This window comes from Rhinichthys klamathensis, unplaced genomic scaffold (assembly GCF_029890125.1).
Source record: "Rhinichthys klamathensis goyatoka isolate OS25496 unplaced genomic scaffold, OSU_Roscu_1.1 h1tg000578l_1, whole genome shotgun sequence".
NCBI lineage: Eukaryota > Metazoa > Chordata > Actinopteri > Cypriniformes > Leuciscidae > Rhinichthys > Rhinichthys klamathensis.
The window spans coordinates 644511-747860 of NW_026607042.1; the positions used below are offsets into that span (position 1 = coordinate 644511).

The following is a 103350-nucleotide window of genomic DNA, read 5'->3' on the forward strand; positions in this document are numbered from 1 at the left end:
GTGTCAGCAGATGGCAGTATATGATACTGCTGCTGGAGTCAGTGTGTGTGTGTGTGTGTGTGTGTCTGTCTGACCGTCAGTTTGTGCTGCTATTTCAGTCTCTCAGGCGCTGCACACACTCACTGCGTGTTTGAGCTAGAAAAAGGCTTTACGTGCGAATAACGCACTAGATAGTCGGATATATTAATTAGTTAGTGTTTATAAGACGATATTGCACCTTTATTTGATGAGGTTTATTAGAATAGAATAGAAAAGAGTCCCTTAAATATTAATATATAAATTATTTGTAAGTGACAGATAAAGCAGGGTATGATAAAGATTAAAGAGGCAAATCGATTTTTTATTTATTTTTTATTTGCTAGATGAAATATTTAATTTCTCAGGATTAGCCCTCAAAGCTGCACGGACGAGATGAGATCATAACCGCTATAAATATCTGGCAATTTATTTAGCATTTAAACTTAACTAAATAAGCCAGTTAATATTTTCTCAGCTCCTTATTTCAAGTATTATTATTTTTTTAAAAGTTAGATTTTTTAACAGGTTTGTGAGCTCTGTTTGTGTGTGCTAGCATCAGCGTTAGCATCCACACACTAGACGAATGAAAAAGGGTTTAGCGGTTAAAATAGTAAAACTGTACTTGAAATCTTAACATTGTTATCGGGCATGCATTTATTGTTTTGAAATACAGATGGTCAGTGGACAGTGGAGTCAGATCATTGTAAATCGGTCTTGTTGATCTGAAGATATTAGCCGTTGTGCTAACACGAAGGACATCAGGAGGATTTTAAACCAAAACATTTACGTTAACGTTAGCAGCTAAGTTACCTATTTACTCGTGTATTCATAAGGAAATATATCAAATCGTCGTGAAAGAAGGAAGAGGTAAACAAAAGGGCTTTTCTTTCCTTGAGGTGGAATTGACATCAGGTATGTACATAAATATAATGACCTCATGCTCGTTTACTGTCATTATCTGTTTTTAAAGGTTTATCATTCTAGTTGTCGATTTTTGAGTAGATAAATTACTTATTTATGGATGTAATGCGTGATTAGCACATGTATGATGATTTTATTACATGATGTTTGTTAAAGGTCACTGGCATAATAACATATAACGGTATTGAGTTTATTTCTGGACATAGCCTATTCTTTTTATCGTTTTGTTATATGTCATCATCCTTGTGTCTATAATATATGATTATGTTGATGATGGGCATATGAGCACTAGATGGATCATTACATAAGCCTCACATTGGAGTAGAAACGTGACTTCATCTCTGCGTGTAAAGTTGCGTGTGTGTTTATGCTTGTCAGTGTCTGTTTTGATGTAATGTTTGTTTAAAATATAAGGTTGTGAAATGCACATGAGCTGGAATTTGCTTGATGGTCGTTTTTAGCGGTCGACACACAATTAATTGCCGATTATTGTTTGCTATTTTGAGCGCAATGCCTTGGAGATGTTTGTTTTGAATGTTTCTGGTTTGCAGTCTTTCAAGGACATTTCAGTGATCGATTTCATAAAGCCTATCAGACCTTCAAACTGGTGCTGATGTTGACACCGTGCATTATTGTTTTACCTTAAATACTGTCACTATTGGACAGCTACATTTGAGTTTTATTAACACGGAACGTATTAGCCACACATGTACATGATGCCCAGAAAGCGAGATGTTACTGTAGTCAGTTAATATCAGCGGCTGCACGTCAGAGGAAACAAGCCATTTTCTATCATTGGTCCTGCATTATTGATCCTATACACGACAATCAGTCAAATATCTAGAAATCTGATATGTGGAGTGTACAATTCTAAACCTTCAGGTCATGGCATGGCCAGCATCACCTGTAACTGGAGATGTGGCTCGTCTGAGCTGTTTTATTCACTGAGGGATGCTGGGAATGTCTGCTGGAATTTCAGTTGTTTTCTGTGTTTAGTTGATTTAATACAAACTACATTCTGTTGCTCATTTTCAGTGGTTTTCATCAGCAGAGATGTTTGCTTATAAGCTTAGTTCATTTGTATTTTTATTTCACAGTTTTAGATGGCTTCATCCAGCATGCTGATGATTATGCATTTAAGTTTAGCTTTAATCTCTAATTAGACCAACAGAAAAAAGGAAAGAAATTAGTTTAAAAGCTAAAAAAAATAAACTAAAATATATATATTTGAGTTTTTCTTTTTAGCTTTTCAACTAATTTCTTTCTTTTTTTCTGTTGGTCTCCAAGGCTCACCCAACTGCAGTTCTTTTCAATTGTGATCAAATTTCACAATATTACTGTATTATTTGACCAAATAGCCTAAACGCATATATATTAAACTGTAATTTATTCCTGTGATCAAAGCTGAATTTTCAGCATCATTTCTCCAGTCTTCAGTGTCACATGATCCTTCAAATATCTTTCTAATATGCTGATTTGCTGCTCAACATTTACATTTATGTATTTAGCAGAACAAAGCGTTCATCAAGGAGTCAACAATCGCTGTAGTACACAATGCCAGGTTTATTACACAGCCGATTTAAGGCTGGTCTGTGCCTTCAGTGTAAAGACGCAGTGCCAGACTAAATTGTGCTTGCTCTGACCCACCTCAGCCCCTAATATCAATACTGTTTTGCTGTGTAAATGCATTAATGCCACCTTTGAGCAGCGTTAAACAATCTTTAGACAACTAGTTCAGAAAACCAGCTAGAGAGGAGAAGAAATGCAGGTGTGTGTGGGGTCATTGAGTGCTTGTGTAGAGGTGCTCCTTCAGCGGCTCCTGGACAGATGTGATGTTCTCAGCAGTTCTCGTGGAGGTTGGCAGCTCATCCGCCGAGAGGAGCAGAGAGAGTGAAGGCTTCGGAGAGGGAGGCATTAGTGGTGGGTTGAGCTGTTCCAGTGGCGGTCCTGAAAGCCAGCGTTAAAACTTCACATCACTCTTAAGGCCCGTTCACACCAAGGACAATAACGATAAAGATATAGTTTTAAAAATCGTTCTCAATATTAAAGAATAGCAGAGGTCACACCACAGCTATAGCGATAACGATGTAGAGAAACGATATCGTTCGGATTACTTTTGGAAAGATTTTTTTTCCCAGCTGTTGAACGATAAAACACTGACAGCCAATCAGAATCTATTCTAATTTAGGGGCTCAGGTATTTAAAATGGCAGACGACATTGCAGAGAAGTTAATCCCACAGGTCTGGATCATCTGCAAAGGTTGAGTGGTGCTGGTGGGAAGCCCCGAAATTCATGAGTTTCGGAACCACATGAGGGCAAGTAAAGGATGACAGAATGACCATAAAGAATATTACACACAACACACTGATATTTCAAGTGTAATGTTGGGCTGGAGAATCTCAATAAGCGCTTCACAACCTTCAGCCCACATGTTTGTGTTGACCCGTGAGTAGATGTTGGAAGCCAGCGCTTTACACAGTGTCATATTATTTCCATGACCGTGATGTTTGATTATCTGCTTAATCCGCCGTGCCCCTGAAATCAAACCACCAATGCTTCTGCATCAGATGGACAAGCATTCAAATATTCAAGACTTGCATTCTCTCTGCTTAATTGTGTTTTATGGCTCGGCTCCAGGGCCATCTGGAGTGTGTGTTTGCAGGCACTCGTACCACAGGTCATTACATCAGGGTTTCTGAAACGCTGCCGCTGGCCTGTAGACGCTTTACAGAAGTGCCCAATTGAAGTAGGCTAGTTTTTCAAATTTCAAGTTGGTGAACCTAAGGATTAAGGGTTTGCGATATTTATTGTCTGTGATAATATCGTACTCATTGGGTTAACGATGTGCAATCTAACATTATCAAGTATGTCCCTCACTTTGCAAAAAACAAACAAAAACACAGCTAGTGAGTGTGATGTAGCCTTCTCGGTTCAGGCTAGGCTACTGCGCGTGGCACCCTAAACACTCGCGGTCTTCCTACGAGTGCGCACTTTCGTGACGTAACGCTGCTTTGCCTGTCGGTAAGAAGTCTGCTGTGGCTCGGCAAAAGTGCGCATCGAGGGCGCATATCGACCGCAAAGCACCTTTCTGAAACCTAGAATGACAAATGGGACAGTCACCTACGGTCTCATGGACTCAATGGACACGCACACGCGGCAGCCATTGTAAGTCCGATTCTCTACTGGTGTATGATCAACATCAGATCTGACATAGAAAATATGGCAATCTATGATTTGGGCAGACAGAAAACTCCCCCTCCTCCATTTCTGCTTGTCTTACCTCTGTCGAACTCTCGGAAGACATGACGCCTGCTGGGCTCTCGTCTAGCGGTATTCCCCGCGCTGATCTTCGTGTTCTGCGTTCTTTGGATCCTGTACCTGGGTGTACCGGTGGTCAGCTCAGATGAGGAGCTCCAGGTTCCCCGCTCTCGGATAGCCATAGTAAATGCTGGATCGCTAGCCAACAAAATATTTATTTGAATGACTTTTTCACCTCCAATATGATCTACTATGTGTGACTGAATCCTGGATGAGTGTTGGTGAGTCGAGCTCTTTTCCAGAGGTTTCACTGCTGGACTGCACTTACTTTAGTTCTCCGAGATCTACTGGGTACTACTTAGATTTAACTGCCGACATTTGCGGTCTTACTCGTACTCCAGTTTTGAGCTCAATGTTTCTGAGCTGGATCCACTTTATCCAGTGGTGTGATTTATCTTCCACCCTTAAAGATTTTATTGATGACTTTTCCGGGGTTTTTTTGGCTGGAATTATGCCAAAATATGATAGGGTTTTAACAGTTGGAGATTTGTTGTCCCTCTAAGCCATTGGTCACATATTTTTTAGATCTTGTTGAGCCTTTTAACTTGTACAGTTTGTTCTAGCCCTACACATGAGCATGGACACACATTAGATCTGGGGCCGTATTCACAAAGAATTTTAAGGCTAAAAGTAGCTCCTAACTGGCGAATTTAGGAGCAACTCCTAAAAATAATGGGCGTGTCACTCCTAAATTTAGGACTCCTAATTTTTTTCACTAAGAGTAATTCACGAAGCATTTTAGCCCTAAAAGTAGCACCTAAGTCTGGGACAGCTTAAAAGAAGTCGAGAGGACTCCTAACTCACTAAGACCTATTCACAAAGGATCGTAGCGCACACCACCGCCTCTCGCAGTCGCCCGGGGTCCGCGACACAAGCGGGAATGCTGCATTGATCTGCAAACAAATCCTCTCCCATTCTCACGCTTAGTTTTGCTTGATATCCCAGTGCCGAATTTCACTTTTATTATGTTTTTTTTTTTTTTTTCAGCACCAACTCGACCAGCAGCAGTAACTGATCCTGCGTCCAGTTGGGCTTTCTTTTACGTTTTGGCGACTTCATAATCCACTGTCATTCAACTATTACATTACTTCAAAAAGAGCAACATTTCCTTGCTTTAAGTAGTCTATTTAGGCTAATAGGATGTCAATTAAAGGGATACTCCACCAGTTTTTCTTATTAAACTATGTTATTCCCTTAACTAAGACGAGTTGATACATACCTCTCTCGTCTCAGTGCGTGCACTATATCGCTCTGTATTGCCGCAAAACTATGTTAGCACTTAGCTTAGCCCATGCATTAAATATGGGCCAAGCAGAGAAGCGACCAAACACTTCCACGTTTTCCCTATGTAAACACAGTTACTCGAGTAGTGTAACTTGACCTGGGCTGGTGACACAAAATAAACCGTTGCGCTTTTCTAAGCGTTTAAAATTGATGACTATATTGTATGGCGGAATACCATAACAAGTGCTTTTGAGCACTTCGACTTGGCGCAATAATATCTTCACTCGTGAAAAGATTACCGGCTCCCGCTTCCTCTCCCCCTCCCTCCAATAGCATCCAGCTGCTGACATTTCCGTCAATACTACCAACGTGACTTTTACTACCTGTGCTATTAGCAAACTGCAGATCATTTGCAATGGCGGACTTTGTAGATGATTATGACTTCTTTTAGAAGACCCAGAGCCATATCTGTTTGAACCCGAGTACACGGAGGAGGAATTAGCTCTTGTGGACCGTGAGAGGCAAGAAAGATATGATCCAGAACAGACCGGAGCTGGCGAAAGACCACGGGCTTTCTGTAAGTGATCTGAATATTGTTGGTGTAGCCTCATCCTTTAGGCGTGTTCCTGTGCAGGTATAGTCCTTCTTTGTGAAATGTTCGGAGCAAACACGTCATCAATGGTGTTTTGGGATTCTTGTTCAAAGCAGCTAACCAAGCTCTCCGCTGTATGTGGTGTGTTGGAATTCGGTGAAAAATGACAGCACTATGTACATTCTCCTTATTTTCACAACCCTTTACGATGCACGCTTTAACCATTATTGTACACAAACTAGCTTCCAACAACCTGTTACTTCGTCAACTCCGCTCGAACTACTACTACCGGCGCATGTCACGTTGGTTGTATTGACGGAAATGTCAGAGGGAGGGGGAGAGGAAGCGGGAACCGGTAAGAGGACTTTTCACGAGTGAAGATATTATTGCGCCAAGTCGAAGTGCTCAAAAGCAATTGTTATGGTATTCCGCCATACAATATAGTCATCAATTTTAAACGCTTAGAAAAGCGCAACGGTTTATTTTGTGTCACCAGCCCAGGTCAAGTTACACTACTCGAGTAACTGTGTTTACATAGGGAAAACGTGGAAGTGTTTGGTCGCTTCTCTGCTTGGCCCATATTTAATGCATGGGCTAAGCTAAGTGCTAACATAGTTTTGCGGCAATACAGAGCGATATAGTGCACGCACTGAGACGAGAGAGGTATGTATCAACTCGTCTTAGTTAAGGGAATAACATAGTTTAATAAGAAAAACTGGTGGAGTATCCCTTTAACCAAGCAAGTGTTAATGCAAGTGTTGTTTTTCATTATTAGGCAAGTGGAGGTTTTCATTAGGGTATTAGGCTACCTTGATTTAATTTATTTTAATTCACGACTTTTCTCTCTCTCTGCCTTTTTAGAATTACACTGGGGCCTGCACAAACATGTCATTATATATGCATTTCGATGACATTACTATTATTATTTTGTGTAGGACACAGACATTTTAAGATATCGTAATTCCATGATTTGTTGCGTCTGTGTTATGTCCCGCATGATGGCCCTGTCATCTAACAACCAATCACCGTGATCACTGCGAGGAGGCTCGTGCATGAGAAGTGACGTCATCCATAGCAACGATGACTCACTCTTAGTTTAGGAGTTGTCATTTTTCCTTACTAAGAGTAGGTCTGAAAGGCGTTGTGAATAACTTTTAAGAGAAAACTCCTAGCTAAAATATTTTGGTGCGATTTACGAGTACTCCTAGTGGTAAGATAACATTCTTTGTGAATACGGCCCCTGGTTTTATTATGTGGACTACCTGTTTGTGATGTTGAAGTATTTGCCTGTATTATTACGTTTATCTTTCTTGTAATCCTAAACCAAGTGTCCCAGCTCGTCATTGTCGTTACTTTAGCTTTTGAACTGTTGAACTGTTTCTGATGCTTTTAATAGTATGTCCTCAATGTCTTAATACTGAAAAGTCTGAGTACTTCTCAACAACTCACTGCCTTGTGTTCTTTTCAGTGCTATTAATTCTGCTTTGAACACTCCTCAATCATCTTGAGTTTTCTGTTGAGATTTGTTAAAACTTCTTAACATTTTTTGTTGACAAGATTTCTGCAGTTAGAGCACACACCTCACCTCCCTCTGCAGATCAATCTATCACCACTATGTGCTCTGCTGTTTTAACCAGCTTGAGTCTCTTTTTTGAGATATCATTGTTAAAATGAAATCATCTGCCTGCTGCATAGACATCGTTTCTCCTCATTTAAAAAAAAATGCTTTTGAAACCCTTGAACCCAAAATTTAAACATGCAATAGTGGAACCATTGATCAAGAAATCAAATTTGGATTCCTCTACTCTTGCTAATTTCAGACCCATCTCAAAACTTCTGTTCCTTTCCAAAATATTAGAGAAAGTTGTTTTTACACAGTTGCAGTTATTTTTAAATCAACATGGTTTGCAAAAAAGTGTTTCAATCTGGTTTTAAATCACTTCATAGCCCAGAAACAGCCCTGTTAAAAGTTTTTAATGACCTGTTACTAGCCACTGACTCCATAACATCCTGATGTCTCCTTTGGAGCGTTGTGTTGGCATTAAGGTACTGCGTTGGAGAGGTTTAGACCTTATCTGTCTGACAGAAGTTCATCGGTCCGCCTTGGGGATTGTCATCCTCGGCATCTCTGTCATATTATGGAGTCCCTCAGGGTTTCGTTCTTGGGCCTATTCTATTCTCATTATATGCTACTACCTTCAGGGTCTATTTTTAGGAAATATCTCTCACTCTCGTTTCAACTTTATCTGCCTTTCAAACTCCATAGCACCACTGTTGGACTGCCTTGAGGATGTTAGAGCCTGGATGGCCTTACATTTTTTAAAGTTCAAAGTAGGGAAAACAGAAGTCATGGTATTTGGACCTGGCAACGCCTGTGAGCCCCTTATTTGGATCTGGGTGCTATAAAATCATATGTGAAGCCCAGTGTTGAAAACCTGGGTGTTATAATGGACAGTGACTTTAAAATGGATATTACTGGACTCAGTGATGTTGTTTAAAATCTGCTTCAGTCATTGGAAACAGTCTGTAAACTTGTGTTCAGTTCAGTCTTAAAATGTGTCAGCTAGTTGTTAATGCCGGGACTATCTGAAACATTCGGAGACTGAACTGAACACACTAACAGACTGTTTCCAGTGACATTTGGTATGAATTTTTTCATGTTATACAATGTCAGTATAGCAAGTATTTACATTCATTTCTGCACTTACACCTGGTCTCTTAATCATTAAGACAAGCATATTACTGACAGAAGTGAAAACAGGCAGTCAGACGGAGCTTGAAACACGATGGTACATGAAATAAATGCATTTTTTTGACAGCCCTAATTTAAATGTACCATCAGGTACAAAAAGTGTATTCTGTCATCTTCTTTAGAGCTAAGTAACTCACATACTATTGTACACTCCACAACTAATGTAGGTTAAGAGTGTTTCCCACAGGATTCTGTCAGACTATTGGGGATGGACCTTGTTAATGCAATCAATCTGGTGCACTGTGAAAGCAAAATGAAGAGCTCCAGCCCTCCAGGCTTTGCATTGACTTTTACCTAAACTTTAAAGTGGATTTAAACCTCTTTTTATATGTGATAGTGTCTCAGTCCACATCACATGCAGTTTTACACCAAAATAAAAAGCTTGAGGGTTTAACAAGAGTTGAACTGTCAAGCTTTTACTTTGGTGGAAAACTTTGCAAGGCATTGACTTTGTATAATAATACAAGTTAAATATAAAAATTAAAAATGCATATGTGGCACCTACACCCTCAAATTCTTTACAAAACACTCCTGTGTAATTTGGCCTTAAGATAGCGATATGTCTATGACACGTAGGGCTATTTATACACACTCATCTGCAGGGCAAACAGCTTCTTAAGAGGTACTCGAGATTCCAATACCGACTGCATTCCTCAAAACTATCATAAGTTCAAATAGATTATAGAGAGTACTGGCACCCATGTTCTCTCTGATCTACTTTAGGTTAGGTGTTTTTGGGAAGTGCTCCCCGGGGCCAGTCACTCCAGCCGGATGTTGGATGTAAGCATACACTCCCTCCAGCCTTCTGATTAAAATGTCCACCTGTTGCACCTACTAAAACTACCACCCGGCGCACCTACGCCCAGCCTGGATGAAGCACGTCCAGCTGACACATTCTGCCCCAGTTATATTTAAGCTGCCAGTCACAATGGTTACAAACTTTGCTAATAATAAAGAACTGAGTTGCTCATGACATCATATGAAGTGAAGCCATCTGATTTAAATTCGTAAACGTTACAAGTCAGCATTTTTATAACTGAACTCTTTACATTCTTACAACACAAACATCCTAAGCATGTAAATAGTATTTATTGTCCCTGCTTATTAAAAGTGTGAGCGAGCTACAAATAAGCCTATTGCAAATCACAAATTCTTATTCTGAAATCTGAATACGTTGCACAAATTACCATAAACATTGCAGTTCATGTCTACATTAATTCAAAATAAATTCACAGACATAAAACTAATCTTAAATTGTCCGAACAAGTCAAGACTTTTCACTTTACACTACCGTTGATGTGGTGTAAGTTTTAGTCTCAGATGTGCGCTACGCCAAGAAGGAGCAACAGATATTAATTCTGCACATAGGACTTAAAACGCATTTCAACCGGTGCAACCGACCCCTGGTGTGCTGCAATAACCTTATGTAGCGCCCTATGATTTCCAACGCAGCCTAATGAGATTAATCATATATTTATATTCAACATAAACGTAATATTACAACTTATATCTGCACAAAATGGTGCGAATACACAAGTGAACTTGAACTAAGTTGCGTGCGAGTCAGAAAGTGTAACTCCAGTTGTGGATGCGCTCTTACCGTAACAACACATTGAAACAGCAGCAACTAAACCCAAAGAATTCACGTTTCATAACAATAGTGTTCTCTTTATAATGTTATGTAATATGAGCGTCCCAATCATAGTTATTAATGTTGTGCATTGCTGTTTGAGCTGCGTGTGCTGAAGCTAAAGATGATCACCCACCGCTTTATTACCGCATTAATTAACCAAACGCATCCTATATGTGATAAATCAGATATATACTCAAAATAAACATAATATTACAACTTACAAATGCAAAGGCCGTGATAGATAGCACAAGTGAACTTGACTCTGCTAGTCATGAAGGTGTAACTCCGCTGTGCTAAAACAGGCACACAAATAATTCACAACAGTCTTTTACTGTAATGCTCTCATTATAATTCATATGGCCTATATGACAGACTTGAGCTGCACATGTTGCACTGAACCATATGTTCCTTTTCAAAGTGATTAATTCCAAACATATTTCAAGCAATTAAAAACCATCATGTTGAACAGTGCGCATCTGAAGGAAATAATCCAGTATTTATTGGCTTATATTATATCGGCCAAATTTACTTAATGATAACATTAAAAATGACCATTTATCGGCTGATATGATATGGTGGCCGATATGTGGTGCTGGTCCAGTGTCGACCCTGATGGACTGCCGGCATTTTTGGGTTTATAATAACATAGAGTTATGTTTCAACTAAGTTTAATGGTGCAGCGCATTTAGTAGTGCGTAAGCTGTATCTTTGTGCTCCTTTACATCAAAACTAGGCTAAGTTGTAACTTGCACACACAATTGTCCAACTGGCCCATTCAGTGATCGTTAACATTAAACACTGTTACTCTGGCATCATATTTCCCACACAGAGCTGCATGCTATGGTGTGAACGCTAGAAAAACAGCTTGAGTGGATCTGATCCCTCATGCCTCCTTTAGCTCCATAATAATCTTCCCAGCCTTTGATTGCAACCCTGATTCATACTTTGTCCTTGTAATCCAGTCATGTCCAGGGCTAAAATTAACCGTATAATGGCATGCAGTCGGTGTAAGGCTGTAATCTGCCCAGCCCTGCCTGCAAACACCCAGGTGGCCATTCAAAGAAGATTAGGAGGGTCACCTGTCTTTCCTTGTGTCTGTCTCACACTTTCATTCGGTCTCAATCTACTCCCCATTGAGCGTCCTCATCCTGAACCACTCCCACTATTGTGTCAAAACAGATCCGACCTTGAGATGTCTTTTGTCCCGACACTGAACGGCTGCTGTGTGTTTGGGAATGAGATGTACTGTACTATGTTTGTCTGAAATACCCCATTGCAACCTGTCTGGATCTAACGACACACATTCACATTCAGGAAGATGCATGCATGGGTGAAACTGCACTCAGGTCCTAAATGGACACAACTGCATCCTCAGTTTCTCTTCTGGATCTAGTCCCATATTCAGTAAGTAGAAGCTATATTGAACAATAGTGGCTGACTCTGTGATTATCACTCACTGAGATCGTCTAGTGTTATACATGCGTGATCAGATGTGATTGGACATCTTAGAATCTACTACATTCACAACAAATGTTGTTCATTGGCAGACAGGGCTGTGTGACTTGATTGAGAACTTATCTTAACTTGTGCACCGGGTTTTTAGAAAACTGCATCAAAAGACACAAGCGCAACGGTCAAACACGTCTGTCTAGTGCGTTTACATTGAAACATAATGGAGAAAGCAGTGCCGTGGGTTCTGTGTGAACCGGCCCTAAAAACAAAGTAACAATATAACACAACTCACAAATTAACAGACATTTTAAGAATGCTCACATCTTTTGATCTAATAAGAGTATATTACATGGACTTTGATTGCAGGTCTAAATGTTTAGTTTTATTTTTAGTTCAAAACTAAATTCTCACATTACTTGCCACTGGTGAAAAAGGCAAAAGAAACATCATGTCAAGTCACATATATGTATCGCGCTTGCTTTATACAATACCAGTTAAAGCAGCTTCAGGGTAACACTTGTGTTCATGTTGCAGCTGTAACGCAGCTCTACACCAGAGAAGTGTTCAGCGCTATAGACGACGTGCCATTATACAGCTCACTTCAGTTTGTGTTGTTTTGTCCTCGGATGATGTCAGTGCAGTCAAATCGATAATGTTTCTCAATATTACATTCGTGTCAATTTTATTCCACTAAATAAAGGAAATATCTCTTCACTAAGACTGAATTGCGCTTTTGTTTGCAGGCGCTCTCTGTTTTAGTTCCCGATTCACTACTGGATGCAAATCATGTAACCAACATCACCAAAAATGTGTGCTGAGTTTTGCATGACACAGTACCCAGCCCATCTAGTAGACTTTGGTTAGATCTGGGGCAACTTAACCAGCTCGAGGTGTGTGGAAGATAGGGTGCCTGATTGTGCATCCGTTCTGGCACATACAGTGGGGAGAATAAGTAGGCTATTTGATACACTGCCGATTTTGCAGGTTTTCCCATTTACAAAGCATGTAGAAGTCTGTCATGTTTATCATAGACGTTGTGATTTTTAAGTAGCCTAATTCATTTGCATTTTATTGCATGACATAAGTATTTGATCACCTACCAACCAGTAAGAATTCTGGTTCCTATGATAAAAATGACAGACTTCTACATGCTTTGTAAGTGGGAAAACCTGCAAAATCTGCAGTGTATCAAATACTTGTTCTCCCCACTGTAGTTGATTGAATCTGTACAGCATCAAATCTCCACTGCGTGCTGAATCTGCTCTTTGTGTTGCTAAAAAGGTGCTCAACTGCATTGTGTGTCTGGTTATAAAGCTCTACAAACATCCCTTTTAAACAAACAAAAAAGATTACCTCTTTTAATTTTTTGCAAAAATAACAGAATTTAGGCTATTGCATCAGGCTAGGGCTATGAGCAGCTCTTTACCACTGTGTTTACCACTGCACAAACTGCGCTCGACTTCTTTCGACTTATTCAGGCAAAAACGCATTAAAAGTTAGGCTAATAGTTCAGAGTCCTTGAATATGGAAAGCAATAAAATGACTCACAAAGATAAATGCATCATCATATGTCCCATGCTGAGCTTTGAGACGGAGCGGATGAATCAGGGACGGTTGTTTTGCAGATTATACTTGTTTTGAACAAGATCAATGTCTAGGTCTAATAATCTCTTAATTGGGGTATAATTGACCTTTGTGCTTTTATGTTAATGAAATGTTTTGCACATCTAAAAAAAATGTGCACAGCCCTTGAAACATCAGGTTTTGGCTAATAAAGCAGAAGATGAGAGTTCAGTGAAAGGGTCCTGAAATAGCACTAAAGCTGATGGTCGTGCACTGATGCAGAGACGAGTGATGCTCAAAGCTCCTTTACTGCGGGACGGCCCACATTCAGCCCACGCCAGTCTTAAGAGCAGATTAATGCTGTTCGTGAGTCTTTGTCCAAACAACATTTGGCAGAGGAGCCTTGACAAGGAAAGTTCTCTTGTACTGAAAGAAAAAAACATATTGATGCTGAGTTTTGTTTTCTTGTGCAGAGTATATAAAGTAGGGGTGGGAATCTCTAGGCACCTCACGATTCGATTCGATTACGATTCAGAGGGCTGCGATTCGATGCTAAATCGATTATCAGAATCTTTTTTTTGTGTGTGTGTGACTATAAATACTTTGCTTTAAAAGTACAAAGTAATGACCCATAAAGAATTAACGTACAATATATTTTATTAACATTGCAAAGAACCAACAGGAAAATACATGTGTGTCTGAACTAGCAGCATATTTGTAGTAAATTAATAATATAACAACGACCGGTGTTGTGCCGAATTTCGACTCCCTGCCAAATTATTACCCCCCTCGTTGAAATCAGTACCTGATTGCCTAATCCTAACCCCACCCCTAATCCTAACTCCTCCCCCACAACTAATCCTAAACCTACCATACTAGGGGGGTAATAATTTGGCGGGGGTCAGAATTCGGCACCACACCGGTAACGTTACAGCCGAGTGTTTTTCCTCCTCTGGCTGGAAACGTGTCATTTGGCTTCATGTGTCTTGTTTCCGAAATATTTTAGTTTTACTCTACAAAGCTTACAACTAGTGTGGCTCTTGTCCAGCTCCTTTCCCCCTTCAACTTCAGAAGCCAAAATATTTCCACACGTCAGCTTTTAACGAGGAGGGTGTTTGGATTTGGCGCTCAGCCATCGCGTCCGCGTCTGTTATGTGCACGCCACAGACGGTCCGGCCACTGCACTTCCGCGCTTCAGAGTTCCGTCTTTCGCGTTCCGTCAATATTACGTTATTATAAATATATATCTAAAAAAAATTTTTTTTTTTTGAAAATCGATTTTTGACAATTGTGAATCGATTCAGAATCGTCCACGTCCGCATCGCGATGCATCTAAGAATCGATTTTTTCCCCCACCCCTAATATAAAGAGAGAATTCACCCAAAAAGTACAATTCTGAATGAATAATAAATTGACATGTTGAACTGCGGGTTTGGGAAGTTTCCAGCCATGCCTTTGTTTACAAGCCTAATCTTTGTGAGTTTACTGAACTGTAGAGAGCATTTGATTGGACAGAAAATCTGCTGATCCTACATCCTTACGTAACATCACTTGACAATATAAGGTGAAATGCATTGTATTGGGCATTCAGTGAACATGATGCCAGACCGGGGGTTTTGTCCGTCTTTGTCAATCTTCCTGCAGAGAGTCAAACTGTGTGTAAATCTTAGTTCTAGTGGCCAGGTGGCACTTCTAGTCTCTAGGCACGCTGGCGCTCACAAGGCTTTCGGTCATTTGATGGAAATAAGGTCTGTTTGATCACACAACTGGCGGTGTCTTCTCTCAGCTCTGGCTGCAAGGACTGCCCACTGAACGCCTATAACACACTATGTTTGCCTGCCTTAGTCAGACTTGATGACTGCAGCACGAGACAGAACGTTCTCTGTCCAGAATCCTGTTGAAGATACAGTCCAAGTCTCCTGGTCTTCGCTTTTGAGATTTCCAACAAAAACCTCAAAACCCAAATTATACTTCTGTTTGGACGCGAACACTTAGGCTAGGTTGCGAGAATCTCTTAATCCTCTCACACAAGTGCTCATCAACGCTGGTGTCTGTTGTTGTTGTGTCTCAGTAGTTTGTTGTTGTTTTGTTTCTGTATCATAGGGCAGTGTTGCCACCTTGTGGACTAAATCATTAGTGCAACAACAAAAACACCTCAAAGTGTGCGAGCTGAGCATACATTGTACGTGCAGGTAGAAAAATCTGACTGCACTCTATCATCTCTCCTTTCCACCTTATCTTTCTCTTCTGTCCTGCATGAAATAATATATTCATTTCGATATTAGCTTATGATTTTATTAGGGATGTACACGAATATTCGATCTGTAATTATTATTTGATAAATAAAATACTTGTTATAATTAAATGCACTGGGTGGCGCTGTGGAGCGCGTTTAACAAGTGGATTGTATTTGATCACATAATGTCATTACACATCCTCTGAAAGAGTACAGAATCGTTTACGCATCCGAAGCGCGTACTCGGAAAGCCCCTCGCAGACATTGCACGAATGCTGAATTGATTTCTCTTTCATGTCTTCTTGCGCTTTGAACGCACATATTCACGTATTGGAGAGTATCCTCGTAAACATAGTCGGTTATGTCTTAAGTCCTTCGGATGAGACGTTAAACCGAGGTCCTGACTCTCTGTGGTCATTAAAAATCCCAGGATGTCTTTCGAAAGAGTAGGGGTGTAACCCCAGTGTCCTGGCCAAATTTGCCCAGTGGCCTCTGTCCATCATGGCCTCCTAATCATCCCCAAATACTGATTGGCTTCATCACTCTGTCTCCTCTCCACCAGTAAGCTGGTGTGTGGTGGGCGTTCTGGCGCAATATGGCTGCCGTCGCATCATCAGGTGGATGCTGCACATTGGTGGTGGTTGAGAAGATTCCCCCTTCCATGTGAAGCGCTTTGAGTGCCTAGAAAAGCGCTATATAAATGTAATGAATTATTAAGTGAACATAAAGGGCCCTATTTTAAGTATCGAAGCGTATGGACTAAAGCGCACAGTGCAAGGTGTGAGGTTAGGTACTCTGAATCCACTTTTGCTAGTTTAATGACAGGAAAAATGGTCGGCGCTCCTGGCGCATGGTCTAAGAGTGTTATCCCTATTCTCTTAATGAGTAATGGGTGTGTTACCAATTCCTAATGCTCCCTTTAAATTAGGGCTGCAACAAACGATTATTTTGATAATCGATTAATCTAACGATTATTAGAACGATTAATCGACTAATCGTCGATTATTTCGCAGACTAATCAGTAAGTTTGGAACGATTATTCAGCTTTTCCAATTAGTTAAAACATTGAGTTATACATATTCTAACTATAATACAAAAAAAGAAAATCACTTCAGCTTTTGAAATAGTTGTTTTAATGAACTTTGAGCCAACTAAACAGGTCATTCTCTTTAAGTTTTCAGATTTCGGTCCAACTCAAAGCACACACAAATGCTCTCTAAGCATTGTTTAATAGGCCCACTGCTTTTCTTAGAACTGAAACAGAAAAAGGGACATTTACTTCAGGACACAAAGAATGGTAAAATATTAATCTGCAAACAATTATTATAATTATAAAAATTACAATCTTTTTTTACATGACAATTGAGCTGACAGAGACGTTCTCATTCACCTTTTAATTTATAGTATGATAAAGTAACTGCCATGATATTATTCCTATATCATAGGAAGGATATAACATCTCGTTTTGTAAGTCTTCATGATTATTGAACAAAATACAGGCAAGTGATAAGACTATAATAATACCTAATATACTAATAGTGTTAAAATAATAAAAACAGCCCTGACTCCTAAGCTCGATCAAGCTTTATTCTATACAAAATAAGTCATCACATTACTGTAATTATATTACTATTGATAATATTATTAGTAGTATTGCATTCTCTAATAAAGAGAGACAATATAAGGTGAAATGCATTGTATTGGGCATTCAGTGAACATGATGCCAGACCGGGGGTTTTCACTCACTTCTCACCGGCTCAAACACTCACTTCTCACCGGCTCCTCTTTTGCCGGGATGTTTCCTCTTGCACTCCAACATGCATGTTGTGCTCCCGTGAAAATTGCACACGACAGCATTCTTGATTTGAAGTTTTGTGAAACTTTCCCAAACCTAAACCTTGCTAGTTCGGATTCGTTTGCACTGTCATAATTCGCGCTGTTTTCTCTTCTACCGCAATAGCATTTGTAAGGGCTGCACTACACTCTAGCGCTACAGCGCCGTAGCGGTCAAATCGCGGGATTGCAGGCCCTTACATTAGGTCACGTGAGATCAAACGACTACTCGACAACAAAGATATTTGTCGACAAATTTTTATTGTCGACGTTGTCGACAACGTCGACTAATCGTTGCAGCCCTACTTTAAATCAGTGGTCTCAAACTCGCGGCCCGCGGGCCTCGGTGATATTTTGTGGCCCCCTACTTGACATTAAAGTTTAATGTTACTGCGGCCCGTCGTTGCGTGTGCCGCGTTTTTTATTTTTTATTTTTTTTATCCCTTATGGGCTACCATAGATAGTCTCGTGACTATAATAAATATTGAGAAGATTGGATCAGTTGTGCTCCTTTTTTGGAATACTTGAATACTATTTTTTTGTGGAATACTTGATGCGGCCCAGCCTGACCCAGACTCTACCTCCAGCGGCCCCCAGTTAAGTTGAGTTTGAGACCCCTGCTTTAAATAATATAAAAATATTGCGCCATTGACTTCAGACCAGGGTTCAGTTGGTCAACGGCAGTCTATTTGAGTTCCTCAGAATAGCAACGCTCCAACAATGCGCCTGAACACACACCTGGTTTTCAGACCAGCAGCCCATGGGCGCACAAATTGGCGCAAATAAATGTGCTATTTAAACAACGTGGCGTAAGACGTGAAAATGATAACTGCGTCGGGCTAAAACTAGCAGAAAATTGCACCGGGTGTATAATATGGCCCAGTCAATTGAGAAATAAAACACTTAATATGTGTAACATGCTGCTTGGCTAAAGCATGGTTTTCCAACGTTGGTAAGTGTATCCATAGCAGACTTGGTGGGAATGGCCTTAGCCAAGTTTCAATGAAAGCCCATTTTGCCAGTGGTGAAGTCCCCCTTTAAGACATAAACAGCTGTGTTTATGAGGATACTCGCCAGGATGAGATGTATTTTGTGTATGTCTAAGCACAAGATATTTTATGGACATCAACAACCCAAAGCTTTACACTGCATGTTTTGATCATGAATCTGGCTAGCAGATGCATTAGCCTAGTTTATGTGAGAAAAGTTGGATTAAAACAGCACATGGTTCAATATGATATATCACTGACGAATCAGGTTTGTAGTTGTCGTCCTCAGTTTGTGTGGCAGCCAGACAAAGGTATTATAAATGGGGTCACTCTCTCTTATGTCCTGTTGAGATGCCTGAGGCGTCGGACAGCATTGCTCTACTTTTCTTGCATGGCTTCAGTCAGTAATGAGTATTAGCATTTCCAATTAGCAGCTTATTAGTAGGCCAGCAAGAAACAACTCTATTCCTGTGTTTTATGATAAAACTGTTGTTTTGAGCATGCTTTTAGGTTTCCTGTTGGAATTGTTGGAGTGTTCTTATTGTTATTTAAATATCAAACAAATAATTTTTCTTCATTATCAATAATGATCAATACTAGTATCACTCAGCAGCATTGATAAATGAACTTCCACTCTGGTTCTTTAACTTGTTCTCTTTTCTCTGGTTCTTTAACTCTTTATAAGACAACACTTTCCCGCCATCCATGTTTTTCCATGTTTTCACTGTTATATGGTAAGGGACGCTATTACACATCCTCTGAAAGTGTACAGAATCTCCTGATCAAAACACAGGAGAAGCAGAAACAAGTGATAGAAGCATTGCTTATGCACATGTAGGCTAACGCAATCATCAAACAGCTGCATAATGTTACCGAATGAAATGTCGAACTTGCAAAGAGGTAACGACTATGAAGCTCGGTGGAAGCTTGATGGATCCTTCACTGGAAACTGAAAGTAACTCACTCCTGCTAAACGTTTACTCTTTGAATCCTTGCACTTGAAAAGTCGACACCATTATGACTAAAAGTTTGCTTAGCAGGACTTCCTACTAAAGCAAGGTGGTGTTTGACTCCAGTAAGTCTATCCATAGTAGACTGGTGGGAATGGCCTTGGACGGCAACATGGCCAGGGCATTATGGGTGTTGAAGCTTTCCTACCTATTTGGAAAAGGGAAGACAACAACCTTCTCTAGTCAGGTTTTTTCTCTCTCTTTTATACAACATAGGAAGCCAGGTTTTATTGAAAGCCATTTTGCCAGCGGTGAAGTCCCTTTATGTCATATTGAACGCCTCTAGCAGGTGCAAGCCAAGAATATTGTCCTCCACTTCCAAAATGATACAGCAGTGACAGTGGGAATTCACCCTCAAATATGTCCAGCAGGGTTTTATCGGCAATGCCTGGGATGCATTTTTGGGTTCTGCTGGGTCAATACTTCTCTGAGGATCATTTAACTTGACTTTGTTCAGTAGGGATTTGGGAATGAGGCAGTCGATGGCAGCTCAGCCTTCCTGAGACATCAGACTCATTCCATCAAGACTTCAAAGACATTTTCAAATGGGCATGTGAAACATTCATGTGTCTGTTTTTGTAATGAGAGCTGAACGTGTGTGCTGCGGCATGTTGGGTAACATGAGGATTAGATTGGACACATTGTCGGAGACGGATGCCGCTCTGTGTTTGTCTATGCGCTGATGGGACTCGGGCTAATGTAATAAAGCCAGATGCCAGCTGTGTTTGTAAGGCTACAAGGCATGCTGGGAAATGCTCTCAAGGTGCAGTAATGGAAGGTTATTACCTCTGTTGTTTTCTTTTTAGCTGGTTGACTGGTGTGCGGTTTGATTCATATTCAAACAATTTAGGCAGTTCTCTGTCTATTTAAAGATTAGATAAGATAAGAAGTAGTGATCGATCGATATATTGGCAAGACTGATATAGCGGGCAATTTTTTTAAACTTGTTAACTTATATCGCAACATCTTTTTTATTTTGATATATTGCGCAGCCCTACTTGATTACAGAATCAAGAAGTTGTCATCTAAAGTATGAATCTGTTTATTTTACAGAATTGCTTTAAAGGGATACTCCACTTTTTTTGGAAATAGGCTCATTTTACAACTCCCCCAGAGTTAAACTGTTCAGTTTTACCGTTTTTGAATCCATTCAGCCGATCTCCGGTTCTGGCGGTACCACTTTTAGCATAGCTTAGCATACATCATTGGAGTGGACAAGACCATTAGCATTTCTAAAAAGAAAATGACCAAAGAGTTTCGATATTTTTCCTATTTAAAACTTGACTCTTCTGTAGTTACATCGTGGACTAAGACCGACGGAAAATGTAAAGTTGCGATTTTCTAGGCTGATATGGCTTGGAACTATACTCTCATTCCTGCGTAATAATCAAGAAACTTCACTGCCGTACCATGAGAGCAGCAGGCGTAATGATATGACGCAGCGCCTGAAAATAGGCTACCTTCCGTCAACACAACGGAACTATTTTCAGGCGCTGCGTCATATCATTACGCCTGCTGCTCTCATGGTACGGCAGTGAAGTTTCTTGATTATTACGCAGGAATGAGAGTATAGTTCCAAGCCATATCAGCCTAGAAAATCGCAACTTTACATTTTCCGTCGGTCTTAGTGCACGATGTAACTACAGAAGAGTCAAGTTTTAAATAGGAAAAATATCGAAACTCTTTGGTCATTTTTTTTTTAGAAATGCTAATGGTCTTGTCCACTTCAATGATGTATGCTAAAAGTGGTACCGCCAGAACCGGAGATCGGCTGAATGGATTCAAAAACGGTAAAACTCAACAGTTTAACTCTGGGGGAGTTGTAAAATGAGCCTATTTCCCAAAAAAGTGGAGTATCCCTTTAAGTTTAAAGTGTAAATTGCAGGTTACATTTTTCACGAAGATAATGGAATGTGCTTACTAAACATAAAGATAAGAACCGCCCACCATTGTTTTTTATGTTTTTTTATACCAAAATGCTGAATATAATATGAAAAGTTGGTACTTTTTACACTCCCCCTCCCTTCCAATAGGCTGGGCTTGACGTCATAAAAGGGACTCTAAGCCTAGAGTTACCGTTAGTCTAACGGCAAGTAGGCTAGCAATTATATAGAAACGTTTTTTAGATTCAGAAGTGATGAATGAAATAACTCAACTCAATTGTAAACATACTCGTGTGTGCTGGCTTCAAGAGGACCGTGATCCTGCCTGAAATGAGATTAAGCTATTCGCAAAACAAACGGGTTCAGGCAGCATGCGTCAAAACCAGGATATGCTGCGTGAGGCACGTCAGATTTGCCGGTCGCGGGTCGAAAACGCGTTCACCTCACGGCAGCACATACTCTCCACTGTTGATTCCATTGGGTGGCATAGCACACAAACACCTGTCAAACACAGCGATAGGGACATCGATCTCTTTTTTTCTTTCTGACAATATCGCGTTCTGTCAGCAGATGCCAGCAAAAGCGCCATTGTGCCTGTGCAGTGTGTGCATCTCTACAGCTCTGATTAGGACTACTAACACCATGTAAGTAAATAATGTCTTCAGTCGTTGTCCCTCCTTGCTATTCTACATGACGGCAAGATTTTGGAAAGACTTTGGCTTCTTCCCTAATGATATCCGGATTAGCACCAGGCTAACTCTAGCTACTCACAAGGACACCTGGCCAACCTTCCACTCATTTTTCTCACACCAAGCATTGATAAATTCTAGGGCTGTGGTCCATCAAGAATTTGATGGTTTCCCACCTCCTCAGTCTCCCAGTCGTTCTCCAAAGTCAAGCCACAAACAGTAGGAATCTAGCAGAGGATGGGTTGCTACTCCCTCTTATGACGTCATCACCCAGTTACTGTAAAAAACATGCTACATTTGAAACCCCAATAAATGTTATTTTAACACATTGGTTGTGGTGGTTAACCTGCAATTTACACTTTAATCTAAAAAAAAGATTCATATAATTTAGTTTTTAAATGACTTATTTCTAATTTTGTAAATATAATGTAAAATAAATATGAATTTAATTTCAACGATTGTTATGGATGTGTTATTGCTACATTTAAATTAAATAGTGTGATATCATATCATATTGGCTTTATATATTGGCCGTCAAAAAAAATCAATATCAGTCGACTGCTATACAGAAGGTTTTCATGCTAGCACATTTAATCTTGCACAGGAACCAATGAGGTTTGTCCTCGCACATCAAGCTAGTTCCGTTCACCGTGTTTGATTCTACCAGTATGTTTGGCACAGTGTTTATTTTGTTCTTCCTATGTCTCTCCCCAGAAGGCCGCGTGGGGGACTGCTCCGAGCGCTCCTGAGGCGGGATCTGTCGGCAGGTGTGTCAGCGGGCTGGCTCCTCCCCCTCCCGGCGGCAGCCTGCGCTCTCAGCCGCCCCCTTGCACCCCCCGCTCGCCAGGCCTGCGCGCCCGAGCCCATGCCCCCAGCTCAAACGCCATGTGTGTCCCGCACACGATGGAGGCGGGCAAGCACAGTGCTAGCCAGGGGCCGAGCAGCCGCGACGGGGTTCCCCTGGAGCCCTTCATACACCAGGTGGGCGGCCACACCAGCATGATGCGTTATGATGACCACACCGTCTGCAAGCCACTCATCGCCCGTGAGCAACGGTTTTACGAGTCCCTGCCACCGGAGATGAAGGAGTTCACCCCGGAGTACAAAGGTAAGATGGAGGATTTGTGCGCAATGCACTCTTCTTAGATTGAGTGTTTTTTTATTGTTGGTTCTAGTGAGCTGAAACTGTGACACAGTAACTGTTTTTAATAGCACACTGAAGCACAATGCTAAATTCCTCTGTGAAAAGTTGATTCTTCAAATTCATGCACTTCAAAGCACCTCTGCTTAAAGGAAAGTTGTCTTTTTTTTTTTTTTTTAAATTAACAAAATTTAAATAATGAGTCAAAATTGGGCCGAAATATTAAAGCTGATAAATACTGGATTATTTCCTTCAGCTGAGACCCTTCAGATGTGCACTGTTCGCCATGAAGGTTTTGAACTGCTTGAAATATGATTAGAATCACTTTGAAAAGGAATACGGTTCAGTGCAAATTGTGCAGTGCAAGTCTGTCATATCGGCTACATAAAATTATAATGAGAACATCATTATAATTGTGTGCTTGGGAGATGGATTTTAATGGTGAGAACTTTTGTTTTTGTAATCAGGCTCTCAAAAATGATTTTTTAAAAATCTGGATCTAGATTTATTGGCCAATATATCGGTTATCGGCTTTCAAATATAAATAATTTTCAGTTATCGTATTTCATATCGGTGCATCCCTAATCGCTTTATATTTATTTGTGAATCTCAATCTATTTATTTGGAATAATGCAACAATTCTAACCCCATACCAGCCATTATGTTAAGACAGTGTCTTAAGATCTATTATGAGCCACTAGAACATTTCGGCTTTGTGGATGCTAGAGCTGGGTTGACAATATGGATTTTAACCCCCTGGGGTAGGTGGTCGCGCCGGCGATACCAGCGCGCTTTTTTTCTTATCAGTGCAAAAGAGACTCAAAATACTCTGTGGATTTTGATCTTACATATAAGTGTTGTACATCCTTCGATCCTGTTAAGTGTCTATTTTTTTGTTTATACTAACAATAAAAACAAAGTGTTACTCAGTCACACAGGCACGAGAGAGATATATTTATGTAGCTTGAATTCTCTTCTTTTAAATGAAGTAATTTATATAAAAAACAAATATTCTCTGTTTATGTAATCTGAATGAAAAGAGAGAGATGTCAGTCGTTCTCAGTTCAGCTCATTATCTGCTAATGTGAACATGCCCACGAAGACGTGCGCTATTCAAACGCAAATGATCTGAGGCAAATGATCTAATAATTATAACAACTGAACTCACACCTGTAAGTGTTCAGGACTCGCTACCGTATTCTGTAACTGAACTCACACCTGTAAATGTTCAGGACTCGCTACCGTATTCTGTAACTGAACTCACACCTGTAAGTGTTCAGGACTCGCTACCGTATTCTGTAACTGAACTCACACCTGTAAGTGTTCAGGACTCACACTACCGTATTCTGTAACTGAACTCACACCTGTAAATGTTCAGGACTCGCTACCGTATTCTGTAACTGAACTCACACCTGTAAGTGTTCAGGACTCGCTACCGTATACTGTAACTGAACTCACACCTGTAAGTGTTCAGGACTCGCTACCGTATTCTGTAACTGAACTCACACCTGTAAATGTTCAGGACTCGCTACCGTATTCTGTAACTGAACTCACACCTGTAAGTGTTCAGGACTCGCTACCGTATTCTGTAACTGAACTCACACCTGTAAGTGTTCAGGACTCGCTACCGTATTCTGTAACTGAACTCACACCTATAAGTGTTCAGGACTCGCTACCGTATACTGTAACTGAAATCACACCTGTAAGTGTTCAGGACTCGCTACCGTATACTGTAACTGAACTCACACCTGTAAATGTTCAGGACTCGCTACCGTATTCTGTAACTGAACTCACACCTATAAGTGTTCAGGACTCGCTACCGTATTCTGTAACTGAACTCACACCTGTAAGTGTTCAGGACTCGCTACCGTATTCTGTAACTGAACTCACACCTATAAGTGTTCAGAACTCGCTACCGTATTCTGTAACTGAACTCACACCTGTAAATGTTCAGGACTCGCTACCGTATTCTGTAACTGAACTCACACCTATAAGTGTTCAGGACTCGCTACCGTATACTGTAACTGAACTCACACCAAAAGTGTTCAGGACTCACTACCACATTCTGTAACTGAACTCACACCTGTAAATGTTCAGGACTCGCTACCGTATTCTGTAACTGAACTCACACCTATAAGTGTTCAGGACTCGCTACCGTATTCTGTAACTGAACTCACACCTGTGAGTGTTCAGGACTCGCTACCGTATACTGTAACTGAACTCACACCTGTAAATGTTCAGGACTCGCTACTGTATTCTGTAACTGAACTCACACCTGTAAGTGTTCAGGACTTGCTACCGTATACTGTAACTGAACTCACACCTGTAAGTGTTCAGGACTCACTACCGTATTCTGTAACTGAACTCACACCTGTAAATATTCATGACGCGGTACCGTATTCTGTAACTGAACTCACACCTGTAAGTGTTCAGGACTCGCTACCGTATTCTGTAACTGAACTCACACCTGTAAATGTTCAGGACGCGGTACCGTATTCTGTAACTGAACTCACACCTGTAAATGTTCAGGACTCGCTACCGTATTCTGTAACTGAACTCACACCTGTAAGTGTTCAGGACTCACACAACCGTATTCTGTAACTGAACTCACACCTGTAAGTGTTCAGGACTCACACTACCGTATTCTGTAACTGAACTCACACCTGTAAATGTTCATGACGCGGTACCGTATTCTGTAACTGAACTCACACCTGTAAGTGTTCAGGACTCGCTACCGTATTCTGTAACTGAACTCACACCTGTAAATGTTCAGGACTCGCTACCGTATTCTGTAACTGAACTCACACCTGTAAGTGTTCAGGACTCGCTACCGTATTCTGTAACTGAACTCACACTTGTAAATGTTCAGGACGCGGTACCGTATTCTGTAACTGAACTCACACCTGTAAATTCAGGACTCGCTACCGTATTCTGTAACTGAACTCACACCTGTAAGTGTTCAGGACTCACACAACCGTATTCTGTAACTGAACTCACACCTGTAAGTGTTCAGGACTCGCTACCGTATTCTGTAACTGAACTCACACCTGTAAGTGTTCAGGATTCACAACCGCATTCTGTAACTGAACTCACACCTGTAAGTGTTCAGGACTCACACAACCGTATTCTGTAACTGAACTCACACCTGTAAGTGTTCAGGACTCACAACCGTATTCTGTAACTGAACTCACACCTGTAAGTGTTCAGGACTCACAACCGCATTCTGTAACTGAACTCACACCTGTAAGTGTTCAGGACTCACAACCGCATTCTGTATCTGAACTCACACCTGTAAGTGTTCAGGACTCACAACCGTATTCTGTAACTGAACTCACACCTGTAAGTGTTCAGGACTCACAACCGCATTCTGTAACTGAACTCACACCTTTAAGTGTTCAGGACTCGCTACCGTATTCTGTAACTGAACTCACACCTGTAAGTGTTCAGGACTCGCTACCGTATTCTGTAACTGAACTCACACCTGTAAGTGTTCAGGACTCACAACCGTATTCTGTAACTGAACTCACACCTGTAAGTGTTCAGGACTCGCTACCGTATTCTGTAACTGAACTCACACCTGTAAATGTTCAGGACTCGCTACCGTATTCTGTAACTGAACTCACACCTGTAAGTGTTCAGGACTCGCTACCGTATTCTGTAACTGAACTCACACTTGTAAATGTTCAGGACGCGGTACCGTATTCTGTAACTGAACTCACACCTGTAAATTCAGGACTCGCTACCGTATTCTGTAACTGAACTCACACCTGTAAGTGTTCAGGACTCACACAACCGTATTCTGTAACTGAACTCACACCTGTAAGTGTTCAGGACTCGCTACCGTATTCTGTAACTGAACTCACACCTGTAAGTGTTCAGGATTCACAACCGCATTCTGTAACTGAACTCACACCTGTAAGTGTTCAGGACTCGCTACCGTATTCTGTAACTGAACTCACACCTGTAAATGTTCAGGACTCGCTACCGTACTCTGTAACTGAACTCACACCTGTAAGTGTTCAGGACTCGCTACCGTATTCTGTAACTGAACTCACACCTGTAAGTGTTCAGGACTCGCTACCGTATTCTGTAACTGAACTCACACCTGTAAGTGTTCAGGATTCACAACCGCATTCTGTAACTGAACTCACACCTGTAAGTGTTCAGGACTCGCTACCGTATTCTGTAACTGAACTCACACCTGTAAATGTTCAGGACTCGCTACCGTACTCTGTAACTGAACTCACACCTGTAAATGTTCAGGACTCGCTACCATATTCTGTAACTGAACTCACACCTGTAAGTGTTCAGGACTCGCTACCGTATTCTGTAACTGAACTCACACCTGTAAGTGTTCAGGACTCATACAACCGTATTCTCGGAAACCTGCACTGTGTGAACGGTGAAAACCGTGCCTATTGCGAGTACAGCCTAACATTGGTTTTGCTGTTTCACAGAGCCAAGATATCCTGTTGTTGTGATGTTAGCTCTAGTAACAGGACAGTTTTGACTGCCATCGTTTGTCTGGAGGTGCTGTGCTGCTGCTGACTAACAACCAACTCTTGCTTCTTTATACTCCTGTGTACCCTTGTGGAAAAATAGTATACTTAAGCACAATTTATTCGTATATACTTCAGTCAAAGCGCCTTTAAAACACCTCTCCTATCTTTTTGAATGGGGAAACATCAAATTCTCAAAAACTGTTCACCATGCTTACGATTAAATTTCATATTTGAAATCACCAATGAAATCTGACAACACCTGTCTCATAAATTATTTTTCTAAATGCTCGAATCATGACAGAAAACGACATTTTTCAGGCTGGATCAAGCTAATGCGGGGTGAAAGTGCGCGTCTGACTGTTTCTATAGGAGCCAGAGCTTCTAACGGCAGCTGCAGTGACGCAATGACTTTACCAATTGGTTCTTATTTAGATGTCAGGACTTATTATTGAGCGTTGCATTTTCCCCCATTCAAAACAATACGAGTGACGCGTCTTGTGTTATTCTATAGTCTTTAACTTTAGTATAACTAAATATATTTGTGGCACACTATAAATTGGTATACAAAGTCTGTTAAATTGGAACAACTAATTTTGTACTAAATGCATTTTAGTTGTCCAAAAGCAGTGCTGAAGTTCAACTAAAGTTGTATTTAATATACTTGTTTGTGCTAAAGTGGAACTATTCCAAGTATACTTAAGTACACTTTAAATATACTCTTGTGTTTAAGTTTTGAAATGCAGAATTTACTCAGCATAAACTTCTACATTTATTTAAATGTATTTTTGGTGACATTACAATTGCAATTAAATTACACAGTAAGAGTGTTGAACATACATTAATATTACATTGTGCTTCCAATAGGCTACAATAAAGTAAACTTTATAAATAATGGCACAGCTTTAGAAAAAGTACTTAAAGTGTTTAGCAAAAGAACAGCAAAACCGATTGTTGGTGAGTGACACTTTAAATAACTTGCACTTTAGTTGAACTTCAGCACTGTTTCTCGATTACTAAAGTACATTTTGTACAAAATTAGTTGTTCCAATTTAGCAGACTTAAAGTTCATCAATTTACTATACCAACAGTACAATTGCAGGGTATTGACATCAAGAACATAAATATGTACATGTATTTGTAGTATACTTAGCATACAATAAAATAAATGTATTTAAAATACATTTTAGTATTTTTATTTTAATGTACTGTATGTTAATTTTTTGTTCTTGTTGTTCGTTTGTCAAGAACAAAACTTGTTGTTGCTTTATTTTCACCAAGCATGAATTTGCTTCTGCTCTGATAAAGAGACATCCATTCTTGCATTGTGTGTTTGAGCATTTAGGGGGAGGAGGATCCTGCATCTTTAAACCGTCAGACTTCTCATTTCCTGTTTTGTCATCCGTATGCTCCTGTGGTCTGTATCACGTACAGCTCTGTGACTCTCAGTGTCTGTTCTCACTTGTTCAGTGTAACAGCTGTTTGCTGTCAGATGGTGTACAGAACCTGGTCTGAGAACTGTCATGAGGGGCAGCTTATGGGCGTACTTATGGCAATACTGTGAGACAGTGGAAAATGGTCAAAAAAGTAGTTTTTCATAATAAAATTAGGATTTTCTTTTCCATTTAATTGCACATTTCTTTTAGAAATTGATAGATTTATATAGTTGTAACTCATGCAAACCAAAAATAAGTAGTTCCCTATCATTTAATCCCTATCATTCCCAATCATTTGGCTAACTCATCCTCACTCTCATCACATCAAATAAATAAATAACTGCAATCATATTGTTGATGCTACTATCTACAAAAAATCCCAATAGGGAAATATATTACTGCAATTCCACTGTGGTACAGCGTTGCCATATGGAAACATGGATATTTTCTCAATTTACAGTAAAATATGTTAGACAAAGCTGATTTGTGAATAAAAATATCTAATTTACTTATCAAAGATGCTGCAAAAAATCCCCCTTGAGAAGAGATGTTTAGAAATGAGGTTAATAGAGCACCTCAACGGGTGTCTTCAGTGTGAGGGTGATAGAGGGAAAGAGTTCTGGAGGGACATTCCAATGTCATGTGACTTAAACACAGCACATCATTGGCTACCTTAAGGCCTGCCCTTTTAATTTCAATAGTGCAATATATTGTATTTTTTTTCTGAATAACAAGGAAATTGGTAGAAATGAATTGTTGCCATATGGCAACGCCGTACCATAAAGGGTTAAGTAGTGACTCAAACAAGATAATTAATGACATGCACCTGAACAGAATTAACTAATAACAGTAACCATAGAAACAAAGGAGTGGCGGGAATATCAAACAAAGGAACACATGATGTGAATGAAAACTAACTAATAGTCCATGATAACTAAGACAAACTGAACATAACTGTGACAATATGTGTTTGTTTATTGAACATTTGGCACTTACATTTTACTCTGTTCATCATACAAATGGATTGTATCGCTTGGATTGAATCACTGGAGGTGTATTATCAAGTTTGGGTAACTGTATTGGGGAATGGACAATCGACTGAACTAAGACAGGGTGTAAAAACACAAGGCAAACGAAATCAACTAAATGAATAACAGGTGCACATGATCATCAAATCAAAGAGAAACCATGGAAACAAAACTGAAACAAAGTAAACTGAACTAAAACATGACAAATCCACCCAAAACAGAAACTGACACAGATACCCGTAACACGCACTTTGTTATTGTTGTTACACATTGCACATTGTAACCTGTTGTTATTATTTAACTCACGCCTTTTTGGCCACGGAGAGCCTCGAGTTATATTCGCCATACTTCACACACCTGTGTCTTTAACTGCTGCTTAACAATGACTTGCCTGAGGTAAATGTAGCCTAATGCTATGTGGGATATTGTTTACAAGCTGTTATGATGTCTTTCCGCCGAGTGATTACACGAAATATAATAATGTTTCAGTAAGTTGTACTGTATCTTTCAACATACCTTCAGATGTTCATTCATGTTTATTCTGTAACTAGTATTAAAGAGGAAGAGATGATCGCGTTCAGATAATGTAATGTATACTTAACTTAATTGAGTGGAAAAAAGAAGTGCAGATTCCCCAAAAATAAAGCAATGAAAGTGCCTTAGTCAAGTTTTTAATACTCCTGCCAGCACATGAATACACTGCACTGACTCTCACATCTTTTATCATCTGTCCTGTGTTCCCCATCACCAAAACATCTCGCATTCTAGATTCACAGCATACCTTCCACATGAACCCTGCGATGGGGCTAAACGCATGCCATACATCTGTAACATCCACTGACTATTCCAGGCCATGCTAGAGTAACATTGAGGCTTGTTATTTCCCTCATAGAGTCACAGCAGGGGTTATAAATAGGCCTGTCCTTATGATCACATGGCATTGTTTTCAAATGTCAACACAACAGAGTGGGATGAGTGTTATAAATGAAGCTGGCGCAGGGTAGTTTTACTGAAGTTTTAGGGCTTACAAAATCAAATCACCTCTTTAGCTGGCAAACAAATAGATTTACAGAAGGCAACATGTTTTCCACTCATTTCACTATTAACCATTTGTCTTCCAAGCAAAGTGCATATGCGTGTGTGTGTTATTTGTTTAGTCAGATTTGTGTTTGTCTATAATTGTGACCATCAATGCTGAAATCCAGGTCATTTCAAAATAAAACCTTTTCTTACAACATTAGTGTGAAATCAGTTTTATTTTTCCCCAAATTCCATGTTTCCTGGTTTCATTTTTTTCTGGATTTCACTTGAATGGTTTAATTAAACTTTATAATACCTTTTTAACAATTTAATAATTTATTTAAAGTTTTACAATAATAGGGTCCTATGAATTCAAAAATTCAGTGTTGTCTGTTTTAATTCTTCTGGATTTATGATTTAATACAAATTTATTATCAAAAATGGTGGTGATCAAATAAAGGCATAAAATATGAACAATTTACTTCATCTTTTAACATGTCATATTTTATTGTATTTGTAAATCTAGCGAATGTATTTGTTATATTTTCATTTATTAAAAAAATGACAGTTTTTCTAATTCGATTTGACACATTTCTCCAGACTCTCCAGGTCACTGTTCTCAAGACAATTTACACAGCCAACTAAACACACTCTTAACTTCAGCCAAACAGTTTAACTTTACTGCATAATGAAGCACTGTGTTTTATTTATTTATTTATTTATTGGTAATGCATTTATTAAAAGCAAATTCTATCATCAAAACTACCGGTGTGTTCTCTATTGATTTTATAACGTTTTCAGCTCGATATGAAAATACTTGTTTATCTTTCCTGTGATGTGTGTATTATTACACACTAAAGCCACTTTTTCAAAACTCTTCATACAGTCTACATTACCAACATGAATCTTGGCCAACAGTTCATCTTACCTCCAAAACTTCACAATGTGTGGGATAGATGTATGGAATAGATGGATGGATGTGTGGAATAGATGGATGGATGTGTGGAATAGATGGATGGATGTGTGGAATAGATGGATGGATGTGTGGAATAGATGGATGGATGGAATAGATGGATGGATGGAATAGATGGATGGATGTGTGGAATAGATGGATGGATGTGTGGAATAGATGGATGGATGGAATAGATGGATGGATGGAATAGATGGATGGATGTGTGGAATAGATGGATGGATGGAATAGATGGATGGATGTGTGGAATAGATGGATGTGTGGAATAGATGGATGTGTGGAATAGATGGATGTGTGGAATAGATGGATGGATGTGTGGAATAGATGGATGGATGTGTGGAATAGATGGATGGATGTGTGGAATAGATGGATGGATGTGTGGAATAGATGGATGGATGTGTGGAATAGATGGATGGATGTGTGGAATAGATGGATGGATGTGTGGAATAGATGGATGGATGGAATAGATGGATGGATGGAATAGATGGATGGATGTGTGGAATAGATGGATGTGTGGAATAGATGGATGTGTGGAATAGATGGATGGATGTGTGGAATAGATGGATGGATGTGTGGAATAGATGGATGGATGTGTGGAATAGATGGATGGATGTGTGGAATAGATGGATGGATGTGTGGAATAGATGGATGGATGGAATAGATGGATGTGTGGAATAGATGGATGTGTGGAATAGATGGATGGATGTGTGGAATAGATGGATGGATGGAATAGATGGATGTGTGGAATAGATGGATGTGTGGAATAGATGGATGGATGTGTGGAATAGATGGATGGATGGATGGAATAGATGGATGTGTGGAATAGATGGATGGATGTGTGGAATAGATGGATGGATGGAATAGATGGATGTGTGGAATAGATGGATGTGTGGAATAGATGGATGGATGTGTGGAATAGATGGATGGATGGAATAGATGGATGTGTGGAATAGATGGATGTGTGGAATAGATGGATGGATGTGTGGAATAGATGGATGGATGGAATAGATGGATGTGTGGAATAGATGTATGGATGTGTGGAATAGATGGATGGATGGAATAGATGGATGGATGGAATAGATGGATGTGTGGAATAGATGTATGGATGTGTGGAATAGATGTATGGATGTGTGGAATAGATGGATGGATGGAATGGATGGATGTGTGGAATAGATGGATGGATGGATGTGTGGAATAGATGGATGGATGTGTGGAATAGATGGATGGATGTGTGGAATAGATGGATGGATGTGTGGAATAGATGGATGGATGTGTGGAATAGATGGATGGATGTGTGGAATAGATGGATGGATGTGTGGAATAGATGGATGTATGGAATAGATGGATGGATGTGTGGAATAGATGGATGTGTGGAATAGATGGATGGATGTGTGGAATAGATGGATGGATGTGTGGAATAGATGGATGGATGTGTGGAATAGATGGATGGATGTGTGGAATAGATGGATGGATGTGTGGAATAGATGGATGTGTGGAATAGATGGATGGATATGTGGAATAGATGGATGTGTGGAATAGATGGATGGATGTGTGGAATAGATGGATGGATGTGTGGAATAGATGGATGGATGGAATAGATGGATGGATGTGTGGAATAGATGGATGGATGTGTGGAATAGATGGATGGATGTGTGGAATAGATGGATGGATGTGTGGAATAGATGGATGGATGTGTGGAATAGATGGATGGATGTGTGGAATAGATGGATGGATGTGTGGAATAGATGGATGGATGTGTGGAATAGATGGATGGATGTGTGGAATAGATGGATGGATGTGTGGAATAGATGGATGGATGTGTGGAATAGATGGATGGATGGAATAGATGGATGGATGTGTGGAATAGATGGATGGATGGATGGAATAGATGGATGGATGTGTGGAATAGATGGATGTGTGGAATAGATGGATGTGTGGAATAGATGGATGTGTGGAATAGATGGATGTGTGGAATAGATGGATGTGTGGAATAGATGGATGTGTGGAATAAATGGATGGATGTGTGGAATAGATGGATGTGTGGAATAGATGGATGGATGTGTGGAATAGATGGATGGATGTGTGGAATAGATGGATGGATGTGTGGAATAGATGGATGGATGTGTGGAATAGATGGATGGATGTGTGGAATAGATGGATGGATGTGTGGAATAGATGGATGGATGTGTGGAATAGATGGATGGATGGAATAGATGGATGGATGTGTGGAATAGATGGATGTGTGGAATAGATGGATGTGTGGAATAGATGGATGGATGTGTGGAATAGATGGATGGATGTGTGGAATAGATGGATGGATGTGTGGAATAGATGTATGGATGTGTGGAATAGATGGATGGATGGAATAGATGGATGTGTGGAATAGATGTATGGATGTGTGGAATAGATGGATGTGTGGAATAGATGGATGGATGTGTGGAATAGATGGATGGATGGAATAGATGGATGTGTGGAATAGATGGAGGTGTGGAATAGATGTATGGATGTGTGGAATAGATGGATGGATGGAATAGATGGATGTGTGGAATAGATGGATGTGTGGAATAGATGGATGTGTGGAATAGATGGATGTGTGGAATAGATGGATGGATGTGTGGAATAGATGGATGGATGTGTGGAATAGATGGATGTGTGGAATAGATGGATGGATGTGTGGAATAGATGGATGGATGGAATAGATGGATGTGTGGAATAGATGGATGTGTGGAATAGATGTATGGATGTGTGGGATAGATGTATGGAATAGATGGATGGATGTGTGGAATAGATGGATGGATGTGTGGAATAGATGGATGTGTGGAATAGATGGATGTGTGGAATAGATGGATGTGTGGAATAGATGGATGGATGTGTGGAATAGATGTATGGATGTGTGGAATAGATGGATGTGTGGAATAGATGGATGGATGTGTGGAATAGATGGATGGATGTGTGGAATAGATGTATGGATGTGTGGAATAGATGGATGTGTGGAATAGATGGATGGATGTGTGGAATAGATGGATGGATGTGTGGAATAGATGGATGGATGTGTGGAATAGATGGATGGATGTGTGGAATAGATGGATGGATGTGTGGAATAGATGGATGGATGGAATAGATGGATGGATGTGTGGAATAGATGGATGGATGTGTGGAATAGATGGATGGATGTGTGGAATAGATGGATGGATGTGTGGAATAGATGGATGGATGTGTGGAATAGATGTATGGATGTGTGGAATAGATGGATGGATGTGGAATAGATGGATGGATGTGTGGAATAGATGGATGGATGTGTGGAATAGATGGATGGATGTGTGGAATAGATGTATGGATGTGTGGAATAGATGGATGGATGTGTGGAATAGATGGATGTGTGGAATAGATGGATGTGTGGAATAGATGGATGGATGTGTGGAATAGATGGATGGATGTGGAATAGATGGATGGATGTGTGGAATAGATGGATGGATGTGTGGAATAGATGGATGGATGTGTGGAATAGATGTATGGATGTGTGGAATAGATGGATGGATGTGTGGAATAGATGTATGGATGTGTGGAATAGATGGATGGATGTGTGGAATAGATGGATGGATGTGTGGAATAGATGTATGGATGTGTGGAATAGATGGATGTGTGGAATAGATGGATGGATGTGTGGAATAGATGGATGTGTGGAATAGATGGATGTGTGGAATAGATGGATGTGTGGAATAGATGGATGGATGTGTGGAATAGATGGATGTGTGGAATAGATGGATGGATGTGTGGAATAGATGGATGTGTGGAATAGATGGATGTGTGGAATAGATGGATGTGTGGAATAGATGGATGGATGTGTGGAATAGATGTATGGATGTGTGGAATAGATGGATGTGTGGAATAGATGGATGGATGTGTGGAATAGATGGATGGATGTGTGGAATAGATGGATGGATGTGTGGAATAGATGGATGGATGTGTGGAATAGATGGATGTGTGGAATAGATGGATGGATGTGTGGAATAGATGTATGGATGTGTGGAATAGATGGATGTGTGGAATAGATGGATGGATGTGTGGAATAGATGGATGGATGTGTGGAATAGATGGATGGATGTGTGGAATAGATGGATGGATGTGTGGAATAGATGGATGGATGTGTGGAATAGATGTATGGATGTGTGGAATAGATGGATGGATGTGTGGAATAGATGTATGGATGTGTGGAATAGATGGATGGATGTGTGGAATAGATGTATGGATGTGTGGAATAGATGGATGGATGGAATAGATGGATGGATGTGTGGAATAGATGTATGGATGTGTGGAATAGATGGATGGATGTGTGGAATAGATGGATGGATGTGTGGAATAGATGGATGGATGTGTGGAATAGATGGATGGATGGAATAGATGGATGGATGTGTGGAATAGATGTATGGATGTGTGGAATAGATGGATGGATGTGTGGAATAGATGGATGGATGTGTGGAATAGATGTATGGATGTGTGGAATAGATGGATGTGTGGAATAGATGGATGGATGTGTGGAATAGATGGATGTGTGGAATAGATGTATGGATGTGTGGAATAGATGGATGTGTGGAATAGATGTATGGATGTGTGGAATAGATGTATGGATGTGTGGAATAGATGGATGGATGTGTGGAATAGATGGATGGATGTGTGGAATAGATGGATGGATGTGTGGAATAGATGGATATATGGATGTTCTGTACTGTGAGGTTCTAGTTCTCCATCTCTCTGACACTCTTCTTTTCCCATCATTGTGTCTTCCTTGATCCATGTTTCCAAATAATAACATTCTGAAAATCCTGATTTACCAAAAGATGACTGGAAAACGACTATAAATACGACATCTGGGTCGGCTGTCCGGTGAAATTGCAATTAGTTTTGTTTGTAATAATTATTTCATTTAAGACTTTATATTTCAATATAATTGAATATAGTTTGCCATCATTCTGATTTGAATGTGCTTTTATCAGTTTTGAAAGCAGTGTGTTAGCATTTGAATAATGTGCTGAAAATATGTAGTGTTTTGAAGATGGTGAAAGTATGAATGACAAAAGTGTTCATGGATTTTGGAAACTGTGGTCATTGAATGCATTTTGTGTGAAAGCAATGAAAAATGATTCACTGTTTGGTCCACATAGACTTCTGTTTCACTGAGTGTGTGAAGAGTTTTGATAACGCAGCTTCAGTATTGACCGATGCTTATTAGCAATTGAAAAAAACATATGACAAATGACAGTTTGTTTGTTGTGTTTGGAAAAATGGTACATAAATGTTTGTGATTTTTGTCAAATCAATAAAAAGAGCTGCAAACGTTTTAGCCTGATATATACATTTTTTGGTTGGCTGTGTGAACACATTCAAGAACTCTGTACACAAAGCTTTGAGAAAATTATGCATATGATTTGTAATTTGTATGAAATGAATGAAAACTTGCAATCTGTTTAGGACAATTACAAAGTGACATTGCAGAAGACTGTGTTAATGGTTTTGAAAGCAGTGATCTGAGATGGAGAAATGTGTCAAATGGATTGAGAAAACTGAAGTATATTTATATTACTATATTTTTGTGTTATTCTATCCTGGCATTAATTTACTGAAAACTAGCTAACATAGCCACAGTGTGGTTTCAGATAGAGCTGCTGATCTTCCTCTCTTCTTCACTTGCACAACTCAAACATCCCTCCATCTTCTGCTCTCTTTATGGGATGTAGGGTCAGGGAAGTGCTGGTGTCTGTCCCAGCATCTCAGGCCAAACCTCCTGCCTTCCATCACAGAAAACACAAAAGTAATTTCATGTACAAACACCTGCAACCAGAGAAAAGAGCCAGTCAGCGCCAGCACTGGCCGATATAGCAAAAAAAAAGAAGATTTTTCTAAACTTTCAATATATATTTTTCTTTGCTCTTTCTTTCTTTTTTTAAAACAGGTGCCCTGATCTGGATTAAACAGCTGTTGCTATAATGTACATACATTTTTGTTTATTACAAAATCATTACTAGTTAAAGAACTAAAATCAAGACTTAGTGACCATTGATGCTTTCAACTAAATGAACACAAAATATGTAAAAAATCATATGTACTTTTAGGTACCAAAATAAAAATATGAAAATGATTGAAAAAGTGCAATCTTCCTACAAGCAAGTAGTTTGAAGAACAGATGAAGAGCAAAGAAACACATTATAATGACTATAATAATGATCGTTTACTACTGTCTTTTTAAAGCTGATTTACAGCAGTTGAACTCTGTTTGCATCATTGAATCAATATTTTACAGTTTATCCCTGTAAAGCTGCTTTGAAACAATATGTACCGCATAAAGCTTTTTAGAAATAAAGGTGACTTGAATTGACTTTCCGTAAAACAAGAGGCGGGTTTATTAGTTTGCATTTACACTCCAAGACATGATGTAAAGATGTTTGCATACTGACAAACAGTATAAGATTTTTTGTCTCGTCCATTGCTATGGTTATTACGGTCAATCATCACATTTCCCGATTCAGTCCCGCATTCAAATATTGTTTCAATGCAGAAACTTTGCAGTATGTAGCATGAGAAAGAAAACTTCTCTTCCACTAGTTCACTGAGCTCCGCAGCCCTAGTCTGTGTCGTGTGTTGGTCAGACAATGGGATGAAAAGATGCTTACTGTGTTTGTGTTGTTTTAAAGTACGCAGTGTTTTTATCTCATCGCAGATGTCACATCCCAGGTAAGGCACAGTAGCAGCCTCACGTCATGTCTGTCAGTGGCCAGTGTCTGACGGGGACTTCCTGTCTTGTCTGACTGCACTGGATCACTGTCACAGATCAATTGCTTCTGCCTAAACAAAACATCTTGGGAAGCAGCCAGATTATGACCTAATTATGCAAAATATGAAAGGCTGGAGTCTGATCTCGGTGGCTCTTATATCAGCACACACTGACAGACACACACCTGAAGGAGAGCAGGAACACCTGTAAAGCCTGTTAAACAGTTCCTCCTGAATCGCTGACATCACTGAGGGCCATCACTGAGCTAAAGATGAGCTTCACGACTGAGGCATGCTGGGAATATTCATCATACCACATTAACTCACACTCCTTTGAGCTTCTTCAGTACGTTAGCGGTTCTTTGTGTGGCACTTCTGTAAACTCATTCAATATTCAGTCATGCTTATACGTCTGGGCTTTCTCTTTAGTTACTCAGCAAAAGCTTTTTTTCTAAAATCTCTATATCCTTCTTATCCTTAATAAACTATCATCAACAAAGGGGCAAATCTGTGAATGTGTCAGTGCGTGCCGTGGTTTCTGATTGGCTGAACCTGAAGAGCTGTCCGTGTCCACGTGAGAGTGACATCACTGCGTCTACAGCACTTGAGTTCTGTACGCTGTGCCATGCTTGTGTAAATTCGGCTGTCGCTACATGAATTTTTCGGGCCTAAATTTGAAGCTTGTACTTGAATTTGTACAGAATGTAACTATATTTAATAACTGTCCTATATTTGACTGAAGTGTGTACATGAACAATTACATGTTTGGTACCTGCTGAATTATATCAGCAGTAATTGTGTGTTGGTTTGTCATAAAATCGCATGACTGTGGCTTTGGACTTGAATAATAATAATGTGTCCTCTTTTGCTTGTTGTGCATTTCCCCTTAACAGATTAGCAAGTGTTTATTAATGGAGAATCACCTCTGAAACAATCATTTATAATATAATAATTGGAGTCATATGTGTGCTTGCTCTTTACTGTGCTGCTGTCAGTAGTTGACCTGTGAGTGTTGTGTTGTGCAGGCGTGGTGCTGGTGTGTTTCGAGGGCGACTCCGACGGCTACATTAATCTGGTGGCGTACCCGTATGAAGAGAGCGAGGGTCTGGATCATGAGGAGCTGTCGGAGAGAGATCAGCCTCGCCGGAAACACTCTCGCCGTAGCCTGCACCGCTCCAGCAGCGAGATTAAGGAGGACCGGCCCGCACACGACAGCGACGGCACCGACAGGTGAGCCGCCGACATATCATACAACACTGCACACTGCACACAGCTTCAGGGATGAGATATAATCTACCTATAATACAGCTTTCTGGAGTTTACAACCTGAGACGTATGACATTTCAGGAATCCATGGGGGAAATTGCTGGGTTTTCAAGCACATTTAAATATATTTGATTCATGTATGGATGCATGTGGATCATCCAACAGACGCTCTCTGTGTGTGTGGAACATCCAGGTAACACTCGCCTGGAGCCACACCTGATACCGGCTGGCTGAGAACTTCTAACCATGCATGGATGCGTTAATGTGATGATCAAATCACAAAGGCTCAGATTTAATAATATACATATATAGTCTGATGTTTTACATGTTTCAGAGTGTTCTTAACATGCATCTTGAAGCATCTCGGTTCACAGTAAACACGCTGAAAACACAAAGCCACCTTTAATGAGAATGGTTTATGAGTCTGTTGTGAAATGAGTAGCTTTAAGGTCTCTCTGTGGGTTTCCACACAAAATAGAAAGAAATGAAGACACTCATAAATATAGTATTGTAATTTTACTGTTCTGTAAATAAAACTATTATTATTGTATAGTCATTGATATCCTTTAAATTTAGCCAATATTTCTTCATGACATATATTTATTTTGTCAATTTTTCTCTGATTAAAAGTTTATTTTAGTCATGAAAAAAAACATATATTTAAAAAAAAGTGGAAATTGCAGTAAATATTTAAACATTTTATCATTTAATTTAAACATTTTAACATTCATTATGAATTAGGGATGTTATAATGAGGACATTTTCATACCAGTACGAACCTATATCATGGCACCGGCATCATGTTTCCAATGTGATTAGTTGTGACAATTTAAATTTCACTTTTTATTTTGAACAGTTGAAATTGGAAACGAGATCTCTGTGTAATAACACTGTTCTTCCTATCAAGTAGATCTGTGTTAATCAACAAACTTGCCAAGCAAACATTCCCATGTAAAATATATTCATTCTAAGAGTTTGCAGTCACAAAACATTCTCAAGTGTCCTGCTTGCATTGCATTGTGGGTAACAGTGTGTGTGTGCAGTCTGCAGGAGTTGAAGAGTCCTCTTCTGGATCTCCATATGCATTCGGATGTGCCGTTCCAGATGCTGGACAGCAACAGTGGCCTGAGCTCAGAGAAGATCAGCCACAACCCCTGGAGTCTGCGCTGCCACCGACAGCAGCTCAGCCGCATGCGCTCCGAGTCCAAGGACAGGAGGCTCTACAGTATCCTCACACTAAACACAGTTTACACTAACAAGCAGGATTGTTCACTGTTGTACTTTCTTCACAAGCGGTCCATTCGTAGGAAATATGAAGTTAGGAATAATGAAAGGCCTCTCTTTCAGTTAATGTAAAACTGCTCTTTACAGTGAGGTGTTCTGAACTTTACTTTAAAGTAGGACCTCTATGAATCATGAACCTATTTATCTATCAGTGTAAATCATGTTCTAATTCTCTACAGCTTGTTTGCCTTCATTCATTCCTTCATTCATTTCATTATATTTTAAATTAGCACTTTATAAATAAGGTAAAAATGTATCTGCTCAAGTCAAGTCACCTTCATTTATTCGGAGCTTTTAACAATATGGACTGTTTCAAAGCAGCTTTACAGTGATAATAGGAAATGACAGTAACAGAGATTGTTTTGGCTTCACAGCAGCTCTAGAATAAAGTTATTGTCCAGCTAAAGTTAGTTTTGATTGATTCACTTCTGTTGCAAAGATCATTAGTTATTAACTTAGGGGCCGCTAACACGACACCGCTCTAACAGAAAACCCTTAACAGAACACAAGGGCTCGAGAACACAAACCATGAAATAGGTTCCAAGGTGCAAGCCTTGAAGGAAAAAAAGAATTATATATATATATATATATATATATTTTTTTTTTTTTTAATCTCTGCGAAAGCTTTGAAAACGCAAACCTGTGAAAACGCTGACGGCGTGCACATGCGTATGACGTGTTTAGTCTATAGGTATGCGCGTTTGACTATATATGTGCGCAGGCGTGTAGTCTTTCTTTACAAACTGACCTCAACAAATTACTTGTCTGGCCTTAAACATTTATAATACAGAATTATTTATCGCTTCCGTGTAACCATGTGAGACGGAATTATTTTGGCAATGATTATCTGTGCAGAGGTAAAGGGAAGGAGGCCTTCACAGGGAGAGACTAGTGACACTTCAGGACTGCGTTGTCGTCGCGTCCAGACGCAGGTCCTTCATCAGATCTGGAGTGTGTGTGGGTGTGTGTGTCCAGACGCAGGTCCTTCATCAGATCTGGATACGGCCTGGATCCGGCGGACTGCGGTAAACCTCGGGATAAACAGAGAGACTAATATTAGCGTAGATGCCATTCTTCTTATGATGTAACGAGTACATCAGGATTTAAGGGAAGTGTTCCCGGTTCCGGCTGACCTAATCTATGCAGCCTAACATTGAATTATAGAAGTCTATAGTGTATTATGTGTATGCTAGGCCAAAGAGATGTGTTTTTAGTCTAGCTTTGAACTGATAGAGTATGTCTGCTTCCCGGACAATGTTAGGAAGATTGTTCCAGAGTTTTGGTGCTAAATAGGAAAAGGATCTACCGCCTGCAGTCGATTTTGATTATCAACTGGCCAGCATTTTGAGATCGCAATAGACGTGAAGGACTATAAAGCGTTAAAGGGGTCATATAATGGTGCATGCACTTTTACAAGTTGATTGTACTGAAATGTGTGTTGGCAGTGTCTGTACACAACCATCATATAATGATAAAAATCCATCCAGTGGTTTTGTTTTAATCTCCTTATATGTTTTCCCCTGCCTCAAATCGAGCCGTTCGACCGTGTGACGTCACACGCTCGGAAGCCCCTCCCACGATTGTTGATTGACTGGAGCGTCTCAACACAGACCCGCCCTCGCTCATGAGAGAGCTGTCAATCATAGTCTGCGCGGCGCGGACCGGCGCGGTCATTGTTGATATGCTGGAGCTCTGTCTATGAGCAGAATGGCGTCTAAGCGATTGTGGTGTTCTGTTCTTGGGTGTAATAACGAACACAGCAGTCATTTTAATGTTCCTAAATCCGAACCGCTGAAGACGCAGTGGCTGAGTTTGTTTTCGAAGGGAATATTCCCCACGAGCAACGTCAATGCGTTCATGTTTGCGCGAATCATTTCTCACCAGACTGCTTTATAGACGAGGATCAGTATAAAGCTGGATTTGCTAAGAAGCTGCTCATGAAAAATGGATCGGTAGCTGCTACCAGATATTCGTGTTCCTGCTGAACCTCCAGAAGAACGGAAGTGAGTGTAACGTTTTATTAAACTTTATATTAATATATTAATCTTTGCAAATCGCTAGCTGCACGCTTCACAATGAATGCGTCTAAGGTTTACACTCAGGGTACATTACGGCATGTTTTCTATGTATGACGTTCTCAATATAATTCATAATCCCACGTTTATACTGAACAACGCGTTATGGTTATTGTGTTATTGAGTTACAAATGGTGTACGCCAGAGCCGGCTCTGGTGTACGCATAGAACAGAGGGGCGGAGTCAGCAAAGCTCATGATCATTTAAATTCATATGCACTGAAACGGCGCGCTGAAAACAGAGCTGTTTTTGACCAGGTAAAATAAGTGTTTTCTTACAATACTAATGAGAATTTTTAATTAAAGTATATTACAAACTTTTAATTTAGACCCTAAAGAATCATATTAGCTTGTACAAAAATGGCATTATATGACCCCTTTAAGAGCTCGCTCAAGTACTGGGGAGCTAAACCATTTAGTGCTTTGAAAGTAATCAGCAATATTTTAAAATGTATACAATGTTTAATAGGCAGCCAATGCAGTGTTGACAGAACCGGGCTAATATGGTCATACTTCCTGGTTCTGGTAATAACTCGAGCTGCTGCGTTTTGGACCAGCTGTAGTTTGTTTATTAAGCGTGCAGGGCAACCACCCAGTAGAGCATTACAATAATCTAGTCTTGAGGTCATGAACGCATGAACTAACTGTTCTGCATTTGTCATTGAGAGCATATGGCGTAATTTAGATATATTTTCCAAGATGGAAGAATGCGGTTTTACAGAGACTAGACACGTGACTTTCAAATGAAAGATTGGTATCAAAGAGCACACCCAGGTTCCTAACCGACGACGAAGACTTAACAGAGCAGCCATCAAGTGTTAGACAGTATTCTGGGTTATTACGTGAGGAAGTTTTTGGTCCAATAATTAGAAACTCTGGGTTTTTTTTTTCAGAATTTAGTAGTAGGAAATTACTAGTCATCCTATTTTTGATATCAGCTATGCATTCCGTTAATTTTGTGAATTGGTAAGTTTCGTCTGGGCGTGAAGAAATATACAGCTGAGTATCATCAGCATAACAGTGAAAACTAATGCCATGTTTCCTAATGATATCTCCTAATGGTAGCATGTACAGAGTGAACAGCAGCGGTCCTAGTACTGAGCCTTGTGGTACGCCATACTGAACTTGTGATCGATAAGACATCTCTTCATTTACTGCTACAAACTGATAATGGTCAGATAAGTATGATTCAAACCACGCTAATGCAATTCCACTAATGACAACATCATTTTCGAGTCTATTTAAAAGAATGTTGTGGTCAATAGTATCAAATGCAGTTTAAACATTGGAAACATTGGAGCCGCTTGGAAACATTTTAGACTTTATTTTGTGTCTGATCTCCCCTATTGATGCCCATGAAGGAAACTATTGACTCCCCTGTTGACTACTGTACCGCCACACCAAGAGACAGGAACAAGTCTGTCTCTGGCTTTATTCACAAATATTAATCGCGAATTAATGTCAAAATTATTTCTATGTAAACTGTTGCATTCAATTCAATGAACATGAAACTCCATGCATCAACACTAAAAATCATTTTGCGATTAGCAGTCGCTGTTCTGTTGTCATGCTTCCTTGAGGTGCATTGTCTATGACTGTGCTATCATTATCTCCCCCCATGACATGACAAAGGCAAACATTATCCCAAAAAGGTTAATCTTCTGCTGTGCGCATATCAAAGAAAAGGAGGAAAATAGCTTTCTGCCACGGCCCTCTTCATTTCCTCAAGCTGAGCTGTAGGAAGCAGATGCTCATCTCTTTCTGACACTCATTTGAAATGCTCCAGAAATCATCATTAATCACCAGTGATTCAGATCGGGTGCTAAGAGGAGAGAACTAGTCTCTGAGAGAGGCAGAATATTGTTAAAGGAAGGATCGAAAAACACACTGTTCTTCTAGATGGCTTTGACCAGTGATACGACTGAAAGTCTGGCCTACGAGGTTATTAGATCTGCCACAATCCAGACTTTTCCTTCTGTAGTTTAATTCACAAAAAGGTTTCACAGACTAATTATAATAGTTAGTAATCCACGACTAGCGTCTATCTACTAACAGTGAAGAAATATGATGTAGCTTTTCAGTACCAATGCTGTTTTATTAATGAAAGTCACGAGGCAGCCTTGACATCAAAGTTCTCTGCTCCTGAATGTTTGTGAGCATGTGCATTCAGTCAATAGTGATTAAACTGAAACTAGCTGTGCCTTAAACCGTTTTAACACACATTCCAGCCAATCAGAATGGAGTATTCAGACGGTGTGATGCGTGTGTGTGTTTCCCCCGTTACGCTCCTTGACCTGAGCCTCCTCCAGAGTTCCTGCTGCTGGAGAACGTGGTCCATCACTTCAGCTTCCCCTGCATCCTGGACCTGAAAATGGGCACTCGGCAGCACGGGGACGACGCCTCCGAGGAGAAGGCCGCCCGCCAGATGAAGAAGTGCGAGCAGAGCACGTCTGCCACGCTAGGAGTGCGTGTGTGTGGCATGCAGGTGCGTACGGCTCTGACCCGAGACACGGGTCACATTAGGAGTGTGTGTGTGTGGCATGCAGGTGCGTACGGCTCTGACCCGACACACGGGTCACATTAGGAGTGTGTGTGTGTGGCACACGGGTCACATTAGGAGTGTGTGTGTGTGTGTGACACACGGGTCACATTAGGAGTGTGTGTGTGTGTGTGGCACACGGGTCACATTAGGAGTGCGTGTGTGTGGCATGCAGGTGCGTACGGCTCTGACCCGACACACGTGTCACATTAGGAGTGTGTGTGTGTGTGTGTGGCATGCAGGTGCGTACGGCTCTGACCCGACACACGGGTCACATTAGGAGTGTGTGTGTGTGGCATGCAGGTGCGTACGGCTCTGACCCGACACACGTGTCACATTAGGAGTGTGTGTGTGTGGCATGCAGGTGCGTACGGCTCTTACCCGACACACGTGTCACATTAGGAGTAGGGCTGCAACGATTAGTCGACGTTGTCGACAACGTCGACAATAAAAATTTGTCGACAAATATCTTTGTTGTCGAGTAGTCGTTTGATCTCACGTGACCTAATGTAAGGGCCTGCAATCCCGCGATTTGACCGCTACGGCGCTGTAGCGCTAGAGTGTAGTGCAGCCCTTACAAATGCTATTGCGGTAGAAGAAAACACAGCGCGAATTATGACAGTGCAAACGAATCCGAACTAGCAAGGTTTAGGTTTGGGAAAGTTTCACAAAACTTCAAATCAAGAATGCTGTCGTGTTCAATACATGCAAGGCGGAACTTGCTTTTCACGGGAGCACAACATGCACGTGTGCAAGAGGAAACATCCCGGCAAAAGAGGAGCCGGTGAGAAGTGAGTGTTCTCCAGCTGGAGCTTACTAACCAGCGGTAAATCTCTCTTTATTAGAGAAAGCAATACTACTAATAATAGTAATAATATTATCAATAGTAATATAATTACAGTAATGTGATGACTTATTTTGCATAGAATAAAGCTTGATCGAGCTTAGGAGTCAGGGCTGTTTTTATTATTGTAACACTATTAGTATATTAGGTATTATTATAGTCTTATCACTTGCCTGTATTTTGTTCAATAATCATGAAGACTTACAAAACGAGATGTTATATCCTTCCTATGATATAGGAAGAATATCATGGCAGTTACTTTATCATACTATAAATTAAAAGGTGAATGAGAACATCTCTGTCAGCTCAATTGTCATGTAAAAAAAGATTGTAATTTTATTCTTATAATAATTGTTTGCAGATTAATATTTTACCATTCTTTGTGTCCTGAAGTAAATGTCCCTTTTTCTGTTTCAGTTCTAAGAAAAGCAGTGGGCCTATTAAACAATGCTTAGAGAGCATTTGTGTGTGATTTGAGTTGGACCGAAATCTGAAAACTTAAAGAGAATGACCTGTTTATTTGGCTCAAAGTTCATTAAAACAACTATTTCAAAAGCTGAAGTGATTTTATTTTTTTATATTATAGTTAGAATATGTATAACTCAATGTTTTAACTAATTGGAAAAGCTGAATAATCGTTCCAAACTTACTGATTAGCCTGCGGAATAATCGACGATTAGTCGATTAATCGTTCTAATAATCGTTAGATTAATCGATTATCAAAATAATCGTTTGTTGCAGCCCTGATTAGGAGTGTGTGTGTGTGGCATGCAGGTGCGTACGGCTCTGACCCAACACACGGGTCACATTAGGAGTGTGTGTGTGTGGCATGCAGGTGCGTACGGCTCTGACCCAACACACGGGTCACATTAGGAGTGTGTGTGTGTGTGGCATGCAGGTGCGTACGGCTCTGACCCGACACACGGGTCACATTAGGAGTGTGTGTGTGTGGCATGCAGGTGCGTACGGCTCTGACCCGACACACGTGTCACATTAGGAGTGTGTGTGTGTGTGGCATGCAGGTGCGTACGGCTCTGACCCGACACACGTGTCACATTAGGAGTGTGTGTGTGTGGCATGCAGGTGCGTACGGCTCTGACCCGACACACGGGTCACATTAGGAGTGTGTGTGTGTGGCATGCAGGTGCGTACGGCTCTGACCCGACACACGGGTCACATTAGGAGTGTGTGTGTGTGGCACACGGGTCACATTAGGAGTGTGTGTGTGTGTGTGACACACGGGTCACATTAGGAGTGTGTGTGTGTGTGTGTGGCACACGGGTCATATTAGGAGTGTGTGTGTGTGTGGCATGCAGGTGCGTACGGCTCTGACCCGACACACGTGTCACATTAGGAGTGTGTGTGTGTGTGTGGCATGCAGGTGCGTACGGCTCTGACCCGACACACGGGTCACATTAGGAGTGTGTGTGTGTGGCATGCAGGTGCGTACGGCTCTGACCCGACACACGTGTCACATTAGGAGTGTGTGTGTGTGGCATGCAGGTGCGTACGGCTCTTACCCGACACACGTGTCACATTAGGAGTGTGTGTGTGTGGCATGCAGGTGCGTACGGCTCTGACCCAACACACGGGTCACATTAGGAGTGTGTGTGTGTGGCATGCAGGTGCGTACGGCTCTGACCCAACACACGGGTCACATTAGGAGTGTGTGTGTGTGTGGCATGCAGGTGCGTACGGCTCTGACCCGACACACGGGTCACATTAGGAGTGTGTGTGTGTGGCATGCAGGTGCGTACGGCTCTGACCCGACACACGTGTCACATTAGGAGTGTGTGTGTGTGTGGCATGCAGGTGCGTACGGCTCTGACCCGACACACGGGTCACATTAGGAGTGTGTGTGTGTGGCATGCAGGTGCGTACGGCTCTGACCCGACACACGTGTCACATTAGGAGTGTGTGTGTGTGGCATGCAGGTGCGTACGGCTCTGACCCGACACACGTGTCACATTAGGAGTGTGTGTGTGTGGCATGCAGGTGCGTACGGCTCTGACCCAACACACGGGTCACATTAGGAGTGCGTGTGTGTGGCATGCAGGTGCGTACGGCTCTGACCCGACACACGTGTCACATTAGGAGTGTGTGTGTGTGGCATGCAGGTGCGTACGGCTCTGACCCAACACACGGGTCACATTAGGAGTGTGTGTGTGTGGCATGCAGGTGCGTACGGCTCTGACCCGACACACGTGTCACATTAGGAGTGTGTGTGTGTGGCATGCAGGTGCGTACGGCTCTGACCCAACACACGGGTCACATTAGGAGTGTGTGTGTGTGGCATGCAGGTGCGTACGGCTCTGACCCGACACACGTGTCACATTAGGAGTGTGTGTGTGTGGCATGCAGGTGCGTACGGCTCTGACCCGACACACGGGTCACATTAGGAGTGTGTGTGTGTGGCACACGGGTCACATTAGGAGTGTGTGTGTGTGTGTGACACACGGGTCACATTAGGAGTGTGTGTGTGTGTGTGGCACACGGGTCATATTAGGAGTGTGTGTGTGTGTGGCATGCAGGTGCGTACGGCTCTGACCCGACACACGTGTCACATTAGGAGTGTGTGTGTGTGTGGCATGCAGGTGCGTACGGCTCTGACCCGACACACGGGTCACATTAGGAGTGTGTGTGTGTGGCATGCAGGTGCGTACGGCTCTGACCCGACACACGTGTCACATTAGGAGTGTGTGTGTGTGGCATGCAGGTGCGTACGGCTCTTACCCGACACACGTGTCACATTAGGAGTGTGTGTGTGTGGCATGCAGGTGCGTACGGCTCTGACCCAACACACGGGTCACATTAGGAGTGTGTGTGTGTGGCATGCAGGTGCGTACGGCTCTGACCCAACACACGGGTCACATTAGGAGTGTGTGTGTGTGTGGCATGCAGGTGCGTACGGCTCTGACCCGACACACGGGTCACATTAGGAGTGTGTGTGTGTGGCATGCAGGTGCGTACGGCTCTGACCCGACACACGTGTCACATTAGGAGTGTGTGTGTGTGTGGCATGCAGGTGCGTACGGCTCTGACCCGACACACGGGTCACATTAGGAGTGTGTGTGTGTGGCATGCAGGTGCGTACGGCTCTTACCCGACACACGTGTCACATTAGGAGTGTGTGTGTGTGGCATGCAGGTGCGTACGGCTCTGACCCGACACACGTGTCACATTAGGAGTGTGTGTGTGTGGCATGCAGGTGCGTACGGCTCTGACCCAACACACGGGTCACATTAGGAGTGTGTGTGTGTGGCATGCAGGTGCGTACGGCTCTGACCCGACACACGTGTCACATTAGGAGTGTGTGTGTGTGTGGCATGCAGGTGCGTACGGCTCTGACCCGACACACGTGTCACATTAGGAGTGTGTGTGTGTGGCATGCAGGTGCGTACGGCTCTGACCCGACACGCGTGTCACATTAGGAGTGTGTGTGTGTGGCATGCAGGTGCGTACGGCTCTGACCCGACACACGGGTCACATTAGGAGTGTGTGTGTGTGGCACACGGGTCACATTAGGAGTGTGTGTGTGGCATGCAGGTGCGTACGGCTCTGACCCGACACACGTGTCACATTAGGAGTGTGTGTGTGTGTGGCATGCAGGTGCGTACGGCTCTGACCCGACACACGGGTCACATTAGGAGTGTGTGTGTGTGGCATGCAGGTGCGTACGGCTCTGACCCAACACACGGGTCACATTAGGAGTGTGTGTGTGTGGCATGCAGGTGCGTACGGCTCTGACCCGACACGCGTGTCACATTAGGAGTGTGTGTGTGTGGCATGCAGGTGCGTACGGCTCTGACCCGACACACGTGTCACATTAGGAGTGTGTGTGTGTGTGGCATGCAGGTGCGTACGGCTCTGACCCAACACGCGTGTCACATTAGGAGTGTGTGTGTGTGGCATGCAGGTGCGTACGGCTCTGACCCGACACACGGGTCACATTAGGAGTGTGTGTGTGTGGCATGCAGGTGCGTACGGCTCTGACCCAACACACGGGTCACATTAGGAGTGTGTGTGTGTGGCATGCAGGTGCGTACGGCTCTGACCCGACACGCGTGTCACATTAGGAGTGTGTGTGTGTGGCATGCAGGTGCGTACGGCTCTGACCCGACACACGTGTCACATTAGGAGTGTGTGTGTGTGGCATGCAGGTGCGTACGGCTCTGACCCAACACGCGTGTCACATTAGGAGTGTGTGTGTGTGGCATGCAGGTGCGTACGGCTCTGACCCGACACACGTGTCACATTAGGAGTGTGTGTGTGTGTGGCATGCAGGTGCGTACGGCTCTGACCCGACACACGGGTCACATTAGGAGTGTGTGTGTGTGGCATGCAGGTGCGTACGGCTCTGACCCAACACACGGGTCACATTAGGAGTGTGTGTGTGTGGCATGCAGGTGCGTACGGCTCTGACCCGACACGCGTGTCACATTAGGAGTGTGTGTGTGTGGCATGCAGGTGCGTACGGCTCTGACCCGACACACGTGTCACATTAGGAGTGTGTGTGTGTGGCATGCAGGTGCGTACGGCTCTGACCCAACACGCGTGTCACATTAGGAGTGTGTGTGTGTGGCATGCAGGTGCGTACGGCTCTGACCCAACACGCGTGTCACATTAGGAGTGTGTGTGTGTGGCATGCAGGTGCGTACGGCTCTGACCCGACACGCGTGTCACATTAGGAGTGTGTGTGTGTGGCATGCAGGTGCGTACGGCTCTGACCCGACACGCGTGTCACATTAGGAGTGCGTGTGTGTGTGGCATGCAGGTGCGTACGGCTCTGACCCGACACACGGGTCACATTAGGAGTGTGTGTGTGTGGCATGCAGGTGCGTACGGCTCTGACCCGACACACGGGTCACATTAGGAGTGTGTGTGTGTGGCATGCAGGTGCGTATGGCTCTGACCCGACACACGGGTCACATTAGGAGTGCGTGTGTGTGGCACACGGGTCACATTAGGAGTGTGTGTGTGTGTGGCATGCAGGTGCGTACGGCTCTGACCCGACACGCGTGTCACATTAGGAGTGTGTGTGTGTGTGGCATGCAGGTGCGTACGGCTCTGACCCGACACGCGTGTCACATTAGGAGTGTGTGTGTGTGGCACACGGGTCACATTAGGAGTGTGTGTGTGTGTGGCATGCAGGTGCGTACGGCTCTGACCCGACACACGGGTCACATTAGGAGTGTGTGTGTGTGGCACACGGGTCACATTAGGAGTGTGTGTGTGTGTGGCATGCAGGTGCGTACGGCTCTGACCCGACACACGTGTCACATTAGGAGTGTGTGTGTGTGTGGCATGCAGGTGCGTACGGCTCTGACCCGACACACGTGTCACATTAGGAGTGTGTGTGTGTGGCACACGGGTCACATTAGGAGTGCGTGTGTGTGGCACACGGGTCACATTAGGAGTGTGTGGCACACGGGTCACATTAGGAGTGTGTGGCACACGGGTCACATTAGGAGTGTGTGTGTGTGGCACACGGGTCACATTAGGAGTGCATGTGTGTGGCACACGGGTCACATTAGGAGTGCGTGTGTGGCACACGGGTCACATTAGGAGTGTGTGTGTGTGGCACACGGGTCACATTAGGAGTGCGTGTGTGTGGCACACGGGTCACATTAGGAGTGTGTGTGTGTGGCACACGGGTCACATTAGGAGTGTGTGTGTGTGGCACACGGGTCACATTAGGAGTGTGTGTGTGTGGCATGCAGGTGCGTACGGCTCTGACCCGACACACGGGTCACATTAGGAGTGTGTGTGTGTGGCACACGGGTCACATTAGGAGTGTGTGTGTGTGTGGCATGCAGGTGCGTACGGCTCTGACCCGACACACGGGTCACATTAGGAGTGTGTGTGTGTGGCATGCAGGTGCGTACGGCTCTGACCCGACACACGTGTCACATTAGGAGTGTGTGTGTGTGGCATGCACGTGCGTACGGCTCTGACCCAACACGCGTGTCACATTAGGAGTGTGTGTGTGTGGCATGCAGGTGCGTACGGCTCTGACCCGACACGCGTGTCACATTAGGAGTGTGTGTGTGTGGCATGCAGGTGCGTACGGCTCTGACCCGACACACGGGTCACATTAGGAGTGTGTGTGTGTAGCATGCAGGTGCGTACGGCTCTGACCCGACACACGGGTCACATTAGGAGTGTGTGTGTGTGGCATGCAGGTGCGTACGGCTCTCACCCGACACACGGGTCACATTAGGAGTGTGTGTGTGTGTGGCATGCAGGTGCGTACGGCTCTGACCCGACACACGGGTCACATTAGGAGTGTGTGTGTGTGGCATGCAGGTGCGTACGGCTCTGACCCGACACGCGTGTCACATTAGGAGTGTGTGTGTGTGTGGCATGCAGGTGCGTACGGCTCTGACCCGACACGCGTGTCACATTAGGAGTGTGTGTGTGTGGCACACGGGTCACATTAGGAGTGTGTGGCACACGTGTCACATTAGGAGTGTGTGTGTGTGGCACACGGGTCACATTAGGAGTGTGTGTGTGTGGCACACGGGTCACATTAGGAGTGCGTGTGTGTGGCACACGGGTCACATTAGGAGTGTGTGTGTGTGGCACACGGGTCACATTAGGAGTGTGTGTGTGTGGCACACGGGTCACATTAGGAGTGCATGTGTGTGGCACACGGGTCACATTAGGAGTGTGTGTGTGTGGCACACGGGTCACATTAGGAGTGTGTGTGTGTGGCACACGGGTCACATTAGGAGTGCGTGTGTGTGGCACACGGGTCACATTAGGAGTGCATGTGTGTGGCACACGGGTCACATTAGGAGTGTGTGTGTGTGGCACACGGGTCACATTAGGAGTGCATGTGTGTGGCACACGGGTCACATTAGGAGTGCGTGTGTGTGGCACACGGGTCACATTAGGAGTGTGTGTGTGTGGCACACGGGTCACATTAGGAGTGTGTGTGTGTGGCACACGGGTCACATTATGAGTGCGTGTGTGTGGCACACGGGTCACATTAGGAGTGTGTGGCACACGGGTCACATTAGGAGTGTGTGGCACACGGGTCACATTAGGAGTGCATGTGTGTGGCACACGGGTCACATTAGGAGTGTGTGTGTGTGGCACACGGGTCACATTAGGAGTGCATGTGTGTGGCACACGGGTCACATTAGGAGTGTGTGTGTGTGGCACACGGGTCACATTAGGAGTGCATGTGTGTGGCACACGGGTCACATTAGGAGTGTGTGTGTGTGGCACACGGGTCACATTAGGAGTGCATGTGTGTGGCACACGGGTCACATTAGGAGTGCGTGTGTGTGGCACACGGGTCACATTAGGAGTGTGTGTGTGTGGCACACGGGTCACATTAGGAGTGTGTGTGTGTGGCACACGGGTCACATTATGAGTGCGTGTGTGTGGCACACGGGTCACATTAGGAGTGTGTGGCACACGGGTCACATTAGGAGTGTGTGGCACACGGGTCACATTAGGAGTGTGTGGCACACGGGTCACATTAGGAGTGTGTGTGTGTGGCACACGGGTCACATTAGGAGTGCATGTGTGTGGCACACGGGTCACATTAGGAGTGCGTGTGTGTGGCACACGGGTCACATTAGGAGTGTGTGTGTGTGGCACACGGGTCACATTAGGAGTGTGTGTGTGTGGCACACGGGTCACATTAGGAGTGTGTGTGTGTGGCACACGGGTCACATTAGGAGTGCATGTGTGTGGCACACGGGTCACATTAGGAGTGCGTGTGTGTGGCACACGGGTCACATTAGGAGTGTGTGTGTGTGGCACACGGGTCACATTAGGAGTGTGTGTGTGTGGCACACGGGTCACATTAGGAGTGTGTGTGTTTGGCACACGGGTCACATTAGGAGTGCGTGTGTGTGGCACACGGGTCACATTAGGAGTGTGTGTGTGTGGCACACGGGTCACATTAGGAGTGTGTGTGTTTGGCACACGGGTCACATTAGGAGTGCGTGTGTGTGGCACACGGGTCACATTAGGAGTGTGTGTGTGTGGCACACGGGTCACATTAGGAGTGTGTGTGTTTGGCACACGGGTCACATTAGGAGTGCGTGTGTGTGGCACACGGGTCACATTAGGAGTGTGTGTGTGTGGCATGCAGGTGCGTACGGCTCTGACCCGACACGCGGCTGTCGGGACAGCATCATATTTCATCTCTGACGAGTGAGAACGAGGCTGTGAGGGAGAGAAGTGTGTGGTGTGGAAGTGTGTTCTGTTCAGTGGGTTGGACTGTCTAACAACATGCTAACTGTTCAGCTGTACAGAAGACAAAACTCTGTTCTGACAGATGTGATCTTGGACCTTTATACAGCCAACATGACATCATGACTTTGCGTAAACATACACGCCACTTTCAAGTCAAGTGGCGTGTTATCTATACGCATTTTGAGCTATCCGCGTGTGTGTCCACGCCGAAACGAACCGTCATCTTTTGCGTGTATGTCTACGCCGTTAAATGTCCGAGTGATTCCGCGTGTATGTGTACGCCGTTAAATGTCGGAGCGAAACGAAGCAAAATTCATATCTACATCTGTGGAGCAATATTTTTTTTCCTAGGATGGTAGGGGAAGACTCATAAATGGTATTAACCCCAGTGACGGGTAGGTTTAGGGACGGGGTTGGGGTAGGTCATATATTTACATATACAGTAATGTAACGTTAAGTCAACGGCGTTGATAAACACGCTGAAAAGCGATTATGCGTGCTTGATAGCACGCCAAAAATGTAAATACGAATTGCCGTGTCATACATACGCCATTTCATGAGATCAGTCTGATACAGCGCATGCCATTGTAAAGAGTGTAGAGTGCTCTCACACCTGAGAGTTTGTTTCGGATCCTGGTGTGTTTTCTCCCTTGGTTCGGTTCGTTTAGGCTTATGTGAACACGGCAATAGTCTGAGATCGCCTGAACGAGGTTGTCTTGGACCGATTGCAAACAAACTCTGGAACGGTTCACTTGAGGTGTGAAAGCAATCCAACCCAACGGACCAACGAATCAATTCAAATGGAAAATGCGCTTTATAAATAGCAGTATTGATGATTCTGTGAGTGAGCACATTAGTTATCACAGTTGAAAAGCAAAAGAGCACCTCTTCATCTTAAAATGTTGTTCTCTGTGTGAGAAACTGTCCCGGATGAAGCCTTGATTCCTGCTCCAGCTGCATTATAACACTCGTATAGTGTTTGCGTATTTCTGCACCAGACGTAAGTATTAATATGAATGCAGTATATTATTTAACAGCGGGAATGACGGCTACATTCGTATAGTGTTTGCATGTGTCTCGACAGTTGCCACAATAAGCTCAGCTTGTCAATCATATTCTTGATGGATGACGCAGAGGAAACGCTGACCAATAAGAGGACAGTTGTACTCGCCATCTACTGGCCTGACATGAATAATACAGCGTTTTTAGTCATTTTCACGGATCGGATGTGAACGAGGATCGTTTAACTACGCTGTCTGTATGTGACAAATGCAATTGAAAAATCAAAAAAAGCTGTCACCCGAGCAGCTGCGATATCTAGTGCTGTCCTTCTGACTTACTGGGAACATTGATGTTTTTAAATAAATGATGTAACAAAAGTTTACATTCCAAGTTGTTGTTTATTGCTATAAGGTCAAACATGATGATGAATATCTGTCGGTTCAATAAATATCTTACCAGTTAAGTCAAATTAAAGCAGTCTCTGTGTTGCTTTAAATCCTTCCAAACCTCTGAAAGGCAAGCCAATATTGATTCAGGTTTTAATACAGACTCGGCTTCTGTTCCCTTTTTGCTTGTAGACTCTACTGTTTTCATTTATATATAGGTTTATCCAAGTGTATCTCAGTTAAGACATGGTTTGGACAGGTGGATTCTTTTTGCACTCTCTCATTAATAACATTTTGTATATTTTCTTATTAAAAAAGTCCCATATTGTAGCTTAGAACGTCGGCCTGACCAAAGAGCACAGTGGTTGAAGGCAAAAGCCAATGGAAGACGGTATAATGAAGCCTTGAGGCATGATTTCCACATTGACTATCCTAGCCTGACCAAGCTGTCCTTGTCTCCTGTGCTCATTCTGCAGGTGTACCAGATGGACACGGGTCACTATCTATGCAGGAACAAGTACTACGGCCGGGGTCTTTCCACCGAGGGGTTTCGACACGCACTCTTTCAGTTCATGCACAATGGGACGCAGCTGCGCAAAGACCTTTTAGAGCCCATCCTGAGCAAACTGTGCAGCCTGAAGAGTGTGCTGGAGCGCCAGGCCTCGTACCGCTTCTACTCCAGCTCCCTGCTCATCATCTACGAGGGCAAGGACCCGGAGTGTGCCGACCCCTCGGAGGAGAGCCAGGCCTCTCAGGACAAGCCTCGGGCGCTGAGTGTGGACGTGCGCATGATAGACTTCGCCCACAGCACCTTCAAGGGTTTCCGGGATGACCAAACCGTCCACGACGGCCCGGACCGCGGATACGTGCTCGGACTCGAGAGCCTCGTCAACATCTTGCAGCAGATCCGCGAGGAGAACCAGTAGCCAACCAGTCGGCCCTTCGGTTGCAGTCCAACATGCAACGCTACTCCCTCCAGACTGTTGACATTTTCATAGAAAAGCAACGATGTTTATAAAGATTGCACATTACGCAAACCTAAAGGTGTGTTTTCTGTTTCTCAGTTAGTATTTGAGCCATGAGGGATTCATGTACACCAGAAATGGAGGCAGGTTCTTGGCTCTGCTGTCCCGAGAGAGACGGCCACTAGTCCGCCTCTCCTCGACAGGAGATGTTTCAGTGTGTTCGTCACGTGGACTCATCGCCATCATGTGACCGGCTGAAGAACTGCAGTCATGAACCAGGAGCTCAGGGCACGTCTGCTGTCAGGGTCTCTCTTAAAGTGTGTGTGTGTGTGTGAGAGAGTGTGTGGGTGGGTGGGTGGGGGTGTGTGTGTGTGTGTGTGTGTGGTGAATCACAAGATGAAATGCCCAGGTCACATTTTACCCCAAGTTCACAAGAAATTATGAAGCCGATTTTAGGACCTTTAAGATTTTTGTGCCATTATTTTCATGATAAATTAAGCATGAATGCATTTCTACCTAAAACTTCCAGAAACACTGATTGTGTTTTCCATTTATTAATATATTATAATTATGCTTAATTATGAAAATAATGTCACAATGCAAACAAAATCTTACTGGTTTTAAACATATCTTGATGCAGTAATGTGATTTTCTTGTGCTGTTTGGGGCTGGAATATGAGCTGTAGTTCCCAGCATTTCTCCAGGGGTTTAAAGGGAGGCGTTTAGCTCAGAGTCGCTGGTTAAAGCTTTATTGTAGAGCTGGTGGTTTTAAACCACTCTTCTCTGATGACAAGATGATGGATCTGGCCTTATGGCAATAGTTGAATGGACAGCTTAGTTATGTTCGTCTATTTAACCAGTCAGGTGATGTTTTTTTTGGTAGCTATCTTACTCTGTACATTTAGAGCAATCATTCAATTTGACAGTTTTTACATATTTGTTGGGATAGTATATTTGTAGTCTTGAATATAGATTATCCTTGTGTTACAAAGTCTTTCCCTGTCAGCAACGAGGTTATCATTACAGAAGAAAACCTCACTGCAAAAAACATAATTTTCTTAATCTGTCGAAATTTTTAAACATCCTTAAAACATTGAAAAGCAAAATTGTGTAGGGTATTAAGATTACAGAAAAAAAAGTCTCAAATTAATTTCTCACCTCATTGGCAAATCTTGATTTAAGGCAAGCAACAAAAAAAATAATTCTTTAATATTTGAAACAATTTTGCTTCTCCATTTATATGGCATATTTGGATAATTTTGCTGAAAAACAGGCGAGATAAAACGGCTGATTAAGAAACTTATCTTTGCTTTAGTTCGTGCTCACTAACATCTGCACTGTAAATGATTATAAAGAGCATGTCTTTTCATTTGGTTTTGTTTTGTATTCATTTTGAAGGGTTGTCTTTTAACTACACCGATACACAGTGACGATTTGCCATCAGCAAATGTAGCAAGATTCGTCCCTAGGTTGGTCCTCGTGAGAATGACACGTTCAGCATGTTCTCTGTCTAGATGAATCATTTATTGCACTATAGTGTCAACCTCTTGCTGAAACATGGACACTTTTTTGCATTCTCTGGGAAACAGACATCACATCCGCCTGTAGTAGCAGTTGAGCAAATATACTGTAATAACTGTTCGTTCGTTCGTTCGTTCGTTCGTTCGTCTTGTCCTACATTTATTGACTTTGGTCACATGTGGTGTATAAATCATAAATCAACATGGCATCTATGCGGAGTTGTGCCGTAGGGATGTGTCTGTGTTTAGACGTGTGATTTTGGTCAATAGCCATAACTGGGACGTCCAGGAGTGTATCGCGTGCATTAATGTTTTATAACAGAGTCATCACAGCACATCAGGTCATTTCTTTAATCGTTGAAGGGAAACGTTTGAAGAACAAATGCCACATGCGTGATGTGATGTGTTCTCTCACAATAAATGAGCAATGTACTAAAGTTACATTTAGAATACATCATTACTAACATGATTAAAGTGTAGCTGGTTTGTGTATCTAAACCTTTCTTTTGTGCCGAACCATGAGAGAGGAACGCTGATTCATAGATTTGGCATAAAAAGAAAGAATATTATTACCCCTCATCCTGAAAACGATCCTTTTATCTTTATTGTTGTTGCATGGATGGGTATTTTTTTAAGAAAAAATTATATGACAACTTTGAATGTGAGATATAAATTGTTTATTTAAGTAAAGTTGTCTTGTCTCTTTAATATTTTGTTGCTGTTTTGATTTAACAAAAAAAAAAGCAGAACACTCATTTCTACAAAGCAAAATAACCAAATAATGAAACCCACTAAAAACACATGCAGAATGCATTTCCTGAGGGAAAACCAATAGTTTCACGCCAGCATAGGGTACATTTCACATCAGCACAAAGGTGTAAGAACAATATACTTTCTCAATAAAACAACTATTGGTTTCAGTTTATATATTTTATCAGTGTAACGTATCTGCTAGTGTCAAAGCTTAATCATTTAACAACATTTTGATATTGCAACAAAAAAAAAGGTTGTCAACTGTACCGGACAACTACATGCTGACACTGTCACTGCATAAACTGATTAAGTGACTCAAATATGTAATGTTTAGTTTTTCTGCCATATGTATAGTGACTATTCTAAAAGACTTCTAAGAATTGTATTTTTTTTGAAGATTTGTGTAAAATTCTCAGCATGGTCACTAAGGACAAGAACATTTTTATCATGAATCTGCTTTAAAGATCCTTTTGGTAGTTTAAGAATGTCATGCAAAAGTCCATGTGGATGTAAACTATACCCTGAGATAATATTAAAAGCATATTTCAAATGTAAAAAACAAAAAAAAAGTTTTGACAGTAACAGTTGACAATGACAGTAACAGTTGACAATCACAGTAACAGTTGACAGTGACAGTAACAGTTGACAGTGTCAGTAACAGTTGATAGTGACAGTAACAGTTGACAATCACAGTAGCAGTTGACAGTGATAGTAACAGTTGACAGTGATAGTAACAGTTGACAATGACAGTAACAGTTGACAATCACAGTAACAGTTGACAGTGACAGTAACAGTTGACAGTGATAGTAACAGTTGACAATGACAGTAACAGTTGACAGTGATAGTAACAGTTGACAGTGATAGTAACAGTTGACAGTGACAGTAACAGTTGACAGTAACAGTAAGAGGTTGACAGTGACAGTAACAGTTGACAGTGATAGTAACAGTTGACAGTGATAGTAACAGTTGACAATGACAGTAACAGTTGACAGTGATAGTAGCAGTTGACAGTGATAGTAACAAGTGACAGTAACAGTTGACAGTGATAGTAACAGTTGACAGTGATAGTAACAGTTGACAGTGATAGTAACAGTTGACAGTGACAGTAACAGTTGACAGTGATAGTAACAGTTGACAGTGATAGTAACAGTTGACAGTGATAGTAACAGTTGACAATGACAGTAACAGTTGACAGTGACAGTAACAGTTGACAATGACAGTAACAGTTGACAATGACAGTAACAGTTGACAATGACAGTAACAGTTGACAATGACAGTAACAGTTGACAGTAACAGTAAGAGGTTGACAGTGACAGTAACAGTTGACAGTGATAGTAACAGTTGACAATGACAGTAACAGTTGATAGTGACAGTAACAGTTGACAATGATAGTAACAGTTGACAGTGATAGTAACAGTTGACAATGACAGTAACAGTTGACAGTGACAGTAACAGTTGACAGTGATAGTAACAGTTGACAGTGATAGTAACAGTTGACAATGACAGTAACAGTTGACAATGACAGTAGCAGTTGACAGTGATAGTAACAGTTGACAGTGATAGTAACAGTTGACAATGACAGTAACAGTTGACAGTGATAGTAACAGTTGACAATGACAGTAACAGTTGACAGTGACAGTAACAGTTGACAATGACAGTAACAGTTGACAATGACAGTAGCAGTTGACAGTGATAGTAACAGTTGACAATGACAGTAACAGTAACAGTTGACAATGACAGTAACAGTTGACAGTGATAGTAACAGTTGACAATGACAGTAACAGTTGACAATGACAGTAACAGTTGACAATGACAGTAACAGTTGACAGTGATAGTAACAGTTGACAATGACAGTAACAGTTGACAGTGACAGTAACAGTTGACAGTGACAGTAACAGTGACAGTAACAGTTGACAATGACAGTAACAGTTGACAGTGACAGTAACAGGTGACAGTAACAGTTGACAGTGATAGTAACAGTTGACAGTGACAGTTGACAGTGATAGTAACAGTTGACAGTGATAGTAACAGTTGACAGTGACAGTAACAGTTGACAGTGACAGTAACAGTTGACAGTGATAGTAACAGTTGACAGTGATAGTAACAGTTGACAGTGATAGTAACAGTTGACAATGACAGTAACAGTTGACAATGACAGTAACAGTGACAGTAACAGTTGACAATGACAGTAACAGTTGACAGTGACAGTAACAGGTGACAGTAACAGTTGACAGTGATAGTAACAGTTGACAGTGACAGTAGCAGTTGACAATGACAGTAACAGTTGATAGTGACAGCAACAGTTGACAGTGATAGTAACAGTTGACAGTGATAGTAACAGTTGACAATGACAGTAACAGTTGACAATGACAGTAACAGTTGACAATGACAGTAACAGTTGACAGTGACAGTAACAGTTGACAGTGATAGTAACAGTTGACAGTGACAGTAACAGTTGACAGTGATAGTAACAGTTGACAATGACAGTAGCAGTTGACAGTGATAGTAACAGTTGACAGTGATAGTAGCAGTTGACAGTGATAGTAACAGTTGACAGTGATAGTAACAGTTGACAATGACAGTAACAGTTGACAATGACAGTAACAGTTGACAGTGATAGTAACAGTTGACAGTGACAGTAGCAGTTGACAATGACAGTAACAGTTGACAGTGACAGTAGCAGTTGACAGTGATAGTAACAGTTGACAATGACAGTAACAGTTGACAATGACAGTAACAGTTGACAATGACAGTAACAGTTGACAGTGACAGTTGACAGTGATAGTAACAGTTGACAGTGACAGTAGCAGTTGACAGTGATAGTAACAGTTGACAGTGATAGTTACAGTTGACAGTGACAGTAACAGTTGACAGTGATAGTAACAGTTGACAGTGATAGTAGCAGTTGACAGTGATAGTAACAGTTGACAGTGATAGTAACAGTTGACAATGACAGTAACAGTTGACAATGACAGTAACAGTTGACAGTGATAGTAACAGTTGACAGTGACAGTAGCAGTTGACAATGACAGTAACAGTTGACAGTGACAGTAGCAGTTGACAGTGATAGTAACAGTTGACAATGACAGTAACAGTTGACAATGACAGTAACAGTTGACAATGACAGTAACAGTTGACAGTGACAGTGATAGTAACAGTTGACAGTGACAGTAGCAGTTGACAGTGATAGTAACAGTTGACAGTGATAGTTACAGTTGACAGTGACAGTAACAGTTGACAGTGATAGTAACAGTTGACAGTGATAGTAACAGTTGACAGTGATAGTAACAGTTGACAGTGACAGGAACAGTTGACAGTGATAGTAGCAGTTGACAGTGATAGTAACAGTTGACAATGACAGTAACAGTTGACAGTGATAGTAACAGTTGACAGTGATAGTAGCAGTTGACAGTGATAGTAACAGTTGACAGTGACAGGAACAGTTGACAGTGATAGTAGCAGTTGACAGTGATAGTAACAGTTGACAATGACAGTAGCAGTTGACAGTGATAGTAACAGTTGACAGTGACAGTAGCAGTTGACAGTGATAGTAACAGTTGACAGTGATAGTAACAGTTGACAATGACAGTAACAGTTGACAGTGATAGTAACAGTTGACAGTGACAGTAGCAGTTGACAGTGACAGTAGCAGTTGACAGTGACAGTAGCAGTTGACAGTGATAGTAACAGTTGACAATGACAGTAGCAGTTGACAGTGATAGTAACAGTTGACAGTGACAGTAGCAGTTGACAGTGATAGTAACAGTTGACAGTGATAGTAACAGTTGACAATGACAGTAACAGTTGACAGTGACAGTAACAGTTGACAGTGATAGTAACAGTTGACAATGACAGTAGCAGTTGACAGTGATAGTAACAGTTGACAGTGACAGTAGCAGTTGACAGTGATAGTAACAGTTGACAGTGATAGTAACAGTTGACAATGACAGTAACAGTTGACAGTAACAGTTGACAGTGACAGTAACAGTTGACAGTGACAGTAACAGTTGACAGTGACAGTAACAGTTGACAGTGACAGTAACAGTTGACAGTGATAGTAGCAGTTGACAGTGATAGTAACAGTTGACAGTGATAGTAACAGTTGACAATGACAGTAACAGTTGACAGTGATAGTAACAGTTGACAATGACAGTAGCAGTTGACAGTGATAGTAACAGTTGACAGTGACAGTAGCAGTTGACAGTAATAGTAACAGTTGACAGTGACAGTAACAGTTGACAATGACAGTAACAGTTGACAGTGACAGTAACAGTTGACAGTGACAGTAGTAGTTGACAGTGATAGTAACAGTTGACAGTGATAGTAACAGTTGACAATGACAGTAACAGTTGACAGTGATAGTAACAGTTGACAGTGACAGTAACAGTTGACAGTGATAGTAACAGTTGACAGTGATAGTAACAGTTGACAGTGATAGTAACAGTTGACAATGACAGTAACAGTTGATAGTGACAGGAACAGTTGACAGTGACAGTAACAGTTGACAGTGACAGTAACAGTTGACAGTGACAGTAGTAGTTGACAGTGATAGTAACAGTTGACAGTGATAGTAACAGTTGACAATGACAGTAACAGTTGACAATGACAGTAACAGTTGACAGTGACAGTAACAGTTGACAATGACAGTAGCAGTTGACAGTGACAGTAACAGTTGACAGTGTCAGTAACAGTTGATAGTGACAGTAACAGTTGACAATCACAGTAGCAGTTGACAGTGATAGTAACAGTTGACAGTGATAGTAACAGTTGACAATGACAGTAACAGTTGACAGTGATAGTAACAGTTGATAGTGACAGTAACAGTTGACAGTGATAGTAACAGTTGATAGTGACAGTAACAGTTGACAGTGACAGTAGCAGTTGACAGTGACAGTTGACAGTGATAGTAACAGTTGACAGTAACAGTTGACAGTAACAGTTGACAGTGATAGTAACAGTTGATAGTGTCAGTAACAGTTGACAGTGACAGTAACAGTTGACAGTGATAGTAACAGTTGATAGTGTCAGTAACAGTTGATAGTGACAGTAACAGTTGACAGTGACAGTAGCAGTTGACAGTGACAGTAACAGTTGATAGTGATAGTAGCAGTTGACAGTGATAGTAACAGTTGACAGTGACAGTAACAGTTGACAGTGATAGTAACAGCTGATAGTGACAGGAACAGTTCACAGTGATAGTAACAGTTGATAGTGACAGTAACAGTTGACAGTGATAGTAACAGTTGATAGTGACAGGAACAGTTGATAGTGACAGGAACAGTTGACAGTGATAGTAGCAGTTGACAGTGACAGTAACAGTTGACAGTGATAGGTAGCAGTTGACAGTGATAGTAACAGGTGACAGTGACAGTCACAGTTGACAGTGATAGTAACAGTTGACAGTGATAGTAGCAGTTGAAAATGACAGTAACAGTTGACAGTGACAGGAACAGTTGATAGTGACAGTAACAGTAACAGTTGATAGTAACAGTTGACAGTGATAGTAACAGTTGATAGTGACAGTAACAGTTGACAGTGACAGGAACAGTTGATAGTGACAGTAACAGTTGACAGTGACAGTAACAGTTGACAGTGACAGTAGCAGTTGACAGTGATAGTAGCAGTTGACAGTGATAGTAACAGTTGATAGTGACAGGAACAGTTGACAGTGATAGTAACAGTTGATAGTGACAGTAACAGTTGACAGTGATAGTAACAGTTGATAGTGACAGGAACAGTTGATAGTGACAGGAACAGTTGACAGTGATAGTAACAGTTGATAGTGACAGTAACAGTTGACAGTAGCAGTTGACAGTGACAGTAACAGTTGACAGTGATAGTAACAGTTGACAGTGATAGTAACAGTTGATAGTGACAGTAACAGTTGACAGTGACAGGAACAGTTGATAGTGACAGTAACAGTTGACAGTGACAGTAACAGTTGACAGTGACAGTAGCAGTTGACAGTGATAGTAGCAGTTGACAGTGACAGTAACAGTTGATAGTGACAGTAACAGGTGACAATGACAGTAACAGTTGACAGTGATAGTAACAGTTGACAGTGATAGTAACAGTTGATAGTGACAGGAACAGTTGACAGTGATAGTAACAGTTGATAGTGACAGTAACAGTTGACAGTGATAGTAACAGTTGATAGTGACAGGAACAGTTGATAGTGACAGGAACAGTTGACAGTGATAGTAACAGTTGATAGTGACAGTAACAGTTGACAGTAGCAGTTGACAGTGACAGTAACAGTTAACAGTGATAGTAGCAGTTGACAGTGATAGTAACAGGTGACAGTGACAGTAACAGTTGACAGTGATAGTTACAGTTGACAGTGACAGTAACAGTTGATAGTGACAGTAACAGTTGACAATAACAGTAACAGTTGACAGTGACAGGAACAGTTGACAGTGACAGGAACAGTTGATAGTGACAGTAACAGTTGACAGTGATAGTAACAGTTGATAGTGACAGTAACAGTTGACAGTGATAGTAACAGTTGATAGTGACAGTAACAGTTGACAGTGATAGTAACAGTTGATAGTGACAGTAACAGTTGACAGTAGCAGTTGACAGTGACAGTAACAGTTGATAGTGATAGTAGCAGTTGACAGTGATAGTAACAGTTGACAGTGACAGTAACAGTTGACAGTGATAGTAACAGTTGACAGTAACAGTTGACAGTGATAGTAACAGTTGACAGTGACAGTAACAGTTGACAGTGATAGTAACAGTTGATAGTGTCAGTAACAGTTGACAGTGACAGTAACAGTTGACAGTGATAGTAACAGTTGATAGTGTCAGTAACAGTTGATAGTGACAGTAACAGTTGACAGTGACAGTAGCAGTTGACAGTGACAGTAACAGTTGATAGTGATAGTAGCAGTTGACAGTGATAGTAACAGTTGACAGTGACAGTAACAGTTGACAGTGATAGTAACAGCTGATAGTGACAGGAACAGTTCACAGTGATAGTAACAGTTGATAGTGACAGTAACAGTTGACAGTGATAGTAACAGTTGATAGTGACAGGAACAGTTGATAGTGACAGGAACAGTTGACAGTGATAGTAGCAGTTGACAGTGACAGTAACAGTTGACAGTGATAGGTAGCAGTTGACAGTGATAGTAGCAGTTGACAGTGACAGTCACAGTTGACAGTGATAGTAGCAGTTGACAATGACAGTAACAGTTGACAGTGACAGGAACAGTTGACAGGAACAGTTGATAGTGACAGTAACAGTAACAGTTGATAGTAACAGTTGACAGTGATAGTAACAGTTGATAGTGACAGTAACAGTTGACAGTGACAGGAACAGTTGATAGTGACAGTAGCAGTTGACAGTGATAGTAGCAGTTGACAGTGACAGTAACAGTTGATAGTGACAGTAACAGGTGACAATGACAGTAACAGTTGACAGTGATAGTAACAGTTGACAGTGATAGTAACAGTTGACAGTGACAGGAACAGTTGATAGTGACAGTAACAGTTGACAGTGATAGTAACAGTTGATAGTGACAGTAACAGTTGACAGTGATAGTAACAGTTGATAGTGACAGGAACAGTTGACAGTGATAGTAACAGGTGACAATGACAGTAACAGTTGACAGTGACAGTAACAGTTGACAGTGATAGTAACAGTTGATAGTGACAGTAACAGTTGACAGTGATAGTAGCAGTTGATAGTGACAGTAACAGTTGACAGTGACAGTAGCAGTAACAGTTGACAGTGACAGTAACAGTTGACAGTGACAGTAACAGTTGACAGTGACAGTAACAGTTGACAGTGATAGTAACAGTTGACAGTGATAGTAACAGGTGACAATGACAGTAACAGTTGACAGTGACAGTAACAGTTGACAGTGACAGTAACAGTTGACAGTGACAGTAACAGTTGACAGTGACAGGAACAGTTGACAGTGACAGTAACAGTTGACAGTGACAGTAACAGTTGACAGTGATAGTAACAGGTGACAGTGATAGTAACAGGTGACAATGACAGTAACAGTTGACAGTGACAGTAACAGTTGACAGTGACAGTAACAGTTGACAGTGACAGTAACAGTTGACAGTGACAGTAACAGTTGACAGTGACAGTAACAGTTGACAGTGATAGTAACAGTTGACAGTGATAGTAACAGGTGACAATGACAGTAACAGTTGACAGTGACAGTAACAGTTGACAGTGACAGTAACAGTTGACAGTGACAGTAACAGTTGACAGTGACAGGAACAGTTGACAGTGACAGTAACAGTTGACAGTGACAGTAACAGTTGACAGTGATAGTAACAGGTGACAGTGACAGTAACAGTTGACAGTGACAGTAACAGTTGACAGTGATAGTAGCAGTTGACAGTGATAGTAACAGTTGACAGTGACAGTAACAGTTGACAGTGACAGTAACAGTTGACAGTGATAGTAACAGGTGACAGTGACAGTAACAGTTGACAGTGACAGTAACAGTTGACAGTGATAGTAACAGTTGATAGTGACAGGAACAGTTGACAGTGACAGTAGCAGTTGACAGTAACAGTTGACAGTGATAGTAGCAGTTGACAGTGATAGTAACAGTTGACAGTGACAGTAACAGTTGACAGTGACAGTAACAGTTACAGTAACAGTTGACAGTGACAGTAACAGTTGACAGTGATAGTAACAGTTGATAGTGACAGGAACAGTTGACAGTGATAGTAACAGTTGATAGTGACAGGAACAGTTGACAGTGATAGTAGCAGTTGATAGTGACAGTAACAGTTGACAGTGACAGTAACAGTTGATAGTGACAGTAACAGTTGACAATGATAGTAACAGTTGACAGTGATAGTAACAGTTGACAGTGACAGTAACAGTTGACAGTGATAGTAACAGTTGATAGTGACAGTAACAGTTGACAGTGATAGTAGTAGTTGATAGTGACAGTTGACAGTGATAGTAGCAGTTGACAGTGATTGTAACAGTTGACAGTGACAGTAACAGTTGACAGTGACAGTGACAGTTGACAGTGACAGTAACAGTAACAGTTGACAGTGACAGTAACAGTTGACAGTGATAGTAGCAGTTGACAGTGATAGTAACAGGTGACAGTGACAGTAACAGTTGACAGTGACAGTAACAGTTGACAGTGACAGGAACAGTTGACAGTGACAGTAGCAGTTCACAGTGATAGTAGCAGTTGACAGTGATAGTAACAGTTGACAGTGACAGTAACAGTTGACAGTGACAGTAACAGTTGACAGTGATAGTAACAGTTGACAGTGACAGTAACAGTTGACAGTGATAGTAACAGTTGACAGTGACAGTAACAGTTGACAGTGACAGTAACAGTTGACAGTGACAGTTGACAGTGATAGTAACAGTTGACAGTGACAGTAGCAGTTGACAGTAACAGTTGACAGTGATAGTAGCAGTTGACAGTGATAGAAACAGTTGACAGTGACAGTAACAGTTGACAGTAACAGTTGACAGTGATAGTAACAGTTGACAGTGATAGTAACAGTTGACAGTGATAGTAACAGTTGACAGTGACAGTAACAGTTGACAGTGACAGTAACAGTAACAGTTGACAGTAACAGTAACAGTTGACAGTGACAATAACAGTTGACAGTAACAGTTGACAGTGACAGTAACAGTTGACAGTGACAGTAACAGTTGACAGTGACAGTAACAGTTGATAGTGACAGTAGCAGTTGACAGTGACAGTAACAGTTGACAGTGATAGTAACAGTTGACAGTGATAGTAACAGTTGACAGTGACAGTAACAGTTGACAGTGACAGTAACAGTTGACAGTGACAGTAACAGTTGACAGTGATAGTAGCAGTTGACAGTGATAGTAACAGTTGACAGTGACAGTAACAGTTGACAGTGACAGTAACAGTTGACAGTGACAGTAACAGTAACAGTTGACAGTAACAGTAACAGTTGACAGTGACAATAACAGTTGACAGTAACAGTTGACAGTGACAGTAACAGTTGACAGTGACAGTAACAGTTGACAGTGACAGTAACAGTTGATAGTGACAGTAGCAGTTGACAGTGACAGTAACAGTTGACAGTGATAGTAACAGTTGACAGTGATAGTAACAGTTGACAGTGACAGTAACAGTTGACAGTGACAGTAACAGTTGACAGTGACAGTAACAGTTGACAGTGATAGTAGCAGTTGACAGTGATAGTAACAGTTGACAGTGACAGTAACAGTTGACAGTGACAGTAACAGTTGACAGTGACAGTAGCAGTTGACAGTAACAGTTGACAGTGATAGTAGCAGTTGACAGTGATAGTAACAGTTGACAGTGACAGTAACAGTTGACAGTGACAGTAACAGTTGACAGTGACACACAGTGATAGTAACAGTTGACAGTGATAGTAACAGTTGACAGTGACAGTTGACAGTGACAGTAACAGTTGACAGTGACAGTAACAGTTGACCGTGATAGTAACAGTTGACAATGATAGTAACAGTTGACAGTGACAGTAACAGTTGACAGTGATAGTAACAGTTGACAGTAACAGTTGACAGTGACAGTAACAGTTGACAGTGACAGTAACAGTTGACAGTGATAGTAACAGTTGACAGTGATAGTAACAGTTGACAGTGACAGTGACAGTAACAGTTGACAGTGACAGTAACAGTTGACAGTAACAGTTGACAGTTGACAGTGATAGTAACAGTTGACAGTAGCAGTTGACAGTGATAGTAGCAGTTGACAGTGATAGTAACAGTTGACAGTGACAGTAACAGTTGACAGTGACAGTAACAGTTGACAGTGACAGGTGACAGTGACAGTAACAGTTGACAGTGACAGTGATAGTAACAGTTGACAGTGACAGTAACAGTTGACAGTGACAGTTGACAGTGACAGTAACAGTTGACAGTGACAGTAACAGTTGACAGTAACAGTTGACAGTAACAGTTGACAGTGACAGTAACAGTTGACAGTGACAGTAACAGTAACAGTTGACAGTGACAGTAACAGTTGACAGTGACAGTAACAGTTGACAGTGACAGTAACAGTAACAGTAACAGTTGACAGTGACAGTAACAGTTGACAGTGACAGTAACAGTGACAGTAACAGTTGATAGTGACAGTAGCAGTTGACAGTGACAGTAACAGTTGACAGTGATAGTAACAGTTGACAGTGATAGTAACAGTTGACAGTGACAGTAACAGTTGACAGTGATAGTAACAGTTGACAGTGATAGTAACAGTTGACAGTGACAGTAACAGTTGACAGTAACAGTTGACAGTGACAGTAACAGTTGACAGTGATAGTAACAGTTGACAGTGACAGTAACAGTTGACAGTGACAGTGACAGTAACAGTTGACAGTGACACACAGTGATAGTAACAGTTGACAGTGATAGTAACAGTTGACAGTGACAGTTAACAGTGACAGTAACAGTTGACCGTGATAGTAACAGTTGACAATGATAGTAACAGTTGACAGTGACAGTAACAGTTGACAGTGATAGTAACAGTTGACAGTAACAGTTGACAGTGACAGTAACAGTTGACAGTGACAGTAACAGTTGACAGTGATAGTAACAGTTGACAGTGACAGTAACAGTTGACAGTGATAGTAACAGTTGACAGTGACAGTGACAGTAACAGTTGACAGTGACAGTAACAGTTGACAGTGACAGTAACAGTTGACAGTGATAGTAACAGTTGACAGTAGCAGTTGACAGTGATAGTAGCAGTTGACAGTGATAGTAACAGTTGACAGTGACAGTAACAGTTGACAGTGACAGTAACAGTTGACAGTGACAGGTGACAGTGACAGTAACAGTTGACAGTGACAGTGATAGTAACAGTTGACAGTGACAGTAACAGTTGACAGTGACAGTAACAGTTGACAGTGACAGTAACAGTTGACAGTAACAGTTGACAGTAACAGTTGACAGTGACAGTAACAGTTGACAGTGACAGTAACAGTTGACAGTGACAGTAACAGTTGACAGTGACAGTAACAGTAACAGTTGACAGTGACAGTAACAGTTGACAGTGACAGTAACAGTGACAGTAACAGTTGACAGTGACAGTAACAGTTGACAGTGATAGTAACAGTTGACAGTGATAGTAACAGTTGACAGTGACAGTAACAGTTGACAGTGATAGTAACAGTTGACAGTGATAGTAACAGTTGACAGTGACAGTAACAGTTGACAGTGACAGTAACAGTTGACAGTGACAGTAACAGTTGACAGTGATAGTAACAGTTGACAGTGACAGTAGCAGTTGACAGTGATAGTAACAGTTGACAGTGACAGTAACAGTTGACAGTGACAGTAGCAGTTGACAGTGATAGTAACAGTTGACAGTGACAGTAACAGTTGACAGTGACAGTAACAGTTGACAGTGACAGTAACAGTTGACAGTGACAGTAGCAGTTTACAGTAACAGTTGACAGTGATAGTAGCAGTTGACAATGATAGTAACAGTTGACAGTGACAGTAACAGTTGACAGTGACACACAGTGATAGTAACAGTTGACAGTGATAGTAACAGTTGACAGTGCCAGTAAAAGTTGACAGTGACAGTAACAGTTGACAGTGACAGTAACAGTTGACAGTGATAGTAACAGTTGACAGTGACAGTAACAGTTGACAGTGACAGTAACAGTTGACAGTGACAGTAACAGTTGACAGTGATAGTAACAGTTGACAGTGATAGTAACAGTTGACAGTAACAGTTGACAGTGACAGTAACAGTTGACAGTGATAGTAACAGTTGACAGTGATAGTAACAGTTGACAGTGATAGTAACAGTTGACAGTGACAGTAACAGTTGACAGTGACAGTAACAGTTGACAGTGATAGTAGCAGTTGACAGTGACAGTAACAGTTGACAGTGATAGTAGCAGTTGACAGTGACAGTAACAGTAACAGTTGACAGTGATAGTAGCAGTTGACAGTGACAGTAACAGTTGACAGTGACAGTAACAGTTGACAGTGATAGTAAAAGTTGACAGTGACAGTAACAGGTGACAATGACAGTAACAGTTGACACAGTGACAGTAACAGTTGACAGTTGTAGCAACAACGAGTTTGTTTGGGGGAATTATTAACTCAAATGGGGAATATTATTCATGGGTTAATGAATATGTAATTGCATACATAAATTAAATTATCCCAAATAGGGAGTAGACTAAACCTCACCATATATGAGTAATTAACACGATCTCTCGTAGTAATTATTAATATCTGGGTTGGTTAAGTCAGATTAATTATCAGGGTAAATTTACATGTGTTTCCAATTCAGTTTGTCAGGCACCCTGTCCGTCCTGCGGACCGGAGCCGAAAACTTCCTTTTATCACAAGATTATCTGCCTGTATACCGAGTGAATATTTTCCTGTGGCCACAAGGAAAAAACCTTCTCGTATACGGCACTTTCAGATGTTTAAAATAGTTAAACAAAGTAGAGCTGGTAGCTTTACAGATCTTTGACATCTACAGAGACTTCAAAGCATGGGACAATGAGACAGATTCAATTCAAAGGATTATGGAATTTAATAACACAATACTACCGATTACATAGACTACTTAAATCAACGCAGGAGTAAATAATATGCATATCAAAACAAACAATTAACAAAGGATTGCAATACGACGTATTTGGATAGAGAAAGTTAGAGTGAGAGAGAGAGAGAGAGAGAGAGAGAGAGAGAGAGAGAGAGAGAGAGAGAGAGAGAGAGAGAGAGAGAGAGAGAGAGAGAGAGAGAGAGAGAGAGAGAGAGAGAGAGTGGGTGTGAGAGTGTGGGTGTGAGGGAGACAGAGTGAGAGAGAACAGTTCAAAACAGTTCAAAAACAGACCCTAAATGTTTTCTAAATTAATCTAAACAACCTTAAGCAGCATGTATCTTTAATTTTTACTTGCTCTTACGGTCCCTTCGTGTGCGGCTGGGTGGCAAAGGCTGGTCGCGTAGTGTCTGGAGCGTCTTCAGATAGGAGGTAGATGTTTGCGATCGCTTCAGCTGCGGCCCGCACGAGAAACGATAAATCTTAGGCTTGTTTCGTTCGTGAATACACTGACCGAAGTCAACTATCAAACTGAGGTAGATCAAATAAAAGAAAACTTAGATTAAAGCAAAGTAGGAAACTACGATGAAGAATAGGCAGAACTCCGGCTGGAGTTTGCAGGAAATTTGGAATTTCTCTCTCTGGCTTAAGTTAGAAGACTTGCACTGAGGAGAGTGTGGCGGTGCGTTTTGAAGGAGCTTGAGCCACGCCTTTCTTGCGTGTCTGGTCCAATCATTTGGTAGGAGGCGGGTCGGCAAACCTTGTGGTTCCCGAGGTACACGCCTCCCGGGTCAAGTGCATAGCAGATAAAGATTTAGTAACACTATACTTCTAAACTAGGTATTAATAAAATCATGCATCATATTAAATTTTGAGTTGCTGATTCAATCTTCTTTGATTATTCTGATTACAACGATATCGCGCACGATAGGGTTGGGCGTTAGTGAGATTAAGATACATGATTTTTCGTGATTAGACACGTATCAGATCGCTTACATCTCATAAAACTTTCAGTTATGCAGATTTGGTAACAAGGGAATCATGAAAACACAACCACAAGACATTTTATACATTTCCAAAGGGGATTTCTGATCCCATGTGTTCAGAGTGTTTCTTGTGTTTATATGGGCATTCAGAAGTTCAACCAGCGTCGGTCACGCGGTTAATTTGTGATCGAGTCCAGTTCGTGTATGTGTGTGTGTTCAGAGTTCATTGACCGATGGTGACGGGGTGAACTCGCGACCAGTCCCGTGTGAGCGTGTGTGCTTCGAATTTGATGAGTTTAACAACTGCTACAATAGCCAGTTGTCTAATTGCACAATTCTCTTCTGTGTGTGTAAGCGAAAAACCCCAGGGGGGATTCACCGGATCTTTAGCTTAATGACGAGGAGTCACATGTGGATAGTGGTTCGTTTGTCCACTATACAGAGACAAAGCCTCATGAGCGCATCAGTATCAGTAATTCAATCAAGTCCAGTCACCATCCGCTTCGTGTGGCAAATTCCAAAGAGAGAGGCTTTGTGAGTGACTCAGTAATTTAATCAACAGTCCCAGGACACCTACTTTTGTCATAGTCTCTGAATTAAAAGAATGCAAAACCAGCAGTTTAGAGAAAGAGCAGACCTGAGAATCTGATTATTGCTACACAGTGATAGTAACAGGTGACAATGACAGTAACAGGTGACAATGACAGTAACAGTTGACAATGACAGTAACAGTTGACAAACGGTAACAGTTGACAGTGATAGTAACAGTTGACAATGACAGTAACAGTTGACAATGACAGTAACAGTTGACAGTGATAGTAACAGTTGACAATGACAGTAACAGTTGACAATGACAGTAACAGTTGACAGTGACAGTAGCAGTTGACCGTGATAGTAACAGTTGACAGTGACAGTAGCAGTTGACAGTGATAGTAACAGTTGACAGTGATAGTAACAGTTGACAATGACAGTAACAGTTGACAGTGACAGTAACAGTTGACAGTGACAGTAACAGTTGACAGTGATAGTAGCAGTTGACAGTGATAGTAACAGTTGACAGTGATAGTAACAGTTGACAGTGATAGTAACAGTTGACAATGACAGTAACAGTTGACAGTGACAGTAACAGTTGACAGTGATAGTAACAGTTGACAGTGACAGTAACAGTTGACAGTGATAGTAACAGTTGACAGTGATAGTAACAGTTGACAGTGACAGTAACAGTTGACAGTGATAGTAACAGTTGACAGTGATAGTAACAGTTGACAGTGATAGTAACAGTTGACAGTGATAGTAACAGTTGACAATCAGTAACAGTGGACAATGACAGTAACAGTTGACAAACAGTAACAGTTGATGCAAGTAACAGTTTAAAATGACAGTTACAGTTGACAATGACAGTAACAATTTACACAAGTAGGAGTTGACAATGACAGTAACAGTTGACAATGACAATGACAGTAACAGTTGACAATGACAGTAACAGTTGACAGTGATAGTAACAGTTGACAATGACAGTAACAGTTGACAATGTCAACTGTTACTGTCACTGTCAACTGTTACTGTCATTGTCAACTGTTACTGTCATTGTCAACTGTTACTATCACTGTCAACTGTTACTGTCATTGTCAACTGTTACTGTCATTGTCAACTGTTACTGTCATTGTCAACTGTTACTGTCACTGTCAACTGTTACTGTCAATGACAGTAACAGTTGACAATGACAGTAACAGTTGACAATGACAGTAACAGTTGACAATAACAGTTGACAATGACAGTAACAGTTGACAATGACAGTAACAGTTGACAATGACAGTAACAGTTGACACAGACAGTAACAGTTGACGCAAGTAACAGTTGACAGTGATAGTAACAGTTGACAATGACAGTAACAGTTGACAAACAGTAACAGTTGACAATGACAGTAACAGTTGACAATCACATAACAGTTGACAATGACAGTAACAGTTGACAAACAGTAACAATTTACACAAGTAACAGTTGACAATGACAGTAACAGTTGACGCAAGTAACAGTTGACAATGACAGTAACAGTTGACAGTGACAGTAACAGTTGACAATGACAGTAACAGTTGACAATAACAGTTGACAATGACAGTAACAGTTGACAATGACAGTAACAGTTGACACTGACAGTAACAGTTGACGCAAGTAACAGTTGACAATGACAGTAACAGTTGACAATGACAGTAACAGTGGACAATCACAGTAACAGTTGACAATGGCAGTAACAGTTGACAATGACAGTAACAGTGGACAATCGCAGTAACAGTTGACAATGGCAGTAACAGTTGACAATCACAGTAACAGTTGAAAATCACAGTAACAGTTGACGTAAGTTCCAGTTGACAATCACAGTAACAGTTGACAATGACAATAACTAACAGTTGAAGCAAGTAACAGTTGACAATCATAGTAAAAATTGACAATGACAATAACATGGTTGACAATGACAGTAACAGTTGACGCAAGTAACAGTTGACAAACAGTAACAGTTGACAATGACAGTAACAGTTGACAATCACATAACAGTTGACAATGACAGTAACAGTTGATGCAAGTAACAGTTTAAAATGACAGTAACAGTTGACAAACAGTAACAGTTGACAATGACAGTAACAGTTGACAATGACAGTAACAGTTTAGGCAAGTAACAGTTGACAATGACAGTAACAGTTGACAAACAGTAACAGTTGACAATGACAGTAACAGTTGACAATGACAGTAACAGTTGACAATGACGGTAACAGTTGACAGTGACAGTAACAGTTGACAATGACAGTAACAGTTGACAAACAGTAACAATTTACACAAGTAACAGTTGACAATGACAGTAACAGTTGACGCATGTAACAGTTGACAATGACAGTAACAGTTGACGCAAGTAACAGTTGACAATGACAGTAACAGTTGACAATCACAGTGACAGTTTTGACGCAAGTAACAGTTGACAATGACAGTAACAGTTGACAATCACAGTAACAGTTGACAATGGCAGTAACAGTTGACAATGACAGTAACTGTTGACAATCACAGTAACAGTTGACAATCATAGTAAAAATTGACAATCACAGTAACAGTTGACAATCACAGTAACAGTTGACAATGGCAGTAACAGTTGACAATGACAGTAACTGTTGACAATCACAGTAACAGTTGACAATCATAGTAAAAATTGACAATGACAATAACTAGGTTGACAATAACAGTAACAGTTGACAATGACAGTAACAGTTGACAAACAGTAACAGTTGACAATGACAGTAACAGTTGATAATCACATAACAGTTGACAATGACAGCAACAGTTGACAAACAGTAACAGTTGATGCAAGTAACAGTTTAAAATGACAGTAACAGTTGACAATGACAGTAACAGTTTACGCAAGTAACAGTTGACAGTGATAGTAACAGTTGACAATGACAGTAACAGTTGACAATGACAGTAACAGTTGACAATCACATAACAGTTGACAATGACAGTAACAGTTGACAAACAGTAACAATTTACACAAGTAACAGTTGACAATGACAGTAACAGTTGACGCAAGTAACAGTTGACACAGACAGTAACAGTTGACGCAAGTAACAGTTGACAATGACAGTAACAGTTGACAATCACAGTAACAGTTTTGACGCAAGTAACAGTTGACAATGACAGTAACAGTTGACAATCACAGTAACAGTTGACAATGGCAGTAACAGTTGACAATCACAGTAACAGTTGACGCAAGTAACAGTTGACAATGACATTAACATAGTTGACAATGACAGTAACAGTTGACAATCACATAACAGTTGACAATGACAATAACAGTTGACAAACAGTAACAGTTGACAGTGACATTAACATAGTTGACAGTGATTGTAACAGTTGACAGTGACCGTAACAGTTGACAGTGATAGTAACAGTTGACAATCACATAACAGTTGACAATGACAGTAACAGTTGACAAACAGTAACAGTTGACAATGACATTAACATAGTTGACAGTGATTGTAACAGTTGACAATCACATAACAGTTGACAATGACAATAACAGTTGACAAACAGTAACAGTTGACAGTGACCGTAACAGTTGACAGTGATAGTAACAGTTGACAATCACATAACAGTTGACAATGACAGTAACAGTTGACAAACAGTAACAGTTGACAATGACAGTAACAGTTGACAATGACAGTAACAGTTGACAATGACAGTAACAGTTGACAATGGTAGTAACAGTTGACAATCACATTACAGTTGTCAATGACAGTAACAGTTGATAATGACAGTAACAGTTCACGCAAGTAACAGTTGACAGTGATAGTAACAGTTGACAATGACAGTAACATTTGACAAACAGTAACAGTTGACAATGACAGTAACAGTTGACAATCACATAACAGTTGACAATAACAGTAACAGTTTACACAAGTAACAGTTTACACAAGTAACAGTTGACAATGACAGTAACAGTTGACGCAAGTAACAGTTGACAAACAGTAACAGTTGACAATGACAGTAACAGTTGACAATGACAGTAACAGTTGACAATGACAGTAACAGTTGACAATGACAGTAACAGTTGACAATCACATAACAGTTGACAATGACAGTAACAGTTTACACAAGTAACAGTTGACAATGACAGTAACAGTTGACAAACAGTAACAGTTGACGCAAGTAACAGTTGACAAACAGTAACAGTTGACAATGACAGTAACAGTTGACAATGACAATAACAGTTGACAAACAGTAACAGTTGACAATGGCAGTAACAGTTGACAATGACAGTAACAGTTGACAATGACAGTAACAGTTGACAAACAGTAACAGTTGACGCAAGTAACAGTTGACAATGACAGTAACAGTTGACGCAAGTAACAATTGACAATGACAGTAACAGTTGACAATCACAGTAACAGTTGACAATCACAGTAAATGTTGAAGCACGCATGTAACAGTTGACAATGGCAGTAACAGTTGACAATCACAGTAACAGTTGAAAATCACAGTAACAGTTGACGCAAGTAACAGTTGACAATCACAGTAACAGTTGACAATGACAATAACATGGTTGACAATAACTAACAGTTGACAATGACAGTAACAGTTGACAAACAGTAACAGTTGACAATGACAGGAACAGTTGACAATGACAGTAACAGTTGACAATGACAGTAACAGTTGACAAACAGTAACAATTTACACAAGTAACAGTTGACAATGACAGTAACAGTTGACGCAAGTAACAGTTGACAAACAGTAACAGTTGACAATGACAGTAACAGTTGACAATCACATAACAGTTGACAATGACAGTAACAGTTGATGCAAGTAACAGTTTAAAATGACAGTAACAGTTGACAAACAGTAACAGTTGACAATGACAGTAACAGTTGACAATGACAGTAACAGTTTAGGCAAGTAACAGTTGACAATGACAGTAACAGTTGACAAACAGTAACAGTTGACAATGACAGTAACAGTTGACAATGACAGTAACAGTTGACAATGACGGTAACAGTTGACAATCACATAACAGTTGACAATGACAGTAACAGTTGACAGTGACAGTAACAGTTGACAATGACAGTAACAGTTGACAAACAGTAACAATTTACACAAGTAACAGTTGACAATGACAGTAACAGTTGACGCATGTAACAGTTGACAATGACAGTAACAGTTGACAATGACAGTAACAGTTGACAATCACAGTGACAGTTTTGACGCAAGTAACAGTTGACAATGACAGTAACAGTTGACAATCACAGTAACAGTTGACAATGGCAGTAACAGTTGACAATGACAGTAACTGTTGACAATCACAGTAACAGTTGACAATGACAGTAACAGTTGACAATGACAGTAACTGTTGACAATCACAGTAACAGTTGACAATCATAGTAAAAATTGACAATCACAGTAACAGTTGACAGTGACAGTAACAGTTGACAATCATAGTAAAAATTGACAATGACAATAACTAGGTTGACAATAACAGTAACAGTTGACAATGACAGTAACAGTTGACAAACAGTAACAGTTGACAATGACAGTAACAGTTGATAATCACATAACAGTTGACAATGACAGCAACAGTTGACAAACAGTAACAGTTGATGCAAGTAACAGTTTAAAATGACAGTAACAGTTGACAATGACAGTAACAGTTTACGCAAGTAACAGTTGACAGTGATAGTAACAGTTGACAATGACAGTAACAGTTGACAAACAGTAACAGTTGACAATGACAGTAACAGTTGACAATCACATAACAGTTGACAATGACAGTAACAGTTGACAAACAGTAACAATTTACACAAGTAACAGTTGACAATGACAGTAACAGTTGACGCAAGTAACAGTTGACAATGACAGTAACAGTTGACGCAAGTAACAGTTGACAAACAGTAACAGTTGACAATGACAGTAACAGTTGACAATCACATAACAGTTGACAATGACAGTAACAGTTGACAAACAGTAACAATTTACACAAGTAACAGTTGACAATGACAGTAACAGTTGACGCAAGTAACAGTTGACAATGACAGTAACAGTTGACGCAAGTAACAGTTGACAATGACAGTAACAGTTGACAATCACAGTAACAGTTTTGACGCAAGTAACAGTTGACAATGACAGTAACAGTTGACAATCACAGTAACAGTTGACAATGGCAGTAACAGTTGACAATCACAGTAACAGTTGAAAATCACAGTAACAGTTGACGCAAGTAACAGTTGACAATGACATTAACATAGTTGACAATGACAGTAACAGTTGACAATCACATAACAGTTGACAATGACAATAACAGTTGACAAACAGTAACAGTTGACAGTGACATTAACATAGTTGACAGTGATTGTAACAGTTGACAGTGACCGTAACAGTTGACAGTGATAGTAACAGTTGACAGTAACAGTTGACAATCACATAACAGTTGACAATGACAGTAACAGTTGACAAACAGTAACAGTTGACAATGACATTAACATAGTTGACAGTGATTGTAACAGTTGACAATCACATAACAGTTGACAATGACAATAACAGTTGACAAACAGTAACAGTTGACAGTGACCGTAACAGTTGACAGTGATAGTAACAGTTGACAATCACATAACAGTTGACAATGACAGTAACAGTTGACAAACAGTAACAGTTGACAATGACAGTAACAGTTGACAATGACAGTAACAGTTGACAATGACAGTAACAGTTGACAATGGTAGTAACAGTTGACAATCACATTACAGTTGTCAATGACAGTAACAGTTGATAATGACAGTAACAGTTCACGCAAGTAACAGTTGACAGTGATAGTAACAGTTGACAATGACAGTAACATTTGACAAACAGTAACAGTTGACAATGACAGTAACAGTTGACAATCACATAACAGTTGACAATAACAGTAACAGTTTACACAAGTAACAGTTGACAATGACAGTAACAGTTGACAAACAGTAACAGTTGACGCAAGTAACAGTTGACAAACAGTAACAGTTGACAATGACAGTAACAGTTGACAATGACAGTAACAGTTGACAATGACAGTAACAGTTGACAATCACATAACAGTTGACAATGACAGTAACAGTTTACACAAGTAACAGTTGACAATGACAGTAACAGTTGACAAACAGTAACAGTTGACGCAAGTAACAGTTGACAAACAGTAACAGTTGACAATGACAGTAACAGTTGACAATGACAATAACAGTTGACAAACAGTAACAGTTGACAATGGCAGTAACAGTTGACAATGACAGTAACAGTTGACAATGACAGTAACAGTTGACAAACAGTAACAGTTGACGCAAGTAACAGTTGACAATGACAGTAACAGTTGACGCAAGTAACAATTGACAATGACAGTAACAGTTGACAATCACAGTAACAGTTGACAATCACAGTAAATGTTGAAGCACGCATGTAACAGTTGACAATGGCAGTAACAGTTGACAATCACAGTAACAGTTGAAAATCACAGTAACAGTTGACGCAAGTAACAGTTGACAATCACAGTAACAGTTGACAATGACAATAACATGGTTGACAATAACTAACAGTTGACAATGACAGTAACAGTTGACAAACAGTAACAGTTGACAATGACAGGAACAGTTGACAATGACAGTAACAGTTGACAATGACAGTAACAGTTGACAAACAGTAACAATTTACACAAGTAACAGTTGACAATGACAGTAACAGTTGACGCAAGTAACAGTTGACAATGACAGTAACAGTTGACGCAAGTAACAGTTGACAATGACAGTAACAGTTGACGATCACAGTAACAGTTTTGACGCAAGTAACAGTTGACAATGACAGTAACAGTTGCCAATCACAGTAACAGTTGACAATGGCAGTAACAGTAACAGTTGACAAAGTAACAGTAACAGTAAAAGACACAGTAACAGTTGACAATGACAGTAACAGTTGACAATGACAGTAACAGTTGACAATCACATAACAGTTGACAATGACAGTAACAGTTGACAAACAGTAACAATTTACACAAGTAACAGTTGACAATGACAGTAACAGTTGACGCAAGTAACAGTTGACAATGACAGTAACAGTTGACGCAAGTAACAGTTGACAATGACAGTAACAGTTGACAATCACAGTAACAGTTTTGACGCAAGTAACAGTTGACAATGACAGTAACAGTTGACAATCACAGTAACAGTTGACAATGGCAGTAACAGTTGACAATCACAGTAACAGTTGAAAATCACAGTAACAGTTGACGCAAGTAACAGTTGACAATGACATTAACATAGTTGACAATGACAGTAACAGTTGACAATGACAGTAACAGTTGACAGTGATTGTAACAGTTGACAATCACATAACAGTTGACAATGACAATAACAGTTGACAAACAGTAACAGTTGACAGTGACCGTAACAGTTGACAGTGATAGTAACAGTTGACAATCACATAACAGTTGACAATGACAGTAACAGTTGACAAACAGTAACAGTTGACAATGACAGTAACAGTTGACAATGACAGTAACAGTTGACAATGACAGTAACAGTTGACAATGGTAGTAACAGTTGACAATCACATTACAGTTGTCAATGACAGTAACAGTTGATAATGACAGTAACAGTTCACACAAGTAACAGTTGACAGTGATAGTAACAGTTGACAATGACAGTAACATTTGACAAACAGTAACAGTTGACAATGACAGTAACAGTTGACAATCACATAACAGTTGACAATAACAGTAACAGTTTACACAAGTAACAGTTGACAATGACAGTAACAGTTGACAAACAGTAACAGTTGACGCAAGTAACAGTTGACAAACAGTAACAGTTGACAATGACAGTAACAGTTGACAATGACAGTAACAGTTGACAATGACAGTAACAGTTGACAATCACATAACAGTTGACAATGACAGTAACAGTTTACACAAGTAACAGTTGACAATGACAGTAACAGTTGACAAACAGTAACAGTTGACGCAAGTAACAGTTGACAAACAGTAACAGTTGACAATGACAGTAACAGTTGACAATGACAATAACAGTTGACAAACAGTAACAGTTGACAATGGCAGTAACAGTTGACAATGACAGTAACAGTTGACAATGACAGTAACAGTTGACAAACAGTAACAGTTGACAAACAGTAACAGTTGACAATGACAGTAACAGTTGACGCAAGTAACAATTGACAATGACAGTAACAGTTGACAATCACAGTAACAGTTGACAATCACAGTAAATGTTGAAGCACGCATGTAACAGTTGACAATGGCAGTAACAGTTGACAATCACAGTAACAGTTGAAAATCACAGTAACAGTTGACGCAAGTAACAGTTGACAATCACAGTAACAGTTGACAATGACAATAACATGGTTGACAATAACTAACAGTTGACAATGACAGTAACAGTTGACAAACAGTAACAGTTGACAATGACAGGAACAGTTGACAATGACAGTAACAGTTGACAATGACAGTAACAGTTGACAAACAGTAACAATTTACACAAGTAACAGTTGACAATGACAGTAACAGTTGACGCAAGTAACAGTTGACAATGACAGTAACAGTTGACGCAAGTAACAGTTGACAATGACAGTAACAGTTGACGATCACAGTAACAGTTTTGACGCAAGTAACAGTTGACAATGACAGTAACAGTTGCCAATCACAGTAACAGTTGACAATGGCAGTAACAGTAACAGTTGACAAAGTAACAGTAACAGTAAAAGACACAGTAACAGTTGACAAACAGTAACAGTTGACGCAAGTAACAGTTGACAAACAGTAACAGTTGACAATGACAGTAACAGTTGATGCAAGTAACAGTTGACAATGGCAGTAACAGTTGACAATGACAGTAACAGTTGACAATCACAGTAAATGTTGATGCATGCAAGTAACAGTTGACAATGACAGTAACAGTGGACAATGACAGTAACAGTGGACAATGACAGTAACAGTGGACAATGACAGTAACAGTTGACAATGACAGTAACAGTTGACAGTGATAGTAACAGTTGACAATTATATAACAGTTGACAGTGTCAACTGTTACTGTCATTGTCAACTGTTACTTGCGTCAACTGTTACTGTCATTGTCAACTGTTACTTGCATCAACTGTTACTGTCATTTTAACCTGTTACTTGCATACACTGTTACTGCCAACTGTTACTGTCAACTGTTACTGTCATTTTCAACTGTTACTTGCATCAACTGTTACTTGCATCAACTGTTACTGTCAACTGTTACTGTCATTGACAACTGTTATGTAATTGTCAACTGTTACTATCACTGTTAACTGTTACTGTCGTTGCCAACTGTTATGTGTTTGTCAACGGTTACTATCAATGACAGTAACAGTTGACAAACAGTAACAGTTGATGCAAGTAACAGTTGACAATGACAGTAACAGTTGATAATGACAGTAACAGTTGACAGTGATAGTAGCAGTTGACAATCACATAACAGTTGACAATGACAATAACAGTTGACAAACAGTAACAGTTGACAATGACAGTAACAGTTGACAATGACAGTAACAGTTGACAGTGATAGTAACAGTTGACAATCACATAACAGTTGACAAACAGTAACAGTTGACGCAAATAACAGTTGACAATGACAATAACAGTTTTGACGCAAGTAACAGTTGACAATGACAATAACAGTTGACAAACAGTAACAGTTGACAATGACAGTAACAGTTGACAGTGATAGTAACAGTTGACAATGACAGTAACAGTTGACAAACAGTAACAGTTGACGCAAATAACAGTTGACAATGACAATAACAGTTTTGACGCAAGTAACAGTTGACAATGACAGTAACAGTTGACAATCACAGTAACAGTTGACAATGGCAGTAACAGTTGACAATCACAGTAACAGTTGAAAATCACAGTAACAGTTGACGCAAGTAACAGTTGACAGTGACATTAACGTAGTTGACAATGACAGTAACAGTTGACAGTGATAGTAACAGTTGACAATCACATAACAGTTGACAATGACAATAACAGTTGACAAACAGTAACAGTTGACAGTGACAGTAACAGTTGACAGTGATAGTAACAGTTGACAATCACATAACAGTTGACAATGACAGTAACAGTTGACAAACAGTAACAGTTGACAATGACAGTAACAGTTGACAATGACAGTAACAGTTGACAAACAGTAACAGTTGACAATGACAGTAACAGTTGACAATGGTAGTAACAGTTGACAATCACATTACAGTTGTCAATGACAGTAACAGTTGATAATGACAGTAACAGTTCACGCAAGTAACAGTTGACAGTGATAGTAACAGTTGACAATGACAGTAACATTTGACAAACAGTAACAGTTGACAATGACAGTAACAGTTGACAATCACATAACAGTTGACAATGACAGTAACAGTTTACACAAGTAACAGTTGACAATGACAGTAACAGTTGACAAACAGTAACAGTTGACGCAAGTAACAGTTGACAAACAGTAACAGTTGACAATGACAGTAACAGTTGACAATCACATAACAGTTGACAGTGATAGTAACAGTTGACAGTGATAGTAACAGTTGACAGTGATAGTAACAGTTGACAATGACAGTAACAGTGGACAATGACAGTAACAGTTGACAATGACAGTAACAGTTGACAGTGATAGTAACAGTTGACAGTGATAGTAACAGTTGACAATGACAGTAACAGTGGACAATGACAGTAACAGTTGACAATGACAGTAACAGTTGACAGTGATAGTAACAGTTGACAATTACATAACAGTTGACAGTGTCAACTGTTACTGTCATTGTCAACTGTTACTTGCGTCAACTGTTACTGTCATTGTCAACTGTTACTTGCATCAACTGTTACTGTCATTTTAACCTGTTACTTGCATACACTGTTACTGCCAACTGTTACTGTCAACTGTTACTGTCATTTTCAACTGTTACTTGCATCAACTGTTACTTGCATCAACTGTTACTGTCAACTGTTACTGTCATTGACAACTGTTATGTAATTGTCAACTGTTACTATCACTGTTAACTGTTACTGTCGTTGCCAACTGTTATGTGTTTGTCAACGGTTACTATCAATGACAGTAACAGTTGACAAACAGTAACAGTTGATGCAAGTAACAGTTGACAATGACAGTAACAGTTGATAATGACAGTAACAGTTGACAGTGATAGTAGCAGTTGACAATCACATAATAGTGGACAATGACAATAACAGTTGACAAACAGTAACAGTTGACAATGACAGTAACAGCTGACAATGACAGTAACAGTTGACAGTGATAGTAACAGTTGACAATCACATAACAGTTGACAATGACAGTAACAGTTGACAAACAGTAACAGTTGACAATGACAGTAACAGTTGACAAACAGTAAGTTGACAATGACAGTAACAGTTGACAGTGATAGTAACAGTTGACAATGACAGTAACAGTTGACAAACAGTAACAGTTGACGCAAGTAACAGTTGACAATGACAATAACAGTTGACAATGACAGTAACAGTTGACGCAAGTAACAATTGACAATGACAGTAACAGTTGACAATCACAGTAACAGTTGACAATCACAGTAAATGTTGAAGCACGCATGTAACAGTTGACAATGGCAGTAACAGTTGACAATCACAGTAACAGTTGAAAATCACAGTAACAGTTGACGCAAGTAACAGTTGACAATGACATTAACGTAGTTGACAATGACAGTAACAGTTGACGTAAGTTACAGTTGACAATCACAGTAACAGTTGACAATGACAATAACATGGTTGACAATAACTAACAGTTGAAGCAATTAACAGTTGACAATCATAGTAAAAGTTGACAATGACAATAACTAACAGTTGAAGCAAGCAACAGTTGACAATCATAGTAAAAGTTGACAATGACAATAACATGGTTGACAATGACAGTAACAGTTGACAATCACAGTAACATGGTTGACATCACAGTAACATGGTTGACAATGACAATAACATGGTTAACAATGACAGTAACAGTTGACAATCACAGTAACATGGTTGACAATGACAATAACAGTTGACGCAAGTAACAGTTGACATTTTGCTAGCCTGTAACCTGCCATCCGTGCTTACCGTCTTTTTTTGCTCTGGCCTTTTACGAGTCTATCAAACAACTGTGGTGAGTAGGATCAGTCAAAAACGGTGAGTATTGTTTTCTCCTGTTATTGTCACTTGCACTTCATGTCACATGTGTAGTATAGCATTCTCTGTCAGCGCTGAGGGCTTCACATGTGATAAATGCAGGGATATAGTCAAGCTGACAGAGAATATTTCAGAACTAGTCACACACATTCAAACTTCAATCGAGGATAGTAAGAATGCAAGGGCATTAGATACTGCTTTTGGATGCGACTAGCTTGGTGAACTCTGTACATTGTTCGGTTCCGGCTGTAGAGCCCGTGCAGCAGGGCAACTGGGTGACCGTGAGACGCTGTAGTCGCAAAACACCGCTCTTCTGTTCCGATTACAACATTAAACAGGTTCTCCTCACTCAGTGAAACATCCACTGTGAATCCTGCTGAATGTGCCCTAGTTATTGGCGGTTAAATTACACGGAACGTGAAAATATAGACACCAGCCACCATTGTCACATGTTTGCCGGGAGCCAGAGCGCTTGACATCAAAGCAAATTTAAAAGTGCTGGCTAATGCTAATCGTAAATTCTCTAAGATTATTATTCACGTCGGCACTAATGATGTTCGACTTTGCCAGTCGGAGATCACCAAAATTAACGTTAAAGAGGTGTGTGAACTCGCAAGTAGTTCTGTCAAGCACTGTAATTTGCTCTGGCCCTCTTCCTGTTTGCAGGAGTGATGAGATAGTTAGTAGATTGTCCTCACTCAATGGCTACCTGTCTAAGTGGTCTCCGCAAAATAATATAGGGTTCATAGACAATTGGAAAAGTTTTTGGGGCTTACCTGTCCTGTTGAAAAGAGATGGTATTCATCCCTCCTGGGATGGTGCTGCTCTTCTCTCTAGTAATATGGCACATAGTCTTAGAGCTCAAACATGACAATCAGGGGCTCAGGTCAGGACGCAGACAGACTGGCTAAACCGACCGTCTGCCAGCTGTCTCACATCAATGAGGTCAGATAAATCCCATCACATAGAGCCTCTTTCACCTAGATATCATCATATAGAGACTGTGTCTGTTCCCCGAATTAGGAAATACAAAAAACGTCCAAACCCATCTAAGGTTAAAAATTTAATTGATGTTCAACATATAAAAAACAGATAAAATACAGATGAAAAAATTATAAAGCTCGGGTTGCTGAATATTCGATCCCTTTCTTCAAAAGCACTTATTGTTAATGATATGATTTCAGACGATAACCTAGATGTGCTGTGTATGACAGAAACCTGGCTAAAACCAGACGATTACACTACTTTAAATGAGTTCACCCCACAAGATTACTGTTATTTACATGAGCCTCATCTGAAAGGCAAAGGGGGAGGTGTTGCTGTAATTTATAGCAATATCTCCAGTATTACTCAGGTCTAGTTTCAAATATAATTCTTTTGAAGTGTTGGTGCTTAATGTAACAATAGTGTAAATGATAAATCATGTTTGAGATTTGTGCTGGTTACTGTATACAGGCCACCAGGGCACCATACAGACGTTATCAAAGAATTTGCTGATTTTCTATCAGAGTTAGTACTCGCTGCAGATAAAGTCCTAATTGTTGAGGATTTTAATATACATGTAGATAACGAAAAAGATGCATTGGGATTGGCATTTAGAGACATTCTTAACTCTATTGGAGTTAGACAACACGTGTCAGGACCTACTCATTGTCGTGATCATACTCTAGATCTATTATTATCACATGGAATCAAAGTTGATATTCAGATCATTATCTAGTCTCGTGTATACTCCATTTAGCCAAGGTTGCAAAGCCGACTATGTGTTACAAATATGGTAAAACTATCACTATTACCACTAAAGATGGCTTTATCAATAATCTTCCTAATCAGTTGCATCATCTCAGCACCCTAGATAGCTTAGAAGAACTCGATATTGCGACAGAAACTTTTAACTCTCTTTTCCAGCACTTTAGACACCGTTGCTCCGTTGCGCTTAAAGAAGATTAAAGAAAATAGTCCAGCGCCGTGGTACAGCGAGCACACTCAGAGAGCAGCCAGGAAAAATGGAGCGAAACTGGAAGAAAACAAAACTAGAGGTATTTCGGATTTCATGGAAGGAGAGCTCGATTGCTTACAGAGAGGCTTTAAAAGCTGCTAGATCTGCTTATTTTTCAACCCTATTAGAAGAAAATAAACAACCCTAGGTATTTATTTGAAACAGTGGCTAAACTAACAAGAAATAAAGCTTCAACCCCAGACATTTCCAAGCTGCACAGCAGTAATGACTTTATGAACTTCTTTACTTACAAGATTGATAATATCAGGGAGGAAATTATAACTATGCAACTGTCTACTACAGTATCGCGTCAGGCAGTGCATTGTAGTCTCCCTGAGGAAAAATCATTCGTTCATTCGTTGCAATAGAATTTTCTAAACTCGTTAAATCATCTAAATCGACAACTTGCCTGCTTCCAGAGGTCTTCTTAATATCGTTAATTCATCTTTGTCACTAGGATACGTACCGAAAACTTTTATTAAACCTCTTATTAAAAAAACGTAACTTGATCCTAGAGAATTAGTAAATTACAGGCCGATCTTGAATCTATCTTTTCTGTCAAAGATACTAGAAAAGGCAGTATCCTCACAACAGTTCCTTTTTAGAAAGAAATGGAATCTGCGAGGATTTCCAGTCAGCCGGATCCGGGCCGTATCCAGATCAGATGGAGGACCTGCTCCTAGACACGACCACAACGCCTCCCTTGAAGTGTCAGCAGAGATTGTGTGAACTAGACTCTCCCCTGTAAGGCCTCATCGACACAACAGCCATCGGCACTGATCCTCAACACACCCGTCTCCATAACGGCGTGACTCCGATCTTCAACCAGATGAACTGGATATTATTCTGATTGTTCCAAACCAATCCTCCACCTGACCTGTAATGCTGCCTGAATCATAATATACATACATACTAACAGAACAAAGACAAAAGCTCTCCATCACACCAAAACCACCCATATCTTCCCCAGTCCAACCATTAGATATTAGGCAATAAACAGATAAGGTCATTCATATAGACAATTGAGAAAAAAGAAGAAGAAAAATTATATATATCAAGTATGAAGAAAACAGTTGCAGCTTGTATGCAAATAATTAAGAAGAGACATCTTAAACTGGTGAAAAGAGGAGATCGATCTGAAAGACCTAAACCATTCCCATCAGAAGGGGCTTTACATTTACAGGCTCTCCTCCCACTTTCTGTGGATATATTTGGTACGGAAAAGAAAATATGGTCAGTGTCTCTTAGGCTGTAGGATGTTTGATATGGAATGGCTTTCTTCTCTTGCTCTCAACGGAGGCGGTCACATTTTCTCTCCCTCTCCCTCCCCTTACCTCCCCTGCTTTGCTCCTCTCGTCACGTCTAGTCTACTGTCTTGTACTTTGAGAGACTCTCTCAGCACTGCTCTCCAAACTAAGAAATTATGGATTTGATCAACTGGTCTCTCAACACAATTGACACCATCTTCTCGACGAGAAGCTTGGGTTCGGGGGAACCTGACTGCCCTGCCGGAACATTCGCAGCTGGCTACACGATGGTGATGTTATCCATATGTTATCTGTGGGAGAGGTGGCGGGTCGTGTGTCTGGCGGCTCTTTCGGTGGAGGACGTTGAAGATATCTACCTATTCGGAACCATGATAACAGGTCTTCTGCTGATTGGATTAGGCATTGCCCTGGTTTATCGAGGAATTAAGAAGACGGTGACAGCTGTCCAAAGCCTCACAGGGCTGCCCGTCATGATTGAAGCGGTGGGCAGAGCTGTCAGCACTGAGACTGTGTCTATGAACCAGAATATGGATAACATCATGGAGAAGCTCACAGCTTTGCAAAGGCAAATGGATCGTTTAGGAGACCAAAATGGACCATGAGAATAGCCGTGTAAATTGGAATGCGGCTACTGGCCCCAAGACCAAACAATCCCAATCTTATCTGTTTCGGCCGCCCTCAACCAGCACTGGCCTTGGCCATGGCCGCTGTTGGGTCAACAACTCCCCCGGAAGAGCACTGCAGTGAGCCGCTCTTGCTTCCTTCCCCGACTCCCCAGACACCTGGTGATTGTTGACTCTGTCTGGGACCTGATCAAGGTTGTCTCCATGGCAACTCGCTGTGTATCGCTATGACAATCCTGCGGACTGAGGCACCTAGGTTATGATGCCAGGCATAGTGACTCTCCAGGCCTACACATACATGAACTCTTACACATATATACAGATATGCAATCACTCGTCCCATACCCCATCCCTCGCCTTCGTCGCTTTGTACCCCCAGTCTGACAGGCGGGTCTGTGACCAGCGCCGAAATGGCTGCAGGACCGGATGGCTGCTTGCCTGTGCTGGGCTACCTCCACCCCCTACCTCCCACCCCTCACCCCTCACCCGTCACCCCTGTTGCAAGTCTTGTTCATGTAAAGTGTACTGATTGTGTGCTAATGTTGCTGAGGTGTTTTTTTTCCTGTCCCCACACTGTACTCCTAGAGGAGCATAGTCTGGGGGTTGCCTTTTTTTCTCCTCACCTCTCCTCGTGTTATGCTGTATTTTTCCTTGAAATTTCTCACTTGTGAGACGAATAAAGGCAATATCATCATCATCATCATCATCAACTATTGTTTCAGGTAGTTTGAGAAAATGCATTTGTGAACAAACTGCAACCAGTGATACTGTCATCTAACATTTAGTGAAAGAAGATTCAGTGACTGATGCGTTTGGCAGTGATGAGTTCTAGATGGGCAAATCTACAGAGACTATTATAATCACATTCAGAGGTTTAAGATTAGTATCGGCCGTGTTCTGATAAACAACATCCGTATAATCAATTATAGGCAATAATAGTTGAGTAATAATTTTTAATCTAATCTGTTTTGTAAAACAATTAATTGAGCGGTATAACATTCTTAAGCTTCAGTTTATGTTTTTTGCAATAGAATCGATATGAGGTCTGAAAATAAGTTGGGAGTCGAGCCAAAGGCCCGGATATTTAAACTCATTAACCTTCATTAAAGGTGTACCATCCAGGAATTTAACCTCAAGAGGTTGCAACAGATCTGGTTGCAAAAAGCATGCTATAAAACGTATTTTTATTCAATAAAACCAGATTAGAAGACAACCATGTTTGAATAAGATTGAAATCAAATTGAAGTGAGGTTTGAATCTTAGATATATCTTGTTTAGATGTATACATAAGTGTGTCATCTGCATATGAATCTGATTTTGTGGGAGATCATTTATAAAAATGGAAAATAAAGGGGCCCTAGGGAAGAGCCCTGAGGGACACCCGTTTCCATTACTCTAGGCTGGGAGAGAGCAGCATTAAAAGATACACTTTGACGTCTGTAATGAAGACATGAATTAAACCAGAGAACAGCTGATTTGGAAAAACCAATAGCATATAGTTTGTCAAGAAGAATATAATGATTGACCATGTCAAACGCTTTAGTGAGGTCAATAAAGATTGCACCAGTAGACCTGTTATTATCTTGTGCAGAAAGAATATCATTGGTAAATATTGTAAGGGCTGTTGTTGTAGAGTGATAAGGTCTAAAACCAGATTGATTTGGAGTCAAGAGGGAAAAGTCATTAATATATTTAGACAGGTGCCTAAAAATAAGCTTTTCAAATATCTTAGCTATATTACTGATTATGGAAATTGGCCTATAATTGTTGACATCAAGTGAGTCACCACCTTTGTGTAATGGTTTTACTTTCACAAATTTACACATTAATGGAATTACACAGGTGGAAAGTGATAAATTAAATAAATCATAGTGTAAATCCTAGGACATGAGAAGAAAGTTTAATAAGCTTCATGTCCAGACCATGAAGACCAGCGCCATTAGAAGATTTTATTTCTGAGATTGCTTGTGCTTGAACATCAGAGGGATGAATTGTTGAAAAGGAGAAAGAGATATTGCTCACAGTATTTGTTATGCTAGAATAGGAGAGCTCAGATGATTGAGAACAACAAATAGAAGAGAAGTGTTGATTGAGGGCATTGGCCATTGAGATAGGGTCAGTGATAATGTTATTGTTCACTCTACGTTTGGAAGGAGGACTTGTATTGATTTTGTGAATTAAGGAGTTAAGTCTCTTCCTGAATTGCTTAGGGTTTTTGATGTCTGATAAAGAGTGCTTATAGTAATTTGATTTTGCATTCCTTGTTTTAGTTGTACAGGGATTTCTTAATTTCTTATATTCAGACCAATCAGTCTAATCAGTCTAGTTTAAATAAATGTATTAAATCACCGTCAATCCGAGGTAGATGACTACCCTTGACCTTAACAGATGTCCAAGGTGTTTATCATGACTTTAAGAACCTCTGAGAGAAAGAAGTTCCTTCGTCTTCAACATAAGGGATTATTTGAAATCTGGACCAGTTAATGCTTATTAAATCTCTTTAAGCCTCTGTGTTCAGTTTTTACACTGCCTTATCCTAATACTTTAGGTGGCAGACTGGATAATATTATCACTAAAACAATCAAGTAATACACCAGATTGATAGATATTATTTGGGTGGGTAACCAAGATCCAGTCCAGAAGAGACTTGGATTTATTCACTACCCTAGTCGGATCAGTAATGAGTTGAGTAAGGTTTAGACCATTAAATACATTTTTCTCATGAGAAGATGAACAATCCAGCCAATTATGATTGAAATCACCCAGTAAAATCAGCTTCTTTGCATAGTCAAAAGAATTAATAGTAGTAAGAATACAGTTTGTCGATTCAACAGGGGAATTCGGAGGTCTATAGATGTTACCTATACCTATGGATGTTACCTATAGTTATCTGCTTGTTTTCATGAAAAGCAATATTAACAAATAAGCATTCAAAATGTACAGCTCTCTCCTTTGGCATAATGAGTTCAGAAGATAAATGAGAAGAGATATACGTGGCTACCACCACCACGAGTTGGTTATACTCTGTATACAGCAGACCCCTGTCTGCTGTATACAGAGTATAACCATCAAGTTTAACATCTGCATTGGATATATCACTATTCAACCATGTTTCAGAAAGTGTGATAACGCTGGGATTATTGTAAGAAAGCCAAGCTCTTAGCAAATCAATTTTATGTGCCAAACTCCTAATATTCAAATGAATAACAAATAAACCTTTACCTATACTGATTCTTCAGAAATAAATAGACAGGGGGAAAAGTCAGAGACAGTCAGAGAAAAAGAAAACCGTCTCAATATTCTGGTATTGAAAAAAAAAAGTAATATTCTGTGACTGTTGCATAGGGGAGCGGTGGACCCGCTCTAGAGCTGGAGATACCGGGATGTTCTGCTGGATTAGGCCGGCGATGAATCAGTGGAAGTTTTTACCCTCGTTTTTTTCAGGGACATGAATGAAGCGAAGATTGTAGGCCCTGCTTCGGTTCTCGACATCATACAGTTTATCCCGCAGGAATTTTCATCCTCGAGTGACTCCAGGCGTTTTTGCATGTCGGATAAGTTGTCCTCATTGGAGCTGACCCTGTATTCAAGCTCTGCATGCTCCCCTAAAATTGTTAGAGAGCCATGGATCGACGTTAAGCTTGACTGAATATTGTCCATTTTTGCGTCGAAGTGTGAAAACTTTTCACAGTTGTTGTATAGTGTCCACGATAAACTTGCTCCATGATGGACAAGCGCTGTATCAGAGGCTTTGAGGACGTTGTTTATAAAGCATCAATTCGCAAAGATAAATTACATTCATAGCGAGATAATGAAATGATTTACAAGTTATTTGAAGGCAAATCTAGTCATCTTGCGGGCCTGGCTGCATCAAATGCTCATGCTCACACCGCCACCATTTTTTTTTCAGATTGTTCCAAAGCGGCTTTACGGTGATAATAGGAAATTAAAGTAACAGAGATTGTTTTGGCTTTATGGCATGCTGAGATGATGAAACTGATCAGGAATGTTATTAATAAAGCAATCTTTAGTGGCAGAAGTGATAGGTCTAACATATTTGTAACACGGAGTCGGCTTTGTAATCTTGGCTAAATGAAGTTTACACGAGACTAGAATATGATCTGAGATGTCATCACTCTGCTGCAGAATTTCAACGCTATCAACATCTATTCCATGTGATAATATTAGATCTAGAGTATGATTACGACAATGATTAGGTCCTGACACGCAGGGCCGGCTCTAACCCTTTGGTTGCCCTAGGCGATATTGAGTTTTTGCTCTTATAGTTACTCAAAAACTTAAACAATAAAGTGTTCATACAAATGCTACAAAGAACGTTCAAGGATATTTATATCATAGTTACATTGTACAACTATATTTTATCTGTCCATAAGTAACTTTTAGTAGATAAATTACAACTACTACCACCACTAGGCCTACTATTATTACAATCTATTGGGCTGCTACAAGGTTAAGGGGGTTTCGGGGGTATTTCCCCGTAAGAAAATTTTGTGCATTTTAATGTTAAATTCATCAATCTGGTGCACTTTGAGAGTTCAAAACTAAAAGCTCCAACCCATATTCAGTGTGCAAATTGAACAAAGAAAAATTCAAACCTCTTTTAATTACAGTCTGTCATTACACTACTACATAATAATAGATATAATATTAATCCCATGACAGTAATTGCCATAGGCTATATTGTAAAACAAATGCACTGAAAAATAAAGGAAACTTTCATGAGTATTGTACAAATTTCTATACTTGAAAGTAAGTTATATATTTGGAAGTAACCCAGCGCCGCCAATTAAGCAAAACAAAACAAAACGAATGGGCCATCGATGTACGAGTTTTATGGGCCGTTAAGACAAAAATATAAAAATAAAAGTATGAGATGTATGCACTGATCTATATAGAGTGACATTATATAGATCAGTGGATGTATCTATCGGCCCAAAAAGCACGTCGGGCCCGCGGGAATCTCCCGGTTGTCCCGATGGCCAGAACATTTGACACCTTAATGGATGAGATGAGAAGACTTACCTCTATACTGGGCTTTCTTTTTATCTTGTTGCTTTCTCCGTTTTCGTCCCTGTGCACCAGAGGGTGGACCGCTTCATTTTCGATCTGCGCGCGCAGCAGCCGAGCACTTGCCTAACGTAACCCAGAGCCATATAGAGAGAGAGTTGCGACAACGGAAGTTCTAAATGCTTGGTTGTCACGTGATTCGCGTAGACCTCAGATAGTTCCAGGAAGTGCTTCGGCGCCAATTCAAATCGATGGAGGTAGAGAGCTGAACTGTGATTTTTGGTAGTTTGTAGTCAATAAATGCGTTGGTTTACAATATGTATATAATACATTGACATTTGGATGTAGTATGTGTATGTAGTTACAGCAATATTGTTTTTAAAAGATAAAAATCTGCTGATATTTAATGTTTATTGTGGTCAACCAGTGTTGCCTGCCTTTGTTAACATATTTTCTGGCTAACTTTACCTTGGTTAAAGACCGTTTTGCAGTTGTTTTGAAGTATTTTTGTATTCTTAAACTTGTATGTTATTTAAGGGTTATCATGTAATGTTCACTATGGTTTCACAAGGACAGGTGACTTGCAGGAAACAGGTGAAGCCATTGCAAACAAGTAAAATGTAAAATTGCATTCATCGTAATGTTTACAATGCTTATGCACTTATTACTATATAAATGAATACATAATATATTTCATTTTAAAACAAAACATGATTATACACACATACATTATTTTCTAAGTGTCCAAGTACATTATTTCCTTAACATAATTTGATAAATTCATGACATATATCACTCTAATCTATAAAACCTATTTAGTTTAAATTAATTTTTAGTACATTTAGATAATACATATTTTATGTTTTGTTATCTTAAACCCCCCAAAATGTCAGGTTGTGTAACTGTCCGCACAAATTAACAGACTAAAATACTAATTTAAATGGTGTTTTAATCATAAAAAAAATTAAATTCTATGGCATCATTTTAACCTTTCATATAAACAAATTTTATACATTTCAGTAGATTTATAGCTGATAATTGAAAACCTTTTGTCTAGCAATTTGTATGTCGGGGGGGGGGGGGGGCACAACTGCAAACATGGCTCTCTTATTATGGTAATTGCAGTGTGCATGATAATGCATTGTCCAGAGGAGCCATAATGATCCTTTTAGATCTCTATCAAATACTAGTAATTGCTTTAAAGTTATGGGTAGGTTGGTACACTTTCAGGTGAATTTAAACACTTAGAAATGTTCACAACTGAAACTTGTTCAAATACATTGTTCATGACACAAAAATATACATTACATCAGTTTTGAAAAGATTTTAGACTTTGTTTATTTGTCAATGACGTATACACTTTTGCACTGAATTAGCACAATGGGATTTATAAATGTCAAATAAACTGCACGTCAAGCATGTTGTCTGGCCTTTCCTCTATGTTGTCAGACACAGAAAATATGCTCAAGTCAGGAGCAATCTAAATAGAACTTGTGTGCTAATCATACTTAGGTGTATCTGCACTTTTCCACAAAGACCAACACTGGGAAGTTTAATGTTTATTAAAAATAGGGAGCAAGTAAAGTCTTGCAAAATCCAAGGAGCTGAGATTGATGAGGGTACAGCGTCAGTGCAGGAGTCTTCAGGATCCACCGAATCCTCTTTGTGCTTCTTGTGTTGAAAGAGATAAAGGAAACAAAAACGGGATAAATTATATATAGGAGTTAGTATATAATACAGTTATGGTATTTATAATACCCCATTTAGCCTAGTGTGATTTGATCTAGAACACGGCTTGCTGCCGTTTTAAGCATGTTTTTTAATCTTACTTATAAACTTCCATCTCCCTTTCCCATCAATACAAATCAGCTGAGCTAAATCATAATATAGACAGGTAACGTTAGTAGTCAACAGAAACACAATGAATAAAAAACGCCAACCATACGTTTTTCCTTACTCAAATATGAAATCTAAAATAAGGATTTTCCCCCGTTATTGCACATTTAATATGGATTGAAACCGATATTCTCATTTTATCAATTACAACTATCACACTCCCCAATGTTATATTTAACCTCTGTTTAGAAGTATTTCCCTCTTATTACACAACAAAGGATAAACATGCATTAATAGAACGGGTTTAAAACATTAATATGCTGTTCGTGGATTGTTATGCGGTACTAACTTTATCCAATGACCTTTATTTTACCTGATAACGTCCCCTAAAACTACTAATTTAGAGAGCAATAATCAACTAGCATGCTTTAATACAGTTAAAGTTACAAGTTAATTTGATTCAGATGTACTGATAATATACAATCTTATTCTTTAAACGTCTTACCTTTTAAAAGTGCATCACAAACGGTCTGTTCTGCTGTAGCTCTACCGCGCTGCTGCTACTTCCGGGAACTATTGAGAGGCTCCGTGAGCCGCCATTGCTGTAAAAAACCGTTCCATTGGAGCAGAGCCATATAGAGTGAATGTTGTGCTTTGTTCTCTCTATATGGCTCTGCATTGGAGTCAATGGAGTTGTCGCAACTCTCACTCTATATGGCTCTGACGTAACCACAGAACGTAACGTAACGCAACTAACCCCCGCCCCCCTTTAGGAAATGATCGACAATAATCATCCATTCAATCTAATACTCAGGTTGACAAGTAATTAAACGTATGGCTGAGGGGCGCCTTAGGATGATCATGTTTAATAAACATGTTTTTGTTTCGCTTGTCATTCTAATTCTATGATTAATGGGAAGTAGGCCAGGCGCGACACTAGAGGGCGCCCGCGCCCCCAACACATTTGTCGCCCTAGGCAACCGCCTAGTTCGCCTATAGCAATCGCCGGCCCTGTTGTCTAATGCCGAGTTCAGACTGCACGATTTTCAAAATAATCGGGTCACTGTTGTTTTCACACTGCATGACTATCTGGGGTAACATTCAGTTGCTGCTGTGTTCACAACTTCACACTGCACGATGGATCGGCGACAGGAGGTTTCACACTGCATGACTTTACAAAAGAAAGAATCGCCGACAACTTCTGCCTGGTCCGCAAACTACGTTTCACAACCAAACAAACGCGAGAAGTGATAGGAAATAACGGAAGATCACGCGTGCGTGAGACCGGAGTTCTCGCGCGACACTGAATTTGTTATTAAAAATGATAGCCTACAAGAAGATTGCGATCCAAATTGTCTGTGCACTGATTAGCGAAAATGAAAAAAAAAAATGAAAAAAAAAAACAGTTTATGCAGGAAATGGTTGGGAAGACGAGGGGAGCAAGGACTGTGTTTTGCAAAGAGAGTTGGGGGTAAATAAATAATTTTGCAAATGACGTCCTGCTGTTGCTGCTGGTCACGCAAATGTTGTGCTTTGTTTCTGTTTGATATAATTGTAAATATAGGCCTATTCTATTAAAATACTGATATTCTGGTCTATAACTCCTCCTCCTCCTCCCTGTATCTTGCTCTCTCATTGGCTGTCGGTCATCGCCGATGTAGTTCTCTTACGAGAGGTTCTCTCGTATTGCGTAAGCTAGCTTACGCTGCGGGAAAGATTCATCTTTGCTGAGATATTGAAGCCAAAAAATTATTTCATAATTTTGTATCCATACACAACGCAGTTCCTCTGCGGCAGACCTAGAGCGGGCTAGCTAGCAGCTCATTGGTTCGCTCAGAGAGAACTGCTTAAGCCTATGGGAGAGCGGGGCTGAACCCGCTTCCAATGAGAGGCGCCCGCGCGCTCATTGCGTCATGACCCGCCAGAATGGGCGTGGCCATGGTGTATATAAGGCGCTCTCCCAGGCTTATATGTTGATTCATTTCATCTTCAGCAAGCTGCACGCTTCTGCTGTTCCTGAGAAAAGCCATCGCCGTCGAAGAAGGCATCCTCTAGCGAGCTCAAGGACCCTGAAGAAGCCGGCCGTCTTCGCCACCTTCAGCCGCCCAGCAAGCTAGGCCATCCGACGATTGTATCCTTTCTCTATTTCTAAAAGAGCCGAGCGTCTTTTTAAAGATGTCTCGTTTTTCCTGCGGCTCTTGCCGCGCTCGTCTCGAGGACGGAGACCGCCATGTCATCTGCGCTCTCTGCTTGGGACTCGAGCATGCAGAACTCGCCCTCGCTGATGGAGGATGCGACCTCTGTGAAAGCCTGCCGTTATCGTCCCTGCGGGCACGACTTCTGGCAGTGAAAACCGCTCCCGCGCCGCCTATTCTCTCGCCGCGTAAAAAGAAACGCCGCTCTCAAAGGCCGCCGGAGCCCCCAGCGGAAACATGCGGGCCGCCGCCGCCGCCTCCCGCTTCCCGCTCTCCCTCCCCGCCCCTGCCGGACATTCAGTTGCCGCAGAGTGGCCGCTCTGTTGTTTCCGATGACGCCGCGGAGGAGAAGGACTCCTGTTCACTGCTCGCTTCTGACAGTGAAGACTGGTCATCTCTCGGATCCGCGAGAGAGTCGACGGGGACCCGCGCCGGGATAGAAGAGGAGCTGATGCGCCTCCTCTCACAGGCCGTCGAACGCCTCGGTCTCGAGTGGTCTCCTCCACCCGAGCAGGCCCCGAACCGAATGGACGGTAGCTTTTTTCATCGGCGCTCGACCCCCGCGTGCACCCGGGCCGCTCCATTCCTGCCTGAACTTCACGCAGAGCTGACAAAATCCTGGAATGCACCGCTCTCGGCTAGAAATCGCTCCGATGTATCCGCCTCGCTGCGCTCGGTGGACGGAGCCGCCGAGAAAGGCTATGCAGCCATGCCGCCCGTCGAGGACTTGGTCGCCACACACCTCTGCCCGCCCTCCGCTAGATGGCGTTCTTCACCCACGCTTCCTTCGAAGGCTTGCAGAGCGACCTCGAGCTTTCATGCTCGCGCTTACGCCGCCGCCGATCAGGCCGCCGCTGCGCTTCACTCTATGTCTGTCCTCCAAGTGTTACAGAGCGATATTCTCCGTGAATGGGCCGAAGGCGGTAGAAAACCCCCCCCCGCCGTCACGGATTTGAGAAGTGCTACGGATCTCGCCCTTCGCGCCACTAAAACCGCCGCACAAGCTCTGGGGAAATGCATGGCCAGCCTTTGTGTTGCTGAGAGACACTTATGGCTCACGCTCGCCGACATGGGAGATTCTGAGCGCGCCGCGTTTCTCAACGCGCCCCTCTCCCCGACGGGCCTGTTTGGATCTGCCGTCACGGGAATTGTCGATCGCTTTTCTGAAGTACAGAAAGCTTCTCAGGCGATGAACTTGTTTCTACCCCGCCGCGCTAGCTCTTCAGCGGGCCGCTCTCACGAGCCCTCCGCCAGAGCCCCATCACCGTGCCCCCCTCCGCAGACTCAAACAACTCAGCGCAGTCAGAGCGGCCGCCCTCGCCCTCGCTCTCGCTCTGACAGCCGCCGCAGACCGCCGCCCCCCCGTGGCCCGCGACCCAAGATCACGCTGAAGCCTGATCATCAGAAGTCTGCCTAACAATGTCAAGAAAACGACGGTGCTCTCCCGCCGCGGCCGGACCGCCGTCAAAGCTTCGCCCTCTGCCAGTCCCCGTTATTTCGCCGACTGCTGTAGTGTTGACCGCCACAAACAAGCCGGTGTCCCAGCCCGCTTGCGAGCGACAAAAAGCCGTTTTTACGGCTACCCAGAGAAATCTCAAAAAGAGAAATTTTGCCAGTTGTGTAGAAAATGTGCCCACAATCATGTGTTCACCCATACACACAAGCATAACATATCCCGTGTCTCTATCAGAGCCCCATCACATGAAACGGGCACAGCCCGCTCTAATATCAGAGAACATAAACACGCCCACGAGCTCGTGCACGTGTCCCCTCTCTGCTCGCTCTGTGTCACGGCCCATAGACTCCTCTCTGAGTGCAAATCCCGTTGCCACACACATTCAAAGCGCGCCCACACACTGTGTCCAGCCCGCTATGTGCAGCAATCAGGGCAATACAGCCATTCGGCCACTAGCCGCATGCTCCAAAGCGTGGGAAGCCATTCCAGGCATTTCCCCGTGGGTGTTAAGCATTATAAAGAACGGCTACCTGCTACAGTTTCGCCGCCGCCCGCCTCGTGCGCGCGCGCAGCTCGAATCTTCTGTCAGCCCGCTGGCCGCCGGCACGCTCCGCTCAGAAATTGCGACGCTGTTGCAAAAGGGCGCGATAGAGAGAGTCCCGCCATCTATGACCGAGTCGGGGTTTTACGGCCGTTATTTTCTGGTTCCCAAGAAAGACGGCGGCCTCAGACCGATCTTAGATCTCAGGTCTTTGAACAAAGCGCTCATGAAGAGACCGTTCAAGATGCTCACTACCAGGAAACTCCTCGCGCCGGTGCGCCAAGGGGACTGGTTCATATCTCTAGACCTGAAAGACGCCTATTTTCAGATCCAGATAAATCCCCGTCACAGGCCA

General features: G+C 41.3%; 1 protein-coding gene across 2 annotated transcripts; it reads left to right on the forward strand.

Moving 5' to 3' along the window:
• Window positions 1-829: 829 nt before the first annotated feature.
• On the forward strand, window positions 830-59778 carry ip6k1 (inositol hexakisphosphate kinase 1). 2 transcript variants are annotated; one of them, XM_056239982.1, is made up of 6 exons: window positions 830-930; window positions 22829-23222; window positions 40002-40206; window positions 41286-41467; window positions 45910-46085; window positions 57062-59778. In XM_056239982.1, the coding sequence occupies exons 2-6, from the start codon at window positions 23000-23002 to the stop codon at window positions 57509-57511; spliced, it is 1236 nt and encodes a 411-aa protein (XP_056095957.1). In that variant the 5' UTR covers window positions 830-930; window positions 22829-22999; the 3' UTR covers window positions 57512-59778. The 2 variants fall into 2 exon arrangements, with proteins under 2 accessions (XP_056095957.1, XP_056095956.1); XM_056239981.1 differs by lacking the exon at window positions 830-930 and adding an exon at window positions 11671-11863.
• The last annotated feature ends 43572 nt before the right edge of the window (window positions 59779-103350 follow it).

Excerpts from the sequence above, each read along its gene's own strand:
- ip6k1 (XM_056239981.1), top strand. The coding sequence starts at position 11,813 with ATGGACACAACTGCATCCTCAGTTTCTCTTCTGGATCTAGTCCCATAT. Across the intron at positions 23,223-40,001 it reads GTTCACCCCGGAGTACAAAG|GCGTGGTGCTGGTGTGTTTC; the intron begins GTAAGATGGAGG and ends TGTGTTGTGCAG. Across the intron at positions 46,086-57,061 it reads TGCGTGTGTGTGGCATGCAG|GTGTACCAGATGGACACGGG; the intron begins GTGCGTACGGCT and ends CTCATTCTGCAG.